The sequence below is a fragment of the Pristis pectinata genome, chromosome 9 (genome assembly GCF_009764475.1).
Source record: "Pristis pectinata isolate sPriPec2 chromosome 9, sPriPec2.1.pri, whole genome shotgun sequence".
NCBI classification, from domain to species: domain Eukaryota; kingdom Metazoa; phylum Chordata; class Chondrichthyes; order Rhinopristiformes; family Pristidae; genus Pristis; species Pristis pectinata.
Genome location: NC_067413.1, coordinates 93679416 through 93815831, shown reverse-complemented (window position 1 = coordinate 93815831; position 136416 = coordinate 93679416). Strand labels below are relative to the sequence as shown.

Here is a 136416-nt window from a genome sequence, read left to right as displayed (position 1 = left end):
TTACAATGTATTTTCACTGGAAGCACTGCAGTAATTCAAGAAAACAGCATGCCACTGTTTTCAAGGAAAATTGGGAATGGGCAGTAACTGCTGGCCTTCCCAGTGACAAACAGATGCCGAAAATGATTTTAAAGATATATAATTTTATCTGGCCCTGTGAATAATGTTACAAACAAGTATTCCCAGCTCTGGGTATCTAATACATCTTTGCAATTGTTTACAATATTGTGACACAAAATGAAGAAAATATTTTCCAGACTGCTGAAGAAGGCGAATCTTGGTGGAATAGGGAGAAAATTCCTTTGAGTTGCTAATCAAGGGATTTGTTAAATACATCAACGTCCTTTTGGGTTCGCCTGGTAAGATTCTTGCTTCTGCTTTCTTTGGTATAATTTGAATGGAATTAGTACTTTATTTTGGGTCATACAGCACAGAAATAGACCCTTAGGCCCAACACATCCATGCCAATTATTGAGCAACCATCTACAATAATCCATATTTCTTCTCACATCCCATCACTTCCACCTCTTCCCCAATTCTCCTGTGTTGGCACCATGTCCAGAAGCCAATTAACCTCCCATTTAGCACATCTTTGGCATGCGGGAGGATGCCACAGAGTCACAGGGAGAAGGTGTAAGCCTCACAGTAACCAGGATCAGGATTGAATCCAGATCTCCGGAGCTGTAAGGCAGCAGTGCAAACCACTAAGCCATTTGTCCAGTGAGCAAGAGCATGCATTTATGAATCATCTGGAGAACAGGAAGGGAAGTGGACAACAGGCAAGCTTGTCTGTCTCCTATCTCCACCGCTCCTCCTCCCTATCTGGCTTGATCTGCCCATCGTCCTTCAACCCCCCTTAGTCCAACAACCACCTCTCAGCCCCTGTGCCACCACTCCCCCTCTCGTTACTAACTACCTCCTCTCTCCACTCTTGGTCATGATGCAGGGTGTCAACCCAAACATCGACAATTCCTTTCCCCCCACAGATGCTGCTTGACCTGCTGAGTTCCTCCAGAAGGTTGTTTTTTGCTCCAGATTCCAGCATCTGCAGGTCCTTGTGTCTCCTATGCACAACAGTTATCTCGTTTGAAATGTTAAGAATAAAGTTTAATATAGTCTGTTTCATATTGTAAAAGTTGTAGTTTTTGCTGCAGTTGACAAATTCAAGAATTTCCAAACTGCTGTGCTGTAGTGGAGTTAGCGCATTTTATCTTAATTGTTGATTTTCTTTGTAGACCATCCAACTTGCATGTTTCTCTTTCAGCAAGTCCCATCAACCCCACTGTACTTTGTTTTTCAAAAACTATCATGTGCAAAACCTTTGGAAGCTAAGAAAAACTGTGGGTATTTTCAAATCTCCTAGATATTCCTGAAGGGTTAAAGATAACGTTGAATCTTCAAGTATGAAAATGCTTTTTACCTTAAATCACTTACCAAATGCACAGGAGGAACTATCCTATTTTTACCCTCTGCTTTTTTTTTCCCAAAGATATCAGCAGCTGTTAATTCCATAGTGTTTTTTTATGAACTTCTCAGGAACCAGTAATTCATGCACGGGAAGTAAGGCCGTTCTCATCTTGTGGAAATTCTGTATGCTGCAATTTTGGGTTTCTACTGCAAATATTTGGCCTGGGTTATCAGTGCTGAGTGCCAGCACTCCTAATCTCTCTGTTCCAGACACCCTGGCTTAAAAAGTAGTGGGAAGTGTGTGGAGGGATCAGTATGTGTGGGTTGGTGACAGTGAGGGAGCAGGAGTAGAGATGAGCACGATGGAGTGCTGTGGAGATTTCAGGGAATTGGCCCATGTCATCTGCAAGGGGCAGATGGCAGGTTGGTGCGACCCACTCCCACAGTTGTATCAGGCTGAATGTTGGGGCCGCACCTCCTCCAGCCCAACTGTTACAGAGTGTGGCAGCCCTGCATCCAGGGTGAAGTGCTGCCCAACCACTCCCTGGTCCTCACTGAAGTATGATAGCTGTCCTTAAGCTGGGTGGTATGTGCCCTCAGGCTCCTGTATCTTCTCCTCTCCCATCAGGCAGAAGATACAGGAGCCTGAGGGTACATACCACCAGGCTTAAGGACAGCTTCTTTCCAACTGTGATGAGACTATTGAACGGTTCCCTTATACAATGAGAGGGACTCTGACCTCACGGTCTACCTTGTGACCTTTCACCTTATTGTCTACCTGCACTGCACTTTCTCTATAGCTGTGACACTTTACTCTGTACTGTTATTGTTTTTACCTGTACTATCTCAATGCACTCTATACTAATTCAATGTAACTGCACTGTGTAATGATTTGACCTGTACGATCGGTATGCAAGACAAGTTTTTCACTGTGGCTTGGTACAAGTGACAGTAATAAACCAATACCAAAGAAGGACAGCAATTGTTTCTCAACAGGAGACAAAATTTCTAGCAAGTGTCAAATAGGATAAGGTATCTTTATTAGTCACATGTACATCAAAACACACAGTGAAATGTATCTTTTGCGTAGAGTGCTCTGGAGGCAGCCCACAAGTGTCACCGCGCTTCCGGCGCCAACATAGCACGCCCACAACTTCCTAACCCGTACGTGTTTGGAATGTGGGAGGAAACCAGACCACCCGGAGGAAACCCACACAGACACGGGGAGAACGTACAAACTCCTTACAGACAGCAGCTAGAATTGAACCCGGGTCGCTGGCGCCATGATAGCGTTACGCTAACCGCTATGCTACAAATGTTTTGAACATGTGAGAAGTGTCTGCATAGCAACAGAATTTCCTCTCTCCCAACCCCTGAAATGAATATACCTACTAAAGTTTGCAAATTACTGTTGATATATTAGGGAATATTACTTTTCTGTAATGATTGTCATGTCCACAACTCAGCTGCATTAAAAAAAATCATCCTGTATTTAAAGTAGGACTTAAATGAGCAGCTTATAGTGAATGAGGGGCTGTTAAGCATCTACAGATCTGTAATTCCAAAAAGCCTGTTAAATAACGTTATGGGAATGAGAACCTGGCAGATATTCCTTTCCCTAACCCAAGGACATTGCCGCAAATGGTAAATAACATACCTTATAAAGCATTCTTACCCTAGCAATACATCCCAAGGTGCTTTCCAGGAACATTATCAAGCAAAATTTGAGATACATAAGAACAGGTGACCAAAGGCTTCGTTAAAAAAGAAGTAAATTCGCAGCAGCATCCTAAAGGAGAAGAGAAATAAAGAAACAGTGGGATCAGGGAGGGAATGCCAGGGGTTAGAGACTTGCCAGGCGAAGATACAGCTCTTAGAGCAAAGAACAAGAGACCTATCTGGAGAAACGTGGTTATCTCAGAGCTTGATAGGGCTAGAGGAAATTAAAGAGGTGAGTGGTTTGAAAACAAGGCAGAGAACGTTAAAATGAGTTGCTGCTTATCCATAAGCCAGCACTGGGCAGTGAGGATGGGACTTTTTTTTACCATGCCAAATGTACCTTTTGAACATATTATTTACTATTTATGACAGTATCCTCGGGCTATAAAATAGCAGAGTTTTGGATGGCCTCAAGTTTAGTGGTCAGTTCCAAGTCCAACATAGATAATGGTTTTGGCAGTAGATGAGCTGAGACAAGGCATTCTTTTCCATCCTCACAACGTGGAGAATACCAAACCTCTGAGAATATGCCCTTTACAGAAGAACTGTGTGGGTATTTATGATTGTCATGTCCTGCTATTGTTCAAAAAAGTAAATAGACAAAGTCACCTTCCAACGAAAGTCAGTTGTTTCCATCAACTGAAGCTCCAGCCTTTATTGTCTCCCTTAGTTCACCCATCTATAAATCTTCCAGTAGCACACTAACACAGGTTGTTAAAGTTATTGAAGGACTTATTTCAAGACTATGCTTTTTTTTCCAGTCCCATACCATAACATGTACATATTCCTGGAGCAACTAGGTAAATCCTTATAGAACCGTCCTGTCTGACAGATGCATGGAAATTTGTTTAGTAGCCAAATTGATAGCTGATCACAAAGAAGGGGGGGAAGGGAAATCGAGAAAACTCAATGAATATATATTAAGTTCTGGCTTGCTGTAAACCATTGAACTCAACAATATGAATCTTCAAAATCATAGAAGGTTTGGAGGATTAATAGCTGTTTCTAATGATGGGTAAACTGATAAAAAAGGGACGACGGTTCTGATTTATCACGAAGAAAGGCTGTTAGATCCTGTAATGCTTTAACACAAACAGCTTTTAAAACAGTGTGGAAGTATTTAAAAAGAGAAATGGAATCAGATTTGACTGAAGGACCCTCATAAATACATCGGTGAAAGCACTCAGATGAGGACAACTTGCGTTTATATACCACCTTTAACATCACAAAATACCTCAAGCTGCTCAGAGGAATGTTATCAAAATAATTTGATATTGAGTCCCATTAGCAGGTATTGGGGTAGGTGTACAAAGGCTTAGCCAAACAGGACATTTAATGTTCATTTTAATGAAGAAAACAGAGGTAAAAGAGTAGAGATTTAGAGAGGGCATCTCGATAGCTGGAAGTGTGGCCACCTGTCTGGAACAATTAAAATCAGGGATTCACGAGAAGCAGGGAAGGGATGACCACAGTTACCTCAGGGTTGTAGGACTAGGGAGATTACAGTGAAGAAGTAAAGGAGAGGTTTGAAATCAAGGATAATTTTTTCTAACAAAAAACAGAAAGCTGGAAGAACTCAGCAGATCAAGAAACATCTGTAGAGGCTCAAGGTCAAAGTCAACATTTCAGGTCGAAACCCTGCAACAAGACAGAGAGGAAAGAGGAACAATTGACAGTACAAGCAACCGCCCCCCGCCTTACCCCGCACCGTTCGGGGAACAGAAATTCGCCCTTACAGAATTCACAAATCACTATCCAAAAATTTGAGGTATGGAATAAAATTCTCCCTCACAGAGCTTATGTGGGAAAAGTAGTAAATAAATCAACACAAAATTTATTTTTTCAACTTGCGTTCCTTGACGTCTGTGCAGATGGTTCAGCTGTGCATTACAGAAAATTGCAACATGGCCTGTTTTCTAAGAACATAACACACCCCCCTCACCCCACCACAAGCAGGTAATGCGGGGTTTGCCTGTATGCAGCGGGACCGAAGGGCTGGGATAGAGGCCGGTATATAATAGGTGGAACCAGGTGGGGGGAGGAAATGGAAGCGTTGAACAAAGGGAGAAGTAACTAGGTGGAGGGGTGAGTGTCTGTGAGAGGGAAGCAGCAGGGACATGTGTTACCTGAAACTGGAAAACTCAATGTTCATACCATTAGGTTGTAAGGTACTCCAGCAGTAGAGAAGACCAAGGACAAACAGGTCAGCTTGGGATGGGGATCTAAACTGATGAACAAACAGAAGCTCAAGATGGCCATTGCCAACAGAACACAGGTGGTCCTCAAAATAGTTGCCTAGTCTACAGTTGGCTTCACCGTTGTAGAGGAGACCACATTGTGACCACCGAATGCAATAGGCTAGGAATGCAGTACATTGACAGATCTGTGCTTGGCCTTCTCCATTGCTACTGAGAGGGCCCCCCTTCATACTGTTATATACCTGTGTTGGATTCGTCTGTTTTAAGTTTTTTTTTAACATGTATAGTGTTTAATACACCTCAAGTGGCTGTACAAGGTTTAATCACTTCTTAGCTTACTGGTTTGTCCATCAGGTGAATATGTGTTTTCTCTTTGGTTGGTTTTGCCACAGGTATCTGACTGGACTATTGTTAGCTAATGAGTACCTCTTATCTCAGGTATAAAAGGTGTCCTTTTTTTTAATCACTCTCTTGCTTCTCTTGCTCCCTTCCCCCTCCTCCTAGCTCATTGTAGCTCCTTTTGTCTCGGCTCATTCTCCCAGTAGTAAAGCTAGTGCCATGTGCTCTGTGACTGTTTCGTTGTTTTAAACTTTTCCAATAAAACGTTGGGAAGCACCAAGTTGCTTTCAACTCATTCCTGGACTCCTGAAAGAACCTGCGGATTCGAAAATCACCGGATCTGACACCTGCATTTGTTCCTCTTCCCTTTCAGTCCTGATACATGGTCTCAACCCGAAATGTCGACTTGCAGCTGTTGCCTCCAACAGTGGTCCCCTCTGCCCTGAAATCTAAGTATTCACTGGTCTTTACAATGTTCCATGGAAAAATGCAATGAAAGACTTCCGGAGTTCGTCAGTCAATGAACAGGGGAAAAGGACATTCAAAAGCTTAAACCAATACAGCAAGATGACAAGGTAGTTTTAAGCTTGATCTGCAATTTTTAAAGATCCTAATCTTGAAAAATATGCAATGTATTCAAAAGAACAGTAAGTTGAGGTCAGTGTTTGCAAAGAATTGATATCGGTGATCTGAGCAGGGGAAAAAAACCTCGGATAGTTCCAGGATTTGTGGCTTTCTTAGGCTGTAGCATGCACAGCTCTTAAAGGGGCATTTTGCCAGGAAATTTTTTGCCAAATGAGGATGAAAGATGAGGTTGTGGAAGGCAAAGAACTGAAGAAGGAAACTCAAAATTCCTTTCTATTGAAATGCAAAATTTATAGATCTATCAAACCTCCCTCAGTCAGAATCCCATTTTGCACAAGTGCATTAAACATGACATCTACAGTAGAGCACACCTGCTGCAAAAGTTGAGGATGTTAAGATTTACAATTTGGCGATAAAAATGGATTCAGAAGGTATGCACTTATTGGCCTGAAGAAAACTATTAAACATATAAATGGAGTTCAGAATGCATGAATGAACTTTTCTTTATTGAAGTAAAGGTGAAAGAAATATTGTTCAAATCTATTCCAAGAAGTATTATGTTCAGAACAGAAGTAATTCAGAATTTAGACCACTGGAGTCAGATTTTGGTCCTGTTTTTATTTGCTGCTTTCATAGGAGGGGAGCTGAGTGAGGTGAGGGAAGGGGAGGGAGCTGAGAGGGAGGCAGTGTCAGGAGAGGGGATTGAAGGAGGAGGCGGTTAGTATGAGAGGACAAAGGAAGATGTGAACATAAATGGGTTCGAAGGCATGAGCACAAACAGGACATCAGGCCAGGTAGGAATGAAACGTGCGATCTCTGATCAGTTGTCAGACCCGATAGCCACTGTGTCCATGGAAAAATCTGGTGGCTCCCAGTGCCACAGTGCCGAGGGAGCACCTGATACACCAGGGCTGGAGCATCAGAAGACAGTCGGCAAAGAGGCACCAACAGCTTCGGAGAAGGAGACTGAAGTGGAAAGTAAATTGATAAGATATCTTCATTAGTCACATGTACGTTGAAACACACAGTGAAATGCATCTTTTGCGCAGAGTGTTCTGGGGGCAGCCCGCAAGTGTCGCCACGCTTCCGGCGCGATGGTCGGTGTAACTGTTATCCAAAGTCCTTTGGATGAATGAACTGTCGAGGCACATTATTGGGTGATCTCCTGTACACTGAAGTTTTCATTCAAGGCTGTGACGCGCTGGTCCTCAGTGTGAACCACTCACCCCAAGGCCGCCCTTCTTGCGCTGGTTTGTGGCAGCTGCAGTTCTGAGCCTTTTGTGCACCTCCTCTGGGCTCAGCAAGGTTAGAACCTTCACCACCTTACGTGATGTAGAACGCTCGTATAGAATAACCTCACTTTTCCTTAACTGCAACACCTTGGCAAGGTCGCCAGTCAACTCCGTGTTGGCTTCTCCATCGGACAGTGGGGTTGCAATAGCCACACTAACTGCTTCCTCTGACACATTTACTTTGGCTCCAGGTTTAGCATGAATGGCTACCAGAACAGAACCACTCTTACCAACTCTCACTGGACCTTGAGGTTCTGACAGTCTGGAGTCCTTGGCCTCCTCTTCATCCATTCGCCTTTCTCTTGACCGCGGCATCGTCCCCTCGAACCCGCGGGGCACGGGCAGCACCCGCCGGAGCACCACCAATGAACGCCCCGCAGTGCCGCTGGGGCCTTGCACTAGATCCAGGGTCACTGGATCCAGGGTCACTGGATTGACTGCAGCACAAAAGAGCTTTTTGTCCGTCCTTCCGTTCCGTGGAAATTCCCATAATGCCTTGCTGCATGAAGGCAAAGAGGATGATCACAGAGGAGCTGTTAAACTGATGTCATGGACTGGATGGACAGACCTTCAGATGACAATGCCCAATGCTGGCTAAGCACAGCGCACAATAGAAGAGTGTTGCTGCATTATCTGAGGTGCACAAATGGTTGGAACAGCTTTGGGACTGACTTGCCTTGACTTGATACAGCAAGAGATTCAAGAGAGCTGTCTTTCCTTGCAGAGCCCAACCGGATACCACTGCGGCCGAGGGACACTCAGATGCATTAAGCCACATAAATGCATTAGCGATCCTACAAATGCTGGACAGACCCAACAGACTTGGCAGAACAGACCACCCAGAAGCCAAGTACAGTAACTGGCACCATCGGGGAGGTCTCCATTGTGCCAGAAGACATGGTCGCTGGGGAGCACTTCAGGTAAGACGTAGGGGCTTAAGACCCTCCCCTCCCTGGCATCTTTTTGGCCAAAGTCCAATCACTGGAGAACAAGATGGAAGACCTGAGAGCGAGATTGCTTTATCGGAGGAACATGAGGGACTGCTGTGTACTCTGTTTCACAGAGACATGGCTCACTCCCAACTCTCCTGACAGAGCACTACAGCCCGAGGGTTTTTCGATCCAATGCATGGACCAGACGGCAGCATCAGGTGAGAGAAAATGCGGCAGTGTCTGCTTTATGGTAAACTCATCATGGTGCACAGACGTGGCGGTCTTGTCCTGTTCCCGTTCCTATTCCCCCAACCTGGAACATCTGGCAATGAAGTGCCGACCGTTCTACAAACCGCGGGAGTTCTCCGCCGTCAGCCTGACTGCAGTATACACCTCACCTCAGGCAGCATCCCACTTGAGGAACTAAGCGCTGTGATCAATAAGAACAAAGGGGCGTACCCCGACGGGAGACTTGACTCAGGCCAGCTTGAAGAAGTCTCTGCCTAACTACTACCAACTCATCACCTGCAACACCAGAGGACCCAACACACTCGACCACTGCTGTACCACCATCAGGAACGCCGGCCGCTCCATCCCTCATCCGTACGTTGGTAAATCCGACCACCTGGCTGCGCTTCTTCTGCCTGCATACAGACAGAGACTGAAGAGCGTGGCACCGGTGAAGGGGACGACAAAGAGCTGGACGGCAGAGGTGGAGGAGCGAATTCGGGATTGCTTCGAGTCGGTGGACTGAACCATGTTCAAGGATTCGACAGCAGGCTTAAATGAATACGCCACAGTCATCACTGACTTCATAGGACATGTGGAAGAGTGTGTACCTACAAAAATATTCGGAGCCTTCCCCACCCAGAAGCCCTGGAGAACCAGGAGACACATGATCTGCTGAAGGCAGACCTGTGGTGTTCAGGGCTTGCGACCTGGAGTCATACAAGAAGTCCAGGTATGACCTCCAGTAGGACCTTCTGATGGACCTTCAGCTGACAATGCCCAAGGCTGGCTAAGTACAAGGCAGAATAGAAGAGTGTGACTGCATTAGTCCAAAGTGCACAATTAGTTGCTGCAACAGCTTTGGAACTGACTCACCTCACCAGCGTTGAGCACACTGGCCTTCAACAGTTGGGGCATTGAGTATAGGAGTTCGGAGATTATGTAAGTCATTGGTGAGGCCGCACTTGGAGTACTGTGTACAGTTTTGGTTGCCCTGTTATGGGAAAGACATGGTTAAACTGGAAAGAGTGCAGAAAAGATTTACAAGGATATTGCCAGGACTAGAGGGCCTGAGACATAGGGAGAGGTTGGCCAGGCTAGGTTCAAAAAGACGTACAGGTTAGGAGCTGTGGGCACGCTATGTTGGCGCTGGAAGTGTGGCAACACTTGCGGGCTGCCCCCAGCACATTCTCAGTAACAGAAAAAAATGCATTTCACTGTGTGTTTCGATGTACATATGACTAATAAATAAATGTCTTACCTTACCATTATTCCTTGGAATAAAGGAGAATGAGGGGCAACCTTATACAAGTGTTTAAAATTATGAGAGGCATACATAAGGTGGATGGTAACAGTCTTTTCCCCAGGGTAGGGGAGTCCAGAACTAGGGAGCATAGACTTAGGGATGGAGGGGAAAGATTTAAAAGGGAACTGAGGGCCAATTTTTCACGCGGAGGGTGGTGAGTATATGGAACGAGCTGCCAGAGGAAGTGGTTGAGGCAGGTACAATAGAAGCACGTGGATAGGTACATGGGGGGTTGGGGCTTAGAGGGATATGAGCCGAACGCAGGAAATTGGGACAAGCTGGGTGGGCACCGTGGTCGGCATAGACTGGTTGGGCCGAAGGGCCTGTATCCGTGCTGTATTGTTCTATGACTCTTACAACAGCATGCATGTGTTTGCTATCTCTATGCAAAAGAGCCTGGTCTCCAATTGTCTTTGATCCTCTTTTTCCAAGACCTTATTCTGTAAAGTCCTCAGAACTGCAGTGGAGGCAAGTCATCCTTGATCCTTACAGACCGCCCAACAGTAAGGTGAACAAATGATCACATCCTTAAAATGCAATCTCCCTTTAAAAACTGATATACCCTGAACTTAGCTTTGATAATGCAGTGCACCAGATATTACCACTGATAGAAATTAGCTAGAGGGAAACTTTCCTCTGGAGGAGATGGCAGCCATCTCACTCTGAACAAGCTAGCCAGCTCTTGCCCAACCTCTTCCCCTCACCCCTCTACATCAGCCATCTCCCCTCTACTATTCCAATCCAGAATAAGGGTCTCGACCCGAAATGTTGACTGTCCTCTTGCTTCTACAGACATTGTCTGACCTGCTGAGTTCCACCAGCAGTTTGTTTTTTGCTCCGGATTCCAACATCTGCTGTCTCTTGTGTGTCTACTTTGATGATATGTCTGGTTCATTCCCACAATGCACCAAAAAACATTCCATTACTACTAGTTGAAAATAATTTTAATATCAGGAATGTTAATTTTGTCAAATACTCATAATCAGAGAAGTAGTTGCATAAGAAAGGTTTTTTATAAATGTTAAATGACTTCGGTTGTCTCAGTAATACTGATTTTTGTCAGCTGATATCATTAACAATTCCTTCCCTTTAGCTACTGTATCCCAACCTCCTTCTCCCACTTCCCATCTCAAACTTGCTGTCAGCTCTCCTTTCCTCAACAAACTAAAACTTCACCCATCACTCCGCACCAACCCCACCCTCTGACCTTTCAAACTACCCCCTGACCTTCAACTCCCTCTTTCTCTCCAAAGACTCTGACCAGACTGTAGCTTCCCATTTACTAGAACTCATAACGTAAACCCTCTCATTGGAACTTTTTGAAGCTCCCCTTTCAATCAGATTTTTGCCCTTGTCACAGTACTGGACAGCACTCGTCAAAGTTATGAATGACAACTCTTGTTATCATGGCAAAAGTGCTTCACCTACACCCTTGGACATGGTGGACCACACCATTTTGCTCCAATGTCTCTTCACTTTACCCATTTGTATGGGATCATTCTAGCTTGGTTGCAGTTGTACCGATCCAATTTTAACCAGAGAATCACCTGCGGTGAAAAACACTATGATGCTGGAGGAACTCAGCAGGCCAGGCAGCATCTGTGGAGAAAAGCAGGTGGTCAATGTTTCAGGTCAGGACCCTTCTTCAGGACTCAGTGATGATCTCCCTTTGGTATTGGTATTGGTTATTATCGTCACTTGTACCGAGGAACAGTGAAAAACTTGCCTTGCATACCGATCGTACAGGTCAATTCATTACACAGTGGAGTTACATTGAATTAGTATAGAGTGCATTGAGATAGTACAGGTAAAAACAATAACAGTACAGAGTAAAGTGTCACAGCTACAGAGAAAGTGCAGTGCAATAAGGTGCAAGGTCACAAAACGCCAGTCCTCTGGTGCTCCCCAAGGAGCTATCATCGACACAACCTTTTTCCTGATTTATGTGTTGCCTCTTGGCAACATCATCTAAGGTTTATCAATTTCCATAAGTGCATTGCCATGCCTGCTCTATGTAGAATCACTTCTCTTGATCCCTCCAATTTTGTTTCTAAATTGTCTGACATCCAGTAATGAATAAAATTAAATTTTCTCCAAATAAATATTGGGGAAGCTGAAGTCATCATATTCTGTCCTTGTCACAAGCCCTATTGCCCAGCCCATGTCTGAAAGTGAACTCTGGATGTCGTATTTGACCCTGGGTTGAATGTCAAACCACAAATCAATATTCAGGTCGCCGTCCTTCAAGTATGCACAGAATCAGAACAGGATGCCAATGTCTGGTGTTCATCCTCATCCGTAAAGAATGACCAAGTGTGGATTTGTTGCAAGGTTTTTGACAGCCACAGAACTACATCATGTGAGTCATCACCTTCAGGAGAAAAAAATGAGCCAAACAAAACCCAGTACATTGCACAGATATAAATAAAGCTGAACATCTTTCTTGAGACCTCGCTTATTTTCTAAATGGTGACAGCAAGGCTCTTGTGTAAGAAACAATACTCATGTTTCCTGAAATATAATTCTTGGCACAGAAAAGTATCTGCAACAAATATGACCTTGTCTGTTTTTCATCAAAAGAACAAATTTTAAAATAATCTTGATATTCCCAAGTGTTTCAAACTGACCTTTGAGGGTTAAAACCAACTGATCTATTAAGTATTCCTCTTCTGATCATCCATGGCCTCTTGCAAAAAGCATTTATTAATTTAAAATTAAGTGCCAGGGTATGTAAACAAATACACATTTGCACAGGTTTTATTTAAGTATGTGCAATGTTACTGGTAGCAAGTCCACTGCACCTGTATTCCCAGGTGGAACCACTTCCAAGTATTGATCTGACCTGAGACTGTTTGACTGGGTATTCACAGAACACTGATCCATTGAACCCCATCCGACTAGTGGACTTTTACAATCAATTCATGTTTGGAATGCAGCCAACATTAGACACTCTTGCCTGCTGCATTTATGAGTTATGTGTCTCCATGTTCTTTGCTTAACTATTTTCCATAGCCTGTCACTTGCTCACATATATCCTCAAGGTATTTATGGATTTCTGAAGTATATGATTAGGTTCCAAATAACTGAGGCAAGAATTTGGCATCGATCTGATTCATTTGAACTGTGGTGTTTGGGAAAAGCTTTGGCAAATATTGGTGCAGAATAGAAAGAGGTATTTGAAACATTTGAGACTATTTGACCAGTGAGATGTTCTCATCAAATCAGTAGAACATCGGAACAAAGTTCATATCTGTGATCTCATTGGTTCCAGGGCCATTAGGTAGTCCATTAAATCTTTGTCACCATACTGGAAATCAAGTTCATAATGATTTTACAAAGTTTACAGATACACTGTTGAAAGTATCCTGACTGGTTTCGTCATGGCCAAGTACATAATTCCAACGCACAGGAATGCAAGAGGCTGCAGAAAGTAGTGGACACAGCCCGGTCCATCACGGCCACAGTGCTTCCCACCACCGACAGCACCTACAGGAGGCGCTGCCACAGGAAAGCAAATCTATCATCAAGGATCCCCACCATCCGGGCCATGCCCTCTTCTCGCTGCTACCGTCAGGAGGTACAGAAGCCCGAAGTCCCACCCCACCAGGTTCAGGAACAGCTACTTTCCTACAACCATCAGGTTCTTGAACCGACCTGCACATCACTAACCCTACCTCAGCAACGGAACACTACGGACCACCTCTTGCACTGCAATGGACTTGTCCCTGATTATGTTTTTTTCCACTAATGTCTTGTTTTGCACAGTTTTTTTCTTCGTTGTCTTGTATAATTCAAATAAAATTTATATTTTATGTGTTGTCTGGACCTACGCGCCTGTGATGCTGCTGTGCAAGTTTTTCATTGTACCTGTACACTGTACTTGTGCACTGTACATTGTACACTGTACTTGTGCACATGATAATAAGCTCAACTTGATAGTTTTTCATTGGGGTTAGATCACCAAAGCAGATAGTACAAAAATAGGCATGATCTAAGTGATCGACTCGAGGAGTTAAATAACTGATCCCTGTTTCTCTTGTGTCTTCTCTTCTGTCCTGCGAACAATCATCAAAAGGTTAGAGAAAGTGGAGACACTTCCAACCTAATCATACCTTTGAGTACTTTTGTTTATATTTTATACTGGCCAGTCGACAGAAGTCCAAGGTCAATATTCATGGGCAAGAAATTCAGTCAGGATTTCAGTTATTCTAACGTTTCAGAAGGAGAAAATCAGAAGTTATACTAATGCCGTTCCTTTAAAGTATTCAATCCTTTGCAAATTGCTCACTGATCTGCTCCCAACAAAAGCAACAGTCACCACCTTCACGTGTTTCTTATTATTGACACAGGAAGGATTCCAAACTTCTCCTCGCTGCTCCTCCCCCACTCCACCACCCCTCCCCCCCCGCCCTCAATCCCACCTACAGCCCAAAATCCCCCAAAAATGGAAGCAGCTGGTTTGATGTTGATCATAACTCTCCTCCTTGACACATGGTTATCTCCAAAGATAAAAATCAGTTCATCATTGTGATTGTTAATAGTGGATCAGAAGGAAATCTCTCAAGCACGGCAGGCAGACAGTCTGCTGATATTCGGGAGATTGTGACGTGTGGTCTGACTTCAGTAACAGCTGAGTAAGTCATTTCATGATGTCAGGCCATTTATATTTGTAACAGGGCTCAAGGTTGATGCAGGTGGTGGTGACTATGTTTACATATGTTTACATAACCTTTTGAAGTTTTGACTTACTGCTCCATAAAACATCAGGACTGGAACATTGTCTCATCTGTTAAATACTTTTAACCAGAAATTGTGAATGTAAAAGGAATTAGAAAACCATTTGATCTTGGACCAGTATTTTTTATATAACATAAAGCATTTACAAAATATTTTTAATTCAGTTGATAAGTTTTTGAAGACAGCTCATAGAACCAATGAGTAATATCTTGAAAACTCTCTGTCTTCACATTCTGGTACCCTTGTTCCATTTTTTCCACAAATAGTAATATGATACCAATCCATTTGCGAATGGGGGAAGGAGAGCAAACAAGACCACTTGTCTTCCTCAGTGAAGTGGCCAGAGTGAGCTTGCAATGTTCCAGTTTCAGTGGGGTTAATCGGAAAGAGGGGTGAACCAGAGAAAAACAAGGATTCAGAGCTCAGTTTGAATCACTAGTATACAGGTGCTCTTTTCCAACTTCCGTCACGGGATCATATTACCAAGTGGACAGAGGTATAGATTTAAATATGTGCTCAACCTCTCTGAAGAAATACCACATTTCCACTGACTCCTGGGAATCTGTGGCCCGTGACCATTCAGACATTCAGGATAGTACTGAGAATCTTGAGGCCGTGTATCAGAATCAGAGTGCAAATCAAGTTTATTATTACTGACATATGACGTGAAATGTGTTGTTTTGCGGCAGCAGTACAGTGCAATGACATAAAAATCTATAAATTATAAATAAGGAAATAGTGCAAGAAAAAACAGCAATAACAACGTCGTGTTCATGGCTTCATAAACACTACCTTCAGAAATCTGATGGCGGAGGGGAAGAAGCTGTTCCTGAATCGTTGAATGTGGGTCTTCAGGCTCCTGTACCTCCCCCCTCCTCAGTGGTAGTAACAAGAAGAGGGCATGTCCCGGACGGTGAGGGTCCTTAACGATGGATGCCGCATTTGGAGGCTCCATACCAGGCGGTGATGTAACCTGTCAGAACGCTCTCCACCGCACACCTATAGAAATTTATAAGCACACAGAGATCTTGTATAGCAGTGGAAGGATTATTCCATTTGATAAAATACCCAGTTGCCCTCCCCATCAGGCACCTCGTGCCCCCTAGTGGGAGAATCTGTCATTCCCATATCGACCTCAGAACCCACAAAACCAGAGTGAAAGAAAACATCCCCAATCCTGAAGGAATGCCTGAGGGGATAAAAAGCAGATAGTTCTGACAGTCAGCTTCGTAGGCTTGGAGTCAGGATCCGGTCCAATCCTCAGCTGCAGAATGGGGAAATGAAATAAAGAAAGGACGAACACATAAATGAGGAAGGAAAGCATTTTGCTATCTGTTGGTCCTAACAAGATGATAAGAGGCATAGATTAAATAGACAGTCAGAGACTTTTTCCCAGGGCAACAATGGTTAACATGAGGGGACATAATTTTAAGGTGATTGGAGGAAGGTACAAGGGGGATGTCAGGGGTAAGTTTTTTTTACACAGAGAGTGGTGGGTGCGTGGAACGCACTGCCGGCAGAGGTTGTGGGGGACATTTAAGAGACACGTGAATGAGAGAGAAATGGGGGGGGGGGGCGATGTGGGAGGGAAGGGTTAGGTAGATCTTAGAGCAGGATAAAACGTCGGCACAACATTGTTGGCTGAAGGGCCTGTACTGTGCTGTAGTGTTCTATGTTCTATAACCTTTTAGTTACATGATTCTGCATTTAGATTAATAATGCTGTTATTTGTATTCAACTTTTGGAAGAATTTGTAATAGTTACAGAGATCCTGATACCAGTTTTAAGCACTCCTTCCCCCTAACTATTCCCCTCTCCCCTTCAACCTGCCCATTCCAAATACCACAAAGTTCTTTGCTCCTCTACCAAGTGTTTCCAATTCTCTGATTTAGGCATCAAGGATAAGAATATTCTGACTTCCTCCATTGTAGTCAACAAGCACTACTTTGCAAGAGTGGGTGGCTCAGTAAATAATATGGATGGGAGCATAAGGTTATAAAGGGCAAAGTGACTGGGTAGAAACGCCACAGACTGTTCAATGTAAGTATGGATGTTAAGAGCAGTTCGGAGCGCTTCCCAAACAATGGGAACCTGAGAGAGATGGAGCAGCATAAAAATCCCAGCATCCAAAAATAGTAACAATTAAAACAGTAATTACTCCAAAAGGGTGGAACCTCTGCTACAATTCCATGAAGCTCTGGTTGACTGTTGCATTCAGTTATGGTCACCACTTCTCAGGACATTTACACTGGTCCAGGGAAGGGTGTAGCCAAGGTTGCCAACAGTCCCCTTTTGTTTGGGATCCTGAATCTAACAGGTAACTTGATTGTCCAGTGTGGTTTTGGTGGGAGATGCCAATTTTCTCTTGTAGTCAACAAAAGGGCTGGGGGTGGGTCTGCATCATGAAAGAAGCATTCAATGGCATCACCACACTGTTTACAATGACCTTAGAAGCCCTATTATTGATGATCAAGATGACCACATGGAGTGAGGCTGTGGTTGCAGACCTGAGGGAGCAGGACTTGGGTTACTCATTTTCTGAGGGTGCAGTGGGTTCAGTTACTGGATTAGTCATGCAGAAACCCAAACTAACACGCCAGAGACCGATTCCCACTCTAGACCATAAGACATAGGAACAGAATTTGGCCATACGGCCCATCAGGTCTGCTCAGCCATTCGATCATGGCTGATTTATTTTTCCCTCTCAACCCCATTCTCCCGCTTTCTCCCTGTAGCCTTTGATGCCCTTACTAATCAAGAACCTATCAACCTCCGCTTTGAATACACCCAGCAACTTGGCCTCCACAGCCGTCTGTGGCAATGAATTCCACAGATTCACCACCCTCCAGCTAAAGAAATTCCTCCTCATCTCTGTTCTAAAGAGACGTCCTTCTATTCTGAGGCTGTGCCCTCTGGTCCTGGACTCTCCATCTACTGGAAACATCCTCTCCACGTCCACTCTATCCAGGCCTTTCAATATTCAGTAGGTTTCAATGAGATCCCCCCCCCATCCTCCTAAACTCCAGTGAGTACAGGCCCAGAGCCATCAAACACTCCTCGTATGTTAACCCTTTCATTCCCGGGATCATTCTCGTAAACCTCCTCTGGACCCTCTCCAATGACAGCACATCCTTCCTTAGATATGGGGCCCAAAACTGCTCACAATACTCTAAATATGGTCTGACCAACGCCTTATAAAGCCTCAGTTTTACATTCTTGATTTTATATTCTAGTCCTCTCGAAAGGAAGGCTAACATTGCATTTGCCTTCCTTACTACTGACTCAACCTGCAAGTTAACCTTTAGGGAATCCTGCACTAGGACTCCCAAGTCCCCTTGCACCTCTGATTTCTGAATTCGCTCCCTGTTTAGAAAATAGTCCACGCCTTTATTCCTTCTACCAAAGTGCAGGACTTCCATACACTGTATTCCATCTGCCACTTCTTTGCCCATTCTCCTAACTGTGTTACATTCAAGAGGGAAAACAAGAAATCCAAGACTTGCTCAAGATTGGGCGACCGCTTCGTCGAGCACCTTCGCTCTGTCCGCCGCAACAGCCAGGACCTCCCGGTGGCCACCCACACCAATTCCACATCCCACTCCCGTACTGACATGTCTGTCCACGGCCTCCTCTGCTGCCACGTTGAGGCCAGACGCAGGTTGGAGGAACAACACCTCATATTCCGCCTTGGGAGTCTCCAACCTGATGGCCTCAACATCGATTTCTCCAACTTCCGGTAACCGCCCCCGCCCCCCCAGTCCTTTGTCTTCACTTATTCCTGTGGCTCCCTTCCCCCGCCTTGATGACCTGCCCATCTCCTCTCCTCCCCTCCCCCATCCTTTATTCCAGGGTCCACTGCCCTCTCCTACCGGATTCCTTCTTCTTCAGCCCTTGGCCTCTTCTACCGATCACCTCTCAGCTTCTTACATCTTCCCCCCTCCGCCACCCACCTACCATCCCCCTCTCACCTGGACTCACCTATCCCCTGCCTGCGTGTGCTCCTCCCCCCTCTCCCCACCACCTTATTCTGGCTTCTGCCCTCTTCCTTTCCAGTCCCGATGAAGGGTCTCAGCCCGAAGCACTGACTGTCCATTTCCCTCTGTGGATGCTGCCTGACTTGCTGAGTTCCTCCAGCACTTTTTGTGTGTTGCTCCAGATCCCAGCACCTGCAGAATCTCTTGTGCCTCACGACTTGCTTCATCCCCTTTGATTGCACTCTCTATTTTATTTCTTTGTTGAAATTGCCTGATTTAAACTGTATTATTGAAATGTAAACAGATAAATCCTTGAGATACAGCTGGGTTTCAATCGTCAGGGCTCTGTATTTGTTTGTAAATTAAATTACTTAGAGTACTTATGGTTTTAACTCAGCAATGTCTGACCATGTAGTGTTACCACTGAGTTTGGGCATGAAACCAAACTTTTTATAGTGCTGGTTATTACCACCTCATGAATTTCACAGTCTTTCGGGAAATCAAAATCTCCAGGACGATGAGAAAAAGGAGTGGTTAAACTCACTAACCCCAAGAGTTGGGGATCAGGGTGGGGGGGGGGGGGGGGGGGTGGGAGGTGGGAGTGTGGAGGGGATGAAGTAGAGAACTGGCCAGCTGAGGAGAATACAGCAGAACGCAAGAGAAAAACCGAGAGGACGGAGTGGCCTGGGCAGTGCTGGGGCAGTTCTGAGGGTCGGGAGGGCCGAGGGAATGTCTGGGGGTCAGGAGGTTGGAGGAGGCAGGAGCAGTGAAGCAGAGGGGATGTGGTGGACTCAAGGGCTGGGAAGCGGAGGGAGGTGCGAGAGCTGGAGGGATGCTGGAGGTTGGGAGATTGTGGGAGGGGCAGGGGATGGGGAGGTGGTGGGGGTGGTACGGTGATGGAGACCGGGGAGAGTCTGTGGATTCGGAGGACTGGGTGGACCAGAGGTAACAGGTGGGATGGGGTGGGGAGGGACTGGAGATCGGACGCTAGGGAGGGCTGGGGGAGGGGGCAGAGTGGAGGGTGGGATTGGACACCAGGAGGAGTGGTTCAGGGCTCCGGGAGGTAAGGGGAGGGGGAGCTGGTGGCTGCAAATGGTGGGCTGGGGACCACAGGGCACGACGTGGAGCGCCCACTTGCCGCTGCCCAGACCAGGGCCGGGGGGAGGAGTGGTACCAGGCACCAAGGAACCCTCCCCCTCCCCCACCCCTGCCCCTCCCTATAGGGATTAGCAGGTTAAGACCCTGGCCACAACAAGCCTCCCATTCACACACTGCCAGGAGTATTGACAACTCTAGAATGGCGCCGCTACACCCGCTGGCTGACTGAAGGTGACGTACGAGTGGATATTCTGTTCCTCTGAAGGTAGGAGATCACTAGGTTATCTGATTAAGTGTATAAGATGATTTCACGTGACACATGGCAAAAAACTTATTGTGGGAGAGCCCAGAATGAAAGTATAGAGGCAGATAGTCTAGGGTGTACATCAGGAAACCCTCCCCACGGAGATCAGTGGGGAAAGGTGAAACCTTCCCCAGGGAGATGCAGAGATGAGGTCACTTGAAAACTTCAAAACTTACAGTAACACACACACACAAAAAATGCTGGAGGAACTTCAGCCAGTCCTGATGGAGGGTCTCGGCCCGACTGTCCATTTCCCTCCATAGATGCTGCCTGACCTGCTGAGTTCCTCCAGCATGCTCAAAATTTACAGTAGAAGAGTTTTGTTAATGGTTCATGGGTCCATCTGGTAACTAAACAAAAAAGTATCAGGTCATACGGTCTTTTTGTATTTATTAGTTAATAAAAATGAGTAGACGGTGATAGGTTTACTGGAGGTGGAAGATGTGGTGAAGTCTCTGGAAGGGGTTCTAACCAGACTTGGCAACATTGTCGGTTACAGTGACCATCGTGGATGCGGCCTCCCGCCTATTGATGGGGGGGGCGGGGGGGGGCACCAGTGTTTCACATCATTTTAGGTGGTTGACATTTATTTTGTGGAGACTCGTCTGCTGGTACCATGTTGTCTTTTTCATTGAATGGACATTGTCACCACTGCAGTCCCAGTGCTGAGCCCACTGTGGAAGTGTCAGGAATCAGAGGAGAGTTTACATGGCACTCCTGAAGCTCAGACCCACTGGTCCTCCTCCACTTTGAATGGTCAAGGGTCAGGCATTTCCAAGAGATATTGGGGATGTTGCATTTTTCCATGGATTGTAAGAGCATCCTTGAATCCTTGGGTTTTCTCAGCACAGAGAGAAGAAAAGCTGCCCATTAAAATTTAAGAAGGAATTGTTACTTAATTGTTACCTAAACATTAATTGCTTTAATTTTCATTTAAGAGGGAATTGTTACTTAAATGAAAATGAAGGCAGTCATTGTTCAGGTATGAATTGAGTTGTCCCATTGCTACTTGTGGTAGTTTGCTGTGCATGAATTGAGTGCTGACCTTCTCCTTCTGCAGTCTCATGGGGTCGGGGATGATTACTTTCACTTCATTTCTGTGGGTTCTGAAATGACTGATGAGGCTCACAGACATGCCACAGATGGGACAGGAAGGGGTGGTGGATGGTTTGACATGTGGTGCACTCCTTTCACTCTCTGCACTGGGCTTCCGTGAGCTACTAGAGCGTGGACTCGGGGTTCTCGCTTCCTGAGTGCTTCTTCTCGACCTTCAGCTGTCATAGAGGTTCCCAGGGCATCATGAAGGCTTTGAGAACATTGTTGAATGGTCTCTTCCATCCACCTGGTGATCTCAGTACAGTACTTTGGAAGTCTGGTTCAGGCATGGCAATGGTGTGGCTGATGAGTTAAGACCTCAGTGCTGGGCATGTTGACCCTGGGGAGGACATTTTGATTTTACAATTGTGCTAACACCTCCGAAGTATGTAAATCCCTTTCCAACCTCATGAAGTCATCAAAAGTGAAACAGAAATGTGAGTCTTTTATGATAGCACCATTACATTTAAATGTTAATTCCAAATACAATGAAATTGAGTCAAAGATTCCAGAGCAATTTCCTTGTTATTAAATGAAAACACTTGCTCCCCCCTTTTGTTTTTATTTGGCATTGGTTTATTATTGTCACTTGTACCGAGGTACAGTGAAAAACTTGTCTTGCATACCGTTCGTACAGGTCGATTCATTACACAGTGCAGTTACATTGAGTTAGTACAGAGTGCATTGAGGTAGTACAGGTAAAAACAATAACAGTACAGAGTAAAGCATCACAGCTACAGAGAAAGTGCAGTATAGGTAGACAATAAGGATCAAGGTCATAACAAGGTAGATCATGAGGTCAGAGTCTGTCTCATAGTATAAGGGAACCATTCAATAGTCTTATCACAGTGGGACAGAAGCTGTCCTTAAGCCTGTGGTACGTGCCCTCAGGCTCCTAAAAAGCTACTTTGCAATTATTTTTTTATTTTGCAGTTTGATTTTTTTTTATTTTACGATTTGAACTCATTTTTATGGAAATGATATTAATTATTATCTTACAGACAGTAAAACAGGATGTTTATTCTCAGCAGAAGCAAGCGGTAATGTATAAAACAATTGTCCAGTAGACTGGGCAGAACCTTCCTTTAGATACGTGTTCAGCCTATGCCAAATTACGTGGCTTAGTAGCAGCTCCAATTGTCCTGTTGTCTTGAATGGACAATGACAGCTGTTGCTCCCAAGAGAGATGGCTGTCAGAAAGGAGGAGAATCAGACTACTTTTTATTAATATTGCACTGGGAGACAACATTTAATGGTCTGACATTGCATGATCACTTAATATACCACAAAAGTTAAGGCTTTTCCTTCCGATGCAGAAGTTTACCAGTTTGAAAATTCTTAATTATTACCTAACCATCTCACTGAAACTGAAAATTAATGTTTACACCGTTGGAGTGTTATTCCTTCAGATTTTTATTATTGTTGAAGATTTTTAATACGTTTTTGTTTCCTGTCTCTGCTCTCTCTCGTTTGCCCTGTGAGGAGAGATTGAGTCACCTGAGACTATACTTGCTGGAATCCAGAGGAATGAGAGGGGATCTTATAGAAACATATGAAACTATGAAAGGGATAGACAAGATAGAGGCAGGAAGGTTGTTTCCACTGGTAGGTGAGACTAGAACGAGGGGACATAGCCTCAAGATTCGGGGGAATAGATTTAGGACGGAGATGAGGAGAAACTGCTTTTTCCAGAGGGTAGTGAATCTGTGGAATTCTCTGCCCAGGGAAGCAGTGGAGGCTACCTCATTAAATATATTTAAGACACAGTTAGATAGATTTTTGCCTAGTAGGGGAATTAAGGGTTATGGGGAAAAGGCAGGTAGGTGGATCTGAGTCCACGGCCAGATCATCCAAGATCTTATTGAATGGCGGAGCAGGCTCAACGGGCCAGATGGCCTCCTCCTGCTCCTATTTCTTATGACCTTAATCCCATATTTCATTATTTTGCTTTCTGTACCCAATATGCCAATTATATGGCTTCAGGTTCTGCATGGAACAGGAGGAATTCTTCAGCCAGTGGGCCCCAGAACACCCTGAAAGAAATTTATACCCTTTTGTTCCCAAATTACTGTGAGTTCTAAGTCAAAAGCCTATAGAAAGTATATGGGCAAGTGTGAGTGTTACAGTGCCAATCATTTGCTGTCGACTGCATAATCAGAATCAGGTTTATTATCACTGACTTGTATGTCGTGAAATTTGTTGTTTTGCGGCAGCAGTACAGTGCAAAGATGTAAAAATGATTATAAATTACAAAATAAATAAATAGTGCAAAAAAAATTGAGGTAGTGTTCATGGGTTCATGGACTGTTCAGAAATCTGATGGCGGAGGGGAAGAAGCTGTTCTTAAATCATTGAGTGTGGGTCTTCAGGCTCCTGTACCTCCTCTCCATGGTAGTCCTTGATGGTGGGGAGGGTTGTGCCTGTGATGGAGCTGGCTGAGTCTGCAACCATCTGCAGCCTCTTGCGATCCTGTGCATTGGAGCTTCCATACCAGGCTGTGATGCAACCGGTCAAAATGGTCTCCACTGTACATCTGTAGAAATTTACAAGAGTCCTTGGTGACAAATTACCTCAAACTCCTAACAAAGTAGAGCTGCTGGTGTGCCTTCTTTGTGATTGCATCAATGTTTTGGGCCCAGGACAGATCCTCTGAGATATTGAGGCCCGGGAACTTGAAGTTGCTCACCCTTTCCATCACAGACCCCTCAATGGGGACTGGTGTGTGTTCTCCCGACTTCCCCTTCCTGAAGTCCACAATCAATTCCTTGGTCTTGCTGACGTTGAGTGCGAGGTTGTTGTTGCGACACCACTCAACCAGCCGATCTATCTCACTCCTGTACGCCTCCTCGTCGCCATCTGAGATTCTACCAACAACAGTGGTGTCATCTGCGAATTTAAACCTGATTCTGAAAACCTAATACAGCCCTTTCAAGTTATTAAAGTGACAAACTGTGGACATAAAGAGAAGAAGAGAGATGCAGACAGAACTGTTTATACAGGTAATAATGTAGTAACAATGACCAAAGAGAACTGTGTGGCCCAATAGCAGGATTCATTGAATAGTCTTGTTGCACGTCATTGAAATCATAACAGTGGAAGGAAATAACATCATTCTCATTTAAAAGTCAGGCATCATTAAGCTTAATCCATATTTGGATGCTGTTCCATTCATTTTTGACGTTAACCTTTCTATTAATGCTTGCCATGTAACCCTAAGATTAAAATATGCAGTCCTTCCCAGTGATTTTACACAATTTTGTACCTGTAATTATTCACATTAATTACCAAGAGTTAGATGTACAGTACATAAATGCACTTCATTATTATCGAAATTGTTATGTCTAGGATTTTATTGCTATTATCTAGAATACTTATCTTTCAACAGAAAATATCTGCTGTAACATTATTCATAACATTTAGAAAATAATATGTAATTGAATGGAGAATAATTTCTAGATTTGAAAGTTTCACATTGCAAACTAAAAATGCTGCAATTACACAGGGAGAATCATGGAGTAGAAACCATCCTTTCGACTTCAAGTCCATGCACCCATTGACACTAATCCCATTTTTTCCTGAAATTCTCATCAATTCTCCCAGATTCTACCACTCATCCACATACTAGAGGCAATTTACGGTGGCCAATCAACCTACCAATTCAGATATCGTTGGGGACTGGGAGGAAACCAGAGCACCCGGAGGAAGCCCACACAGTCACAGGGAAAATGGTCCAGCTCTACACAGACAGTACTAGAGGTCGGGATTGAACCCAGCTCACTGGAGCTGTGAAGGAGCTATGCCACTGTGCTGCCTATGTGCCATATCTGGATTACGTCCTCCTTCAGTCCACACACAATCCACGCACTTAAAATGCTTCTTCCATCAGTTCCACTTATTCTGGGCAACAAACCCAGTTCTATGCTCCAATCTCACATGACAAATTCTACCAGATTTATTTGTTTGCGTACTTAAAAGATTCTGTCCAGTGGACATGCAATGCAATATTTTTTTGCAGTTTCAACTCTCTCTTCCCACCCCCCTCCCCCCCAGTACTTCAATAAAGTGAATATTACCTTTTGATCAATTTATGTTCCAAATCATCCATACAAGGTAAAAAGCCAAAATCACTAGAATCATTCTGGCTGCAAATATAAACTTAGATGCCATACAGGTCAGTAGGTGAGCTTTCTCCAGAACTCTATATTCATCTTTGAATGTAATTTAGAAACTAAAATGTAAATGTACATTCACGCCTACAGCTTTACCAAGTAGCTACACAAATAGCCAAAGAAACAGAGTGTAGGATGTCAGAGGAAAGTACCAACAAAGAAAGCAGGATTAAAATGTGCAGACTTTACACAAGTCACCTTTAGGTTTCCAAAAGGAAATTGCAATGGATAGTGCTTGATTTCATAGCTGCGTGTGCTAAAGCAAAGGAACTACAAAATAAAAGTGATTTTTTCAATGACGTTTAATGCCAGTTGAGAATTTAGCTGACAGTCTCATGGAGCTTAAAGCAGTTTTATGATTGTTAAGCTGATTTAATATTGACAATCACAATGAAAATTTTGTACATTACATACCTTATCTTCAAACCATACTTTGGGTGATTCATTTGGTTTCCATATTGATCATTCCCACCATAGGGATCTTATCCAAACCAATAGGTGATAGCCAAGCTTTAAAGTATTCTTAAATCTTGAAAATAACTCAGTGAGGTTAACCTCTTTCTTTCAACCCACATAGACTTAACGAGTAAATGTATTGCATTGTTAATTCACCATCATTGTGATACATTTATGCATAACATTTCTGTGCAGTGCCTCCCACCAGAAAGGTATAGATGAATCCGAAGGGTTATCGAGTCACGAACAATGGTTCTGTACACTTTAACTGAACTTCTGAAGGAGTTGTACGTCTAACTTCAAAAAGCTGAATTTGCAGCATATCAATATTTCAGTAATTTCTTTATTTAATATTGAGTGGTGCTCTCTGTTGCTGCCCCTCACAATTAGTCATTGTGTAAACGTGAACTTCTAATAATCTCAGGCAGTGGACATGGAGGGAGTTGGTGATTGTGGGATGAGCTGATCCTTTACTGTCCCGTACTCACCTTGGTACAACACAGTCTATTCTAATACTATTAAATACCCATAGTAAGGCAAGGTAAACAGCATACAGTAATAACACGATTACAGGTAATAGTGCACAAGATTTACATGACTGAAAAACGTAATTATGAAATAATTCAGTCTTTGTATAGAGTCAAAAGGCAAAACTTAACTCATGAGCAAATAAAGCACTGGAGGAGCTCATCGGGTCAGGCAGCATCTATGGAGGGAGATGGACAGCTGACATTTCGGGTCAAGACCCTCATCTGGACTGTAAAGAGGGGAGATGGCCGGTATTAAAAGGTGAAGGGAAGGGGTGGAGAAAGAACGGGCAGGTGATAGGTGGATCCGGGTGAGGGGGTTGACAGACGAGGGGGGGGGGGGATGTTTGAGAATTGAATGTTCATGCCACCAGGTTGGAGGCTGCCCAGGCGGAACACAAGGTGCTGTTCCTCTACTTAACGTTTAGCCATGATCTGGCAGTGGAGGAGGCCATGGACAGACAGGTCAGTGAGGGAATGGGAAGTAGCATTGAAATGGCTGGTCACCAGGAGATCCCGGCTGGTACAGCCCATGGAGCGAAGGTGCTTGACGAAGTGATTCCCCAATCTGCGCCAGGTCTCACCAATGTACGGGAGGCTGCACCGGGAGCACTGGATGCAATAAATGACACCCTCGGATTCACGTGTGAAGGACTGCCTCACATGGAAGGGCTGTTTAGGGCCCTGGATGGTGGTGAGGGGCAGGTGTAACACTTAGCGGGATTACAGGGATGAGCGTCTGGGGAGGAAGGGGTGAATGAACGAGGGAGTCGGAGAGGGTGATCTCTGCAGAAAGTGGAGGGGAAGGGAAGATGTGCCTGGTGGTGAGATCCCAGCCAGCATAATCAAAGACCCCACCCACTCGGGACATTCTCTCTTCTCTCCTCTTCCATCGGGTAGAAGATACAGGGGCCTGAGGGCACGTACCACCAGAATTAAGGACAGCTTCTACCCCACTGTGATAATTCTATTGAACGGTTCCCTTATATGATGAGATGGACTCTGACCTCATGATCTACCTTGTGGTGACCTTGAACCTTATCGCACTGCACTTTCTCTGTAGCTGTGACACTTTACTCTGTACTGTTATTGTTTTTAACCTGTACTACCTCAATGCACTCTGTACTAACTCAATGTAACTGCACTGTGTAATGAATTGACCTGTGCGATTGGTATGCAAGACAAGTTTTTCACTGTACCTCGGTACAAGTGACAATAATAAACCAATTCCAATACCGTTGTGGGTGGTGAAAGTTGTGAAGAATGATATGTTGGATGCGTAGGCTGGTGGGGTGGTAGGTGAGGTCGAGGGGAACTCTATCCCTGTTCTGCCTAGGGAAGGGGGGCATGGGGTGAGGACAGAAGTGTGGGAAATAGAGGAGATGTGGCTGAGGGCTCCATCAATAGCAGTGGAGTGGGGGGGAGGGAAATCCCTGTTTTCCTAGGAGGACATCTCGGATGTCCCAGAGTAGAAGGTCTCATCCCGAGAACAGATATGGCGGAAACAGAGAAACTGAGAAAAGGGAATGGTGTCCTTGCAAGGGACAGGGTGGGAGGAGGTGTAGTCAAGGTAACTGTGGAAGTCGGGTTGGTTTGTAGTAGATGTCGGTCGCTCTGAATCTTTGTCAGGAGACAGATTATCCACCAATATCTACACCAACATTCTTCACCACCTACAATGGGACCCCACCACCAGGAATATCTTCCTCTCCCCTCCACTCTCCGCAGGGATCACCCTCTCCGTGACTCCCTTGTCTGCTCATCCCTCCCCACTGATCCCCCTCCCCCCTCAGGCACTCACTCCTGTAACCGCGCTAAGTGTTACACCTGCCCCTACGCCTCCTCCCGCACCACCATTCAGGGCCCTAGACAGTCCTTCCAGGCGAGGTAGTCCTTCACCGGTGAATCCAAGGGAGTCATTTATTGCATCCGGTGCTCCCAGCGCGACCTCCTCTACATCGGTGAGACCTGGCGCAGATTGGCGGACTGCTTCACGGAGTACCTTCGCTCCGTCCGCCGTACCAGCCGGGATCTGCCAGTGGCCAGACACTTTAATTCCACTTCCCATTCCCGCACCGGCATGTCTGTCCGCGGCCTCCTCCACTGCCAGGTCACGGCCAAACACAGGTCAGAGGAACAGCACCTCGCGTTCTGCCTGGGCATGAACATGGAATCCTCAAACTTCCAGTAACCGCTCCCCCTCTGTCCCCCTTCCCCTATTTTTCTTTGTTCTCTCTCCTCCTGACCCAACTATCCCCCATCAGCTTATCTTTTCCCCTCCCTCTGCCCATCATTCACTCCTCCCACCCGTTCTCCTCCCCACCTCCCTCCCTTTATTCCAGGCTCCACCATCCTCTCCTATCAGAGCCCATCTTCTTCAGCCCTGTGTCATTGCCACCTATCACCTGCCAGCTTCTGACACCATTCCCACTCTCCACCACCCTCACCTGGATCCACCCATCACCTGCCAGCTCTTGCTCCATCTTTTCACACCGGCTGGCTCCCCTCCTCCTTTCCAGTCCAAAGGATCTCGACTGAAACGTCGACTGTCCATTTCCCTCCACAGCTGCTGCCTGACCAGCTGAGTTCCTCCAGTGCTTTGTGTTGCTCCAGATTCGAGCATCTGTGGTCTCTCTTGTGTCTTCATGAACAAATAACTGGCCCTCCTCCCTTTCCTGATCGAAATTTCGGCCACGTAAGCTTAATTGAGAACTTTGCAATAAACCTCAGCCAGCAATTAACCAAGGAGATCTCTGTGGCAAGGATTTAACCTCTCCTAGTTGTTCATTTCATTCCGACGCCAGCTCTGGAGGAACACTGGCAGCCGGTGACAGCAAACAGGGAGCAGCCAACCGCATCATAAAGTTCCCACTGGCACCAAACCAGAAAGGTAAACTCTCAGACTTCCAACCAACTTCTTAAACATTTTACAGAAAACGTACAGAAAATGAGACTTACAACTGAGATTAAGGTAGAATTTGAAATAACACAGGCACTAAACATCAATATTTTTAATTATTTTAAACTCTGGAATTTTGAAGCAACAAACAATCTGCTGGAGGAACTCAGCAGGTCGAGCAGCATCTGTGGGAGGAAAGAAATTATCCATGTTTCAGGTTGAAGTCAGGACTGAGAGTGGAGAGGTGAGATGGCCAGCGTAGTGGGGAGAAGGGGACTGGTGAGAAAGGATTCCGAGGTGACTGGTGGGATTTTGAAATGAAGGGGAGTTAAACAAAATGCACAAAATAATTTTTAGGGAGAAAAGTTTCAACAATAATTTATTTAGCAGTTCTCATCAAATCAATGATCTCTAATTCCATCTGCAGAAGCCGCAAACTCTGGAACAGCAAGGTGGACTAATGGATTGTTCATTTCCGTCTTGACCTGCAGTGTGACGATGCCGGGGCTGACAGTCTCGCTGTGATGGCGGCAAACCTGACTTGTGGGCGCACAGAATCCAGGCCATTGTGCTTTGGAAATACCCATTAAACCAGCGAAGAAAGGATTCATACTGAACCAGAATGGGTCAATTTGGAAATTAGCAGCTTTATTCACATTTGTTGTCACAAGGCTCAGGTCAAGAGATACACCATTCTGAAGCATCTGTCCATTTCCCTCCATAGATGCTGCCTGACCTGCTGAGTTCCTCCAGCATTTTGTGTGGGTTGCTCCAGATTTCCAGCATCTGCAGAATCTCTTGTGTCACTGATCTGAATTTGGGATTGAAGTTCTTCAGCAGTAATATTTATAGAAAAGAAAGGGCAGCAAACTAGCAAGCATTCAGTGGAAAAAGTTGCGTTCTTGGAGAAGGCAGCAAATCATCGCCATTTCATCTACACCAAATTTTTTTTAAAATGTGCTTATTTGGATACCCACAAATTAAGAACTTTAGTTTTCAATAGGAATGATAAGAGATTTATAAGAGATGATAAAAGATAATTGAGGAGATTTGGTACAACACCAAAAACTCTTGCAAATTTCTACAGATGTGCAGTGGAGAGCATTCTGACTGTTTGCATCACCGCCTGGTATGGAGGCTTCAATGTGCAGGATTGAAAGAGGCTTCAGAGGGTTGTAGACTCAGCCAGCGTCATCACAGGCACAACCCTCCCCGCCATCGAGGACATCTTCAAGAGGCGGAATCCATCATAAAAGACCCTCACCATCTAGGACATACCCTCTTCTCTTTACTACCATGAGGGAAGAGGTACAGGAGCCTGAAGACCCACACTCAACATTTTAGGAACAGCTTCTTCCCCTCTGCCATCAGATTTCTGAACAGTCTGTGAACCCATGAACACCACCTCGTTATTCCTCTTTTGCACTATTTATTTATTTTTGTAATTTACGATAATTTTTATGTCTTTGCACTGTACTGCTGCCGCAAAGCAACAAATTTCATGACGTATGTCGGCAGGCACGCTGTCTGTAAGGAGTTTGTACGTTCTCCCCGTGTCTGCGTGGGTTTCCTCCGGCTGCTCCAGTTTCCTCCCACATTCCAAAGACGTACGGGTTAGGAAGTTGTGGGCATGCTGGGTTGGCGCCGGAAGCGTGGCGACATTTCTCTGTGTGTTTCAATGTACATGTGACTAATAAAGATATCTTACCTTATAAACCTGATTCTGATTCGGAAACAACTTTGATGAGTTCATGGGATGCTAAAAACTTTCCAAATTCATAATGTTTATGGGACGAAATTTGACAGACACTCCCACCAACATCAAGCACAGGGAAAGGATGCAGAATTAAGCTGCGCTGCTACTTCCAATTATGTAGTTGGGGCAGGGAGATTCTGCCGCCTGTTCATTTGCTACATGCAGCCAGTACTAACTGTGTTGTCAGTGGCTGCAGGACTTCACTAGCAGTCAATGGGAGCCAAATTGCACAAAATCTTAAGGGAGAAATCTATTGTGGGCACAAGACCTTACACAAGTTTTTTTAAATTAAACAACACGAGAGATTTTATAATGCTTTGCTTTGCATTATAGTTTTTTTATTATAGGTCTTGGTACAGTTGGAGGGGATGTGATCTATCAGCAGGGGCCAGTAGGTAAACTCTCTGAAGGCAGCAGGAGCAGATAACTGAGCACATCAATGCCATGAGTCATGCTGCAAGACCTTCAAATATTTCATGCAAGCCTGTCTGCAAACAGTCAGCCGTGCCAATAGTCTCAAACACGGCTCAGCCCCAGCAACATCACTCAACCAACAGTCTTCCAGAGCAATAAACAAACTACTGGAGGAACTCAGCAGGTCAGCAGTCTCTGTAGGGGCCGTGGAATTGTCTACGGTTCAGATCGAAACCCTGCAGCAGGATTCAGGATTGAGAGCACAGAAGGGAGATGGCCGGTATAAAGAGAAGGTGGAGGGTTGAGGTAGGGGCCAGTGGATTGGTGGAAGGAGAAGGGGTGAAAAATGACGGGTAGGTGGAGTTGGGAAGTTGGGGGGGGGGGTGGGGGAGGAAGGATTTGGAAGACAGAGGCAGGAGGACGGTACATGGAGGCAGAAGAGAAGGCCGGGGAGGGGAGGGTGATAAGCAGGAATAGAAAGACTACCGGTGGTGGAATCTGATAAGTAAGGAAAGTGATAATGGGAGCTGTTAGGGGAGAACCAGACTGGTATTGGTTTATTACTGTCATCTGTACCGAGGTACAGTGAAAAACTTGTCTTGCGTACCGATTGTACAGGTCAATTCATTACACAGTGCAGTTACACTGAGTTAGTACAGAGTGCATTGAGGTAGTAAGTAACATAGAATTTAAATTTAAAAGTGTGGAACGATTATAGTAAGGGTAATGAGTAGATCTGTAGAGAGCAGCTTGCAATGAGTTGCCACAATCTGGCGTCATCTTGCATTGGGGGGGGGGGGTGGGGGTGAATTTTGTGGGTAAAATGTGTCGGTGGTAGGTGGGTGGAACCAGGAGGGGAGGGGAATGGAAATGAGACCAGAGGTGGTGTGGTGGGGGGGGGGGGAATGTGGGGAACACAGGCAATTCAGTGTTCATACTGGAGACACAACAGAGCGGCTGCAGATGCTGGAAATCTGGAGCAACACAGTGTGTGTGTGTGTGTGTGTGTGTGTGTGTGTGTGTGTGTGTGTGTGTGTGTGTGTGTGTGTGTGTGTGTGTGTGTGTGTGTGTGTGTGTGTGTGTGTGTGTGTGTGTGTTTGTTTGTTTGTTTGTTCTAGACTATCCAGGAGGAATACGAGGTGGCGTTCCTCCAGTTTGCGTTGGGCCTCACCCTGGCAGTGGAGAAAGCCGAGTCAGTGTGGGAATGGGAACAGAAATTAAACTGGCTTGCAAACTGGGAGCTCGGCATGGTCATCGTGGACAGAGTCCAGGCATCTGCAAATCGGTCGCCTAGTCTGCCCTTGGTCTCGCCAATATACAGCAGACCACATCAGGAGCACCGAATGCAGTATCGTAAATTCCTACACCACCCTGCCCAACAGATGCTGCTCATCTCGATGAGTTCCTCCAGCAGATTGTTACTCCAGATTCCAGCAGGCTGCACTCTCGTCTCTAATAATCTTCCAGCAAGAAGATCTGACACTCAACTCACTATTCACACACTTAGCATTGCTGCAAGGCACACACCCAAATTTCAGAGCCTGCACACATTGCCAGCTATTTTAAAATGGTGGCTGCACCAACCAAAGTTACATGACAAATCATTAACACAGATAGCCACTGCGCAACCATGCAGCAATGCAGCCATCATTAAAGTAGCAATTATTGAAGCCACAGGCAGCAAACTGGACAGGTAGTCATAGAAGAGGAGAAGAATGGTGAAGATTCAGTGATAACTGATTTAATACCCCCAAACCAGAAGCTCAAAAAATAACATTGCACGTAATTAGAGAGCAGCAGAACAGAGAAGTCTGCACGTGGAGAATCACAGGGAACAGGCAGCCCAGAGCCGAGGTGGAGAGTCAGAACAGTGCAGGTTTCTGGACGGTTACATTACACACAAGTTCTGTTGCAGAATACTCATATGAGGTCTTCAATCGGCATTCTGCACAAGGTCGCTGAAAGCTTTACCCCATTAGCTGTGTGCAGTACTAGGGTGCTTGGAGGAGTCCTGTACCGACACAGGATTTCATGGAAACTTAGAACACATTTTTTTCAGCATTGAGATGACAAACAAGCACTTCTGTGGCCAATCCTCATGCAGCATCTGGCATTCAATGGTTTGGTTTAAATTGCAGCACCAGTTCAGGTCAATCACGTCGGACGCTCAGACTTTGACCATCGCAGCTGTGGGTATTGGTGTTCAGAGACTTGCAAGATGTTGCAGCGGTTCACTAATTTGTCCCGAGGCAGATTACTAGAATTGCCGATGCACCATCCTGGGAAACAACAGTGTCCTCTGTCAGGTTTGCAGCAAACAGGTTCCCACTCCTCTAGTGCTGATGCCATTGTCTGACAACCGAGACTAATGAAACTGCTGCCTAAAAGTCCTAGGTGGATCCTCTTGCCGAGATCCCTTATCCCCATCCTCCAGTGTGTAACCCTGCTCAATCTCCTGGCCACACTGTACTGTAAAGGGATGTCCCTCACCATGTCTGGGAGCAAACATTTTGACCAAAAGGCTAGAAAGTGTGAATAAGTTCTCTAGCGGCTGCAACAGCTCTCCCAGTTTTCTTTAGCAACTTTCAAACCTAAGCAGCATCAAGTGCTTGCTGAATTATTGAAACAATTATAAGATACCAACCAACATCGAAACCTTGGGGTAGTTTATAACCAGTTGATGTGCTCATATGTTCAAGGTTAAGAGATGCCACTTGGAGTGCTGAGCTCCAGATCTGTTATGCAAACATCAAGCCAGTCTTGCTCATTTTTCCAAGGTTCCTGGCTAAACTAGTTGCTCTGACTATGGGGTGAATTTTTGGGTATTCCTCTTATCGCACTGCATTAATGGGCACACGTGCAATGACATGCTGGTTAAAGAGAGAGGAGGTGGTGGTGGTGGTGGTAATGGGAATAAAGCAAATCTCCACACCTAGTTGGGATTTTCCGGGAGCAATCCTCTTCAGAATCAAACACCGTTTTTGAATGGATTCAGCGTCAGTAGCATTCAAACGCGACATGCCGCAGAGTCAAATTTTGCAGCCTCAATGTTCAAAACAACCAAGGACAACGTGACACAGAAGAAATACCAGACACTGAATTTTTCAATAGTAAAATGCATGTTTTATCTTGATAAACATGAGGAGCTGACCCCCTCCCCTCATCAACGGTCTCATCAGGTCATCTTCCTGCATGGAGTGTCAGCACTGGCAAGCATTAATCTGCCTTCCAAAAACTAAGACCCTGGATAAAATTACAACTATATAATAAAATATAACTGCTTTCAAGGCTGTATTTTCCACTTATAATTAGCCATTGTAAGCTACTTGAACTTGTTCTTGTAGACCACACTGTATGTGAACAATGTTGCCTTGTTAATGATGGTAATTACTTTTAGGATAGAATTATTTTCTATAAACTTGCAAAACAGCTGTTTAAAGTTGCTCACTTTTATCAAAAAAAACCTTATGATTATTTTATAAAACCGGTCTTAAATTATCTAAAATACTTTTACAGTACCCTGGAACCAATTAACTGTAAAATATCAAATTATCAAAATAAAGCTTTGCAGCTTAGTGGCAATAAGCAACTAATTTTCCAGAAATGCTCCCTAAACATTAGGGTTTCTAAAAAAAAACAAGCAGAATGACCTGTAACTACATGGATTGGGATCTCTACACAAAGCAAATGGATTAGAATAGTGTTTTACAGATCAAGATATAGATCTGGATTGATGCACTGGAAGTCTATTTTTGGTTTGGTATGATTATGTCAAAAATCATTTTGAGTTTGTGGAGCATGTCCAGATTCAGAGACAGCAGCAGTGGACATTGCAGATTCGAACATCAGGATATCAAGAAACAAAAGGCTCAACTGCAAATGTAACACAGATTCTCAAAAGAAAAATAAACACAGCCTGACTAAAGACAGAAAGGGTAAACACACTAATCCTCTAAGTCTTCAGCAATCAGAAAAGGCTGCCACATAGTTTAAATTCTTTTAAACCGTGGACCTGGTTCCCTTCAGGATTAGGTGTTTATACCCTCTACCATATCAACCTGGTAACTGCTGCACAAATACATTAAATATGTTTCTCAAATTAATACACTGTTCACAAAGTGACATTCAGCTCTGGATAAGTTTCTCTGTGCACCCCATACCAAGGCACACATCTTTTGCATTCATTTTTAAAATAGGACTTCAGTCAGCAACCTTGGTTAGCAGGTCCTGCACCGATTATCACCGTACACACGCATACATTCAATCAAAATACCAACAGACTTAATAGCCTGATTCAGTTTCTCATTGCCAGCATTGCATTAATGTCCCAAATCAGGTTCCGTAGTTGATCCATTATTTGCTTCAGCTGCTGGTTTTTCTGTTTAAGCTTCTGCAAAGAAGAAGATGGCAAAAATTTAGGGAAATACCACCTCAATAACTAACATCACCACTTTCACTTTATTTCTCACTGTTTCGCAGGAAAGCCTCGTTCCCCACGTGTTGGACACACCCCCAGGAAATAATCAGTGGGAAGTAGTTCCACACACAATACTCCCTTTGGGATTCTTTTTCCATTGCAGGATTACTATTCAGATATGTTAGGTACCAAGCCAAATACAGGATTCTTTCCTGAAGAGTGCAACCATTTCAGAAGTTTTAATGAAGTGCAAAAGCTGGGGGAGATTAGAAACAAAAGATCGGGAGGTTTGATAACATTATTACAAATTTTCTTCCCTTGCAACTTCATCATTCTGAATGTTTGTTCATTTTAAATAACCTTGAAATGTCCATGTCCAAGAGGCTGCTAAAACAATTTACCAAAGCACGAAACCATAAGCAATATCCACACTTGTTTCTCCTTTCACTTATCCCTGTGGTAATCCAAGAGTATCCAAGGATCCCAGCGATAGCAACTTTACGTGTACAATGGCAACATTGCAATATCGTTGGAAATAAGGTGCCCAAAGAGTCTCAGGTCACCTGAGGTTCACCTACATGTAACTGGGCAGGCATGGTAGTGTAGCGGTTAGCATAATGCTATTACAGTGCCAGTGATCCAGGTTCAATTCCGGCCACTGTCTGTAACGAGTTTGTACGTTCTCCCTGTGTCTGCATGGGTTTCCTCCGGGTGCTCTGGTTTCCTCCCACATTCCAAAAAAGATGTACGGGTTAGGAAGTTGTGGGCATGCTATGTTGGTGCTGGAAGCGTGGTGATACTTGTGGGCTGCCCCCAGAACACTATGCAAAAGATGTATTTCACTGTGTGTTTCGATGAACATATGACGAACAAAGATAGCTTAACTGAAGAAAATGTGGGGTATGTAATTTAAACGTGTTCACATTGTGCAAAAAATCCAGCATTGTGCTGGAATCTATATGATGGAATGGAAGTCAGGCTTGGATACATGTTTTTACACAACTTCAAGGGATGGAGCTTAAGGGACGGAATCCTTTTCCATTTATTTTGCAGAGATTTCAAGGACTTGTACCTCACAGCTGCAACTGTTTCTGGTGGCTGTTGGAACTCCAGTTACAGACCTGCTGTTCGTGGGAATTTCCTCAGTGACATAAAGAGAATCAGAAACTTGGCTTTACCTTTTCAAGGTAGGTGAGAGGCCGGAGGTGAAAATCCTCACCCCCCCGGACTTGGAAGGATGCCTGGCAATGTAGCAGCCTCCAAGGTATTGGTATTGGTTTATTATTGTCACTTGTACCGAGGTACAGTGAAAAACTTGTCTTGCATACCGATCGTACAGGTCAATTCATTACACAGTGCGTTGAGGTGGTACAGGGTAAAACTAATAACAGAATACAGAGTAAAGTGTCACACCTACAGGGAAATGCATTGCAGGTAGATGATAAGGTGCAAAGAAGATTGTGAGGTCAAGAGTCCATCTCATCGCAGAAGGGAACCGTTCAATAGTCTTATCCCAGTGAGGTAGAAGCTGTCCTTGAGCCTGGTGGTATGTGCCCTCAGGCTCCTGTATCTTCTGCCGGATGGGAGAGGGGAGAAGTGAGAATGACCCCGGTGGGTGGGGTCTTTGATTATGCTGGCTGCTTCACCAAGGCAGTGAGAGTCCATGGAGGGGAGGCTGGTTTCCGTGATGCGGTGGGCTGTGTCCACAACTCTCTGCAGTTTCTTGCAGTCCCGGACAGAGCAATTGCTGTACCAAGCCGTGATGCATCCAGATAGGACGCTTTCTATGGTGCATCGATAAAAGTTGGTGAGTGTCAAAGGGGACAAACCTAATTTCTTTAGCCTCCTGAGACCAGAAAGGTGGGAATTACCAGTTTCTACAATGAATGCAGCCATTGATGCAGTGCGGGCAAGCATCCCAAGGCCGTTTAAAAATAGACACTCAAAAAAATACACATTTGTGGATTGATCCTCTTCCCAATCACCACTCTAACTTCACCTGTACCCTTTGCCTGAGGCTGCTCTAGCATAACCACCAGTTTAGAAAACGAAGCTATCCGGGGGTTTGTAATTTCTTCCTCAAATACAAACTATTGTATGATATAATCACCCGTGTCTGCGTGGGTTTCCCCCAGTTACCTCCCACATTCCAAAGACGTACAGGGTAGGAAGTTGTGGGCGTGCTATGTTGGCGCCGGAAACGTGGCGACCCTTGCGGGCTGCCCCCAGAACACTCTACGCAAAAGATGCGTTTCACTGTGTGTTTCGATGTACATGTGACTAATAAAGAAATCGTATATATTTCATTACTCATTAGAATTGGCAGTGAAACAAAACGTATGTGCATTATGCCACTGCTCTTCCAAATGTGTGACCCTTGTGAAAATGGCAATTGTTCAACTGCAGACCTCGGCAGTGAATACAGGCTGGCTGATCGTATCCGCAATCATCACCGTTAAGCCTGATCCTGTTCTCAGCCAAAGTCTGCAGGCCTGGAGATGTTGGTCAAGTATTCTTATTTATCCCAAGGCTAACTGAATTTACTTGTTGAACTAGTGGTGGCTGAGTACTAATTGTGGAGTTTCATTTCTGAAACTTTTTACACTGTAAATAATTGCCTCCAAGTCTTTATAAACAGAACATCTCCTAGATGAGCTGGTCTTCCTTCCCCAGGCTGTTCCCACCTGAGTGGTACAACTGATGAGGAAAAGACATTGCATGTAATTAATACAGACATAAATATTAGTTAACTCAAAGCATTCCAAAGACATACGGGTTAGGAAGTTGTGGGCCTGCTATGCTGGCGCCGGAAGTGTGGCGACACCTGCGGGCTGCCCTCAGAACACTCTACGCAAAAAGATGCATTTCACTGTGTGTTTCGATGTACATGTGACTAATGAAGAAGTCTTATCTTATCAGGGATTGTTTCAGGGATCCTTCAAGCCTATACAATTTATCCACTTACTCAGAATACCTCAAGGCAAAATTGCGGAAGGTGCAGCAGGGAAAAAACCCTCTTCTCATTGACAGGAGAACAAAATACGTGAATAGTTCCAGTGCCTGCTCATTTTTGAAGGTGGAAAGGTACTGTTTGGGTAAATATATTTCTGGTATGGTTCATTATCACCCAATCAAAGGTTTAATCCCCCAAGCACAATAAGAGAATGGGACATGTAGTATTGATGTCCCTGGCCGGTCAAGATGGACCAGGCCAGGGTAGGGCAAAAAAAAGTCCTGCAGGGTTGCAAGTTCCTGATCTTTAACCATTAATTATACAAATATGCCACTGCCACTTCACTTCCCGCTTCTGCTCACTAATTACAGCAAAATATTGAAGGAATTTTACTGCTTTTGAAACTCTACCTCACTTTCAAGGAGCAAAAATCTCCTGAAACATTAAACTGAGGTCCAGGTTGGAAATTAAAATCCTGAATGATCACGACTTGAAATTTCATCTTCTTTGAGATGTCATATTAAATCACGGACTGATTAGCTGAAAGATTGTGTCATGTATACATCCTTACACATACTGTATATAATTAACTTAAGTCTCCTCGGTAAATGGATTTTCATTATGGACATTTGACTACACCTATAAAACATGCAATGACATTTTCTTTGTTGTTTGATACTTTGGGATTAATAGTAGGCAAGAACATAAGGAATAGGGCCAGGAGTCAGTGACATGGTCCCTTGCGCCAGCTCCATCATTCAGTAAGACAGAGCTGATCTTGGCCTCAGTTCCACATTCCCGGCTGTTCCCCATAACCCTCAACTCCTGTGTAGACCATGCTTCTTAGCCATGAATATATTCAATGATTTAGCCTCCATAGCCTTCTGGGATAGAGAATTTCTAAAATTCACTATCCTTAAAGAAATTCCTTCTCAGCTCCATTTTAGATGTGGACACAGCTCAGCGCGTCACAGAAACCAGCCTCCCCTCCATGGACTCTGTCTTTACCTCGCTGCCTTGGTGAAGCAGCCGGCATAATCAAAGACCCCACCCACCCGGGACATTCTCTCTTCTCTCCTCTCCCATCAGACAAAAGATACAGGAGCCTGAGGGTACATACCACCAGGCTCAGGGACAGCTTTTATCCCACTGTGATAAGACTATTGAACGGCTCCCTTCTACGATGAGATGGACTCTAACCTCACAATCTACCTTGTCGTGAGCTGCACTGCACTTCCTCTGTAGCTGTGACACTGTACTCTGTACTGTTATTGTTTTTACCTGTACTACCTCAATGCACTCTGTACTAACACAATGTAACTGCACTGTGTAATGAATTGACCTGTGCGATCAGTATGCAAGATAAGTTTTTCACTGTACCTTGGAACGTGACAACAATACCAAATGGGCAACCCTTATTCTAATACTCTGGCCCCCTACTTCTAGCTATCCACAATAGTGGAAACAGCCTCCCAGCATCTACTCTCGGCCCAAACACTTTGACTTTCTTCAAAAGAAAAACCTTTTCATCCCAGGAATCAACCCAATGAAGTCTTTTTGAATTGTTTCCATTGCAAATACATTTCTCCTTAAACAAGGAGACCAAAATTGTGGTTTCACCATGTTTTAGCAAGACTTCCCTAGTTTAATACTTTATTTTCTCTTAAAAAGGACCGACAATCCATTTGCCATCCTGAAGACTTGAAGTACCCGCATGCCAATATCTATTTTTATACATTTCATAATGTCATAGCAAGGGGCTATCCAGCCCATCAAATCTATGTTGGCTCACAGCACAATCCCATTCCCCTACTTATTTCCCTGTAACCTAAATTTCTCACACACGCCCATTGACACCCCTCTTGATCCTCCTATCACCCTGGCGGAGAGGATGCGCAAATTTCACACAGATAGTACCGGAGGTCAGAATCGAACCCAGGTCACAGAGCTGCTGCCACTATGCTACCTGTATGATTATTCAGAAGTTTGCAAATTAAGAAACTTTCCTTTCAACAAGAATGGTGGAGAAAAAAAGTAGACTTGCAGTTCTCCACTACTCCACAGGAAGGTTTTCTGTGACTGTGTAGATAGACACACATGTTTCACTTCTCTGCCATTTCCTCATTTCCCAGTATAATCTCTCCTGCCCCAGTCTGTAAGGGACACAGATTATTTTTCTTTTTTAAAAATATGTTATAGGAGGCTTTACTATTCATTTTATCCCATTAGGCTACTCTACCTTTCTCTATCTTTGCCAAATTCCATAAATTTCCCCAATCCTCAGCTTCACTACATTTTTTGGCAATATTTTACACCTTTTTGCTTTGATTGTACCTTTAACTATGCTTGACAGTCACAACTGGATCACTTCTCGTGTTTTTTCCTGCCTTAAAAGGGGATTGTATTATTTGTAAACTATTCACTAATTCTTTAATTTTTAGTCATTGTTTATTTACTAGGAAGTATTTTGATATAATTTCCCAATCTGTCATAACCAACTCACAATTCATGCCTTCAAAGTCTACTTTATACATAGTAAAGACTGGTTTCAGATTGAAATAAATCACTTTCAAATTATATGTAGAATTCTACTGCATGTTCAATATTCCCTGAGGCCACTTAACTACCCAGCTCATTAACTAACCCTTTCTCATTACACAATATTAAATCTGAAAAAGCCAGTTCCCTAATAAAAAAAATTGAAACACAATTCATGAGCCCTGTAACTTAGGTTCAAGTATAAAGCTTTCAATCCACAGAGCTGGGTACAACATAATGGATACTGTAAAGATGTTGCAAATGCAGGAACAAAAGAAGTTGTTTGTTGTATATGTGTGCCTGTGATTAGCCACACCAAGACCTGTGGTTAGGCACCCACAAGATTTACATTCTTTGAGTGACACATTTTTCAGTTTTACAGTGTTGAAGTGAGAATTTAGATCACAATTAGTACGCAAGTGGCTTTTTGAAAGAAATAGAAACCCCACAGAGTGGCTAAATAAAAGATGTGATACATCAAAAGATGCAAAAATAAATCATCTTCTAACCACGGTTTTGGCTGAGAAAGCTCTCATCAGCTTAAAACAACCACCACCGTCTTTGGTTCCTACTATTTTAGGAAGCTGGAAACCACGCAAAATAAGTCAGCGAGCTTTCATCTCTGTCTGCTATCCGGGCCAGAGTACAATGACGGTAGCAGGATTGTGTGTAGCGTGAACAACATTTTATGCGATGAGTTAGTTAATTGCTTAATTATTCTGAATTTGACAGTAAATTGTTAATAACCATTTATACCCTGTCACTCCAAGTAGGAACCAGCCACACTGCCTCTTCCTTACTACCCCCCTCCTCCAACAGTTTATTACCCTTCTGGTTCTGACACATCGTGTCTCTTACCGAATTGTCTTTGATTACAGGCAGGCTCTCTACTTACTACACAAAACATTGACATTCATTCTTCCTTTTGATTTATTCTTTGTCTCTTACTCCTCAATTAAGTTTGACTTTTACTACTGCTTTTCTTTAGCTAGCTATCAGAGTGTTGCAAAGGTACCTTAGAGTGACCTGCCCTCTAGTTTTATCTTGCTGCAGGATAGTATATGGCTTCAGGGTTGATGCTTCCCACAGCAGGAACTCACCAAAGCTACATTTGGAATAGGGCACGTGCTTTGTCACAACTAATAGACAGAAAAGGCACTCTCACATAAATCAGAAATCGAACTAGAGTGCCAGCTTGTGAGAACTTGTGACAGCTAATTAAGCCAAATTGCGTCCTTTATGTTCGGATTTTTAACATTTGAAAGAAAAGGCTATTTCCAGCTAAAGGTAAACAAGGCACTCTACAATAGCTCACACAAGCCAAACTTTCATAACAGTTATTTTCTGATGTTTCACCTCAAAATAAAAGCCAGAAGTATTGCTTCAGATAGATTTGAATCACGTCATTCACCTTACAAAGATGACGCTCTTGACTATTGTGTTGTTATCATAATGCTCCTCTTTGGAGCAGAAACTAAATACTGTTGGATTGTTACAGTCTCATACATTAATAAAGTCACTCATGTCAGCTTCAAAAACAGCAACAAACACTCCCCAAGTCAACACATGAACTTCTATTAAGATTTGGAATTCTCAGAAATCTTGCTTAAATTTCCATCTCTTGAGATTTAAGATCTTTATTAGTCACATGTACATCGAAACACAGAGTGAAATACATCTTTTGCGTAGAGTGTTCTGGGGGCAGCCCGCAAGTGTCGCCACGCTTCTGGCACCAACATAGCATGCCCACAACTTCCTAACCCGTACGTCTTTGGAATGTGGGAGGAAACCATTACAGATTGGAGAGGATGGATGAAGGCTACACCCCAGATGACCTGTATCCTAAAATAAAGCAAATTCAGATAAACCTGAGAAACAACCCTTCCTTGCCTTACTTAAAATTTATGCTTTAGTCTGATATTTGATTTTTGGTAGTCTGAGTAAGACAATTACTTCTTTCTTTACCTTTTTAAGAGCAACATGAAAGGAAAAAAGAGTTAAAATCACAGAACACCAATACGTCTGATGGAACTTGACAAACAAGTCGCAGAATGGGCTGTCCAGTATACTTCGAGAATTTTTAAAAAAACAATTGGTCTATAATATCCTTTAAGGACTCCAGCTCCACTTCCTTACCATGATGTACTATGGAGGAGGATCAATTACTCTGGTTTAACTATATATCATCTTGATAGGGTACAGCAGTGAAGATGTTTTGACTAGCCTTGGTCTGAATTTTAAGGAGAAAACACATGAAATAGGATCAGGAATAGGTCACTTGGCTCTCAAAGCCTCAAGGTGACTTCATTAATGCATGAGACTGTAACAATCCAACCATTCAAAAAGATCACAACTTTCCTGCCCTAACCTCTAATACCTGGATATCTACATTCAATTAAGATTCACAATCAATGACCGAGCCTCCTTAGCCCTCTAGGGTACAGAAAGATTATAGATGAAATTTCTACTCATTTCAGTACTAAATAGTGTATCCCTTATTTTGAGATTGTGACCTCTGGTTCTAGACTCCTCAGGCAGGGGACACGGCCTGTACCCACCAAGCCCTCTAAGAATTTTAGTATAGAGGCCTAACCCACTCAATCTCTCCTCTTCTAACAGATCTATCACCCCAGGCTGGTAGATCTTTGCTACACTCCCCCTAATGATAAGAATATCATTTTCATTTCAGAAAGGGGACCAAGATTGTACCCAATACTCCAGGCATGTTCCCAATAAAGACAAACGTAATACTTGCCTTTCCATTTGCCGGCTGCACTTGCAAGTTGGGTTTCAGTGACTTGGGTACAAGGACACCCAGGTTCCTCTGAAGATCAACATTTGCCAAACTCTCACCAGTTAATAAAAATTCAGCATTTGTTTCATCTAATTTTCCACACTGTATCCCATCTGCTGTGTCGTTGCCTCTCACTCAGCTTGTCTATATCCCCTTGAAGCCTCATCTGACTCATACCTACTGTTATCAGCAAACATCAAAATATTACATTTCGTTCCCCTCAGCCAAATCATTGGTATAGATCGAGAGTAGTTGGGGACCCAAGCACTAAACCCTGTTTTATCCTACAGAGCCTGCCAAATTGAGAAGGAACAATTTATTGCTACTGTTTTCTGTTAACCAACTCTTAATATACAGCCATGCTAGTATATTACCCCGAATTCCATGTGCTCTAACCTTCTTCACCAACCTTCTGCAATGGACTTTATCGAAAGCCATTTGAAAATCCAAATATACCACATCAATTGCTTTGTCCTCATTTACTCTACTTGATACATTCTCAAACACCACCAACAGATTAGTCAGTTATGATTTTCCTTCCACAGATCCATATTAACTCAGCTCAATCCCAACATCAATTTCCAAGTGTCTTTGTATCATATTATAAATTCCAACATCTTCCCCTCTGCTTATGTCAGGCTAACAGGTTATTATACTTATTCTCTCTTTCCCTCCTGTCTTGAATATTGGGGTCACATCTACTGCCCTCCAGTAACCATTCCAAAACTTACAAAATTTTGGAAGATGATACACAGAGCATTCACTATCTCAATGCCCGTACACTGTCATACCGTTTAGTTCCCAATCTATCAGAGCCAACCTGTGCCTTATCTCTTGCTAGATTTAAAATCCAGGGTTTAGATTCAACTATTATCACTTTTGAATTTAAGTAAAATGCTGTCATATTGTGATCACTCTTTTTCAGGGACTTCTTTACACCAAGATTAGGAATTAACCCTTTCTCGTTTTACAGCACTAGATCTAAAGTAGCTTGTTCCTTGGTCAGCATATCAGAAATCCATCTTGTAGGCATTCTAAGAATTCATCTTCTACATTGTTAGCACCAATTAAAGCCCGCCATGATTACTGTATTGCCCATTTCATGCACCTCTAACTTTATTTATTATTTGCCCTATATCGATACAATTATTCAGAGTCCTATGAGAAACTTCCACTAACGTTTTCTAGCCCCACTGCTTCTTAGCTCCATCCAAGCTGATTCCAGTTCAAAACCATGATCCACCAAGGCAAGATCTTTCTAACTGATGTAATCCCTTATTAACAGTGCTACCCACCACCTTTTCCTTTTGCCTGATATTCCTAAATATCGAGCACTCTTGAATATTTATTTCCCAGCTTTCTTCACACTTTGCTCACATAGAAAGCATCCTATCTGGATGCATCATGGCTAGGTATGGCAACTGCTCTGCCCAGGACCGCAAAAAACCGCAGAGAGTTGTGGACACAGCCCAGTGCATCACAGACACCAGCCTCCCCTCCTTGGACTCTGGCTTTACCTCTCGCTGTCTTGGTGAAGCAGCCAGCATAATCGAAGACCCCACCCACCCGGGTAATTCTCTCTTCTCTCCTCTCCCATCAGGCAGAAGATACAGGAGCCTGAGGGCACATACCACCAGACTTAAGGACAGCTTCTATCCCACTGTGATAAGGCTATTGAACAGTTCCCTTATACGATGAGATGGACTCTTGACCTCACAATCTACCTTGTTGTGACCTTGCACCTTATTGCACTGCACTTTCTCTGTAGCTGTGATGCTTTACTCTGTACTGTTATTGTTTTTACCTGTACTACATCAATGCACTCTGTACTAACTCAATGTAACTGCACTGTGTAATGAATTGACCTGTACGATCGGTATGCAAGACATGTTTTTCACTGTACCTCGGTACAAGTGACAATAATAAACCAATACCATCCATGTGTCTGTGATTACAATTAGATTATTCCCAATTCTGATTATACACACACAGTTAATTTACCTACTGTTTTGTGGATATAGCATGCACTCACATATACAGCCTTCAAATTTGGCCTTTTAACTCTGGGTCTATCTGACCCTATTTGCAGCTTGCATTTGTTTCTGCTGTTTATTTATTTTGTTTCTAACTTTCACTTCTGGTTTTGTTTCTCTCCCTCCTGACTCTCATCTCAGTTTCCCATCTCCCTGCTGAGCTAGTTTAAACCCTTCTTCAAAGTTCTTGCAAAGATATTGGTCCCGGTCCTGCTGAACTCTAACCCATCTGATTTGTACAGGTCACACCTGCCCTGGAAACACTCTCAACATCTCTGAAGTTGACCCTCCTGCACCATTTCTCCAGCCAGGCATTCAATTGTTCCAACTTGTCCCTTGCTCAGAAGTAGAACAGTGAGAAAGAGAAAAGTAAAATAATTAGCTAACACAACTGTCATAATTCCATTTGGAAACCAAAATCATCAGCACACACGGAAAAGAAAAAAATCAGGTTCAGCAACAATCGTTAACTAAGTTGATGGAAATGTTCCAGTTCACAAAAAAGGACTGACACAGGGAAATGGTATCTTAAACTCATAGAAGGAATTATCCTCACAAAAGGAACTGGTGAGCACCTTGTGAAGGGTCATAGGAAACATATCCAATTTCTGTGGATCATTCAGCAACTTTATATGTGTGCAGCAGCTACTAGGATCACCCATAACATTATGGAGTTCCAGGCAGAGTCTGAAAATCTCAGCATTTTGTTAGATATACATTTTAAAAGCTTTTGAACATTTCCTGGAAGAGGACGGACTAATCTTTGCCAACTCAGAAACTGCATCGTTTATAAGCACCTAACCATGAGATTTCAGGCCCAGCACTGTAATTCTCCATCAAGAAGGGACAGAACAGCAAGTTAAGTTGTGGAAAAAAAAGTGACATAGCATGCTACCCAATATTTCTTCGAATTAATAACTCAAGGGCCTGGTTTACAAGTGGTACCAGTAAAGTAATGGAAACAGATTCACCTACAGGAAAAGTATCAATAAACTTGAAAGAGTGCAGAGAAAGTTAACACGGATGTTGCCGAGACTTTCAGATCCTTAAGCAGTTGTAATCCATCATATTTTAGGGAAAGGTTGAATAGATTAGGACTTTATTTCCTGGAGCACAGGAGAGTGAGGGGAGATCTTAGAGGCATACAAAATTATGAGGGGTATAGATAGGGTGAATGTATGCAGGCTTTTTCTCCTCAGGTTGGGTGAGATTGGAACTAGAGGGCATAGGCTTAGGGTGAAAGGTGAAATATTTAAGGGAAATCTGAGGGGAAACTTTTTCACTCAGAGGGTGATGCGAGTGTGGAACGAGCTGCCAGCGGAAGTAGTAGATGTGGGTTCAGTTGTAACATTTAAGTTTAGGTAGGTATATGGATGGGAGGGGATTGGAGGGACATGGTCTGGGTGCAGGTAGATGGGACTAGGCAGAAGATTAGGTTGGCATGGACTAGATAGGCCGAAGGACCTGTTTCTGTGCTGTAGTACTCTATGATTCTATGGAAAATTGTAATGGTTGCTTCAGCACAATTCAAAACATTTTGAGTGCTTTGCAGTTCTTAGAATCCCGTTGAGTAAATATGATGGATTACAACTGCTTGGTGATACAAACAAATGCTTAACACTTTAAATGTATTTAAAACAATTTCAGACTGATGAATAGATTGCACAAGGCTTCACAAATTTCACTTTGACTAAGGAAGATCCAATTTATACTCAAATTAGATTTCCTTCTAAGTAAATTGATGACACACTCTGATTGAATGAAGCAGGCAAGAATCAGAATCAATATTTTCAATGAATACTAATATTTCTTTCCTATTACTGTGAAATTTTTGCAATCAATTTTTTACGTACCAACAGATGAAATGCGATATGTTGCATGTTAAGAATTCCACTCACCTTTAAGTTATGGCAGATCATGCATGCAAGACTAGTTTATCCACAAAATTTCAACAACCGACAAGATACCAGTTCCATTACCATGGATTTGAGAGATACTAAAATCTTGGGACAAAAATAAAAATCACCTCTGGCAGTTTCAGCCAGAAAATGTTGCTTTAGCAATACCCATAGATGAATAGTAAGCTGAACATTTTATTCAAAATTAGATGAGGAGGTTGGAACAAGAGCATTTAAAATCCACACCCCCACATTCACTTTCATCCGAATCAATTGTCACAGAGTAATAGAAAGAAGGACAGAGGTTTTAGGATTAATTTTTGAAAAGGGACTAGAATTTTCCCTCCAGAAGAGGTTGATGGAGAGCTTTTCCTTTCTCTAAAATGGTAATGGAGAAGTATTGTGGTTTCTGGAGGGAGTAAGCTTAATGTGCTGAATGGCCATATCACATTTTGAAGTTTCTTTCGCAAGTCTAAATCTGATGCAAGAATAACTGTAGAGCTTCTTCTCGACTGTTTAGTCTAATGGAAAGTCTTTATGGAGAGAAGTTCAAAAATTTGTTGGTGGTTTGGCTTAAGAAAAAAAAGCCAGTTTTATTATTGAAATGTGTCAAATGTATCATTTGAACCGTGTCTCTATCCAGCTGCAGGATGTAAAGACTGCTTCTCATTAGTGATGTACTGGAACAGCTGAAATGGTGGGAGATCCAATTTAAGGATTTCAGCACGCAGAATGCAAAACACATCAAAAGAAGTTTTTATTTTCCCCCCATAAAACTCTGAACAAAGGGTAATCTCCCACAACCTACCTTCCATTTTTAGGCACAGTACTAAACTTTAACAACACCAATTAAAAGGAAGCAGGTGGCAAAGTAGTTTACATACATTTTCCTCTATTTTTGGAATCCAGCCCAGATTAACAGGATGAAATTTCCCTCACTATTTATATTGCTGCTGGCTGCAAGATCGGACTGATGATCTCAAATTACAGCACAGCTCGTCTCAGAAAGGCCGCAGTAGGGTATGCTTCATAGAAGGTTGTTATGATGCATTGTCGAGTTCAAATAATCCCTGGCTTGGTTTTCATAAGGAAACTCTAGGGATTCACAGTGCCACAGCCCTGTTGTTCCCACCATGACCTTGTTGAGCATAAAACTTTACAGCAAATTATGTTCCAACCCATTTATCTACAACTTCTTTCATAAACATTAAACAATTGAAGTTATATTTTAATAAAGTTTTCAAAATGTTTCTGTACCTTATTTACCTCTACAATTTCCCGCCTCTCTTCACTTGCTAAGCGGAGTTGATTTGCCAAGCTATGATCTTCGTGCTTTGTACTTTCATCTTCCACATAAGGAATAAGTTGCTATGGAGACATAATAAAAATAATTAAGCCACTTTCATTTTTAAGTGTCATGCATTGCTTTCTGCTCAGTGAGTACTATTTAACTCAGTTCATATGCAGCTTTTTGGATCTTTACTCCGTACATACATAAGTGGAAATCAGATTTCAGATTTTTTAGTGTGCTAAAATATTATTGCATATAGTACTTAAGTCAAATTAAGTACCCCCAAAAAGACTGCAAAACAGCTGCAAACCAGTGTAACCTGTCTGGGTCAGCAGAAATTTATTACAGCTGCTATCATCTTGTTGCTTAGCAATCAGGAAGGGGCATCAGCTCTTGAAGGCACAGTCTGGACTGGTATTGGTATTCGTTTATTATTGTCACTTGTACCGAGGTACAATGAAAAACTTGCCTTGCATACCGATCGTACAGGTCAATTCATTACACAGTGCAGTCACATTGAGTTAGTACAGAGTGCATTGAGGTAGTACAGGTAAAAACAATAACAGTACAGAGTAAAGTGTCACAGCTACAGAGGAAGTGCAGTGCAGGTAGACGATAAGGTGCAAGGTCACAACAAGGTAGATTGTGAGGTCAGAGTCCATCTCATCGTATAAGGGAAACCTATCTAGCAGCATTATGGGAGTACCTACACTAGAGAGGCTGCAGCAATTCAAGAATAACTACTGCTACCTTCAAGGGCAATAGGGATGGACAATAAAAAATGCAAGGAATTTCAGACTGCCTTCTTTGAACAAAATTCCCAGCTTTTCATTTTAATTTCCATTTGGACAGGAATTGCAATAGTAATAATCCACATTCCATGAAATTCTTGGTTGCTGAGGCAAACCCATCACTAATAAGCAGAAAAAATATTTACAAATTAAAGCACTACCTTAGGAAACAAATGCAATCATTCAATAAATTTTGTTAAGTTGGTTTATTAGAAAGCAAATGTCTCACTCTAGTTGCGAAATTAGTTACCTTGCTTTTACAGAAACTGACTGGAGTTGAGGATTTAATGAAGAGCTGCGTTCCTATCAAAGAATGCTGATGTATGGAAAATCAAAAAAAGTTGCAGATGCTGCAAACCTGATGAGTGTTTCCAGCATTTTCTGCTGTTATAGTTAATAAGTGGATCCTTATATTTAAAGACTACTCCATCAGTCCAGTTTCTTAACATAGCTGGTGAATGTACTTGTACAAATCTCAGATGGATCATGGTTAGCACTGCATGTCAATACTCAAGTGCATGCATTGTCTTGAAAGTAATACTCAAGGGAATTGTCAGATCCGGTTATTTTCGAATCTGCAGGTTCTTTCAGGAGTCCAAGAATGAGCGGATGCTTGGTGCTTCACAAAGTTTTATTGGAAAAGTTTAAAACAAAGAAAGTCACAAAGCACCACCTTTACTACCGGGAGATGAGCCGAGACAAAGGAACTAAAAATGAGCTAGGACTAGGGGGAAGAGAGTAAGAGAGCAAGATAAGCAAGAGAGAGAGAGAGAAAGAGAGGCAAGAGAGAAAGAGCAAGATTCGCAAGAGAGAGATCAAGATGAGCAATAGAGCAAGATAAGAGAGACATAGAGGTAAGAGAGTGATTAACAAAAAACACCTTTTATACCTAAGAGGTATTCCTTAGCTAACAATAGTCCAATCAGAAAACCTGTGGCAAGATCAACCAATGAGAAAACACGTATTCACCTGATGGACGAATCAATAAGCTAAGAAGTGGTTATACCTTGTGCAGCCAATTGAGGTGTATTAAGCACTAAACATGTTAAAAAAAACTACTTAAAACAGTCGAATCCAACAGGATCAAACCCTTGGAGTGCTTGTTTATTTTAAATGGAGCCGAAGTATGGAGTTATTCTGGAGTTATGAAATTATGGATATCAGATATTAATTAACATGAGAACCAGTCTTCAGGAAAAAAAACCTGTTCACAATTTAACTTTAACTGATGCTTTGGGGTCATCAAAACCAATCTTGGGGTTGGAACTTTCTGATTCTGTACCATCGAAACTACGCAGGGGAAGACAATAGATGAATGTTCGTGTTAATTGGTGGTCATTGAAAACTTCAGGATGGGATCAGGGAAGGCATTATGTGGCCATGTCCTGTATTAACACATTGGTAAAGGTGTATCCCTGCCACTTAATGCGCAGTTCAGGACATGTCTCTTTTGTCACTTATTATTCTGGCTAGTTGTATGTTTGGGGGAGTCATCCCTCAACACTGCAACAAAATAAGTATATTTTGGGTGTCGGGAGTTTGTGCTTAGAAGTTCCTGGACCAGCTACTAGTATCTGAATATTCAAAGGGGTTCTGCTAGTTGGGATGTGCTCCCATTGTAAATACGTAATTCTGCAAAGTTAACACGTCTACATTCAAAATGTTAAAGTTAAGCAGGTAATTGTAGTTAATGATTTATTGTTATCTTTGTGTTTAAAAAGTATAAAACATTGTGTTGGGAGAAGAGAAAGAGATTCTTTCCAGAAGATCTGTTGTGTTGAATAAAGCCTTTTACATCCCCCGGTTACAGCTGCCCTGTGGCTCAGTTTATTAGGCACAACAGTGGGCACACATGCATTCTTATAAACAGAAAAACAATTTAAAAAAAGACAAATTAACAATATGAACTGAATTTCTAAATCTGCAATTTTTTTTTTGTTGCCCAATCAACTCCAATTGAGTACAAGATCAATCAACCCTTACTTGGTGCAGCGTTATCTGGAGGTTTGAAGTCTCACTATTAAAGGTTTCTGCTCACTTTAGACATATGTGCATGTAAATTGCAGTCCAACTTTCACCATCTTGGGTATTGGGGCAATAATTCATAAATGTGAGTAATTACAAAGATGGCTTTGCACGGGTTATTACCCAAAACGTAAAGGCTAACTTAGTGCATCACGGACACTCTTTGTATAAACTAAGCAATGGAATTTTACATACATGGCTCATGATTATAGACAGAGATTTAGGAAGGAACACCTGGATTTCAAGTTGATTTGCTACAACCATGGCTACAAGGGATGTGGACAAGGAAACAGGAGCAGCTGCTCCTCCTCATATTGTTGGCATAGCTTAGGTTCCCCCTTCCCCTGCCTTCTTACCTCCATTGGGATAGGATCTAAACCAGCACAGTTTTCATTGCATTTGTCGTAGACTAGTCGCAACTTCCTGAAGAGTACAGACAATTGGCGAAGGTGTTCTTGCAGCTTCCCCTGCCTGTCCTGGTGGGTGGCGGTGTGATATGACACACCATTTGGCAACTGAAATGCAAATTGAAACCCTTACCATTAAAAAAAACTATCACAATACCAGCTGTAGGCAACCATTAAATAAATCCTCAGAACCCCCCAAACAGAACTATTTGGAATCACAAGTCATTATGCACTATGAAAATTATTTATTGACTAAAAATTTTCTTAGGCCCACCACAGACTCTAGCTGAGCTTAAGCACACACCTCAGTGAGGCAGTTCAAAGGGTCAAACATACATACAAAAACTTCCTTGCCAAAAGAGCAGGATGTTTAACAGCCGAGTTGAAAGCAGCAGGGAAACTAATGACAATCCGGCTCTTTGTTACAACTCTACCTTTTCCTGACAGGTTAAACCGATCAGACTTCATCCACAGTTTCCGCACAGGCGCCAGTGCTTCTACCAAACTTAGCAATGGTTCTCAGTGGAACTCCCACAGCTCAGCCCTAGTGCTGACACTAGCTTAAGCCATCCTCTGTCGCAATGCCCCTGTACTGGACCAGTAACCCCCAGACCTCTAAGCTCTCAGGCTAGAAGTTTGGCAGCTGAGCCTGTGCCAGATCCCATTTGTAAACCATTCCTATTGAAATGAATTGGAATAAAGAGCTTTCACAAGAATGATAAGTAGACCTTTCAATTTGATTCAATTCAGTAAGTGTGCTTGAGTGTTTTTTTTAATGAATCTTATTTTCAAAAAATATTTCTATTTTTAAATACTTTCCAGGTGATATTGAGTGTTTGCAAATGTCAAAGATACTCATAAACTTTAAACTTCAATGATAGCTTTCATGGCTGGCATGGTAAGGGACAGAGATTCGGAAGCTGTCAAAGCCATTCTCTGAGTGCAGCTGGGTGCCTGTGCAAGGAAAGGTCGTGCATCATGCTGCACCGTACCACGCCACACCAGGCTCCAAGCTTGCACAAAGCAAGCTTGGAGAAGGCTCCACTACCAGTCAGTGCATCAAGCAACTGGACATAACATTTAATGATAGGTTTAATCGAGGCTGACATTTGTGTAAGGTAACTAACTTTCTTACACCACTGCCCCTGGGTCCTTGCACTTGACTCTTAGAAACCCATTTGTTTAGAACATAGAACACTACAGCACAGTACAGGCCCTTCAGCCCACAATGTTGTGCCAGCATTTTATCCTGCTCTAAGATCTATCTAACCCTTCCCTCCCTCATAGCCCCCTATCTTTCTATCATTCATGTGTCTATCTAAGAGTCTCTTAAATATCTCTAACGTATCTGCCCCCACAACCTCTGCCGGCAGTGCGTTCCACACACCCATCACTCTCTGTGTAAAAAAACTTACCCCTGACATCCCCCTTATATCTTCCTCTAATCACCTTAAAATCACGTCCCCTCGTGTTAGCCATTGTCACCCTGGGACAAAGTCTCTACTGTCTTTTGAGCCTGTCTGAAGGGACTTATACAAACAAAGGACATTTCTCCTACTTTCCATTTCCTTCTTCAAAGCCTCCAGATACAGCATGCTCGAGAGCTTTGGTCATGGTCTCTTGGCAAGGTTCCTAATCTGAAAGTTTCTTGATAAGCGGGAGTGGAAGCAAACAAAATTGGATTTATTAAGGATATATTTGCCATAGAAGGAGTGAGGGAAAGATTTACTAGACTCGTTCTGGGGATGGCAGGTCTGCCATACAAAGAGACATTCAGTAGGCTAGGCTGTGTTCTTTACCATTTAGATGAACAAGAAATCTCACTGAAAATTACAAAATACTTTACAAGGTTTGACGGGTTGGATTCAGGAAGAATGGTTCCCCTAGTTAAGGAGTCTAGAACCAGGGATCAAAGTCTCAAAATAAGAGGCAAGCTGCTTATGACTGAAATAAGGAGAATATTTTCCACTCAGTGGGTGGTGAAACTTTGGAGCACTGTAGTGTAGCGGTTAGCATAACGCTTTACAGCGCCAGCGACCTGGGTTCGATTCCGGCCGCTGCCTGTACGTTCTCCACGTGACTGCGTGGGTTTCCTCTGAGTGCTCCGGTTTCCTCCCACATTCCAAAGCCGTACGGGTTAGGAAGTTGTGGGCGTGCTATGTTGGCGCCGGAAAAGTGGCAACACTTGTGGGCTGCCCCCAGAACACTCTATGCAAAAGATGCATTTCACTGTGTGACTAATAAAGATATCTATCTATCTTATCTTAAGTTTCTACCCAAGAGGGTTGAGGAGGCTCAGTCAATGAGTTTGTTGAAAACAGAAATCAATAGATATCTGGATATCAAGTGATGTGGAGTAAGAGCCATAAAAATGGTGCTGCAGTTGAGGATCAGCCATGAACTTAATGAATGGAGAGGAGGGGCCAAGGGCCAGATGGTCCAATCCTGTTCCTGTTCGTTGTGCTGCCAATCAATATCTGCGTGAGCCTGCCACCGGGTGGCAAAGGTGGATCCACTCCCCCACCTGTCTCTGCTGATATTTTGGCATAAAACTCCCAGCTTTCATTGACGTCATAACATTTGTGGTGCAATCCTACGCCAATGTTCACTCGATGCTGATTCTACGTCTGGATAATTGCACAATTGGATTTCTTCATGACTTGCTCTGCTTACCAGTGATAATCTAAATAAGTCAGAGCAGAGTACAGCAACAAGATAAATGTGGTATGTCGTAATGTTACATTTTGCTGATGAATTTAACTGACGAAAAGCTTGAAAATAAACACAGCCCTGAAGTTGCACGCTTTGTGACAAGTGCAAAGGTCTTATTTTTCCAAACAGTTCTCTTTGGATACTCATGTTTGTTTGCTCTTGTCTGATCTACTTACTCTTTCATGGTTTCAAAAAATGTTATAGCAATGGTGCAAACAACAGGATTGATATCAGATAGGAGAGCTCCTTTCTCCGCAGATTAGGGGGAAGAACAAATCAGCCAGGATGACTATTTCTGACTTATTTATAGCCTCAGCTTAAAAATGGGATGTCAGCAAATGCACCAACCACAATCCTTTCTACGGCTGAATGCTGTCAAAATCTGCTGCCAACATTTACTCCCAAAGGAATCACCTGGTTGAGATACCGCAGAGCAGCTGCCAAGTATAAAATGGCATCCTCAATTGCCTGCCGTTGTAAACAGTGCTCACAAATGAGAAAAGCTCAAGTGAGCTGACGGTCTTAAAGAGCAAGAACCAATGGGATCAGTCATTCAATTCATTTCAATGGAGTTCTACCTGAAAAATGGGAAGATTCCCGCTCCCAGTTATCTTACTTTAAAACACTAACACATCCTTCAAGACTAATGTTTTTTAAACAAAATTTAACTATTTTTCTAATCATTTATATTAATTTTTATTATTCTGTAGGTCTGAATGCCAGAGACGTTAAAAACTAGCTGTAAATTGGCAAGTTATCATCACATATACCGAGGTACTGTGACAAAACTTGTCTTGCATACCATCCATACAGATCAATTCATGACAACAGTGCATTGAGGTAATACAAGGTAAAACAGTAACAGAATGCAGAATAAAGTGTTACGGTTACAGAGAAAGTGCAGTGCAGGTAGACAATAAGGTGCAAGGTCATAACGAAGTAGATTGTGAGGTCAAGAGTCCATCTTATCATACTAGGGCACCGTTCAATTGTCTTATATCAGCGGGATAGAAGCTGTCCTTGAGCCTGGTGGTACATGCTTTCAGGCTTTTATGTCCTCTGCCCAATGGGAGGGGGAGAAGAGAGTATGTCCAGGGTGGGTGAGGTCTTTGACTATGTTGGCTGCTTTACCAAGCCAGCGAGAAGCGAGGCTAGTTTCTGTGATGTGCTGGGCTGGATCCACTACTCACTGCGGTTTCTTGCGGTCCCAGGCAGAACAGTTGCCGTACCAAGCAGTGATGCATCCAGATAGGATGCTTTCTGTGGTGCATCAATAAAAATTTGGTGAGGGTCAAAGGGGGACAAGCCAGATTTCTTTAGCCTCCTGAGGAAGTAGAGGTGCTGGTGAGCTTTCTTGGCCATGGCATCTACATGGTTGGACCAGGACAGGTTGTTGGTGATGTTCACTCCTAGGAACTTGAAGCTCTCAAATGATAGAAGTTCTGCCTCCAGCTCTGTCTTCTATCAGAACTTTGAGGATGGGATCCAAGGTGGCCTTACTGCTAAAAGAGCTTTTTAGGCAGTCCCTCAGGATGGAGGATGACTTGCTTCCACATAGTTCTAAGAGTTTTGAGATGGCTGATGACGCCAATATGGGAACGGCAGACTCCATCAGGTCTTTAGTGTGGACTCAAAGTTCTCAATACCATCCCTAATGCTTCTCCATTTTGAGCAGCCATGGGCCAGAGAGTCCTAGGAGTCAGTGGGATTTGGATTTCTTCAAGGTAGCTTTGAGCACATCCTTGAATCTTTTTCTTCTTCTTCCATTGACAGAGCTCAGTTCTGTCTTGGTAGTCCGGTGTCAGGTCTGCGAATGATGTGGCCTGTCCAACACAGCCAACTGAGCGAAAACAGGGAATCAATGCTGGGGATGTTGGCACTGACATTGGTTCATTTACCCTTCCAGTGGATCCAAAGACGGCACTGGTGACATCTTTCCAGTGCCTGGAGGTGCCTGCTATATAGTACAAGTCCCAGAAGTAGGAAGGCCAGCAGGGACAACTGCTGACTGCCAGAGCACAAGTTTGTGTCAGGTCCAAGTCTCGATCATCAAAAACTCTTCTCCTCAATCAAACAAAGGCTGCACTGGTTGTAGGGTGCAGAAGGCCAGTGAGATCTGTTCATGGGACCTGGACCAACTCAATCCAGCCAAGTAACATTCTCATGATGGGATTAACAGATAAAATCAGATTTCTTTATTAGTCGCACGTACATTGAAACACACAGTGAAATACATCTTTTGCATAGAGTGTTCTGGGGGCAGCCCGCAAGTGTCACCACGCTTCTGGCGCCAACATAGCATGCCCACAACTTCCTAACCCGTACGTCTTTGGAACGTGGGAGGAAACCGGAGCACCCGGAGGAAACCCACGCAGACATGGAGAGAACGTATAAACTCCTTACAGACAGTGGCTGGAATTGAACCCGGGTCGCTGGCGCTGTAATAGCATTACGTACCCTGCAACCCTAGAGAGCCTGTTCCGAAGTGGTTAAAAATTTGAGTCTCACCCTAGCTGCTTCTCTGATTCAGCGTCATTATTCAACAAATGTGGACTCTTTAGCTTTGAAATTCCAGAGGACAAAAGATGTAGGATTGTGAAAAATCGACTTTTCAGACAACAGCTCCCCACATACAGATCAATTCATTATTGTTTTACCTTGTACTGCCTCAATGCACTGTGTAATGAATTGATCTGTACGAATGGTATGCAAGGCAAGTTTTTCACTGTACCTTGGTACATGTGACAACAATAAGCCAATTCCAATGTTAAGGGGAGAAGGGATAGAAGGAAGGTCCATCCCTTGGTTTTCCTAGCACAATCTCAGACCGTTCAAAATTGTGCAGAGTCCCAAGTGAACCAGAATCAGCCCCATTTACACTATTTTACATTAATGAGGAAAAAAATGACTTAGGACCATCGATCGGGGGCTCAGGTGGCAAAGAGGAAAGTACAGGTAGGAAGATGGGGAGGAGATTGATGCTGTCACTGGGGGCCAGGAGGGGTGTTGCAGACCAAGCCTTTCACTGGGGATCTTAGTCGATTGTGTGTCAGAAGCAATGTCAGGAAGGAACTGGCGTGCTGGTGGTGCAGTGTGGAAGACTTACCTGACAGGAGTGTCAGTCCAGCGCAGTCTAGTGTGACTAACAAAAGTCACGCTAGAATCAATGTGATCCAAACAGAGTGTAATACAGAGCAATGATAAAACTCCGTGTGCTCTTTGTGCAGAAGGTGCATCCGAGACACAAGGGCGATTCAGAAAATAAAAAAAAGATGCCGGATATGCAAAATATAAACAGAAAATGCTAGAAATATTCAGCAGGTCAGGGTGCATTGTAATAGTGTTATCAAAATAATTTTTTATCAATAATTTTATCAAAAATCTCCTCATTTGTGGTGTGTATACAGTATGTTCTAGGATTCTCTAGTTAAATAAATAGTCAAGTGGTGTGGCACTGCAATTAGAAGCCAGCTACTCCTTTTGGTTCCTAACTTTTTCATACATTTATTGTGGGTAAAAAAAGAACTTCAGAAACATCAAACCTTCTGATCTCAAAAATGACACTAGTGCCATGGCATTGAACTGCAGGCATTGGCTTTCCTATTACGAAGCTCATTTGTCCAGAGTACTTCTGTATTTGTGTTATCTCATGTTGGAGTGGTTGGTTCTAATAAACTGGTATATGATGAGGTGATGTGCACTGTGTTTGAGATTTAACACTGGAGGTTACTCAGTGATTAAATGTGTAATTTTCCGTTACCGATTTTTGATAGCTGATTTCTTGTCAATTCTTGTCGAATTGACAAGAAATTTTTAAAAATTTTACCCAATTTTAACTAAACTTTGTACTTCCTTTGATTGTACTTTGAATTCCTTAATGGCGCTCTGGGAAGTAACCAAAAAATCACTTCCTTTGCAGACACTGAACGTGTCCTGTCAATAACATAAAAATAAATCTTCATGTTGCCAGGATTTCAACTGAAAACAGCATTGCTGGGAATCCACAGAATATCCATTGTGCATCACTCAGCAATCTTTTATAGAGTCATAGGGCACTACAACACAGAAACAGGCCCTTCAGCCCATCTAGTCCATGCTGAACTGGTTTTCTGCCTAGGCCCATCTACCTGCACCCGGACCATAGCCCTCCATACCTCCCTCATCCACATACTTATCCAAACTTTTCTTAAAGGTTACATTTGAACCCGCATCCACCATTTCTGCTGGCAGCTCGTTTCACACTCGCACCACCCTCTGAGTGAAGAAGTTCCCCCTCAGATTCTCCTTAAAGATTTCACCTTTCACCCTAAACCTCTGACCTCTAGTTCTAGACTCACCCAACCTGAGGGGAAAAAGCCTGTATGCATTCACCCTATCTATACCCCTCATAATTTTGTATACCTCTATAAGATCTCCCCTCATTCTCCTGCGCTCCAGGGAATAAAGTCCCAACCTATTCAACCTTTCCCTATAACTCAAGTCCCGGCAACATCAATGTAAATTTTCTCTGCACTCTTTCAAGCTTATTGATATCTTTCTTGTAGGTAGGTGACCAGAATGGCACACAATACTCTAAATTTGTCCTCACCAATGTCTTGTACAACTTCAACATAACATCCCAATTCCAGTACTCAGTGCCCTGATTTATGAAGGTCAATGTGCCAAAAGCTCTCCTTATGACCCTATCTACCTGTGATGCCACTTTCAAGGATCTATGGATCTGTGTTCCCAGGTCCCTTTGTTCTACCACACACCTCAGAGCCCTACCATTCACTGTGTAAGTCTTACCCTGGTTTGTCCTCCCAAAGTGCATCACCTCACACTTCTCTGCATTAAATTCCACCTGCCATTTTCCAGCCCATTTTCCCAGCTGGTCCAAATTACTTTGCAAGCTTTGATAGCCTTCTTTGCAGCCCACTACGCCCCCAATCTTGGTGATCCACAAATTTGCCGATCCAGTTTACCACACTATCATCTAAATCATTAATATAGATGATAAACAACAATGGACCCAGCACCAATCCTGAGGCACACCACTAGTCACAGGCCTCCAATCAGAGAGACAACCATCTACTACCACTCTCTGGCTTCTCCTGCTAAGCCAACTTTAAATCCAATTGACTACTTCATCCTGAATGCCAAGTGACTTAACCTTCTGGAGCAGCCTCCCATGTGGGACCTTGTCAAAGGACTTGCTAAAGTCCATGTAGACAACATCCACGACCTTCCCTTCATCAACCTTGCGGGTAACCTCCTCGAAAAACTCTATTAGATTGGTTAGACATGACCTGCCACGCACAAAGCCATGTTGACTATCTCTAATCAGGCCCTGTCTATCTAAATACTTATATATCCTGTCCCTCAGAATACCTTCCAATAATTTACCCACGACTGACGTCAGGCTCACCAGCCTATAATTTCCTGGCTTATTCTTAGAGACTTTCTTAAACAACAGAATAACATTAGCTATCCTCCAGTCCTCTGGCACCTCACCTGTGGCTAAGGATGTTTTAAATATCTCTGCCAGGGCCCCTGTTCTTTTATTTGCTGCTTGGTAATTTACCATTTATCTTTTTGAACTTTCACCAAGTTTGGTGAGTGTCTTCCAGATGTCATTTGATTCCTTCAGCAGATAATAATGCCAGAAATCATATGTGATCTCTTCTGTCCAGTAAAATTAGACTACAGATTCCAGTGGATTTTATTTAAATAAGAAATAGGTTAACTGAATTTTCATGTATGATATTGGGTTGGATCTTCCACTGAAATCAGCTACTTTTCTCACTAGTTCTTTTGTACTTTCTTTTCTCTTTAGCCATTTCTTGTGTAAAGTTTTTTTTTCATTTTCAGTTTTGATGCTTTTTTTTTGGTCAGGATTGGTGGTTGTTGCACATGAAAAGCATTTAATGTCATAAAGGGGAGATTAAGCAGCCATGAGTTAAATTCACTGGGATTACTGGATTTTTTAATGGATCTGATGTTCTAATGGGATGATGTGGTACAGTTCCTAACTGCTGGTTAGGCCACATTTAGAGTATTGCATACAATTCTGGTCACCTCACTGTGGGAAGAATGTCGAGACTTTAGAGAGGGTGCAGAGGAGGTTTACCAGGATGCTGCCTGGATTAGAGGACATGTGCTATCAGGAGAGGGTGGACAAACTTGGGCTCTTTTCTCTGGAGCGGCGGAGGCTGAGGGGTGATCTGTTGGAAGTGTATAAAATTATGAGGGGCATAGATAGGGTGGACAAGCAATATCTTTTTCCCATTACTGAGCGATCCAATACCAGAGGGCATGCACTTAAGGTGAGGGGGGTAGGTTCAGAAAAGTCGTGAGGGGTACTTTTTTTGTACTCAAGAGTGGTGGATGCCTGGAATGCGTTGCCTGATAGGGTGGTGGAGGCAAATTCATTGGGGGCTTTTAAGAGGGGCCTGGATGGGCACATGAATGAGAGGAAAATGGAGGGATATGGGCGTTCTGTGGGTAGGAGGGAGTGTCGGTACAACATTGTGGGCCAAAGGGCCTGTTCTGTGCTGTAATGTTCTGTTTTCTACGGTGAGAAACTTTATTATCTAATATTTATTTTATTCCCTAGTGTTAATGCAATAGAAATCTGTTTTTATTCCCCCAGAGTAAAATGCAAATTGACCATTTTGGGTCAATTATAAAATTGACATTTTATAAACAGCAATTGCTAGGTTTATTTAAGTGGAACAATTAAATTTCCACTCACAATACTTAATAAAATTGCAATAACTTCAAGATTTGGAGAAACTGCCACAATGCAGTAACTACATCTCAAACAGTAAATAGAACCATTCTTGAAAAGCATCGCACTAAAAGTTGTGAATCAAGATTAAAGTACATATAGGTCTGGATTTTCCACGTTTTATATTTAAACCTAGCCAGCTGCTGCTATGGGAAATCACCCACGACACAGTGGACTGCAAGTTCCCTCCCAAGCATCTCTACAATTAGGGAAACTCTCAGTTCTTCCAAAGTTCCCCATTCTCCCAAACATACCTTCTCCAGATCCAGTAAGACTGACAATGCTGGCCCAGATGGTCTCCAAGCTGAGTGGCAAGGCCCTGAGCACAGTCAAAGCCTTGAACTATATCATAGGTGATGTTGGTGGGTTAGAACAAGACCCACCCACAAGACTTCTTCAAACCCTTTGTGAGTACTGTCCCTAAATTTACTATCTCTTAAAGCTTTCCAGGTTTTACAGAATGATTCTGATATTCAGATATATTTAAAACCTATTTTAAAAAAATAAAAATTACATTTGAAAGGCGAAACACTTAAGCACTTAAAATTTAAAGCAAACTAGAAATGCGAATTACCTTATTCTTCCTGGAGCCCACACAATCCTCGTTCAAATTACTGGGCTTGAGGATCCTGCCTCAAGTCTAATCTGGCGAAGAATCAGTGCGTAGATTCCCCTGCATACATGCTGGGTAATCTCAGCAAGATCCATAGGACCTTGACATATAGGTTGAGAAATGCCAGCAGTTCCCTGCAAAAATCTGAGCTGAATATTTTAAGCTGTTGTTTGACACACCCTAGTGTCTAGAGCTAAAACTACATATGAAAATCTTTTAATGCACTCATTACCTTGCTCAATCCTAGAAATCACCTGACAGCTCTAGGACTTGTAATATATAAAAGGTTCTTATAAAATGAATTTGGAGATAAAACACATGACAGCTTGGCACAATAGAGCAGATTTTATGAATTCACACAATAAAAAATGGTGCATGGGAATCTGTGTCTCACGAATATAATTGTTTTCCTTTGAAGAGTTGCCTAAGATTGACGAGGGTAGGGCAGTAGATGATGCCTACGTGGACCGTAGCAAGGCTTTTGACAAGGTCCCACATGGTAGATTGGTCCAGAAGGTGAGATCACATAGGATCCAGGATGAGCCAGCCAAATGGGTACAATATTGGCTTGGTGGAAGGAGTCAGAGAGTGGTAGTGGAGGGTTGCTTTATAGATTGGAGGCCTGTGACCAGTGGTGGATACCATGTCGTTTGTTATATATATATTAACGACTTGGATGAGAATGTAGATGGCAAGATCAGCAACTCTGTGGATGTCACAAAAATTGGTGGTGTGGTGGACGTTGCAGGAAGTTGTCCAAGATTACAACAGGATCTAGATCAACTGGGCAGAGGAATGGCAGATGGAATTTAACTCAGACAAGTGCGAAGTGATGCACTTCGGGAGAAGTTAAACCAGGGTAGAACATAAACAGAGAACGATAGGGTCCTGGGAGTGTGATGGAACAGCGAGACACAGGGGTACAAGTGCATTGTTCCCTGAAAGTGGCGACACAATTAGACGAGGTAGGTCACAAGGCACACTCACCTTCATTGGATGGGGCGTCGAGTACAAGAGTTGGGATGCCACATTACAGCTGCATAAGACATTGGTGAGACTGCACTTGGAGTATTGTGTGCAATTCTGGTTGCCATTCTATTGGAAGAATGTAATTAAGCTAGAGAGGGGCAAAAAAGATTCACAAGGATGTGGCCGGCACTAAAGGACTTGAATTACGAGGAGAAAATAGACAGGTTGGGACTGTTTTCCCTTGCGTGAAGGAGGCCGAGGCATGACCTTATAGAGCTTTATAAAATCATGAGGGGTATAGATAGGGGCAATGGTCACAATCTTTTTCCCGGGCTTGGGAAGTCTAAAACTAGAGGGCACAGGTTTATGGCAAGAGGAGAAGACTTAAAAGGGGATATGAGGGGCAAGTTTTTTCACACAGAAGGTGGTGGGCATATGGAACAAGTTGTCAGTGGAAGTGGTAGAGGCAGGTATAATTAAAATGTTTAAAAGAAATCTAGACAGGCACATGGATAGGAAAGGTTTAGAGGGTTATGGGCCGAATGCAGGCAAATGGGGCTAGCTCAAGAAGGCACCTTGGTCAGCATGGATGAGTTGGGCCAAAGGGCCTGTTTCATGCTGTACAACTCCAGCACACAACATTGTAATGAACACATTATCTATCTGGTCCTTTACCTTTATAAAATTTGCTCAAAAAGATGGATAAAGAGCGACTAAAGTTTGGTTTCTTTTCGATCATAGGACATAAGCAAATAAGAGAAATGCATGTTAGTTTTTAGACTGGAGGGAGTTTATGTAACTAGCGGTGGAAGTAAATGGTATTGATAGCTTCAAATCAGAATACCAATCATTCATTGGAATTCATTCCATTATATAATCCAAAATTCTGCTTCTCTTCTCTAGATTGGAGGTCCCATGGGGGTGTGTAGGAATATGTTTGGGGGAATGGGGAAGTCTGGAAGAGTCGTGACTTTTCCCGAAATGCAGAGATGCATGCGAAGGGACTTGTAGTCCACCGTTTAGTTGGTGAATTCCCACAGCTTCAGCTGGTAGTAAGATATATTGTTCAGATGTGGTACTTTTTAAATCAATCAAATAAGCCCAGCTTAGTTCGAGAAATTTATCAACACACTCAATTTCTAATGACACACATTATCGGAATTTTATAGTACAGGGATGCCACTTTTATGTCTTTTTACAAATATTAATCCAATTCCTCCTTCAGTGAGGTAATGACCTTGTAATCGAGTATGGTGAAGTATTTGATGGTCAAATGACCCTGTTTGTAAAGAATGTGATCTGACTTCTTTTCATTCTACTGGTACTAATCCCAAGACAAAGTCCTGTTACAGATTTTCCAACCAGGCTACACAATCTTACCAACGATCATCTCAAAATCTTTCATAACCTTGATAACTTCTTCAGATCCCCAAAACTACTAGTTACAATGAAAGTAAAAAGCACATGAAGACTTTGTAATTAGGATATATTAAAAACATATCTTCAAGAGTCCAATTTATAGTTGTAAATGAGAATGTGCATCACTATTCTGCTGCTACTCTGTAATCAACTCTTCTACTTAAATTGAATGTATCCAAGAACAGAAGCCCAGACAAACTGTGGAACTGCCTCTGCAATACACATGTAGTATTAATTAATAGATCCTACATTTATATTTCAGAGACAGTTGATCAGGCAAACAGCCCTATAATTCAACCATTCCATATTCAATCCATTTCTATCGACTGCTACTCAATTTTAAACTTACCTGCAATTTTGTGTGCAGATTATGAAGTTACTTCACAAGTTTGACTTATAGAAGCCCTAAGCTTCAACCTGTCATAGAATGTAAAATCCCATTTTTATTACAGAATGTGTTTCAGCAATAATAAAACCTCTGAAAAATGCAAGAGCCTTTTAAAGGATGGTATACACTCTTTCTATTCTTTTATCAAATTTGATATTAGCATAAAAAAAGAACTACAAAATGCAACTATTTATTGATTAATCATGCTTACATGTTCCATGCTGCTGACAGTCACAGGACCTAGGATAAACGATATAAGGGTAAGTTAGTCACTGACCTGCATGTTTCTTAGAAGCTGGAAGATTTCCATTGTTCTTGAGACAATGTCTTGTACCGTCTCTTGGCCGATTCGACAGAGAGAAGCTGTGTTAACTTCACGTCCTGCCTGAGCCTGGGGTCCAGAAAATGCTCCAGGCATCCCTGCACCAGGTACAGGGGGTGTTGCCATGGTACTTCCTTCTGACACGTCAGTATGCTAAAAGTGCTAGCAGAAAAGATTTTGCAAAAGTGAGAAGACATGAATGTTTTGAAAGATGATAACTCAGTAAAGAAATCAAAACTGTCATCTACATGCATAACTTTTTAAAGATATCTTTATTAGTCACATGTACATCAAAACACACAGTGAGATGCATCTTTTTGCGTAGAGTGTCCTGGAGGCAGCCCGCAAGTGTCACCACGTTTCCGGCGCCAACATAGCATGCCCACAACTTCCTAACCTGTACGACTTTGGAATGTGGGAGGAAACCGGAGCACCTGGAGGAAACCCACACAGACACACGGGGAGAACGTACAAACTCCTTACAGACAGTGGCTGGATTTGAACCCAGGTCGCTGGCGCTGTAAAGTGTCAAGCTAACCGCTACACTACCTATAGTGATACAGCATTAATATAACCATCACATTGCAGAAACAGATAAGCCTACACCAGCTTTCTGCAAGAGCAATCCACTCAATCCCACTCCCGAGATCCTTTCCTGAAGCCAAGTAATATTTTTCTCATTTAAGTATCCATTCAATTTACCTTTGAAAGCAACAATTGAATCTGTTTCTGCTTCTAAACATTGAATACCAATTTGTAGTTATGGTCACATGGAGACTTATTGATCTTGGTAATTGTGAAAGGTTCTGAGGATGTCATTAGCCAAATGAGCTGTACAAAAAGCTACCAGACAGATGCTCACACGTTCTCAGGGTTGCAGAGCAGCAGGAAAGTGAAGAGAGGGGTGTGTGTGGAAAAGGTAGATTATTTTTGGCACACAGTGTCTCCCAGAACAAGATGTTTTCACTTTGCCTTAACCCTAATTTCATGAAAACTCTAATGTAACCACACCAACCATCCTGTGGCTTCTTGGCACATAATCAACCTGTCAACAGACAGACAGACATGCATGTGACAGTGAGAGTGTGAATGCAATTCCCAGTGTATCAGCCATGATATCAGATATGTTTCTTATGTTCTCTCCTGCAGTACCGGACTTGGATTTGAAGATCACATCCCTTTGGCCAGGACTCTCCCATCACTGGAAAAAGTTTCTATTTCCTCTAATAGTTCCTTTCAAAATCCTGAAAACCTCAATCATATTATTCATTGGTTTTCCAAATTCCATAAAATGCAAGTATCGTTTATACACATCTTCCTGTCAAAGTTAGGAGCTTGACTTTCACTAGTAAACTGCTTTCAAATCCACTTAATTCTGTGAAATTTCAGAGCATGTATTATAACCCACATTCCCACAGAGATGTCTTGATTTACTGTGCATACTAATTAGGTTTGTTTTATGAAATGCAAATATCCCATGAAACAATTCAGATATTTCAGCTCCACTTCCAGAAGCAAACTTCATGACCAGGCTATCATTCAGCTTTCTACTTGATCCGCTTTTTCCATAAACTAAAGATCACGTTGAGGTGCATGCTGGAAGTTGCATGGACTCACCGAATGCTCTCACTCACATAAGCAATCCATAACCATCACATAGGCAAGGAACAGCTTTGAACTGCTTTGAAGAACGATACATGAACAACATCAACAGGACAACATAGCACAGGGTCAGCATTAATACACAATAATCGTACATCTTCCTTGCAGAGACCACAATATCTTAATGAGCATTTGCAACATCTTGATGCAGTGTAAATTAACATGATTACTTTTGGTTGGCATTGTTTCTTTAAATATTGCTGAGGGCCAGGACTTTCCCTGCAATTCCTCCTCCTGAATGCATCAATGATGATCACTTCTTGTTCAGTGGTTAAGAAAAAACTTCTTTAAGAATAAATACAACATATTTGCTCAATAAAATTCTGACTACCTCAACCTCTATAAATGTAGATAACAATGTGAAAAGCTTTTTCAGTTACACCTTTCCAAGTAACATGCTTTCTCTTACTAAAAGTATATACATTCCTGTCTATAACATCAGCACTGTTCAGAAAAATAGAACTATTTTCTGTAGGCAATGAGGTAACAGCACTATGATACCTTTCATCGACTGCAAATACCCTCATGTGGTTTAATCCGTTTGCTTTACAAACCAAGGCTCATGGTCACAAATAAAAAATCTAACTGGATTGAAGTTGTTGACATATTTAACAGCTAGACACATTATGACTTGCACTGGATTTTAAAACTAAATATGATTTTAATTATTGTCTTGATGGCTAAAATTCAATCCTCTATAGCTTAAGAGTTTAAGAGCTAGAACGGTTCGAAGTAAAACACAACTGGTAGATACAAGCTGGCTCACGATCTTGACGACAACGGTTGCCAAGACCACAGGAAGCCTTTGCAACATCACTTCACCATTCACTATCCAGTGACACACCTTCACATAGGTCTGTGCAAAATGTAAAGTTGCTTCAAGCATTCTTTACAGGCTTTTCAGCGTTAGTTTACATCAGATTTTTCAGAAAAGTGACTGGAATTGGTTACAGCTGAACTTGTTACGAATGTTGAAAACTACTGTAATGATGAATGTAAGGTTTATTTGACACTGAAAACTCAACGGGCTACAAAAAGGCACACATCAATGCTGACTGGAGGCTTCTGAAGGTACTATTGGCCTGGATTTTGCTATTTTTTTTCCCCAGCAGTTCCTGTTAGCACATTCCCTCATAAATGAACTGTTGGGGAATCTGGTCTTAGATCCTGCACCAGGTCACATCTGGCAAAGGATTTGCGAGCCCATTGTAGAACTCTGAGAAAGAAAGGAAAACATATCACAGTTATATTTCTTTAAATTATTTGACGCTGCTTTAGGTTTTTCATTATTTATAAGTGCTTTCAGTTGAAATTTTTATGCTTATAATTTTTAATCATTTTCACTTCTAAAATGGCAGACAAAAGTAATGGTGTGGAGGAAAACTTCTTCAAAGTGGTCACGCCTAGAGGAGGAAAACTTCTTATGAGCAGTCCCGATGAAGGGTCTCAACCCGAAATGTTGACGGTGCATTTCCCTCCATAGATGCTGCCTGACCTGCTGAGTTCCTCCAGCATCTTGTGTGTTGCTCCAGATTCCAGTATCTGCAGTCTCCTGTGTCTCCAAAAGTAGTGGTGTGGCCAGTTATATCACTCGAGGTTCACGCATTACAGAGGGCTCACCACTCAAGCACTGGAGCTGAGTGGTGAGCCCTCTGTCATGTGTGAACCTCAAGTGACATAAAGATCAAAAAGATCAGCCACACCGTCTAGAGCAGGTAAACTCAGATCAATGGGGAATTAGTGCTCAATGAGAGGGCTCCACTCAACAAAATCTGGGCAAATGTGGTCTCCTCTACAGTACAGACCAACGCCACTCATGTCATTCTGTATCTCTTGGTCTCTACCCATCACAGATATTTCCATTGTTGTTTCCACCCTCCCCTTCAACTTTAAAAATACCTTTAACTTTTCTCAAAACAAATTAAATAGCAGGAGTCGTCCATTCTGCTCATTCATTCAATTAGATCATGGCTGGCTTTTTTTTAAATCTCAGTGTCACTCCCCTGTACTAACTCCACATCCCTCAATCTCTAAAAGTCTAATCCATCTAGGCCGAGAATATCCTCAGTGACTAGGAGTCTACTGCCCTTCTGGGCAAAGAATTCCAAAATTTCCTGACCCTCCGTGTGAAGAAATTACTGCTCGATGTCCTGAAATGGTCAATTCCTTATTTTGAGACTGTGATCCCCTGAATTCAAACCCGAGCAGGCCAAGACTGCTTAATATCATCATTGCACTCCCCCTATTATAAGTATATCTTTGCAGTCTTAGCAGGGCCCTACGTAGTGTAGCGGTTAGCGCAATGCTATTACAGTGCCAGCGACCCAGGTTCAATTCCGGCTGCTGTCTGTAAGGAGCTTGTACGTTCTCCCCGTGTCTGCGTGGGTTTCCTCCAGATGCTCCGGTTTCCTCCCACATTCCAAAGACGTACAGGTTAGGAAGTTGTGGGCATGCTATGTCGGCGCCAGAAGTGTGGTGGTGACACTTGCAGGCTGCCCCCAGAACACTCTAGGCAAAAGATGCATTTCACTGTGTGTTTCGATGTACATGTGACTAATGAAGAAATCTTAGTTGCAGTAGGACTTCTGTAAAAAAAACACTTGGAATGAAGGCCACTGACATGAAAGGTTGACTGTTTCTCTGCTGATGCTGTCAGACCTCCAGGAGTATTTCCAGCAATTTTTGTTCTTATTTCAATCTTATGACCATCTGACAAAACTGGTTTCAAAAACCGGTCATGATGCAGAACAAGGAAAACATCCAAGGAAATCTTTCCTATTAGCCTGCAGGGAAGCTTAGATTGCATGGAGGTAGAGAAAAAAGAAAGGACATTGGATGATTAGTGAGAACCATCAAGGGTTTAAACTGAAAGCTGAGAAGGCATGTTCTGGTCTGGCATAGCACCAATAATACAAGAGATTTAGGAGAGTCATTTGGTTTAAGTCATGCGAAATAACTTGGAATGATTCACTGTAGCATCATTGTTACACAAAGACAAATTATACTAATCGAATTAAGTGAATTCAATCATAACTAATCCCTGTATGCTCATGTCCAATAATACAGAACAGCTGAATATTTCTATCTAGCCACACCACATCAACCATTTTCTTACTCTACCTCAAGAGACAGAAGCAGACCTGCAACAGAAATGAGTACAAGGCAGTATTATTGCTACACCTCTTGGTAATGCAACTTGCATAATGAGATGCAGTAAAATTCCAATTATCTGGCACACTGGAGGTGCTGGACTAGCAGGTTTTCCAGAATATTAAATATTATTCCTATTAATACCCAAAACATGGTTTTAATTCAGATTTTTTTAAAGATGTTGCACAGTATTATAATAAATTTCCCCAGTGAACCCGGTAAGTTTAAAGGGAACTTGTACCCTGGTCAGTTTAAAAAGAATGCAGGAACCGGGGCCCCAGTGAGTCGGGAGGGAGAGCAGAAACGGGGGCCCTGATGATCCAGGTGCTGAACGTCAGGATTTCCAAACAGTCGGACAGCAGATGGTTGTTATCCTATTGCGTTGGGAAATAAGTGCACTCCGTTAAAACAATTTTACACATTATTCAATACGCATCCAGCACAATCAATCCTTGGCAATGTTTAAGATATCTCCTGCTCCAACGAAGTGCAATGCTGGAGGGGTTGGAAGAGGCAGATGTTCTCAGAACATTTAAATATAAGCATTCAGGGATTAGTTATGACTGAATTCACTTAATTCAACCTTCTTTGTGCAACAAGAAGTGGCTCACTCCCTGAGTTATCACACACAATTTAAACTAAATGATTCTCCTTAATCTCCCAAAATATTACTGCATTATTGAGACAAGCACCTGAACTGCCACAACATAGGAGGCTATAGGCCAAATATTGGAAAATGGGATGAGTATAGGAAGGTACTTGACGACCCCCACAGACTTGACAGGCCAAAGAGCCTGTTTCTGTGGTGTTTTATTCTGACTCCATCTTTGTGAGGGGCAGGTCGTGCCTCACGAGCCTGACTGAATTCTTTGAGGATGTGACAAAACACAATTGATGAAGGTAGAGCAGTGGATGTGGTGTACATGGATTTTAGTAAGGCACTTTGATAAGGTTCCTCATGGAATGCCCATTCAGAAATGTAGGAGGGAAACTTGGCTGTGTGGATTCAGAATTGGCTCACCCATAGAAGACAGAGGGTGGTGGTAGATGGAGCATATTCTGCCTGGGTGTCGGTGACCAGTGGTGTTCCACAGGGATCTGTTCTGGGACCCCTGTTCTTTGTGATTTTTTTTAAATAAATGACTTGGATGAGGATGTGCAAGGGTGGGTTACTAAGTGTGTAAATTTCACGAAGGTTAGTGGTGTTGTGGATAGTGTAGAAGGTTGCTGTAGATTACAACAGGACATTGATAGGATGCAGAGCTGGGCTGAGAAGTGGCAGATGGAGTTCAACCTGGAAAAGTGTGAAGTAATACACTTTGGAAGATCGAATTTGAAGGCAGAATTCAAGGTTAATGGCAGGACCCTCAGCAGTGTGGAGGAACACAGGGATCTTGGGGTCCACGTCCATAGATCCCTCAAGGTTGCCGCGCAGGTTGATAGGATTGTTAAGAAAGCGTATGGCGTGTTGGCCTTCATTGGTCGGGGTACTGAGTTCAAGAGTCGCGAGGCGATGTTGCAGCTCTATAGAGCTCTGGTTAGACCACACTTGGAGTATTGTGTTCAGTTCTAGTCACCTCATTATAGGAGATTTGCAGAGGAGATTTACCAGGATGCTGTCTGGATTGGAGAGCATGTCTTATGAGGATAGGTTGAGTGAGCTTGGGCTTTTCTCTTTAGAGAGGAGGATGAGAGGTGACTTGATAGAGGTGTACAAGATGATAAGAAGCATAGATTGAGCGGACAGTCAGAAACTTTTTCCCAGGGCAGAAATGGCTAACATGAGGGGGCATCCTCTGAGTACTCCAGTTTCCTCCCACATTTCAAAGACGTATGGGTTAGAAAGTTGTGGGCATGCTACGTTGGCAGCAGAAGTGTGGCGACACTTGCAGGCTGCCCCCAGAACACTCTATGCAGAAGATGCATTTCACTGTGTATTTCGATGTACGTGTGGCTAATAAAGATATCTTATCTCATCTTATAATTTGAAGGTGATTGGAGGAAGGTATAAGGGGGATGTCAGGGGTAAGTTTTTTTTTTACACAGAGAGTGGTGGGTGCGTGGAACGCACTGCCGGCAGAGGTCGTGGGAGCAGATACTTTAGGGACATTTAAGAGACTCTTAGATAGCCACATGAATGATAGAAAAATGGAGGGCTATGTGGGAGGGAAGGGTTAGATAGACCTTAGAGCAGGATTAAATGTCGGCACAACATTGTGAGCCAAAGGGCCTGTACTGTGCTGTAGTGTTCTATGTTCTAATACTAGATTCTATGGGGAAACTCCAGAGATAATGCTGTGTAATTGAGAAGAGAAACCATCATAGGTCATTTCAAAGAGTATACTTCATATAGCTTCATGATCATATTTTGTGTGCATAGATTAAGCGCATTTGCTTTTGCTTGGTCTTTCTATTTTATTTGTCAAACTTGTAGGTAAATTAGTGCTGTAGTTTTCTCATGACATCCAGTGTATACATTGTGCAGTTTCAGAGATAGCATCTTAATTCTACTGATCAGCAGATATTTTGGGAGGTGACAAAATAGGAAGTGGTGTGAACATCCAAATCATTTGGGTTGTAGCTGTTTAAACTTGTGTGAAAATAACAATTAAACTCTGCATTTTCAGAAAAAAATACCCAGAATGTTATTGAGATGAAAGATTTTTAGAATTTAGATTGGAATTTAGAATTAGGTGGAGGCAAATTCATTGGGGGCATTTAAGAGGGGCTTGGATGGGCACATGAATGAGAGGAAAATAGAGGGATATGGGCATTCTGTAGGTAGGAGGGATTAGCTATGTCGGCACAACATTGTGGGCCGAAGGGCCTGTTCTGTGCTGTACTGTTTTATGTTCATGGAATAATGTCTTATTTCGAGGCTTCAGCCAGCTGCGCTTTTTGTGTACCTTAATTTCCAACACTTCACATCAACAAGACCGAATCCACGAAGTTCCATTTTAAACCAGGGATCTGGGTTCTTCAGGCGCATAGTCCTATCCACCTCCCCGGCTGCTCACTCAGGCCATGCCCGGTGTTGCATAACATCAAAGTTTTATTCAATGTTGACCCAAGTTAAAGTCCACATCAGAGTCCTTACTAAGATATTTCTTCCAACCTATTTACTGCTCCTCACAAAGCGACACTCTCACACACAGACATTATCACAGGGTTCAACTCTTTCAATGCTTCCTTTGCCACCTTTCCCAGCTAAGATCTTCACAGGTCATCATGCGCAACTCTGCAGTTGAGCACCTCCACTGTTCTTGCTCAGTGATGTTTCCTTCTTGTGCCCCAGAAAATCGACTTTAAGATCTGTTTTCCAAATTCCATTTTCACCCTCATTGTTGCGATCTTTTCCAGCCACACATCTCAAACATTTCCAGCCATACTCTGACCCCTCAATTCCAGGTTATTCTTTTTTATTTGAACCCTGCCCAGTTGTTGACATTGACATGGTGGCAACAAGGAGGCGTACAGGAGTGAGATAGATCGGCTGGTTGAGTGGTGTCGCAACAACAACCTCACACTCAACGTCAGCAAGACCAAGGAACTGATTGTGGACTTCAGGAAAGGGAAGTCGGGAGAACACACACCAGTCCTCATTGAGGGGTCAGTGGTGGAAAGGGTGAGCAGCTTCAAGTTCCTAGGTGTCAACATCTCAAAAGATCTATCCTGGGTCCAACACATCGATGCAATCACGAAGAAGGCACGCCAGTGGCTCTACTTCGTTAAGAGTTTGAGGAGATTCTGTATGTCATCAAAGACTCTTGCAAATTTCTGTACGGTGGAGAGCATTCTGACTGGTTGCATCACCGCCTGGTATGGAGGCCTCAATACACAGGATCGCAAGAGGCTGCAGAGGGTTGCAGAGCCAGCCAGCTACATCACAGGTACAACCCTCCCCACCACCGAGGACATCTTCAAGAGGCGGTGCCTCAAGAAGGTGGCATCCATCACTAAGGACCCTCACCATCCGGGACATGCCCTCTTCTCGTTACTACCATCGGGAAGGAGGTGCAGGAGCCTGAAGACCCACAGTCAATGATTCAGGAACAGCTTCTTCCGCTCCGCCATCAGAGATCTGAATGGTCCATGAACCCATGAACATATCATTATTCCTTTTTTCTTTGCACTATATTGTAATTTATAGTTTTTTTTGTCTTTGCACTGTACAGCAGCCGCAAAACAACTAATTTCACATCATAAGACAGTGATAATAAACGTGATTTTGATCCCCCACATTAACCCCATGCTGAGTCAATGTTTTAGCCACTTTCCTTTCCATTGCAATTCTTTTCCAAACCTACTTTCTCTTTCCCTTCCATCCCCCCAACCACCTGCCTCTCGCTTTCAAACGTCTTCTAAAACTTAATCCCTTTTACTTCTTGCTTGATGTGCATTCCCCCTCTGTAGAGTACTTGATGAAATGTATTCCTATGAGAACACATACTGAAGTCTAAAATAACAATCTGTTCGTACTTTTGTTGGCCTGCTTTCCACAGGTTAAAAAAAAGTTTAAAAAAATTAACACAATTGTTCTTATACACCTGTTTCTAAGCACATTAAAAGTGCTGTTGTCTGTCCCAAGAATTTCATTTAATGTAGAGCCTAGTAAACTAAACAAACAGGATTTCGTATCCTCCAAAGAAAAGGCAGGAGATAGCAGATGCCAAGCACATACTTGTTTTGTTGTGCTGCATATTGAAGATACACAATAGGCATTCCTCAAAGGGTTTACTGTTGCCTGAGAAACGAGACTAGAAACGGAGCTGAAATTCCTCAGGCCACCTACACTTAAAATGGGGGAAGAAGAATACAGTATGGCTTAAATGTTAATGTTTAGCACTATACATGTGCCATCCTTCTAACGAGGATTGGTTTCTTAAACTTGGGCAGCTGCTATCTAAAGAGGCAATAATTTAGACCCCTGCCCTCCTCACCCCAATCCTCCGCAGGTGACTTTTTAATCCTTTGCTAAATGACAGGGAAGATAAATTCATCTTTCTGTTCTACTTTTGAAAACGTGAAAAATTGCAGCTGGGACAAATTGACCAGAAGGGACTAACAATGAAACTTCAATTCATTCATGAAGAAGTACATGATATCAGAACCATGCCTTCAATGATTCGTATTCGTACAAAGTGTCCTTAGATATTTCACAGGAGTGTTATCAATTGGCTTAGGAGCACATAACGCATTATGGAAAATGGCCAAAAAGTAGATTTTAAGGAGCATTTTAAACAAGAAATAGTAGAAAGATTCAGGGAGGGAATTCTCCAGCTTCAGACCAGGGCAATCAAAGGAACAGTCATCTGTGGTGGAACGATTACACTCTTCGAGGACCAAGGGGCCAGAATTGAAGGTACACAGACAGACAGCTGTTAAGTGAGATATTGGAAGGGCAAGACCAAGATAGACACAATAGAGAGTCAAAAATCTCCCCCGTGAACTGAACTCTTGTCATTCGGTCTCCTTAAGTGCAAGTAAAACAAAATACATTTTAAAAGTAAATCACCCACTTTAAAAAAAATCCAGACCTTTGGCTTTTGGATCACAACAGGACGCAACCATCCTTCCCAATGACACAATTCATTTCATAAAACAACTTGATTTCACACAACACAATGCAACTTTTCCGTAGAAGTGGCATTGGTCTAAATGTCAGCTCTGAGCAACAAGGTTGGAATTTGCAGCTCCAGTTGGAGGAAAAAGAGGTCCTTCGTTCAGGCAGAGTCTCGATGCTAACACATCACAGGTTTGCATACTCACCGCTGCAGGTCATGCCAGCTCGCCGGACCGTGCGGAGGAGCCCGGACTGCGGAGCATTGAAGCAAAGCAGCAGCCTGCCACCGGCAGCAGCAGCAGCCAGCACCGACCGCAGGCTCCACGGCCTCGCGAGAGCTGCTTGACTGACAGGCGGTCCCGGGACTCGCAGGAGGAGGGCTGCGCGCAGGCTCTGCCCCTCGCTGCAACACCGCTGCTGGACCTGGGCTTGCAGACCATTGCACGGCTTCCAAGATTATTTCCCGGGAGGGGGGGAGATAAAAATATTCGGGGTTGCAAGGCGGAGCTGGAATACTGAGGTTAAAGGAAAATACAAAGCATTTAGCAACCCGGGCAAGAGCAGTATGGGCGGGGGACTGCAATCTTTCCAAGTCTGTGGACAAAAATTGTGGCAAGCTGCTTGTCACCGAACACATGCAGAATCCCGAAGCGACCATTTCCTGCGGGGACACTCGAGTTCGTCACCGGTAAACCTTCCCCTTCCACAACAGTCTTCCTGTGCTGTAGCAGGAAATGCAACGCTTGTACGACTTTTGCCCTCTCTCTTCACAGCCCTCGTTCAGGTCCCAAGCATTCCAGATGGAGAAGTGGTTTAACGCACGCAAAATGCTGGAGGAACTCAGCAGGTCAGGCAGCAGCTATGGAGGGGAAATACACAGTCGACGTTTCGGGTCCAGGACCGAGTATAAGGAGTCATGAGGACTTATTTATTTCCCTCCATAGATGCTGCTTGACCTGCTGAGTTCCTCCAGCACTTTGTGTGTGTTGTTCCAGATTCCAACATCTGCAGAATTGGTATTGGTGTGGTAATGTCACTTGTACCGAGGTACAGTGAAAAACTTGTCTTGCGTACAGTTCATACAGATCAATTCATTACACATTGCATTGAGGTAAAAACAATAACAGAGTAAAGTGTCACAGGTACGGGGAAGTGCAGTGCAGGTGGACAATAAGGTGCAAGGTCAACAAGGTAGATCGTGAGGTCAAGAGTCCATCTCATTTTTTCTCCTTGAATCTCTTGTTTCTCCGAAGAAGTGGTTTAGTTCTACGTCATCTAGTACGCTGCATTCAATGCTTGTGACGCTGTCTCTACATCAGGGAGACCAAACGCAGACTGGGTGATCATTTTGTAGGATACAGTGTTCAGTGCCGCTCCCAATGCACTCACTGTCTTCAGCCTCCCACACTCATCCAATGAAATTCAACATGAGTTTGAGGAACAGCAACTCATCAACCAGTCTGGCACACACCAACCTTCCAGAATCAACGATGCTTCTCTGCAACTTAATATTAAATTGTGTCTCTTAATTGCAGCAAGACATCTTCTGACAAAGACTCCCAGGCCTGAAATATTAATCCTCTTTCCCCAGATACAGCCCTGACCTGCTGAGTGCTTCCAGCATTTCCTGTTTTTATTTAAGATTTCCATAGTTTGCAGTTTATGGCTTTCAATTAAGTTGCCAGTTTAATGTCATTTTGTTACTCTGTTTTACACTTTCTCTGGACTGACTTTTTATTTAAAAAAAACACAATGACGCTGGAGGAACTCAGCAGGCCGGGCAGCATCCGTGGAGAAAAGCAGGTGGTCAACACTTCAGGTCACGATCCTTTGTGTCTCATTTCTTGTCCAACTAATAACCGGCACCTTCATTCCTTTTGTTATTTAACCTCTTAGTTTGTTCTTTCTTACCCTTTCCATTTCTTTGCATCTTAAGACTTATTTATCCTAACGATTTTTGCAGTTCTAATGAAGGAATGGCTGCAGGGCCTGTTTCCGTGCTGTATGACTCCATGAATGTTGCCCTATCACTTTGTCTTTGTTTCCCTTGCCACCAAAGCAACCTGGCCTCTTTCCAGCATTTTCTGTTTTTATTTTAGATGAAGAACGTAAGAAACAGGAGCAGCAGTAGGTTGTTCGGCTGTTTGAGCCTGCCCCACATTCATCTGCTGCTAGCACTTACATCCACCATAATGAAGTTCTTCAAGAGGTTTATTATTGTCACATGTACGGGGGTACAGTGAAAAACGTGTCTTGCATACTGATCGTACAGGTCAATTCATTACATAGTGCAGTTACATTGAGTTAGTACAGAGTGCATTGAGGTAGTACAGGTAAAAGCAATTACAGTACAGAGTAAAGTGTCACAGCTACAGAGAAAGTGCAGTGCAGGTTATGGCTCAAATCAACTCCTGTCTCAGAAATGAACCGGATCCCCTTTGATTTGCCCATCGGCACAACAGGTCAACATCTTATGTTATTTCCCTGGCTCTCTACTCAGTTCTGAATCATCTGGACAACAGTAATGCATACGTCAGGCTGCTGTTCATCAACTACAGCTCAGCGTTCAACATTATCATCCGCCCCAAACGTCACCAAACTCCAAGACCCGGGCCTCTGTACCTCCCTTTGCAACTGGATCCTCGTCTTTCTCATCGGCAGACCTGAATCAGTATGGATCAGTAACAACCTCTCCTCCTTATTGATGATCAACACAGGTGTGCCTCAAGGCTGCGTGCTTAGCCCCCTGCTCTACCCTCTTTACATCCACAACTGCGTGACTTAAGCACAGCTCCAATACCATCTATTAATTCGCTGACGACACCACTGCTGTTGGCTGAATTGTAGATGGTGATGAGTCAGCATACAGGAGTGAGAGAAAATCCAGTTGAGTGGTATCGCAATAACAAATTCATGCTTACTGTCAATAAACCCAAGGAGTTGACCGTTGATTTCGGAAAGGGGAAGTCGGCAGACCATGCACCAGTTCTCATTGGCAGGTCAGAGGTGGAGAGAGCAAGCAGCTTCAAATTTCTGGGTGTTAACATCTCAGGTGACCTGTCCCGGATGCAGCACATAGCTGCAATCACAAAGGAGGCATGCCAGCACCCCTTCTTTCTGAGAAGCTTAAGAAGACTTGACATGTCACCAGATACTCTAACAAACTTCTACAAGATGCACTGTTGAAAGTATCCAGACTGGTTGCATCATGGCCTCATACGGCAATTCCAATGCACAGGAATGCTAGAGGCTGCAGAGCGTCATGGACACAGCCTGGTCCATCACGGGCATAGCCCTCCTCACCATTGACAGCATCTGCAGGAGACACTTTTTCAAGAAGACGATGTCTATCATCAAGGGTCCCCACTATCCGAGTCATGCCCTCTTCTCGCTGCAACCGTCAGGCAGGAGGTACAGAAGCCTGAAGTCCCACCTCACCAGGTTCAGGAACAGCTACTTCCCTTCAACCATCAGGTTCTTGAACCGACCTGCACAACCCTAACCCTACCTCAGCAATGGAACACTATGGACCACCTCTTGCACTGCCATGGACTTGACTCTGTGTCTTTTTCTTGCACTAAGGTCTTGATTTTGCGGTCTTTTTTTCTCTCACTCTCTTTTCTCTGTCTTGAATAACTTAATGTACAATGTATGTATAATTTATATTCTATGTGTTGTCTGTACCTACGTGCCTGTGATGCTGCTGCAAGCGAGTTTTTCATTGTACCTGTACCTCACCGTACTTATGCGCAATAAACTCAAGTTGATTCGACATACCTGGAATCTGTGAACCGTTACTGCACCCCCTCTATGGCAAGTATATCCATTTTAAGATAAAGAAACCAAAACTGTATAGAATGCTCCAGGTCCTAAATAATTACAGTAACACATCTGTACTCCTGAAATCAAATCCTCTCATCATAAAGGCTAACCTTCCAATCACCTGTTGCACCTGCATGTTGGCTTTCAGTGGCTTGTGTGCAAGGACACCTAGTTGCCTTTAAGCATCAACAGTACTCAGTCTCTCACCATTTAAAAAGTACTCCACTTTACTCTTTGCTGCACAGGGTGAATAATTTCACATTTCTCCACTAATATTGCAGTTGCCGTGTTCCTCCCCACTTACTCAGCTTGTCTCTGTCCCTTATAGTCCCTTTATTGCATGGGCAGGCACGGTTGTGTAGTGGTTAACGTAATGCTATCACAGCACCAGTGACCCGGGTTCAATTCCGGCCACTGTCTGTAAGGAGTTTGTACGTTCTCCCCGTGTCTGCATGGGTTTCCTCCGGGTGCTCCAGTTTCCTCCACATTCCAAAGACATACGTGTTAGTAAGTTGTGGGCATGCTATGTTGGCACTGGAAGCGTGGCGACACTTGTGGGCTGCCCCCAGAACACTCTACGCAAAGATGCATTTCACTGTGTGTTTCGATGTACATGTGACTAATAAAGATATCTTATATCTTCCTTCCTACTGAAAATCCCACCTAATTTGGTATCATCGGCAAACTTGGAAATATGTCATTCAGTCCCCCATATAGATTTATATAAATGTATCTTAGATATATCTTTACATAGATTGTGAAAATCTGAGGACCAAGTGCCAATCTCTGTGGTACTTCACAAGTCACAGCTGGCCGACCTGAAACAACTTGCTTTCTATCTGATAATCATTTCTCAATTTGTCAATACATTACCCCAGCTCCGTGTGTCCTAACCTTGTTAACCAACCTCCTGTGTGGAACCTTATCAAAAGAATTCTGAATATCCAAATAATCACATCCACTGGTTTTCCCCTTATCTATTCTATTAGTCATATTTTCAAAGAATTTCAGTAGATTAAAGCTTGTTCCTTCTTGCAGAAATAGAAATAGTTAAAAATTAATTACTGAAATTAATAATTCTACTCAAAAGGCAGGTCTGAAAAGTGATGTAATACTTTCCACTTGTCTGGAAGAGTACAACTTCACCAGCTCTGAAGAACTTTGACATCCAAGACAAACTAGCATACTTGATTGGTAGCCTAAATATCACTCCCCTGACCACTAATGCACCATGACTGCAGTCTATAGCTTTTATGAAATGCACTGCAGTTACTCAAAATCAACGGCCACTACTATTTTGTCAAATAAGATGACCAGGCATATGGTAATGCCACCTTATCTATGATTCATGCATCACCTTGACTTGGAACTGTATCATGGCCTCTTCTCGTAACTACCATAGGGGAGGAGGTACAGGAGCCAGAAAACCCACATTCAGCAGTTTAGGAACAGCTCCTCCCCCTCCACCATCAGATTTTTGAACGCTCCATGAACCCATGACCACTGCCTCATTATTCCTTTTTGTTTTGCACAGTAGTGTAGCGGTTAGCGAAATGCTATTACAGCACCAGCAACCTGGGTTCAATTCCCGCCACTGTCTGTAAGGAATGTGTACATTCTTCCCTTGTGTCTGCGTGGATTTCCTCCGGTTTCCTCCCACATTCCAAAGATGTACAGGTTAGGAAGTTGTGGGCATGCTATGTTGACGCCGGAAGTGTGGCGACACTTGCGGGCTGCCCCCAAGACATTCTCGGTAAAACAAAAAGACGCATTTCGCTGTGTGTTTCGATGTACAAGTGACTAATAAATAAATATCTTTTGTATTTATAGTAATTTTAACATCTTGCACTGTAACTGCTGCCGCAAAAACAACAAATTTCACGACATATGTCAGTGATAATAAACCTGATTCTGATTGCTGTTCCTGATCATTCCAGGATCTAAATACAACAGTTCCTTCATAACACTACAATGGTTTAAGAAGGATGTTACAGAGTCATACAGCATCGAGATGAGCCACTTGTCCTACCATGTCCATGCTGACCAGAGGGCACGCATCTGTTATTAATCCCATCTTCCAGCACTTGGCCCACAGCCTTCTATGCCTAGGTGATTCAAGTGTTCATCTAGACACTTAAATGGTGAGTGTGACTGTGTTTCCACCACTCTCTCAGGCCGTGTATTCCAGGTACTCACCACGCTCTGGGTCAAAGAGGTCCTCCTTAAACCCCCTTTAAATCTCTTACCCCTTACTCTAAATCTTTGTCCTTTATTTTTTATCCTGCTCTAATAGGGGAAATAATTTCCTGCTGTCTACCCTGTCCATACTCCTCGTAATTTTATATACTTCAAACATGTCCTCCCTTAACCTCCTCCACTCCAGGGAAAACACCACCTTTTGATTCAAATGACAGAAGGCAGTTAATGTCAGCCTCACCAGCAATGCCTTCAATCGTTGCATGGATTAAAAATAATTACCTGTAAGATTTTGAAAGGCATGTGATATGTATATAAAACAGAACAGCAAGAAGCATATTTTAGGGATTAATGTTTTTACCTTTATCACCACAGAAAGCTTTACAATAAAGTGGCAGCGTAGGTTGACTCTGTGGTTAAGAAGGCATATGGTGTATTGTCCTTCATCAATCGGGGAATTGAATTTAGGAGCTGTGAGGTATTGTTGCAGCTGTATAGGTCCCTGGTCAGACCCCACTTGGAGTACTGTGCTCAGTTCTGGTCGCCTCACCACAGGAAAGATGTGGAAGCCATAGAGAGGGTGCAGAGGAGATTTACAAGGATGCTGCCTGGAATGCGGAGCATGCCTTATGAAAGCAGGTTGAGAGAACTCAGCCTTTTCTCCTTGGAGAGACGGAGGATGAGGGGGGGACCTGACAGAGGTGTATAAGATGATGAGAGGTATTGATAGGGTAGATAGTCAGTGGCTTTTTCCCCCAGGGATTAATTGGTGGCCACAAGAGGACATAGGTTTAAGGTGCTGGGGAGTAGATATAGAGGAGATGTCAGGGGTAAGTTTTTTACTCAGAGAGTGGTGAGTGCGTGGAATGGGCTGCCAGCAACGGTGGTGGAGGCTGATACGATAGGGTCTTTCAAGAGACTGTTAGATCGGTATATGGAGCTGAGTAAAATAGAGGGCTATGGGTAAGCCTAGTAATTTCTAGGGTAGGGACATGTTTGGCACAGCTTTGTGAGCCGAAAGGCCTGAATTGTGCTGTAATTGTTCTATGTTCTATGTTCTATGTTCTATAAATGTAAGGTGCAGGTTAGAACTTTCCAACAAAACATCTGAATTAGAAACTTAAGCTCCCGGGATGTGCCAAAGTTGTGGCTGATTTCTCAACTTGGAGCAAAATCTGGATCTGTCAGTTGCCGTCCCCTTCAGTTCTGGTTGGCGTGACATCAGTCTCGAGCATTGAGGGAATGAGACTGGAGACATTGCTGGAAAACACTAGGTTCAACCCATTTCTTTTCAGGGGCTCTCAATGCTGAGGAGTGTGTGTGCATTGTCTACGTTGTGGGTCCATAAAATGTCCACGGATGTGATTCAAAAAACATCGTCTATTATAGATAATATGCTGTCTGTCAGTTCCTGCAAGTGTGAGAACATTTCTTAGTGTTGTTTTACAACCTGATAAGACCATCTAGATCAGCCAATTGTTGTAAGTTTGCAGTAGCTTAGCAAGATAACTGCCACTGTTTCTACTTCACCAGGCACAATGTACAATTCGTGCAAATGATTTAGGCTGGGGTCATAAGACAGCTGGAAGAAGCAAGTGAAATCCTATTTCACAACTTTTCTACCAGCTTGCACATTCAATATTACGTGTATGTCATTCAGTTGGTATTAACTTTTCAGTTATCAGGAAGTATTTCATGACATTTACATTGGGAAATAAATTACAAAAAGGGGAACAAAGTGTTCTTTGGAATAGTATATAAGGGAGCAGGACTACACCACACCATAATAAAATGAAATAAGACAAGAAAGCACAGAAACAATGGTGAAAGAAATACTGCTGGAAACAGCAAAACCAAATGAAAGCAGCAGTCGTGTTATATATTTCCTTCTTAGTTACTGGGGAAAAGTAGAGAAAAAACAAAGACGTCCATGAGTCAACTTGTCACAACCTCTTGCTGAAAAGAATTCTGGATAAAAAATGACAAACTCTTTTCCTAAGATCAACTGACTATCTGGCAAGCAGTGAAAAGCTGGTGCTAAATTAAGAGTCTGCAAATCAAACTAACTAGGAAACCTGTAGAATATATATTTGTCCCTACTGCCTTCAAACTCTCTTCCAAAGGCATATCTTACTTCTCCAGATCCTGATGTTTAGGAACTCCTCAATGTGCATAGGTCCTGCTAGAGATTACCAGCTAAAACTGCAGAGTCCATCAGTACAGAACTGGCAAACTTCCTGCTGATTATCATCAAGTAACTGTGAATGTGTGTTCTCGCCTTAACTTTGTGAGCAGCAGTTATCAAGAGTTTCACAGAAGCTGCATAACTTACCCTAGGCTCCGTAATGCATTGTCACTGTACTCTTGATCACAGAATGGGTATTTGCTACAGTCTACTAAACAGTGGCTCCATCAGCTTGATGTGCAGAGTTCCAGCAGCAGCTCTCTACTTGGATACATCCTCGACCTTCATTCTTCAATATTTGAACATTTGTTCTTAAACCCTCATGTCACTATTCAAAGAAGAGCCAATGTCATTATTTGTCCTGTTGTGCACATTTTTAATATAGATTATCCGGTCATTTATCTCATTGCCATCTATAGGGCTTGTTGTGGCTTTCATGTTTCCCTCCATTAGAACCTTCAGAAACACTGTGAAATGATTTGGAAGCCCTCGGTTGTGAAAGCTCTAGTCCAAGCTCGCTCTTTACTCCAACTCCAGCAGGTATCCCTAGTTTTGATACTTCCCCATTGCAGCAAGGACCAATCTAAGACAAAGTTCAATGACAACACCTGTGTGTTTGTCACCAGTTTCTCAACCTAGTCATCTTGTGAAGAGCTGTGGTGAAATGAAGTGGCTGTTTTTATTTTTTGTTATTCACTTTTTCAGGATGTGGGCAAAATCGGCAAAGTCAGCAATTATTGCCCATCCCTAACCGTCCTTCGGAGGGTAGCAGTGAGCTGCCTTTCTTGAACTGCTGCAATCTTTCTGGTGAACATAGAACATAAAATGAAGGAACAGGCCCTTCAGCCCATAATGGTGTGCCAAACTAATTAGGCTAATGACACCTAATCCTTTCTGCCTGCACATGGTCCATATCCCTCCAATCTCTGCATGTACATGTGCCTATCTAAGACCCTCTTAAATGTATCTGCCTCCAAAACCACCACCTGGGAGTGCATTCCAGGCACCCACCACTCTCTGTGTAAAGGACCTGCCCTGATCTCCTTGGAATTTTTCCCCTTCTCACCTTAAACCCATGCCCTCCAGTATTAGACATTATGACTCTGGGAAAAAGATGCCAGCTGTCTACTCCACCTATGCCCCTCATAATTTTATAAACTTGTAAGTGAAGGTATTCCTACTGCTGTTGGGGAGGGAGAACCAGGATCTAGACTTGGCAGTGATGAAGAAACTGCAATATATTCCCACACGAGGCTGTTGTGTGAAATGGAGGGTGGTGGTGATGTTCCTGTGAACTTGAATCCCTTTTCTTTGTTGGTGGGAGGTTGCGGATATGTGAGGTGTTATTGGAGTAGCTTAGGTGAGTAACCGAGTGAAATTTTGTAGATGCTACATACTGCCACTGAGTATCATGGTGCAGTAAATCAACGTTTAAGATTCTGGATGGGGTACCAATCAAGTGGGTTGTTGATCCTGGAAGTTGTTGAGTTTTTTGAATGTTGTCAGGATCCAGACAAACAAAGAGTATTTTGCTCATGCTTTGTGAATGGTGGAAAGGTTTTGGAGGTGAGTCACTCACTGCCACAGTATTTATTATGGCTGTCCAGTTGACGTTCCAGGGTGCTGATGGTGGGGGTTTCAAAGATAGGAATATCATTGAATGTCAAGTGTAGGCGGTTAGACTCTTTCATTGGAGTTGGTCATTACCTGACACTTTTGTGGCACAAATGTTACTTGGTTCTTATCAGACCTTATCTGAATGATGTCCAGGTCATGTTGCATGTAAGTGTGAACTGCTTCGCTTGCTGAGGAATTGAGAATGGAATTGTACATTGTGGAATCCTCAGTGAACAACCCCATTTCTGACCTTACGATGGAAGGAAAGTCACTGACGAAGGAGTTGAAGACGGTTGGGTATAAGGCACTGCAGTGATACTCAGTGTCAATATACAAAAGTGAACAATATTAGTTGGATAAATGTTAGCAAGCTTGTATGTTGGCCCAAATGTAGCCTGAATGTATCTGAGATCCAAAGACTGATATTGTTATGTCAGCACAATAGTGTAGCATGATATTTGAACCCTAGATGGCATAAGAGGGTAGAAGACAAACTAATGGAATATAATGCAGTCTTCTATCCTCTGCATTAGTGTAACCAGATGAGACACAACTTAAATGATTTTAAATACTATTTGAATGTAAGTGAATTTACAGGCACGGTAGTGTAGCGGTTAGCGTAACGCTTTACAGCGCCAACGGCCCCGGTTCAATTCCCGCCGCTGTCTGTAAGGAGTTTGTACGTTCTCCCCATGTCTGCGTGGGTTTCCTCCGGGTGCTCCGGTTTCCTCCCACATCCCAAAGACGTACAGGTTAGGAAGTTGTGGGCATGCTATGTTGGTGCCGGAAGCATGGCGACACTTTCAGGCTGCCCCCAGAACATTACGCGAAAAATGCATTTCACTGTGTGTCTCGATGTACATGTGACTAATAAAGATCTTATCTTATCTTATCTTATACTAATTGTAATGTTTGAACAAAACTGATTTTACTTGTAATACTTGAGTGTAATAATGCTGTCACAGACATGTCTTTATTCCTAATAAGTGAGCAGTGCAAGAATATTGCTGATATACAGAGATAATTGAACTTAACAATTCTAACTGAATAATTATGTTGTCAATGTGTATACCTTGACCTGAATAATAAATACTCTTACTCTTCTTGGTTGCTAATTGACCTCAGAAGATCTCACTGAGCATTTGATTCTGCAACGTGGACATTATTACAAATCTGTTGACCACTTGAAGTTAAGTGATTAAATCTATGGTATTCTGACTTGGATGAGCACAACTCCCCATGTGGTCAGAAAATTCCCAGGATTCAGATTTTAGGGGGATCACATTTGTATTTTCTGGTGCAGGCAAACTCTAAGACACCTATTTCTCTGTGTTTTTGTATCCGAATTCTAATGGTGGCTTCTATTTTTATGCAACAATGTATTTTCAATCAATTGGAATTGGTTTATTATTGTCACTTGTACCAAGGTACAGTGAAAAACTTGTCTTGCATACCGTTTGTACAGATCAATTCATTACACAGTGTATTAAGGTAGTACAAGGTAAAACAATACAGAATTCAGAGTAATGTGTCACAGCTACAGAGAAAGTGCAGTGCAGGTAGACAATAAGGTGCAAGGTCATAACATGGTAGATTGTGAGGTCAAGAGTCCATCTTATCGTACTAGGGAACCATTCAATAGTCTTATAACAGCAGGATAGAAGTTGTCCTTGAACCTGGTGGTACGTGCTTTCAGGATTTTGTATCTTCTTCCCGATGGGAGAGGAGAGAAGAGAGAATGTCAGGAGTGGATATGTCTTTGATTATGTTGGCTGCTTTACTGAGGCAGCGAGAAGTATAGACAAAGTCCATGGAGGGGAGGTTGGTTTCTGTGATGTGCTGAGATATGTCCACAACAGTCTGCAGTTTCTTGTGGTCATGGCAGAGCAGTTGCCATACCAAGCCGTGATGCATCCAGATAGGATGCTTTCTATGATGCATCGATTAAAAATTGGCGAGTCTTAAAGGGGACATGCCAAATTTCTTTACCCTCCTGAGGAAATAGCGTGCTGGTGAACTTTCTTGTCCATGGTGTCTATGTGGTTGGACCAGGACAAGCTATTGGTGATGTTCACTCCTAGGAACTTGAAGCTCTCAACCCTCTCGACCTCAGCACCATTGATGTACACAGGAGCACGTGCACTGCCCCCCTTTCTGAAGTCAATGACCAGCTGTTTTGTTTTGCTGACATTGAGGGAAGGGTTGTTGTCATGACACCATGTCACTAAGCTCTCTATCTCCTTCCTGTACTCTGACTCATCGTTATTTGAGATCTGGCCGACTACGGTGGTGTCATCTGCAGACTTGTAGATGGAGTTAGAGTAGAATCTGGCCACGCAGTCACGAGTGTATAGGGAGTAGAGTAGAGGGTTGAGGGCGCAACAATGTATTTTCAATCAGATCCTAAGGTTCAGAGAATCTGAAAGCACACTGGCTAGGTTTGCCCAGTCTGTGCATGCAAATAGCTGCACAGTATTCCCTTTTTACAGCAGATCGATGTAAGTAACTGCTTGTTAACACTAATTATTTGTCCTTGAGGTACTGATGATTGTGGATGGTAAAACACATGCTTTAACTGGGTTGTTGGTCCTGGATGGTGTTGTGGTTTTTGGTTGTTGTTGGGCTGTGCTGATACAGGCAAATAGAGAGTATTTAACTTGGGATGTCAGGAGGTGAGTCATCACTGCCCTTGCAGCCATGGTATTCGTTATGGCTGTCCAGTTGAGTTTCAAGAATGGCTGGGGATTCAGTGATGGTAATGTCAAAAAATGTCAAGGGTAGGTGATTAGCCTGGAGATAGTCATTGCCTGGCACTATTGTGGCACAAGTATTACTTGGTTATTATCAGCCTGTTATCTTTGGGAGCTGGTCATGTACATTCTGCTAGAACTGAAGGGGTTTTATGGTGATGGTGGCCACATATTGGTGTTAAGTTGAGACTTCCAGATTTCAGCAACCTTGAAAGAACAGCAATATAAATGTTCAAATAAAGATAAGAACGTAAGGTGCAGAAATAGGCTATACAACCCTTCATGCCTGCTCTGCCGTTAATCAAGATTGCAATATTTTATCTCAGTGCCATTTTCTAGCACTACCCTCATATTTCTTTGCTCCCTAAATGTCCAGAAATCTATTAACACAATGACTGAGTCCCCACAGCTCCCTGGGATAAAGGATTCCAAAGATTCACCACCATCTGAATGAAGAAATTTTTCCTCATGTCTGGAATGGATTATCCCTCATTCTGAAACTATGCCCTCAATACCAGACTCCTGGCCAGGAAAACATCTTCCCCATATCTAGCCTCTCACTACGGTGGTGTCATCTGCAAACTTGTAGATGTAGTTAGAGCAGAATCTGGCCACACAGTTGTGAGTATATAGGGAGTAGAGTAGGGGCTGAGGACGCAGCCTTGTGGGGCACCAGTGCTGAGGATAATCGTGGCAGAGGTGTTGCTGCCTATCCTCACTGATTGCAGTCTGTTAGTCCGGAAGTCAAGGAAGGTGTTGAGTCCCAGGTTTGGAGATGAGTTTGCTTGGAATTATAGTATTCAAGGCGGAGCTGTAGTGAATAAATGATGGTCTAATATATGTGTGTTTACTGTCCAGATGCTCAAGAGATGAGTGTAGGGCCAGGGCGATGGTGTCCACCTTAGACCTGTTTCAGCGATAGGTGAACTGCAATGAGTCAAAGTTGTCTGGGAGGCTGGAGGTAATGCATGCCATGACCAGTTTCTTGAAGCACTTCATGATGGTGGATGTCAGAGCCGCTGGGCGGCAGTCATTAAAACACATTACCTTGTTTTTCTTAGGGACCGGGATGATAGTGGTCTCCCTAAAGTGACCATCTGGGCCGGGTGCTTTCTGTGGGTTCACTCTCTTGAAGACTGATCTTGTGTCTGGAATGGTGACTGTGGTATCGGAAGCTGTCGGGGCAGCTGGTGACATTCCAATTCCCTGTGTGTGGCTGCTATCTGGCTGTCATGTAGACTGTGCCTCAAGGCTGGGGCCGTTCATTCAGTGCTGTGCAGCAGTGTTGAGTGATATATGAAACTCCGTGAGTCCACGCTGGAGTTATGCAGACCCAATTTTATCACTTGTTTCTGGGCATAAACCACCTCATCTCTGTTTCAAGCTGGATTTTAGTAATCTTCATGCTTTTGCAGGAGACACGATTTTGGTGTTAGCAATATTTTCACCTACCTAAGATTAGATAAGAATCTTTATTAGTCACAATGTACATTGAACACAACAGTGAAATGCATCTTTTGCGTAGAGTGTTCTGGAGGCAGCCCGCAAGTATCACCACGCTTCCGGCGCTAACAAAGCATGCCCACAACTTCCTAACCCGTACAGCTTTGGAATGTGGGAGGAAACCAGAGCACCCGGAGGAAACCCACGCAGACACAGGGAGAACATACAAACTCCTTATAGACAGTGGCGGGAATTGAACCCGGGTCTCAAAGATGAGTGCAATTCAATTTCTGGACACAGGGCCTACACAGAGAAACATGGTTAAGCCTCAGCATTAGTGCTTTGATCAGGTTGTCAGAATCAACACAAAATCTGCTGGTCCAAAAGTAGGAACATTTAAATTCCTGAGCATTGTCGGATTCTGTCCATTTTGATAATTGTCAACTGCGATCTCCCATACCACAGTGAGTCAGCAGAAACACTCCCAGGTAGAAGACAGTAATTTTGTAACATTTTATTAGCAAAGTATTTTCAGAAAATTAACTTCCATTTAGAAAATGATAATAGCAATAATTGAAGTTATTCTGAACTTCTGATAGCCATACAAGAGCTGCCACATGATTTCTTGCCATTCACATGTACAGAACTAGCCATAAACACTTGCTGAAACAAAACAATGGAATCATTCAAAAGTTTGTCTGTTTCTGTTCTTTTGTTCTTTTAAGATTCTCCTTTAAATTTGTAACCATTGGAATTGAAGAAACGAACCAAGATGAGAAAAATTTACATTGCTTCACTTCATTTGGGTCAAACTAAAATAAGCAAGCTTCCTTATCTTTTCACAGACAAAGATTCTTAATTACATAGCAGATTTAATTACCAATGACATGCTTCATTTTTCATCAACTGTAATCAATGGTCAACAGCAGTAAACTATGTTCAATAGAAGCTATAATTATTCTGCTGAGTAAAGAGATATGCTTTCTGTAAAACTGTGTACAAGTCAGATGGACAATGGTTGTCTTGTTTTATGCTTTCATCACAGTATTGGAAGATTTAATGATTCAGGATTTGGAGCGATAGTCTCTAAAAAAAATACCTTCCATTAGAAAGTAACTGTGAAGCTTTAGGTTAGTCAGATACAGTCAGGCTTCTGTCTGAGTTCCATTTTACAGCTCATATTTAAAGGTTAGTGTCTTTGTAACTGGCCCTCACAGTGACTTAAAATGCTGTCTTTTCATCCTGGAACCTGAGCTTAAAAGCAGTCAGGCAGAATGAAAAACTTTGTTCACCGAGAGTTATGGGCATGAGTGGACACCATAAATTCCCGTCCTTGGTGCTTCAAACACTCGGTCACATTTTGCGAGCTCAGGTGTGTACCTGCTGTAGTTTTCTGACCATTAAACTTAATGGGCAATATCATGATGATACTTTTGTACTCTTAACATATGAGCTGTGAAATTCAGCCCTGTTGTTTGCCTGCTTTTGGTGCGACAGGTCTGTTTCTAGTTTTCTGTTTCTGTAGTCTACAAGGAGGCATGGCAGAATTGTGTTCTGTCGTCTGGGATTCAGGCAAACATTATTGCTCAGGATAAATTGGTGTCCATTTAAAACAGGTGAGGAGTCAAAAAATTAAAAGTCAAGTTTATTGTCATATACACAAGTACACCTATGCACAGGTGCAATGTAAAACTTACTTGCAGCAGCATCACGGACACATAGCATCATATAAGCAACATTCACAAACAAAAATGTAAATCATACACAATTTTACAAGAAAGAGCAGAATTAGAACAAAAAAGTCCATGGTAGTGCAAAGTGATCAAAGTGTTACTATACTGAGGTAGAGATTAGGGTTTTGCTGGTTGGTTCAAGAACCTAATGGTTGAAGGGAAGTAGCTGTTCTTGAACCTGGTGGTGTGGGACTTCAGGCTTCTGTACCTCCTGCTCAATGGTAACTGCGAGAAGATGACATGGCCCAGATGGTGGGGATTTTTGATGACAGATGTTGCCTTCTTGAGGGAGCACCTCATATAGATACTACCGACGGTGGGGAGGGATGTGCCTGTGACGTATTGGGCTGAGTCCACTATTCTGCAGCTTCTTATGTTCCTGCACATTTGAATTGCCGTACCAGACCATGATGTAACCAGTCAGGATACTTTCGACAGTACATCTGTGGAAGTTTGTTAGAGTATTTGGTGACATGCTGAACCTCCTTAACATTCTAAGAAAGTAAAGACGCTGGCACGCCTTCCTTGTGACTGCATCTATGTGCTGGGCCCAGGACAGATCATCCCAGGGCCTTCTCTTCTGCAAGAGATATGAAGCTTTGGAATTCTCTACCACAGACAGCTGAGCTATATTCAAGGCTGAGGTAGATGGATTTTAGGAAATATGGGACCAAGGATTATGAGGAACAGGCATAAAGTGGAATTGAGAGACACAATCAGATCAGCCGTGATCTTACAGAATGGTGGATTGGGTACTGGGGCATCATACCTATCTGCATACTGTTATGTTCTTAAGCTGTTGGAGGAAGGGGAGAGGGAGATGAGCCTAGATGGAAGACTCTTTCTATCGAAGAATTTAGAGACCAGTTCTAGATGTATTTAAATGGTGAGCAATATTTGAAACAACTCTTCTCCAAGGAGATACTGATGGAGATATGGCAAATGCTGCAGAGTGTTGCCAGAATAGCTTTGTAAGTAATCGTATAGGTCTCGATGACCATAAGTTTCCATTCCAGTTGTTCTTTCCACCTGCTCCAGGGAATATCTGTTTCACCATTTGCAGTATTATGCCTCATTAGCAAGGTCATAGATGTTCACGAGCCTTGCAGAGAAAAGTTCACCCCTTGCTCCACGGAGAATAGGAAGCAGCATGAGCACCTGGATTTGGCAGGTCTCTGGGGTTCCCAAATGTGAAGGTGACATTAATACAACTCACATAGCATTAGGGGTTTTGCTTTTAAATCCCAAGTTGTTTTGCAACTGCAAAGGATTTCACTCGCTGAACATGCAGCATGAACTCCCTGAACACTCCCTGAAACTGCAGTTATACCTTGAGGATCACAATGGTCCTTTACCTGGGTAGCAGCCATGATGTGTTCACTTTGCAACAGCCTGCCAGGCCTTCTAATTTTGTGTCTTCATGCCAGATCATCGAGGACATCTTCAAGAGGTGGTGCCTCAAGAAGGCGGCATCTATCATTAAGGACCCTCACCATCCGGGACACGCCGTCTTCTCGTTACTACCATCAGGGATGAGGTATAGGAGCCTGAAGACCCAAACTCAACGATTCAGGAACAGCTTCTTCCCCTCCGCCATCAGATTTCTGAACAATCTATGAACCCATGAACACTACCTCATTAATACATTTTTTTGCACTACTTACTTATGGTTGTAATTTATAGATTTTATGTTTTGCACTGTACTGCTGCCACAAAATAACAAATTTCACATATGTCAGTGATAATAAATCTGATTCTGATCAAAGGGTGGTTACTGTCACTACCTGTGTCTGGATTCCTTTGTAAAAACCATTGTAAGAACAGAACATGCTTGCAATAGGAGAGATGTTGTCACTTGCAGCTTCACCTAGCAACCCTGTTAGCATGTCAAACAATACTTCCACTGTCTGGAATGCTCTGGGGATGGCCTTGCATTCTAAAACACAGTTGGTCTCCAAATCTGTAGTCATCGGCAATGACGCAGGTTCGGAAGACTGCTGACTTTCAGTGCAGGATGCAGCGAGTGGCCTTGGGAAACGACCTAACGCTGTTCTTTAGCCTCAAAGTCCCAGCTTTGTACTGCACCATCAGCCAGGGTTGTCAGCAGTCTGCTGACAGACCACAGCAAAGGCAGTAGTGAAGTGGCAGTGGTGAGATCCTTAATTGCACGATATTTGGAGAGGATGTCAGGTTCTTTCTTTGCAGAGCTACTGCTGCTCCCTGTCTCAAAACGGGGACCCAGAGCTATGGCTTTAGCTGTCTGAGTAGGAATGGCTTCAAGCTGATCAAGCTGTACTGCTGCCGCAAAACAACAAATTTCATTTCATGTATCAGTGATGATAAATCTGATTCTGATTCAATAAGATCATGGCTTATCTGATCTTGTCCTCAGCTCCACTTTCCTGCAATTTCTGAATAGATCTTGACCTCCCTGTTGAACAAGAGTCTGTCTTTTACACCCTTGAATATCTTCTGATTCAGCTTCCACAGCTCTTTGGGGTATAGAATTCCAAAGATCTATGATTCTTTGAGAGAAATCATTCCTTCTTGTTTCTGTCTTCAATAGGTGGCTCCTTATTCAGAAATGATGCCCCCTGCTTTTGGGCTTTTCCAAAAGAGGAGACACCCACTAGATCATTAAACCTCCTCTGAATCTTATATCTTTCAATTTGCTCACTTTGCAGATTAAGCCCAATTAATGTGGGCTTAATCGGCTCAATTGTCCTTTATGACAATCCATTCATACCAGGAATCAATTTACTGAACTTTTCTGAACTGCCTCGAATGCAAGTATTTCCCTCTTTAAATAAAAAATCAAAACTGTCAGCAATACTCCAGGTGTGGTCTCACCAATGCCCTTTATACTTGTGATAGGATTTCCCTGCTTGTAATAAGGGCCAGAATACCAATTGCCTTCCTAAATTTTTGCAATTCCTATGTGCTAACTTACTATCTTCCATATGTGAGAACATCCAGATCCGTCTGTACCACATACTTCTACAGATTCTCTCCATTGAAACAATATCCCACTTTTCTAGTCCTCCTACCAAAGCGGATAAGCTCACATTTCCCTGCACTGTACTTCACCTGACAGATTTTTACTCATTCTGTCTATATCCCTTTGCAGTTTTCTCATGCCTCCTCACAACTTGGTTTTCCATCTCTCTTTGTATCATTGGAAGATTTGGCTACAACCTCACTCAATCCCTTCATGAAAGTCATCACACAGATGGTAAAGTATTGAGGCCGCAGCACTGATGCCTTTGGCCTTTGGCACTGCACGACTTACAATTTACCAACCAGAACCTGAACCAGAAACAACCAGTCCTGATGAAGGGTCTTGGTTGACTGTTCATTTCCCTCCATAGATGCTGCCTGACCCGTTGAGTTCCTCCAGCATTTTGTGTGTGTTGTACAATTATCCCAGCTCCTGGTTTTCGGTTAGCCAACTATATTTCCATGAAAACATATCATCCCAATGCCATGTCCTCTCATCTTGTGTAATGGTTTTCTGTATGGCACCATACTGGAAATCCAAACACACCAGTCCAATTGGTTCTCTATTATCCACTCTGCTTTTTACATCCTCAAAGCATCTTATAAATATTTTGTGTAGATGTAAGCCAAAGTTCCCTATAATTGTAGTTTTAATCACAAAAGGTCAATGGCAATCAATTTTAAATGCAACACTTTTAACTCTTCATATCATCCAGGAACCCAAACACTCCTTCCAGGTGAAGCAGAGATTCACACGCACTTCCTCCAATTTATTGTGCTACATTTGGTGCTCACAAAATGATCTACTGAAGAAACCCAAAGCAGAATGAATAAACACCTCACAGAACATCTCTGTTCAGTTCGCAATGGTTGTCCTGAGCTTCAAGTTGCCCTTCTTTGACTTCTTACACTGTTCCAACGAAAGCTGACATAACTCCAAAGGGCAACATGTCAGCTGCTTCCTAGGCATGCTACAGAACTGGAGGCATTACACTGAATTAAATAATTTCAGATAACCAGCCTTTCCAGTTTGGCAGAACTGGTCAGTTCTACAACAAGAGTAAAGAATGCTGGGTCTACTCAACTAATCAGTCAGTGCCTCTGGGAAGAAGGGAAGGGTTGGGATTTTGGAATAAGTAACCTTTCATGATGGGTTGTCAACCTGTGGTCTGCTTCTCTCTCTGTACACACTATCTGGCCTCCCAAAATACCTCCACTCTAGCCTTTATTGAAAACTTAGGAAGAGAGGTATCCCCACTGGGCAATCCACCTTTCCAGTTCCCAACAGTAATTTCTGCCCCAACAGTAACTTCTGCCAAGAATTTCAGGCTGCGCAGTAAGAATCTGAACAACCTGCAAGGCAGCAAACAATAGACATTTAACCACAGTAATTCAAAGCTGCGCTTCAGCAACTAAAATCCTTTGTAATGTTGCACCAGCATTTACATTGAAACAACAAACACAAACACAAAATGCTGGAGGAACTCAGCGGGTCAGGCAGCATCTACGGAGGGAAATAAAGTCAACGTTTTGGGCCGAGACCCTTCATCAGGACTGGAAAGGAAGAGGGCAGATGGACGTTAGTTTGAATGGAAACGTGGGGACGTGGAGGGTAGTGATAGGAAGAGGTGGAAGGGGGAAGGGTGATTAGAGTCAGAGTACTACAGCACAGAAACAGACCCTTCGGCCCATCTAGTCCATGCCGGCCTGATCTTTTGCTTAGTCCCATCTACCTGCACCCAGACCATATCCCTCCAAGCCCCTCCCATCCACGTACCTATCCAAACTTCTCTCAAGTATTACAATTTAACCCACAGCCACCACTTCTGCTGGCAGTTTGTTCCACACTCGCACCACCCTCTGAGTGAGGAAGTTTCCCCTCAGATTCCCCTTATATATTTCACCTTTCAGCCTACACCTATGTTCTCTAGTTCTAGTCTCAACCAACCTGAGGGGAAAAGGCCTGCATGCATTCACCCTATTAGGATGGCGGCTCATCAACACTGGTTCTAGTGAAACCAATATTCACTCAGCCACATAATCTCACTATAGCTTCAATTCAGAAATGAAAACTCCCAACTTCATCTGGTTCTTTTGCCAGTTATCCTCTCTCTGATTACTAACTCACCTAACAGTAGTCAAGAAACAGTACCAGAGAAGTTGATGAGCTTGAAAGTTGATAAATTCCAAGGACCCACTGATTTACAGTGTGGTGAAGAGATGCCTTTAGAGATAGTGAATGCTCTGGTTAAAATTTTCCAAAGTTCTGCTGATCTGGAATTGTTCCTCTGGGTCGGAGGGGGGCAGATGTGCCCCAACTACTGAGGAAAGCAGGGAACTACCAACCTGTTCTCCTGACAGAAAGTGCTGCAATCTATAAGGAACGATGAGGAAAGAAAGTGCATTGGAGGCTGTTCAGGTGCATTGGAGGCTGTCAGGGTGGGTGGTGACAAACCAATCCCCTTCTGTTCAAAACGTGCATAGAATGCGTTAAGCTTATTTGGAAGGGATGAGCTGTTGTTGGCGATGCTGCCTGACTTTGTTTTGTAGCCCATTATAGAACGCAAGTCCTGCCACAACTGACAGCTGTTCTGGGACTTGATTTTGGATTGGTATTGTCTCTTGGCATGTCTGATAGCTTTATGGAGGTCGTATCTTGATTTCTTGTATAGATCAGGGATACCTGATTTGAATGCTGCAATCCTAGACTTCATTAGGGAGTGAATTTCCCAGTTCATCCACGGTTTCCAGTTCAGGAACACCCAGATTGTCATCTTTGGTAAACAGTCCACAACACCCTTCCGGCTAATGTCCAGGCCATTGAGAACAAATTTGATGAACTAAGGGCAAGACTGACCTACCAAAGAGAACTGAGCGACTGCTGTGTGCTATGTCTCACCGAAACGTGGCTTACCCCTGCTTCACCTGACTGCGCCATACAACCCGAGGGCTTCTCAATCCACCAGATGGACCATACAGCGTCCTCGGGCAAAGTTAGAGGTAGAGGGGACTGCTTCTTAATCAGCGTGTGGTGCTCGGACATGATGGTCCCAGCAAGTTCCTGCTCACCCAGCCTGGAATATCTAATGGTGAAGTGTCACCCATACTACCTGCCATGGGAGTTCACTTCAGCTATCCTGACTTTGCATTGTATCCAAGCTGCTACATAAATGTAAGTTGTTGCTAAGTACAAGTTTTTGCCGTGGGATCAAAAAAGGCCATCAAATAAAATTCAGTCGCAATTCATAATTCTCCAAGGGAAGATTTGTGTCTGATCTGTGCCAAGGCATGGAGACTGTCATTCTGTGCTTCAGCGTATTTAGGTTTCCTTGGCAACCACCCGATCAGCACGGGGCCAGTCTAAGAGAGCAACGAGAGTCCCATGCCTGTTTCAGATCTTTCTGCAATTAAAGTAAAACTTGATGAAGCACACATGATGTTAATTTATCCATTTCTACAGTTTTTAAAGGGATCACTCACAGCTGACAAAGAAATGATAAGAAAACTGTTCTCTTAAGACATTGTAAGCTGTGGTGCGAGGGGAACAAGTTGTACTCTGGTCTTGCTGCCCTACCCCCTCCCCATCCTCCATTTCCCTCCACACCCTCCTCCCAGAACTATTCTGTGGGCCCCTGCCAACAAGGCAAGTGTCCATGTTCAGTTCTTATCTTTGGCCACACCACATCCAGAGTCACGACAGATGCTGTAGTTCACCTGTTATTAAAATGAATGTCCAGGGGCTCCAGATTCCTGTGCAAACTTGCAGCTTGTGGCTGTCTTTGAGCCAGGAGATTTTAATCATTGTCATTAAGGCAACTAAATTCAATAACCAGCTGCCTTCGCTTTATAATTTGGGTCAAGCACATGCACCCTCTCCATGGATTAATAAACTTGAAGAATGCGGGAATTTCCCTGAATTGCAAATTGGGAATTTTATCTGAGCCCTGTTACTGCTTGCTGCAAAAAGAATGGTTTACCGAAAGCAATGAAAAGGGAAGGATTCCGTTATTCCAACAGTGATCAGTGTTTACACAACCTTACTTATTCTGCTTTGAAGACATTATTATGTCTGGAAATTAAGGATAAGTGGTATTTTGGAAGCTGAATAAAAGCGTATATTAACATTAGTATTTAACAACATCAGCAAAGAGTGCATTTAGTTAAATAAAATTTACTGATAGTTGTAAAGTATTTTTTTTCTGATGCATTATTATTGACCTAATAAGGCAAGTTGCCAATTTGGCAATTGGATTGAAAATTTACTTGGCAATAGGAGCCATAGAGTAATGGTGTAGGGTTGTTTTTGTGATTGAAAGCCAATGACCAGTTGTATACCACAGGGATCTGTGCTGGAACTCTTGCTGTTTGTTAAATATATTAACAATTTGGACATAAATGTAGGAGGGCTGATGAGGAATGATGTAAGTTTGCAGATGACATAAAATATTGTGGTGTTGATAGTGGGGAGGATAGTCGAAGGATTTAGAATATTATTGATCAGTTGGTAAGATGACTGGAGCAATGGAAGATTGAATTTAATGGTGATAAGTAAGGACCCGTGGGAACGGAGAGGCCTTGGTGTACAAGCACAAGGATCCATGACGACGGCAGCACAGGTAGATAAAATGGTGAAGAAGGCATACAGGATACTTGCTTCACTAGCCGGGGCATGGAAGATAAGAGCAGGGTGGTTATGGTACAACTTTATAAAATATTGAATTTCCACCACCTTCAACAAGATGCCACCAGATCTTCCCCTCTTCTTCACTTCCAGCATTCTGAAGGGATCATCCTTTTCTTGACTCCCTGGTTCACTTTGACGCGAACAACCATTCCCCTTCTCGCAGCAAATTAGCTTGCAACCAAGGCTGCCTTTATGCCCCTTCCCTTCCAACCATCCCGGGACCCAAGCAGACCTTCCAGATAAGTGCTGGAAGAAGTGATTCTCCCAAACTTCTTCCATTCAACGTACTGCACTCAGTGTTTGTGATGCGGTCTCCTCTACGTCGAAGAAAACAATGTAGAAGAGACCACTTTGTAAAACACCACTGTTCAGACCGCAAGGGTGATCCTGAGCTTTCGGCTGTCTATCATCTTAATTCTCCGTCCCACTCCCACTCTGCACTCTCTGTTTTTGGCCCCTTACACCATCCCAACGAAGCCCAACATGAGCTTAAGGAACAACAACTCATCCTCTGTTAGGGTAAGCAGTAACCCTTGTGACTCTATATTGAATTCAGATAATCAGCCTTTCCTATTTGTATTAGAACTAGCCAGTTCTATTGTAAGGTCATTCACATAACATTATCCCGGTTCTTCTCTCTCCACAGATGCTGTCCGATCTGCTGGGTATTTCCAGCATTCTCTTTTGTTTCACATTTCCAGCAACTGCTTTTTTCTGCGCCTCGCAGTCCCAGAATTGATTTTTTCCTCTCTTCACTGTTCTTGCTCATCTCTCAGACAGATCAGCTACAGTGAACAAATATTAACCACCCTCTCCAAGCGCAACCTCATTTGTATCATCTGCATTCTCTTGGTCTCCACTACATCACTGACTTCACCTCTGTCCTCTTCACCCACCCCCTTTTCTGCAACCTCAAGCATGCCTTATTCTTACTTTTCCCAGATCTGAAGTAAGTTCATTGATCTGAAACATTAATTCTGATCCTCTTTCCACAGATGCTGCCCGACTTGTTGAGTGTTTCCAGCATTTTCTGGTCTTATTTCAGATTTCCAGCATCACAGTTCTTATTGCGTTTGATGACACCTTCAAAGTAATCACCTTTCTTGATGACTTCAGAAAGATACTGGTGCCTCCATTTAAAATCTCACCTGAAAGATGACACCTCTGGCAACAGACCACTGAACAAATATTATGTGCTTTTTCTATTATCTCCTGACTCAGACAAAAAAGCTGCCACAAAGCTGTGGCTGACTCTAGTAGCCTTCATTAACTGGAGAGCATAGGTGGTGAAGATCAGGCTGAATTTCACAGGGGAAGGATGAAATGATAATAGTTTGTCTGAAGTAATCCTAGACCAGATTTAAAAAAGAGAGACGTGGGTAAATGGAAAGTAAAGTGAAAGACTGCATAATCATGGTGACTAAAGGTAGATGGCTCAAATTCACAATGCAGTTCATTGTAAGAGAGACAAATAAATATCCAAGCACAGAAGCAAAACTGCAGGTATGAAAATTACTCCTCAATCTTTCTGGACGTTTAAGGGCATGCCATGAGGAAATTAACAGTATCATCAGAAGGCACACAAAAGGGAAATTGTTTGCATGAATTGTGTGGCCTGCAAATTCTATGGGGTCACCTGCTATAACTTTGATAATTGCACCTACACAACCGACTTAGAATTTCTCTCAGTTTCCTTTTTGAGTTATGGCAGGCGACCGACGCAGCTGTGTTTTAGAAGAAATTGACATTTTTTGATAGCTTTTATTTTATAAATGATAATTATTTGAGTCATAGAATCATACAGCATAGAAACAGGCCCTTCTTCCCACTCTGGTCATGCTGACCATCAAGTACCCATCTAAACTAATCCCATTTACCAGCCCTTGCCCCATAACCTTCCATGATTCAATAACTCCTCTAGGTACATTTTAGATGTTGTGAGGGTCTCTGGCTCCTCCACTGGGTGAAAAACCTCTTCCCTTTATGCCCTCTAAGCATCTCACATCTTACCTTAAACCCATGCACTCTGGTTATAGACACCTGTGGTACGGGGAGAAGTTTACTACCATCTGCCCTTTCTATGGCCAGTAAAATTTTGTACGCCTCTATCAGGTCCTCCCTCAGCCTTCTCCGCTCCAAGGAAAACAAACCCAGCCTGTTCAGTCTCTCCTCATTACTGAGACACTCCATCCCGGGCAACATCCTGGTAAATCTCCTCTGCACCCTCTCCAGAGCAATCACATTCTTTCTATACTGTGGTGACCAAAACTGCACACAATACTCCACATGTGGCCTCACCAATGTTTTATAAAACTGCACCATAACTTCCCTGTCCTTACGTTCTGTGCCCTGGCTAATGAAGGCCAGCATCCCTTATGCCCTCTTTACCAACCTTTCTACCTGTGCTGCACCTACAGGGACTTTTTGACCTGCACACCAAAGTCCCTCTCTTCCTCCACACACCCTAGTATCACACCATTCATTGTGTACGTCCTACCCTTATCTGACTTCCAAAAATGCATCACTTTTCATTTATCTACATTAAATTCCATCTGTTCTAATTGTGTTTTCTTCTTGTAAAAATTGTATGCAATTTATGTTTTTTCTTGTGAACACTGCTTATCTGATGCTCTGTGCCTGTGATGCTGCTGCAAGTAAGCTTTTCTTTGCACCTGTGCACACGTGTACTTGTGCACGTGACAATAAACTCCACTTTGATTTTGACTTTGCCTAACTTACCAGCTGATCACTTTTTTCTGTAACCTGAGACTATGTTCCTCACTTTTGTGTCATCTGCAAACTTTCTAATCACACCACCTGTATTAACCTCTAAGTCATTAGCGAATGTGAAAAAAGCAGCAAGGGTCCAATTAGTGATCCCTGTGGTACACCACTGGTCACAGGCTTCTATTCTAATCAAAGAAGCAACCTGGTACTAACTTTCTGCCTCCTGGTACCAATCCAATTTGCCAATTTACCTTGGATCGCATGGGTTCTAACCTTTTCCATCAGCCTTCTTCATGTGTAACTTTGTCAAATGCCTTAATAACATCCTTGCAAACTACATCAACCACACTGCCCTCATCTATGTACTTAGAAATATCTTTGAAAAACTCAATCAAGTTTCGTTACACATTCATTTGGGTCAGAAATCAAAATGTAGAGGAAAGCACTTCTTAAGCAAACACTCAGTGTAATTGGTTGAAACTACAGCCTTTCATGTAACATTGTTGTTGTTCAATCGTGTGTCATCTTTACTGATACAAATTTCAGCCAATATAGAAGAAGTTGCTGAGGGAAATTTATACAAGCAATTTTTCTGCAAATGGATGGATTTAATATGCAACATGTTATTTGCTAGACTCTTAATTATATAGACAAGATAACCAGTACATATATTTTCTTGGATTTTGCTGAGGTTTGTTAACTGACAGTGGAGACACTAAAAGTCAGTACAACTAGCTTTACTAAACATAGGATAAACTAATGAAGAAGGTACAGTTACTTAATACGATTTTAATCTTTGGGTTCCTGGCAGTATGCACAATCTGGTTCTTGATCCAAATGCTGCTCCACTTGAATTGTGGCAGAGTGAACGTTAAAAGTGCTGTGAACCATCAGTGTAATTTCCTTCAGAACTTGTTGAGGATCCACTGTATCAACTGTGGATAACAGGAAAAGTAATTATTTTTAAGTACGTACCATCAAAGCATTCAGTATTTGCAAATATATAGTTCAAAGCATGTTGGCTGACAAAAATGCCTTAATCACTCTATAAACTGACCGATCCAGTAAACTGACCGATCCAGTGTCAGAACAGTTCTGTGGAGTGGTCACTGACCCAAAACATTAACTGTTTTTTTGACAGACATGGCTTGACTGGCTGTGTTCTTCCTGCATTTTCTATTTGTTTTGGGTTCCAGCATTTGCAGTTTTATTTTTTCCCAATACTAACGACTTGCTGTGAATTTCTGATCCCTTCAGAACAGGGCAGGGGAAATCAAAGTACAATATAATCTGCTCTACATTCTGAAGCATAAGGCCTCAGAAATGCCGGAAGCTGAGGTGACCAAGAAGCAATGTACAAGTTGACTGGGACCATTGTGAAGATTCAGTAACTAACACAACCGAATTAGAAAAGGAGAAATTGAACTTAACGAGAGGAGAAGGGAGAATGAGAGGCTGGGGAATCAGACAGCATGGCTGAGAATGTCAACTGAAAGGTATACCAACCCCAAATTCTGGTTTCACTGTCTGAAGAGAAAATTCCTGCGGAGCTCTATTCCAGACCTATACCTCTCCAATGATGTCCCTAGCATTTCTGCCAACTTAGGAGCAGGCACGGTAGTGTAGCAGTTAGCATAACGCTATTACATCGCCAGCGACCCAGGTTCAATTCCGGCCACTGTCTGTAAGGAGTTTGTATGTTCTCCCTGTGTCTGCATGGGTTTCCTTCGGGTGCTCCGGTTTCCTCCCACATTCCAAAAGACATACAGATTAGGAAGTTGTGGGCATGTTATGTTGGCGCCAAAAGCATGGCGACACTTGCGAGCTGCCCCCAGAACACTCTACGCAAAAGGTGTATTTCACTGTGTGTTTCGATGTACATGTGACTAATAAAGATCTCTTATCTTATCAATTTGCCTCATCGGCATCACAGGAAAATGACGACGGTCAACAAGGGGTAGATATTTTCTAAAATTAATCAGTTGAATTCAGTCATTTTGCTATCATCCCTAGGCAGCACAGATGCAGCATCAGGACTTTTACAGAATAGTTGGATAAGCAAAGGCTTCAGGCAATCACAATTGCTTGTACATGTCCTTACAAGTGCCAAGAAAGCATCTACTTATGTTTGTGAATGGGACCATGTTCCTTTCACCAGAAGACTTATCTGAAACACAAAACAAAGTCAATTCCATTCACAGAGTGTCATCACCACCCAGTTAATGCCAGCACCTCACCACACTTCCTTCCATGCACCATCCTTGCTCACGCCAAAGCAGATCTCTCTGTTTTTCAGCATCTTGTCAGAAATCCTCACCTGACCAAAGAGGTCTGAACTTACTGAATAATGTATTTACAGACAGAGTAAGCTTCATGAACAACTTGTAAGATTAGTTTCCAGTGTCTTTCAAACAACACTAGTTTTTCACAAGCTGAAGGAACGGGAGGCATGAGGGGACAAGTTAAAATTTATGCAAAAATTCTGACATAAGAAATGAAGTGAAAAATGTGGGGTTAGGTGCATGATGTTTGATGTTTGCTAGAAAAATAAAATATTCGTTTATTCAAAGAGTGTTGTGAAGGGTTACCAGTGCAGATATTGCCTTAAGAGAATGAACAGTGTGGTGAAGTTCAGGGTGGGCTGGAAGGAATTAGATTAAGATGACTTGTTATCCTTACGTTCTCTGTACACTTCGTAAGTCTTGAGCATGTGGAAGGAGTCAGTGCCAGCTACCTGTAGGCCAGATAAACTTAAAAGCCTTGAGCCTCCTGTTAGTGACCTCTTGAAGTAGAAGTAAGAGTTTTGCGTTTATTTTTCTGCTGCTAGTGTGACATGGTTTTGTTAAGAATATATTACTAATGATCCCAAGACATGCTTAAATCCCATCACAGCAAATGGGGAATTTAAATTCAGTTCAGCAGAGAAACCTGGGGAGAAAATGCTAGTCCCAGTAATGGTAAATATAAAACCATTGGTTTTAAGTAATTTGCTAACATTCCTCAGGAGAGGAAATCTGAGGCTATTACCTGGTCTGGATTAAATGTGACTCCTGATTGTGGTTGAATCTTTGATTCTATTGTGGTCGTTCATGCATCTTGTTGAACTACAGTCCAGTGTCCATATAATGCAGTTGAAGAGTTACAAACTCTTCCAGTAGAACTTCATTTCAATTTTGGGTGGTGTCATTGTCAGGAATTCTACACTCAGGTACGTCAGAGATTCAGTGAAAACCTTTAACCTAATTTATGTGTAACATCTTTTGCTGGTGAACAGTATAAGTCTGCAATGCAAAACAAGCCAAACCCAGCAATGAGAAAGCTTCAAGGCCATATTTGCTATTAACTAGTATGCAAGTGAGTATAATTGAAATTACACAGGTCCTGCTGAGTGAATGAAGCCAAATCATTGAATTTAAATGTATCATACTGACCAATGGCAACATGAACTGAAAGAACAACTTGGTTCATGCTCAGAGCCCAGAGATGAAGGCTGTGCATTGTTTTCACCCCATTAACTGCAAGGATTTTTTCTTTCACGGCATTATAATTCAGTCCAATAGGTGTACCTTGATAAAGGCAACAGAAATATAATTAAAATGTTATTATTGACCTGCTCATATACTACATTACATAAATATATATAGTACACATACATACATATAGATATTTTGAAGAAAGATACATGATTGTCATATAAATATATACTAGATATATTTGATAGAGTATTTTTCATTGGGTTTTGTAAAGAAGGGCATCTGCTTTCTCTAAAGAATAAAAAAAATTGAACCTCATACATGTCCTCACAATCACTTGCTGTTGATATCAAATTCCTTTACACAAAAGAATTCTTGACCTGTTCAAGTGGTTTGAGCCCTCTGATTTGATTATGAGGAAATAAACACTAAAATGTATCAAGGACTAACAAAAAGGTAATTGTTTTTCTGTTTCATTCTCTCTCAAATTCAGTGTCCTCCTCTCCCTGACACATCCCACCCCCGCTGTTACCCATTCTCTCGACTGCAAGGGATGGGCACTGTCCAACAGCAAACACACTTAGATAAAGCATAACCATTTCAAATATGTACCAACTTCACAAGTAACCATGTCCTTTTACTAAGTAAAAAACAGCTGATGTAAAAAATGAATGAGTGTGAGATACTTATGATATGGTCATATCAGGAACTATAGTTGCAACAGAACCAGCTATTAAGGCAGGAGGGAAACATTAAATTTCAATGCAAAGTTTTAGAATTGTTCATAAGATGGCAAATATGCTGGAAGACACAGTAGTAGCTGGAAATACTCAGCAGGTCAGGCAGTGTCTGTGGAAAGAGAAAGAAAGTTCACATTTCAGATTGAAGACCCTGCTTCAGAACATCTGACAAAGCATCTACAACCTGAAAGATTAACTTTGTTTCTCTTTCCGTGGATGCTGCTTGACCTGTTGAATGATTGCAACATTTTCTGACTTCATTTCTGATTTCCAATTTATGCAGTTTCTTTTTCATTTTCATTTTCATTTACATTAGGGTTCTATGTCAGGCTGAGCTGAATGGCTTCTCTCTCTGTGACCTTCCTGTTGTATTCTTGGGATGAGCCAGAGCTTCATATTGCCACATGCTGTTGCAAATGAACTGCATTTGGAAGTAATTAACCTGTCTTTTTGAATGCTTTCTGTTTTAAAACATATTATTGATTCAGAATTGGTCGAAATAAACTTAAAACAGGCTGAAATAAAGCATTAAAGTTCAAGGTGCCTGTCATAATCCCCATCCAATTTTGAATAAGAGGTCTGCAATTATACATCCCATCCCATTTCCCACTGTATTGTAATCAATGAAAAGGAAGAGGTGGCCAATCAATAACATCAGTTTCCTCCCCTTGTTGAAGTCCAAAGTTATCTCCCACCATGTTACTACATATGGCATTTGATCTTCCCTAACTTCCAATAACTGATAGGATAAATACCCAATCACTTTATCAAGGAGTTAATTAACAAAACATAAAATGATTTATCTGGAACTTTGTGTCATATATCCTCAAGCCTACAAGGAACATCCTTGCATGAAAAGTCTCAACTGTTTGTGAACCAAAGACACAAGAAACACAATTCAGAAAATTTAGGAAATAAGCAGTAGGCTCAAAAGGTCATTATATTTTGATTAATCCTGTCTATCTTTCGTCAAGTCCTTTCTCTCTCCAAATACACATTTATTTGTATCTTGAGTGCATTAATAAATTTGTTTGAATGACTTCCCCTGACAAAGTACTAAAAAAAGTCTAGTTACCATCTTATAAAAATTGCTAATAGTTAAATATTTGATAACCCCTTAAAACATCTCAGATTTGAACTAAAATATCAATTGGACCAAAACGAAAATGGTAGAACTAAGAATTACCTTCCATCAGCACCAACAAAATATCCCGCAGAATGTTGATAGTTGTTCCTAACACTAACACAGAGAAAATAAACGTGCATATAGGGTCCATTATCTTGTATTCAGGCTAGAAAAGACAAGGAAAGTGTTAATGCAAGATGATTATTAGATGTCTCCATGAAGTATATCATTTCTCACTACTCACTCTACTTTGGTATCGGTATTGGTATTGGTTTATTATTGTCACTTGTACCGAGGTACAGTGAAAAACTTGTCTTGCATACCAATCGTACAGATCAATTCATTACACAGTGCATGTAGGTAGTACAGGGTAAAAACAATAACAGAATGTAGAATAAAGTGTCACAACTATAGGGAAGTGCACTGCAGGTAGACAATAAGGAGCAAGGTCAAACAAGATAGATTGTGAGGTCAAGAGTCCATCTCATCGTATAAGGGAACTGTTCAATAGTCTTATCACAGTGGGATGGAGGCTGTCCTTGAGCCTGGTGGTATTTGCCCTCAGGCTCCTGTATCTTCTGCCTGATGGGAGAGGAGAGAAGAAAGAATGACCCGGGTGGGTGGGACCTTTGATTATGCCGGCTGCTTCACCAAGGCAGTGAGAGTTATTTTAAACTGTATGCTTCATATTTCCCTCTCCTTAAGTCCATAGCCTCTGAACCCATATTAGGACTCCTCTTAATGATGTTCAGTGAGGCACCAAAGGGTTCAATATGCATCAAAAGGGAGAAGGTTGGTTCAATATGCATGTACTTTTCCCTTCTTGATTTCTTTCACTTCTTGTGGCGACATCCTGGATCTACGTTTACAATTTGTCTGCAACTCGAGGATTTAGATTAAAAGGTGAGAGCAGATTTTATATCACTACAGCACAGTGTGATGGGCATTTGACTATTCCATTGCCAATGACTGCATTCAGATAAATGATCTAGTCACCACCCCCCCTAAAACAACATTTGAGATTATCTCAAATATGTATGTATATCTGCATATACAAGACAGAACATCCCTAATACTAGCATTCCTAATACTGGAAAGAATTATCAAGGAGTTTTAACAACTGTTTCAAATTCTCATAAATACTCATGAAAGCACTAGAGAATTTGACAGATAGTCAAATAATTATTAAGCTATCGGAAACTTAGTCAGGCACATAAGATTATAGAGTGCAATTTTCTGAGTAAGTGTCGGCAGTGGTGGTGAACCTTGGCTGCCAGTTTATATCAAGTTTATGAGCAATCAGCATTGGTGCATTCTCAGTATGTAATCCCCATGGTAAACTTTTTAATACTACTGAGAACTAGAAGGAATTAAATTCTCGTTAATTGTAAAGCAATTATTGTTAAGGTGCCTAATGTATATTTACTATTTAAGTCATAGAAAGCCAGTTTTGATTTTACAGGTGATACTCCCATGGTCTCGGATGCACAGAACTTACCATAGCTCATTTAGTGAATGCCACCTGTATTTATTGTAACAAGATTCCTAACCACACTGCTTATCTACACTAATTTAAAAAGAATCATATTGCATTAACTGCTTTTGTTGTTCCACAGTTATGTTACAACAACAAAAAAAAGCATTGCCCTCGAGTTCGAGGTTCTTTTGTTACTAGCGGATCTGACATAGACTTACAATGTCCAACAATCCTGCAAGCGAACAGTTCTTCACAACAGTAAGGATGTAGATAGCAGGACCTTGACACAGCAAGATACTAATTGCTGCGATCAGAAATCAGATAGCATCCTTATTTAAAATGTAGGATATATGAGGTCTGAATCCAAGGAATTTGCATTTGAAGGCAATCTGGCTGTCCAACCAAAGACTATTTGTCACATGCTTTGTATATCGCCTACCTTCAGCTGAATATCTAACTTCTCTGTATCGATACTTGCTAGGGTTGGAGTGCATGAAGCTTAGCTGTGGGTGCCTCTTGGACCAATGTCTTGTTCTCTGGGTGTGCCCACAAATTTTGCAGAAGATTTGTTTGAACGGTGGATGAGAACCATCAGCTCAAACAGAACTCATACAGTGAATAATATGAATTGTGTTTAGTTGCAATGTATATGAAAACAAATCAGTGATGAGTGATTTATTGGGTGAGTGAATCAATGACTGAGTGAAGGGGAATAATGAGAAAAGAATGATGCTCGCACTAAGCCTCGAAGAAATTCCTGCTTCTGTTGCTGTCGACATCAGGTGCCAAGAAGTTTAATGTGGCTAGTTCCAATAGAGCATTGAATCTAAAACTAGGAAGCCTTCCAAGTCTGGTCTGCTGCTTTCATTTGCCTCACGTTTTGGAGCAAGAAGTGGGGTACAGTTGAGATGCTGAGGACAAGAAAAGCACATAGAATGACAACAAAATGTCTACTCAATTATAAAACTTGCATCGGAGTCAATAAAAATGGATCTCATTGGCAGGTTGTGTTCGAAACTTGTTTTGCAATTTTGTTTTTCCACATGGTCATGCAAAGTTTTGAAGTGGCAGAAATAAATCATTCCTTCCTTCAGTGCAGTTGTGAACATACAGTTTGGAAAAACATATTTTCTGTAAATCTCGCAGCAGCCATCTTCAAGTTGAACCAGGGCAACGTGGATAATTTGTGCATCTTATTCTTATGGTAAAATATAACAAGGTGAAATAGAAATCAAGAAGTTTTGCTAACTCAGAACTATAAACAAATTATAATTTGGTAACTAACCTTGAAGAGAATTACAATAGCACTGATTAACACGCTAACACTTTGCAAGAAATCTCCCACAACATGGATGAAAGCTGCTCGAAGGCTGGCATTTGGCTGATGGCCGTGATTAACTTCCTTTGAACCTTGAAGATAAGTTGCATCATGGCTGTGACCATGGCCATGCTGATGAAGTGCAAAACCCATTCTGCAAAAGATAAATTAACAACACAAAACATCAACTCGGGAAAGGCCGAGTGGTTGCTTGAACTCGTTCTGCCATTCAGTAAGTTCGTGCTTTCCCACTCTATTCCCATATCCCCTGATTCCTTTCGTACCCAGAACTCTAGCAGTCTCAGTCTAGAACCTACTCAGAGACTGAATATACACAGCCCTGGGAGTTAGAACATACTAAAAATTCTTAACAAAGCATGTGAAGAAATTTCCGCTCCAAACCAAGTCCTGATTGGATGATCCCATTTCCTGCAACTGTAACCACTTGTTCTAAAATCTCTGTCTGAGGGAAAAAGCACCTCAGCAGCTAAACCCCCCTCAGAGTCCTCTCACAATGGGACACGCTCTAAAGAAATCACCACTCAGTCTTCTAAATTCCAGAGAATACAGGCTCATTCTACTGAATATCTCTTCAGGGGACAGGCTTCTTATTCCGGGAAACTATCTGGAAAACCTTACTTGCACCTGTGGTAAAGAAAGTAAGTCCTTACAAGTAAGAAAACCCAGCCTAGAAATTCCTTCACACAACTCAAACTGTACTGTGCAATTGAAAACTCATCTTTAAACCTGAGTATAGTAATGTTGCATTCATGTCTGTAGGTCTTCGTGCCCAGTGGGAAATTTGAATTCTGACTTTTTGTTGGGATTTTAGCTCCAGCACATTTCCTCAGGCAAAAATCTTCCCCAAGTGGTATCAACGGTTGTGCAATTCTGTCTCCAGTGTGATTTCAACCTCACTAGACTGAAAAATACCAGCTATTACTTAGTCACAGAAGAGCCAGCTCATTTCTCCTGAAAGCGTGCTGTTCAAAAGATCAACACTCAATCTGAATTATTTATCCTCATGAAGATCTGAGGCCTCCTGCAACCTCAAATACAGGCTCCTATCTGTGGCTGGATAGCATTCCTCGTGGAGATCAAGATCATGTTCCTCTCAGCTTACTTGCCCCAGATCATTCCAGACTGCTGCTGCTATTTTCAGCCACGTCTCATGGGTTACTGCTCACGGCTGCACTGGTTAGATCACCCAAACCCCATACTGAGGGAGAAAAAAAGTTTCATCTTCTTTTCCTTCAGCCTAACGAGCAGATGGAGTGAGCACAGGGTCTTGCCTCAATGCAGGCATTGGTAAACTGAGGATATGTAGTGCTATTCCTTACATAGACATTACTGGGGACCTTCTGCCAGGACTAACTGTGCTGTCTCCACTGCTGATCTGTCTGAGAGTTACCACCACAGTGGGGAAGGGAAGTGAGTGGGATTGGGGTGGGGTGGGGTGGGGTGAGGGTGAGGCAATGGACAGATGCTAACTTTGACTAACATCAATTGAAAACACAAACTATAAAGATTGGTTTAGTTAAAAGACAGCATGTGGAAAGAAATACCAAAAGAGTTTCAAAAATTCACTTACATTAGGTTTGCTGCCACTGCACAGGAAGATGTTATAACCATGACCAATCCATTAATTTCAAAATCAGCATGGATTAATCGTTCAGAGGCAAGATAGACCAGGATTCCTGTTACAAGCCAAACTATAATCACCGAAAAGAGTGCTCCAAGAATTTCTAGTAAAAATAAAATAGGTGAGGATTTATTTTTGAATTAGTGAAGTTTCTGTACATTGAAACAACAGAAAATCTCTTTGTTGGGAAGCAAGAGTCTTGTTCACAGTGAAAAAAGAAGTCCAACTGCACAGTCCTCCCCATCATTAAATAACAAACAGCAGAAGCCTAAAAGACAGAAGAAATAACTAAAAATTAAAGAATGAAAATTGACTGAATGCCTCATTTCATGGCAATCCAAAGACAAATGCCACAGACCAGCTTTGCACAATCTTGGATAAACATACAGCACATGATTTTATGAAATAAAAATAAAGAAAATCAGACAGGCTATATAACAAGTGGGTAAGCTAACACTATTTGTTACACTAAAAGATAGATCAGCTGGATGTATTTTTGCTACATAGTTTTAGGTCATGTCTAGACCAAAAGGTCATTCCACTTCATTTATTTTTAGTAGATCTCAAAAAAGAAATTGTTGTCTTTTTTTTTCAACGTTGCCAATACTTCACTTGAAGAAAAGGGAAAATGTCACTTATTTCTGAAACTTCTACTGTACCTGCTCTGTACCATCCAAAGTTTAATTTCTTGGTGGCTGGTCTTGAAGATAACCACAGTGAGCACAAGCTAATCAGAAAACTTGTGACATCTGCTAGAAGATGTGCTGCATCACTCATTACAGCCAAGCTCCCTGCTAGATATCCACCTTAGAGAAAGAAAGGAAAGCTAAGGTTTGACAGACAATGTAATGTTCTGCATGGACCCAACAAAAATCAACACAGTCAGATAATTACCAAACTTAACTCACTTGTACATTGTCATATATTACATTATTTTATTCATAATTTACAACATTTACATTTTTAACACCTTTAATGAAGAGAAACATTGAAAATAGTTTCACAGAAACAGTTGCAAATGAAATTTAAACTACATCACATATGGAGATTACCAAAAGGTTGGTCAAAGCAACACATTTTATAGAGTAGCCTATGGAAGGAGAGGCAAATGGTGAGGCAAAACACAGCTACCAGTGCTAAGTAGCTAATTTGCACAAGGTCAGAATCAGAAGAGTGCAGTGGAGGAGAGAATAGATTACAACAACAGGAAGAGACATGGCCATATCACATCACGAGCATCATCTGAAAACACAGCGTTGGTTCCCATCTAGACACTGATGATACTTGGCTCCAACTCACCATGACCAATCGGCACCTTTCCACGATCTGGAATTCTGATGCTACTTACCTGACATCTAATGCTGAGTGAGCAGAGTTTTCTCCAATTAAATATTGGAAAGATTGAAGTCATTGTCCTCAAATCCTGCCGGAGATTCTCCAGTCTCTCCACCAGATCTAAAGTCCTTTATCACTGGAGTCATTTTTGGTAAATTTCTTCTGCACAGTCACATCTTTGCTAAAGCCCGTCACCCAAAATTGCCTACAATATTCCCATTGTGATTAAACTGGTGCTAATGGAGGTTCATAATGACTTACCTGTTCTTGTACTGTGTCTGTTTCTATAAAGTCCATGATTCCATGTGCTGTTTAACCACTTTCTCAACCTGCCCTGGCTCTTTCAACATATACCCCACATCTCCCTGTATCCCATTTTGAACAGTGCCCTCTGGTTTACATTGCCTTTTCTCAACCTTCCTACCAAAATGTAATACATCACGTTTCTCAGTATTAAATTTCATCTGCCACCTATCTGCTCATTCCACCAGTCTATCTATATTTCCTCGAAGTTTATTACTGTGCTCCTCACAGTTTACTACACCTCTAAGTTCTGTGTCACCTGAAGATTTGGAAATTGCGCCCTGTGTACCCAAAATGTCCAAATCAATTCTGTATATTAAGAGAAGCCCTATTACTAACCCCTTAGAAATCCCCCCATACCTTACCCTTCCGTCCAACAAACAATTCTCACTACTGAGCACCTTCCTGTTACCTAGATAACTCTCTACCCTTGTTACTACAGCCCCTTTATTCCACTGCCTTCAAACTTGATGTCAAGCCTATCAAGTGCCATCTCAAATGCCTTCAGGAAATCCCATCACTCCATTTCCCTCATCAACCTTCTCCGCACCTTCTTCAAAAAACTTGATCAAGTTAGTTAGACAAAATATAGCTCTAAAAAATCCATGCCAGCTTCCTTAAATTAATCCATATTTGTCCAAGTGACTTTTAATTCTGTCCATGATTATCATTTCTGGAAAAGTCCCCACCATCAAGATCAAACTGAAATGTCCCAGTTTAATCCCAGATTCCAGTTCCCTTGTTGCAGCATGATCAGCTCATACTTTCAACACCTTGGGATCAAAAATAATTCAAGCTAAGATTTTAGAGCAGGTCCAACGACTAACTCTGTAGGACACATTTCTGCAACAAACATGACCTGACTGTTCCAATATTTTCTTGGGCAGTTTTGCGTCCTTCACCCTTCATAAACTGGTGCACAGCTAAGTTCAACCGCTCTCATTCTAACTTGTAATGCACCTCATCTGCACTCACTGACCTAGACTGGGTCCTTGCACAACTGCAACTCATATGAAATTCTCATCCTGATTTTCAAGTTCCTCCATGACTTCATGCTTCCCTACCTCAGAAACTGCCTGCAGCTTTACAATTGGCAAGTTGCAGCCGAACGTCAGCTGACAATCCGAATTCGATCCAGGCATCATCGTCGTCACATGTAGGAGAGTGGACAGGCTAGGTACATGCAAACCTGTAGCCTCATTTGGTGTCAGAACTTGAATCTACCCCCCCCTTCTGATGTTAGTAGGTGCCCACCTTGATATAAAGAAGGAAAAAGTTGGATAAACAAAGCACTCTTCCATTCTCAGGTGCCAGAGCTTCCAACAGCCAGTACAAAATCGTGGTCAGTGTGGTACTCACCAACCATCTCTCCGAACATGAAGAGGGTGCAGATGACCAGCCTCCTCTCAGCTTGCTTCTGCTCAATCTGCCTCTGCTCACGAGCTTTGCTGTTGTCATAGCAATGGAAGGTGGTGGGGGGATTAATGCCAGCACCGGGTGGTGTAGCCTGGTACCATGGTTGAATGGAAGAGTGCTTGGGTAGGGGTTCTTAAAGGTTTCAAAAGGGGCTACATCTTTGTGCAAGGGAGAATCTCACTTTGGGCTGGAGTCACAAGGGGGGTTGGTAGAGAGAGAGAGAGAGAGAGAGAGAGAGAGAGAGAGAGAGAGAGAGAGAGAGAGCATTAGAAGTGGCTGTCGGACAGCTGGGGTTCCCTCCTGTATTGTGTGGATCAGTTCACTGAGTGGTTGATAAGTATTCTTTGTACCTTACTGTAGTTTAATGAAGTGGTTAATGAGAGTTTTCATATCATCCTAATAAAGTAGTGTCTTTATAACCTTTGACACGTGTACAGTGCTTCCTCTGTTTGCGAATACCTCTTGCTGCTGAATCAGGAAAGAACAAGGAATGAATTTTAAGATATTTTTGTTACACTGTGGTACTCACCAACCACCTCTCCAATCATGAAGAGGGTGCAGATGACCAGGGCTATGGTCAGCCTCCTCTGAGCTTGCTTCTGCTCAATCTGCCTCTCCTCATGAGCTTTGCTGTTGTAGTGGCAATGGGAGGTGGTGGGGGGATCGATGCCAGCGCTGGGCAGTTGAGGCGACCAGCTGTGGGAAGACACAGGTTGGCAATGAGTCAGATAATCTCCCTGTCAATTCACAACAAGTGGGCTGTGGGGGCCATCAACTACTGACCCCCACTCCCTCCAGGTCCCTGGGCTGATAGTAAGGCATGGCATTGGAAAGATAAGTTATTGAAATCAAAAGTGTGTTGGTAAAATAACATATCAATGAGTATGTATTCTGGTTTCTTTTCTGGAGGAGAATTTGCATTTCTTTTATTTTCACAGCACTTGTCACTTCTAAAGGGCACAAATAATACTGTCAAGCCCCAGATCTCCTCCAGCGATCCTGAACTGGGCAAACATCACCCTTCCTTCATTAACCCTTACTTTGCACTTATGTCGCATGTGTGGTACATGGCTGGTGTGATGTGGGTTGCTTTATTGTATGAAGAGTTTTCATGAAAATGAACATTGTCGTAAGCAAAGAAACCCCATTGCTTATCACGGGGGGAAGATCTTGGATGAAGCAGCTAAAAGTCACTGGGTCCAGGACACTGCCTTGCGGAATCCCTGCAGGGCTATCATGGGGCAGAGATGATTGGTCTCCGGTTAGCATAACGTTATTACAACACCAGCGACTGGGGTCCAATTCCCACTGCTGTCTGTAAGGAGCTTGTACGTTCTCCCTGTGTCTGCGTGGGTTTCCTCCGGGTGCTCCAGTTTCCTCCCACAGTCCAAAGATGTATGGGTTAGGAAGTTGTGGGCATGCTATATTGGCGCTGGAAGCGTGGCGACACTTGCGGGCTGCCCCCAGAACACTCTACGCAAAAGATGCATTTCACTGTGTGTTTCGATGTATATGTGACTAATAAAGAAATCTTATCTTATCTTATCCTTATAAGTAAAGTCCTACATTGCAAGCAACATCCTAGTGAATCCCCTCTGCACTCTTTCTAATGTGTGTTTCGATGTATACGTGACTAATAAAGATATCTTATCTTACCCTTTATTTCACGATATGCAACATCCAGATATAAACTGTGAGGAAACATTGTGGAAAAAGCAGAAACCTTTGTAGAGAAGGAAGATTCTTGCTTTCACTATGCAGTGGCAGAAAAAATATTTCACCTAACGTCAGAGTAAATACTGAATTAGTAGATGGTGCTGGAAGTTTGGCATTGGGCAAAGGATGATTATCTACAGTTATTTGATACTCCCACTGATTTTCCTTCCCATTGACTTCATCTTCACCCCATTGTCTTTTTACTAATCAATTTTATTTTCAATTTTTATCTTCTAGTTTATAGCAACATCACTCAGCACCTGAAAGACAGAGCTTTCCTTATGCCATGGATGTCTCTTCAACAATATTCCCTACGTAAGTAACCAAATTATAGAGTCATGGTAATTCCAACTCCTAATGGCGGCAAACAGACTTCGATGTCAAGAATGTCAAACTAAATATTAGCTAAACTTATCCTCCCAGGTCTATCTACAAAACTAAAGGCATTCTCAGACTTGGGATTATAGCTGCTGTGCTAAGTAACATGCAGAAAGCCTATATCGTCATATATCCAGGGTCCAACATCACATTGCAATACAATGGAAATATTCCCTCATCCATTGAAATACTATTTTAGTTGATATCATTTTGACCAGGTGTATAACAATTAGCTTCAGATAACTGTGTATATTTTAAAATAGATTTTTTGTCTTTATAACTGGAGACAAAAATTATCCTCAGTTGCCAGGCAAAGTCCACAATTTCATGAGGACCATTTAATTTAAAGATCCTTCAATAACATCAGTGGCAGAATTTATGTTACTATCTTGAGAATAAACAACACAGGTATAATAGGAGACAATGAGAGCAAAATCAAAATCAATGGAAAGGGAAACTGCTGCGTGTTTAATGCAAGGACAATAAAACGACAGTTCATTTGACATTTTTGCCTAGAGTAGAATTTCACCCCAAACAGTAGCAAGTGAGGATTAGGTCAGACAATTTGCATTCATTATTGTTGCACAACCTACTATACAAATAAGGGTAAAGTATGCAAATCACATACCACAGAAATAGCCAAGAAGATCTGTTCACATTTGAATGAGAAGTGAATGTTTTAACATTATTGAGCATAGAACCCCTTTGAACTATGTCTTGTCTTACTTAGAGTGAAGAATTGTATTAGTAGGGGTTTTATCATATCCCCACTTTCCTTTTTGATTGCCAGTTTCCACTTGGGTGATTAGAAAGAGGCTGGGTGGGAAGCCTTTGCTACACAGGGAGTCAACTGAAAGATCTGGAAAGAACCATTAGGTTTCTCTTGTCAATTATTTAGATACTGTGGGAGTCAGTTGCAGAATGGGAACCAATTGCTGGTACCACACTTTGCTTTCAACTAGTAGAATTGGTGTCTGGCAGCTTGTGGATTGCCATCAGACAGGTGGAAAACATTCAGATATTTTATGGTGAGTTATTCACACTTAGAAAGAGTTAGAATCACAGAAGCATGGAAGGGTGCAGCACAGAAAGATCTCATTCAGTCCACTGAATCTGCATTAGATCTTTCAGGAGTTATCTAACTGCTCCCATTCCATTGCTCTTTCCTCAAGACCCTAGACTTCTTTTCTAATGCTTTATCATTTCCCCTTTAAAGGCTACTATTGACAACATCTCCACTGTACTAGATATATATTCCAAAGACAAACCATGCATTGCGTAAAAAATATTTTTCCCATATTGCCTCTGGTTCTTTTGCCAATCGCCTTAAATCCATACCCTTGTATATTTGGCACTTGCAACACTGACAATAGTTCATCTAAAATGGTTTCAACTCCCACATACATTCAGTTATCTAATGACCAGGGTGACTGAATTCTTATGGACTTATAGAGTTGTAGAGCACAGAAACAGACCCTTTTGGCCCAACTCATCTCTGGCAACCATGATACCTATCTGCATTTGCCCACATTAGGTCCGTATTCTTTCCTCTCCAAGTACCTGTTCAAATGCCTTTTGCCTCTACTACTTCCTCTGGAGGCTTGTTCCACATAACCACCATCCTCCAGAGCATTTGTCTCTTGTGTCACCACCACCTTCTGTCTGAAAAACCTGCCCCTCTGACCTCCTTTAAATTTCACGCCTCTCACCTAAAACCTGTGCCCTCTAGTATTAGACTGATCCACCCGAGGAAAAGGACCTTGACTACCTACCCTAGCTATACCTAATTTTATAAACATCCGTAAGGTCACCCCTCAACCTCCTACATTGCAGTGAGAACAAACCAAGCCTATCCAACCAGCAGTTAGCGTAACGCTATTACAGTGCCAGTGACCCGGGTTCAATTCCAGCTGCAGTCTGTAAGGAGTTTGTACGTTCTCCCCGTGTCTGCGTGGGTTTCCTCCGGGTCCTCCGGTTTCCTCCCACATTCCAAAGATGTACGGATTAGGAAGTTGTGGGCATGCTATGTTGGCGCCAGAAGTGTGGCGACACTTGCGGGCTGTCCCCCAGAACACTCTATGCAGAGACACATTTCACTGTGTTTCGATGTACATGTGACTAATGAAGATATCTTATCTTACCCTTATAAATCCTACATTGCAAGCAATATCCTGGTGAATCCCTTCTGCACTCTTTCTAATGCTACCCCATCCTTTCTGTGGTGTGCTGACCAGAACTGTACACAACACTCCATTGCAGCATGACTAATGTTGTGCACAGCTGTAACAAGACACCTCAACTCTTATACTCAGTGCCTTGGTCTATGAAGGCACACATGTTGAATGCCTTCTTCACTATTCTATCCACCTGTTTCATCACTTTCAGGGAGCTATGGACTTGCAACCCAAGGTCTCTGCACATCAACACTCCTGAAGTCCCTGCCATTTACTGGATGTGTCCTTGTTAGTGTTTGATGTCCCAAAATGCATTACCTCACACTTGTCTCGATTAATTTCCATCTGCCACCACTCTGCAGAACTTTCCAACTGATCGATCGCGCTCTGTATCAATTCACAACCTTCTTAGCTATCTACATTCCACCAATTAATGTGTCATCAGCAAACTTACTAATCAGTCCACCTACATTCTCATCCAAGTCATTTACATATATTACAATCGCAAAGGTCTCAGCACCAATCCCTGCAGTTACACCACTGATTACAGACTTCCAGCCAGAAAGACGCCCCTGGACCACTACACTCCACCTCCCATTACCAAGCCAACTTTGGACCCAGTAGTCAACATCCCATGTGCCCTAACCTTCTGGATCAAGTACCATATTTCTTGCAGTTTAATTTATTCAAATTCTATTTCCAATATGTGGGATTCAGGGATTAACCCTCTCACCCCCAACCCAGCTTCAAGTATTTTCAAGTTCTCCAATTGTATTAATTTTCCCATTAAAAGTAAATACTAATTAGTAATCTTGCCGTTCACTAACTGCTGACTGCTGTGGGCAGGGTGAGAAAGATAACAAATTTATCTGGAATCCCTTTTGGTCCAATGTGACCGGATTACCAAGGGTCTCACTGGAAATTCAGTGATACCTGGCTGACTCCATAATCTAATATCTGGACCAGATAAGTGATGCTGTACCACAAAGTTAAGGATTTACCATCTATAGGTATTGTTATTGGTTTATTATTATCACATGCATTGAGATACAATGAACAACTTAGTTTTACAAGCCATCTATACAGATCATTTCAAAACATAGTACTTTTTATAAGACAAGATTCTTTATTAGTCACAAGTATATCGAAACACACAGTGAAATGCGTCTTTTGTGTAGAGTGTTCTGGGGGCAGCCTGCAAGTGTCGCCATGCTTCTGGCACCAACATAGCATGCCCACAACATCCTAACCTGTACTTTTTTTTGGAATGTGGGAGGAAACCAGAGCACCTGAAGGAAACCCACGTAGACACAGGGAGAATGTACAAACTCCTTACAGACAGCAGCTGGAATTGAACCTGGGTCGCTGGCGCTGTAATAGCGTTACGCTAACTGCAACGCTGTCGTGTATTTACTTTGAGGTAGTACACCTGAAGTCCCTGCCATTTACTGGATATGTTCTGTTAGGGTTTGGTCCCAAAATGCATTACCTCACACAATAACAGAATGCAGAATATAGTGATACAGTTACAGTTACAGAGAAAGTGCAGTGCAGGTAGACAATAAGGTGCAAGGGCCGTGACGAGGTAGATTGTGAGGTCAAGAGTTCATCTTTAACGTACAAGAGGTCCGTTCAACAGTCTTATAACAGCAGGATAGAAGCTGTCCTTGAGTCTAGTGGTATGTGTTTTCAAACTTTTGTAGCTTCTGCCCGATGGGAGGGGGGAGGAGAGAGAATGTCCAGGGTGGGAGGGGTCTTTGATTATGTTGGCTGCTTTTCCGAGGCAGTGAGAAGTGTAGACAGTTCATGGAGGGGAGGCTGGTTTCTGTGATGTGCTGAACTGTGTCCACAGCTCTCTGCAGTTTCTTGCGGTCCCGGGCAGAGCAGTTGCCATACCAAGATGTGATGCATCTGGAGAGGATGCTTTCAATGGTGCACCCATAAAAATTGGTGAGGGTCAACAGGGACATGCCGAATGTCCTTAGACTTCTGAAGAAGTAGAGGCACTGCTGTGCTTTTTTGGCCATAGCACCTACATAGTTGGACCAGGACAAGCTATTGATTCATGAAATTATCCTCAGAGGATATCCTCTTCCCGTGCAGGGACTTGATACCCTACACAAGATGCCAAAACTTAGGTGTCGCTAGAATGCATCAAGCAACAAAGATCTCCAAAGTTTTTAGATATTTGACTAAAAGCATAGATTCCCATTGCAGGTCTATGACTTGTTGCTTGATTGGATAACAGAATTACAACCAAAAGAGAATTTCCAGCTGGCTCAAAACTATCCTGAAAATTAGTTAGGATGATCCCAGATGGACAAGCAGAAGTAACTTTACCAACAACCCGCAAAGGCAAGCTGTGCTTTCAGTCAAATAACCTAAAAATATTGGAGATATCTATTGCTTGATGCCTTCAAGAGGCACCTAAGTTTTGGCATTTTGTGCAGAGTATAAAGTCCCTGCACCAGAAGAGGATATCCTCCGAGGACAATTTTATGAATTAGCCTTTGTGCAAGGGACCTTCGTTCACTAGGAATACTTATCAGATTTCAGGCACGCAGTGGCTCCTGAACAAGTTAGTTGTTCCCCCCAAGTTTTCTGATTCATACACTTGTGTAAAATGTGTATCTATGTGAGTGAGGCACACAGCTAGAAGGGCAATTCAAGAATTGTTTGACATTGGACTCTTTATTAGTGGATTGCTCGGTAATCTGGTTCCAGGCATATGGAGGTGACGGCTTCATGCCAGCCAAACATAAAACATCTGCAGATTCACCCCTGCAAATCAAAGAAAACCTACAGATGCTGGAAACCATAGAACCATAGAACAATACAGCACAATACAGGGCCTTCGGCCCACCATGTTGTGCCGACCTTCAAACCACTCCTAAGACTATCTAACCCCTTCCTCCCATATATCCTACTATCTTAAATTCCTCCATATGCCTATCTAACAATCTCTTGAACTTGCCCAATGTATCAGCCTCCACCACCACCCCAGGCACCAACCACTCTCTGGGTGAAAAACCTCCCTCTGACGTCTCCCTTGAACTTCCTACCCATTACCTTAAAGCCATGCCCTCTTGTATTGAGCATTGGTGCCCTGGGAAAGAGGCGCTGGCTGTCCGCTCTATCTATTCCTCTTAATATTTTGTATACCTCTATCATGTCTCCCCTCATCCTCCTTCTCTCCAATGAGAACAGCCCTAGCTCCTTTAGTCTCTCCTCATAATCCATACTCTCCAATCCAGGCAGCATCCTGGTAAATCTCCTCTGCACCCTTTCCAACGCCTCCACATCCTTCCTATAATGAGGCGACCAGAACTGGACACAGTACTCTAAGTGTGGTCTAACCAGAGTTTTGTAAAGCTGCATCATTACTTCACGGCTCTTAAACTCTGAAATAAATACTAATAAGTAAGGATTTTATTAATTACTAATAAATAAGGAAACCTGAAATAAAAAGAGAAACTGCTAGAAATACTCAGCAGGTCAGGCAGCATCTGTGGAGAGAGAAACAGTTAATATTTCAGATCCTAAATCCATCCTCAACTGGGAAAGAGAGAAGCAGGTTAGTTTAGGTAGCAGAGGGAACAAAGGGAATTTCTCTGAAAAGGTGAAAGGCTTAACAGTTAAGGACAGTTAAAATGAGATGGAGCTTTATTATGTCTGTAATGATCTGTTCATGGTAAAAATGTGGGATGAGCCCATCAGGCCAGACTGAACAAAAAAAAGGAAAAAAGTCAAAACAATGGCCATTTCTCATACAAACAGAAAGAAAGTATGAGTTATCTAAAGTTAGAGGATTCGATACAGAGTCCTGTCAGCTGCAACATGCTCAGACAGAAGATGAGGTGCTGTTCCTCATGTGGGCCTTATTGTAACAGAGTAAGAGGCCACAGACAGAAAAGTCAGGGAAACTCTGACTCTCAGTACTCACATTGCAGCCTGCAGGACTCAATATTGGATTCTTTGACTTTAGATAACCTCCTCATGCTTTCTGTCGGCATGTGAAATGGCCGTTTTTGCCTTGCATCACTTTGGCTCAGCTTTTCCTTTTTATTTTAATGTTCCACGGATTTACCATTAGTGACACATTGCAGAGACGAAGAAGCTTAATCTGATTTTAACTGCCACATCAGGTCATCCAGTCTCACCGTCTTTACCTCTCGCTGCCTTGGTGAAGCAGCTGGCATAATCAAAGACCCCACCCACCCGAGTCATTCTCTCTTCTCTCCTCTCCTCTTCCATTGGGTAAAAGATACAGGAGCCTGAGGGCACGTACCACCAGACTTAAGGACAGCTTCTACCCCACTGTGATAAGACTATTGAACAGTTCCCTTATACAATGAGATGAACTATGATCTCACGATCTACCTTGTTGTGACCTTGCACCTTGTTGTGACCTTGCACCTTATTGCACTGCACTTCCTCTGTAGCTTGGACACTTTACTCGGTACTGTTATTGTTTTTACCTGTACTACATCTATGCACTCTGTACTAACTCAATGTAATTGCACTGTGTAATAAATTGACCTGTACGATCGGTATGCAAGACAAGCTTTTCACTGTACCTCGGTACAAGTGACAATAATAAACCAATACCAATACCAACGACAGAGAAATTTTCTTCCTTCCACCTGTTCCCCTCCTCCACCCCTCTCTGCTTTCTAATCTAATTTACTTCTCTCATTCTCAGTTTTAATGAAGAGCTTCAGACTTGACATTTTAGTTTTTTTCTCATTCCAGAAGTGCTACTTGTCCTATTTTGCAGCATTTTCTATTTTTATTGCAGACGTGCCCTACTGTGCAATAGTTAACCTCGATCTTACAGAACAGCCACCCACAACTGCTTTAAGTATTGCTTTCAAGCTTAATTAGTTAACAACAATTTTGACAACACTGCTGTCATGCGGACAGACTGAACAGATGGCCTCTTCTCACACAGGAAAGCAGGCAGTTTCTGCTCCTTTGCTACCTGTTTCACAGAGGCACCATAGGAAGCAAGATACTTGCAATACGGCAAAGGTAATTGAGGGAGGGTGGGCAGTTTGGGATATACTGCATTCCTTTTACGGTTTGCCAATGAATTCCACAAGTTCCAGTGGTTGAGATGAACCATGTTCTCTGTCCTCCCAGCGCTCCCTTCTCCTCTTAGAGGTTGGAGTGGAATTATTTCCCAAGTTCAGTGCCAGGCATTTCAACTGTGTAGTCCAGCCATCAGAGTAGTTGCCCCAGAACGAAGCCTTGATGTTGGCTCGGGAGAGTGCACCGATGTTGCCTTGCGCAGCCTGCCAATGGATTTAGAGGATTTGAAGGACACTGTTCTGGAGGTGTTCCTTCAGTGCCTGGGGCTGCCGACGTTAACTTGACTGGAAGGGCAGTGACCATTGCTGCGGTAGACCATTTGCTAGTGCTTGGCCATGAAGCACTCTTTGTCTGACCAGGTCAAGCAACAATCTGCCAGCATCCAGGTCTGTGCTCAATTGGAGATATCTTATTCATAGGAAAATTTCAATTTGACTGAAACCCACCCCCGACCACCACCTCTTCTGCAGACGCCTCCTCCCACCCCCCTGCGTTATGAGATTCTTGCAATCTGTTTGCACTGTGACTGCAGAGTTTAGTTTTATGCATACAATTCTCCTTGGGTTTAACTGTCAGTTTCTTATCGAATGGTCAATCAATTTGTCGACTCTGTGGCTTTGTCTTTCTCCCCCCCCCCCCCCCCATCAACAAAAAATGCTGAAACTGAGGCATTGAAAAATAGCCTTGTACATCTGGAAGCGAGACTACCTTAATGCACCTTACGCTATCCAAGATATCTTGTCCCACTGCCCAAGGAGCGGTCAATTAGAGGGAGCACACGGTATCCACGGGCACTCTGGTTGAATCCCGCGATCGGTGGTCCCCTCAGGGGATGGCCTGTGTCATGGACGGTGAAAATGCGATTCTTATCTGAGGTGTTGTGTGTGCTTCGCGGTTGTTAGCATTATTGCTGTACTTCTGTACTTAGCACAGTTTTTCTTCTACTTTCTGTATTAGTTGTAGTAGTTTGACACTGGATGTCCTTTTGTAGTGCTTTTAGCGAATAAGTGTTTGTATAAAACAAAAGGAGTGGACAATTAGAGGGAGCAGGCAGTATCTGCAGCCACTCTGGTTGAATTCTGCGGTTGGTGGGACCCTCAGGAGATCGGGTGTGGTGGACAGTGTGAACTAGATTCTCATCTGAAGTACTGCGGGTGCGTTTGGCTGTCCCTAGTTAGCATTATTGCTCTAGTTAGAATCTGTCTGCCTAGTTTTTTTTTTCTTTCTGCATGAGTTGTAGTAGTTTTGACACTGGATGTCCTTCTGTAGTGCTTTTAGCGAATAAACGTTTGTACCAAAAAAACAAAGAGGCAGTCAATTGAAGTGGAGCGCAGACCCGGCAGAGGCCACTTGCGTCCATTCGCACGGACTTTGGAAGTCTATATAAGGTCCTGCTGGATCCCGTCAAACTTACCCACCTTGGGAGAGCCCTCAGCAGTGACTCCGAGAAACGTCCCGCGACAGAGACAGCAAGAGGACGGTACGGGGGAAAGGTGGAAACCTTACCTTTCTTGCGTTAAGGAATACTTATTGCTCGCGTTATTCGGCACCAGTTGAGTTTTTTCCCCGTACTTTTTCGTGAAAACGAGTCTTAAACTGTTGGAAACCATCGGAGAGAAACAATCCATCGCCACCAGCTCAGCATCCGAACTAACTTCACCGGACACAGACCGTCCTCCCTCGCACGTCTCCCTGTTTACCGCCGCTCTCCTTTGAAAGAGCACTTTGAGTCTTGCTTTTAACTTAAGCTCTGGATGGACATGGGGTAGGGAAGCTGGTCTGCTTCCTTACTGACCGTAGGGTCTATTTTCAGCTGGGGGGGGGGGGTGGTTTCTTGGTCCTGGTTAATGACCCTCGTTATTGACCTGGTTGTGTGGGTGACGATCTGTGTTGGTGTCGATAGCAGCGGCAAGCGAGGAATGTCAGGCTCTGGGCAACAGCGTGCGCAGAAAGAAACTAATGCGGAAATTTTCAAGGCTATTTTTTAGATGGACAGATCGAATTACACGGTGTTTAAAGCTAGCATTCGCTTCCTCTTCGTTTTCTCTCCCCTTGCAAATCACATTCCCTCTAGTGATTTTCTGTTACCCTCCAGACGATCTTCCCATGCAGATTTGGGTATTACCAACTCCTCATCTTCGGAACAACTCAAGAAAGGGACAGTCTGCTGGAGGAACTCGGCGGGTCGAGCAGTATCTGTGGGGGTGGAGGGGAAGAATTGTCCTCGTTTCCGATCGAGACCCTCCCACGGTCCCGATGCAGGGGTTTCCACCCGAAGCGTGGACAATTCTTTTCCCCCTCCACCGATGCTGCTCGACCGGCGGATCTTCTCCATCAGACTCCAGCATTGTGTCTGCAGGGTGGATTGTGAGGATCAGCAGCCAGAAGTCATTGTGCACGCTGGAACAAATGACATAGGTTGAGAAAGGGATGAAGTCCTGCGGAGTGACTAGCCGGAGTTAGGAAAGGGGTTAAAAAGCAGGACCTCCAGGGTAGTAATCTAGAGGTTACTCCCTGTGCCAGGAGCTAGGAGGGTATGGCAGGAATGGGTAGCTGAAGAGTTGGTGCAGGGGGCAGGGATTCAGATTTTTGGACCATCGGGATGTCTACTGGGGCAGAGGTGACCTGTACAAGAGGGAAGGGTTGCACCTGAACTGGAGGGGGACCAATACCCTAGCGGGCAAATTTGCTCGTGCTACTCGGGAGGGTTTAAACTAGATTGGCAGGGGAGTGGGAACCAAAGTAGGAGTGAGGCTGAAATTTGTGACAGAATTCAATGCTGGTGAGGTCAGTAACAATACAGACAGCAGCATGGCAGGGAACAAGGAAAGACTGTTGGGTTGAAATGAATTTATTTCAATGCAAGGTGCCTAACAGGTAAGGTGGATGAACTCAGGGCATGGATAGCTACATGGGACTGGGGCATTATCGCCATTACAGAAAGGTGGCTGAGGGAGATACATGACTGGCAGCTAAATGTTCCAGGGAACAGGTGCTATCGGTGGGATGGAGGTGGAGGAAAGAGAGGAAGGGGAGCTGCATTTCTGATTAGGGAGAACTTCCCAGTGGTGGTCTGAGGTGAAGTTAATGAGGGGTCATCCAGTGAAGCTTTATGGGTGGAGCTGAGAAATAAGAACTGGATTGAATTGAAGGCACCCTGATAGTCGATGGGAATTAGAGGAACAAATATGCAGGGAGATTGCAGAAAGTTGCAAGAATAAGAGGGTTGCCATAGTAGGGGACATTAACTTTCCTAATCTTGACTGGAACTGTGTTAGTGCTAAGGGCTTAGATGGGGTGGAATTTGTTAAGTGTGTTCAGGAAAGTTTCCTCACTTATATTGAAGGCCCTATCAGGGAGAAAGCAAAGTTTGAGCTACTCTTGGGAAATGGGGCAAAACAAGTGACTGAAGTGTCAGCGGGGGAGCAATTTGGGACCAGTGTCCATAGCTCTATTAGTTTTAAATTAGTTATGGAAGGGGACAGATCTGGTCTGCGAGTTAAAGTTCTAAACTGGGCAAGGCAAATTTTGATGGTGTTACACAGGAACTTGCAAAAGTTGATCAGAGTAGGTTGTCTGCAGGCAAAGGAAGGTCTGGCAAGTGGGAGGCTTTTAAAAGTGAGATATTGAGAGTTCAAGATCTGCATGTTCCTGTTAGAGTGAAGGGCAAGGCTGGCAGGAACCCTGGATGATGAGGGATATTGAGGTTCTGGTCAGGAAAAAGAAGGCATGGGTCAGGTACAGGCAGCTGGGATCACACGAATCCAGGAAGGAGTATAGTGGATGCAGGAGTATACTCAAGTAGGAAATCAGAAGGGCAAAAGGGTGGCATGAGTTGGCTTTGGCAAAGGAGATTAAGGAAAATCCAAAGAGATTTTATATATTAAGGGAAAAAGAGTAACCAGGGAGAGAATAGGACCCCTCATAGACCAAAGTGGACATCTTTGTGTGGAGCCACAGGAGATGGGTGAAGTCCTTGATGAGTATTTCTCCTCAGTTTTTACCACGGAGAAAGACAAGACTTCGGACCTTGATAATGGGGAGGTGTCGGGGATGGTCTGCATTACAGCAGAGGAGGTATTAGATGCCTTAAAATGTATGAAAATAGATAAAGCATCAGGGCCTGATCGGCTATATCCAAGAACACTGGGGGAAGCTAGAGGAGAAATTACTGAGATATATGCAGCATCGTTAGTGACGGGTGAAGTGCCAGAAGACTGGAGGGTGGCTAAAGTTGTGCCTTTGTTTAAGATGGGCTGCAAAGAAAAACCAAGGAACTGTAGACCACTAAGCCTAACATCTGTGGTAGGTAAGTTACCAGACGGGATCCTGAGGGATAAGATATACAAGCATTTGGTAAGACAGGGGTTGATTAGGAATGATCAGTACTGCTTTGTGTGTGGAAAATCATGTCTCGTGAATTTGATTGAGTTTTTGAAGAAGTAACCAAGAAGGGTGATGAGGGCAGGGTGGTAGATGTAGTCTATATGGACTTCAGTAAGGCCTTTGATAAGGTTCTGCATGCTAGGCTGCTGTGGAAAGTTAGATCGTATGAGATCTAGGGAGAGCTGGCTTTGGATACAGAATTGGCTTGCTTGGTAGGAAGCAGAGGGTGATGGTGGAAGGTTGTTTCTTGGACTGGAGGCCTGTGACTAGTGGCGTTCCCCGGGGCTCATTGCTGGGCCCATTGCTATTTGTCATCTATATCAATGATTTGGGTGTGAATGTACAAGGCACGGTTAGTAAGATTGCAGATGACACTAAAATAGGTGGTGTTGTTGACAGTAAATATGGTTATCAGGATTTACAGAGGGAGCTTGATCAGCTGGGTAAGTGGGCCGAGGAATGGCAAATGGAGTTTAATCAGATAGGTATGAAGTGTTGCAGTTTGGGAAGACAAATGAGGATGGGACTTTCACAGTGAGCAGTAGGGGCCTGGGGACTGTTGTAGAACAGAGGGACGTAGGAGAACAAGTACATGGTTCCTGAAAGTGGCGTCACAGGTAGACAGTGGCACAGGCAATAAACCAAGAAATATTTGATGCCTGTAAGAATGGAACAGCAGTTGTCATGGGGAACTTTAACTTCCACATAGATTGGGTGAATCAAGTTGGTCGAGGCAGTCTTGATGAGGACTTCATAGAATGCATCCATGATAGCTTTCTTGAACAGCATGTTAGTGAACCTACAAGGGAAAATGCAATCTTAGATCTGGTCCTGTGCAATGAGACAGGTAAAATTAACGATCTTGTAGTTAGGAATCCTCTTGGAAAGACTGATCGTAGTGTGATTGACTTTCTCATTCAAATGGAGGGTGCAATAGTTTGATCTAAAACCAGTGTATTATGCCTAAACAAGGGAGACTACAACGGGAAGAGGGAGGAGTTGGCTAGCGTAGACTGGAAACACAGGCTACATGGTGGGACAGTTGAGGAACAGTGGAAGACCTGCAATGAGGTTTTTCACGGTGCTCAACAAAAGTATATTCCAGTTAAAAGCAAGGACAGTCAGAGTGGGGAGAGCCAGCCTTGGGTAACTACAGAAATAAAAGAAGGCATCAAGCTAAAAGTTCATGCATACAAAGTTGCTGAGTAGTGGGAAACTGGAAGATTGGGAAAACTTTAAAAAGCAACAAAGAACCACTAAGCAAGCAATAAGGAAAGGGAAGATAGATTATGAAAGTAAACTAGCACAAAATATAAAAACAGATAATAAACATTTTTATAATTATATAAAGTGGAAACGGGTGGCTAAAGTGAACGTAGGTCCCTTGGAAGATGAGAAGGAGGAATAATATTGGGTAATGTGGAAATGGCCGAGGCCTTGAACAACTATTTTATGTCGGTCTTCATGGTGGAGGACACGTCTAACATGCCAAAGAGAGATGTTATGGATGCAATGGGAGGTGAGGACCTTGATACAATCACTATCACTAAATAGGTAGTGATGAGCAAACTAGTGGGACTGAAGGTAGACAAGTCCCCTGCTCCTGATGGGGTACATCCCAGGGTACTGAAAGAAATGGCGGAAGTTATAGTAGAGTAGTTCGTGATAATTTACCAAAATTCTCTGGACTCTGGGCAGGTGCCGGCGAATTGGAAAACAGCAACCATCACACCACTGTTTAAAAAAGGATGTAGGCAAAAGGCAGGTAACGATAGGCCAGTTAGCTTAATGACTGTAGTTGGGAAAATGCTTGAAGCTGTCGTTAAGGAAGAAATAGTGAGACATCTGGATAGAAGTGGTTCCATCAGGCAGACACAGCATGGATTCAGGAAGGGCAGGTCCTGTTTCACAAACTTATTGGAGTTCTTTGAGGATATAATGAGTGCAGTGGATAGAGAGGAACAGGTGGATGTTGTGTACTTGGATTTCCAGAAGGCATTCGTTAAGGTGCCACATAAAAGACTTATCCATAAGTAAGGGTGCATAGAGATGGGGCTCGTGGATTAGCATGGATAGAGGATTGGTTAACCAATAGAAGGCAGAGAGATGGAATAAATGGGTGTTTCTCTGGTTGGCAATCAGTGGTGAGCGGTGTGCCGCAGGGGTCAGGGCTGGGCCTGCAACTGTTCACGATATACGTTAATGATTTGGAAGAGGGGATCGAGTGTAGCTTATCTAAGTTTGCTGATGACATTAAATTGAATGGAAAAGCAAATTGTGCAGAGGATGCGGAGAGTCTGCAGAGAGATATAGATAGGTCAAGTGAATTGGCAAGGGTCTGGCAGATGGAGTACAATGTTGGTAAATGCGAGGTCATCCACTTTGGAAGGAAAAATAGAAGATCAGATTATTATTTAAATGGTGAAAGATTGCAGCATGCTGTTGTGCAGAGGGACTTGGGAGCGCTGGCGCATGAATCGCAAAAGGTCGGCTTGCGGGTGCAACAGCTTATCAAGAAGGCAAATGGAACGTTGGCCTTCATTGCTAGAGGGATTGAATTTAAGAGCAGGGAGGTTGTGCTGCAACTGCACAAGGTACTGGTGAGGCCGCACCTAGAGTACGGTGTGCAGTTCTGCTCTCCTTACTTGAGGAAGGATATACTGGCTTTGGAGGCGGTGTAGAGGAGATTCACCAGGTTGATTCCAGAGATGAGGGGGTTAGCCTGTGAGGAGAGATTGAGTCGCCTGGGATTATACTCACTGGAATTCAGAAGACTGAGAGGGGATCTTATGGAAACAAATAAAATTATGAAAGGGATAGATAAGATACAGGCAGGAAAGTTGTTTCCACTGGTAGGTGAGATTAGAACTAGGGGACATAGCCTCAAGATTTGGGGGAATAGATTTAGGATGGAGATGAAGAGAAACTGCTTTCCCAGAGAGTAGTGAATCTGTGGAATTCTCTGCTCAGGGAAGCAGTAGAGGCTACCTCATTAAATATACTTAAGACACAGTTAGATAGATTTTTGCATAGTAGGGGAATTTAAATAGATATTTATTTATTAGTCACATGTACATCGAAACACAGTGAAAAGTGTCTTTTTGTGTTACTGAGAATGTGCTGGAGTGCACATTAAGGGTTATGGGGGAAAGGCAGGTAGGTGGATCTGAGTCCATGGCCAGATCAGCCATGACCTTATTGAATGGTGGAGCAGGCTCGATGGACCAAATGGCCTACACCTGCACCTATTTCTTATGTTCTTATGAAGAAGGCTTTTGGCATTCTGGCCTTCATCAGTCAGGGCATTGAATATAGAAGTTGGAATGTTCTGTTCCAGTTGTACAAGACGTTGGTCAAAGGTGTTTTTCTGAAGGAACTTTTCTACTAAGGACAGGTAATGTGGCAAAGTCCAACTGAATGGAACATTACATGGAACAAAGCCAGGCTCATCTTTCATAACACCAGTTCAGATAGAACCTCAGTGCGTCGTGGCACTTGGTGTTTACTTCAGTTCTATGTACAGCTTGATGCTGCCACACTCAAGGTGACCATTAGGATGAGGGCAATGTACTCTTCCAACCCATTCTCTGGAATGTGCATCGCGACCCAATGGATGGTTCCCCAGACGAAACGGGTCATGAAGTGGTGTCTCTTTAAGAAGCTGTCTGAACATTCTGAGTTTTGTGGGCCATACCCTTTCATCTTTCCTTTCCCTTTACTCTTTGGAATGTGTGTTGAAGTTTCTCACTGTGGAAATTAATTGTATTTTCTACATTTTTCAGTTACTTGCTCTGAACGAAAGAAAGTGCAAGCATGTTCTGTCTTACCTGTGTTTTAAGTTTGTGTTCTTTTATTTCTTTCTAAGATAATTGGTAAGAATGGGTTAGCAGGTTAACTTGTGCATGTGTACAACAGCAATGGTGCATGCTTGTTGTTGTAGACAGTCGAGGGAGAGTTAAGTAGAATTGGAAACAAAGAGGCCAGGTCAGCATGAAATGGGACTGTGAACAGCCTGAAGAACATCCCACTATCTTTGAGATACGGTGTCCCAGGGACAGTCTGGTAAATTATAAAAGCATAAACAGTCAATCTGATAATTACTGACCAGGTGGCTATGGTGATTATAGAAGCCAGCAACAGTATGAAGGAATTAAAAGAAACAGGTATATGTAATGAAAGTAATGGATTTATAGACATACAATGGGCCCATACAACCAAAACTATGTCCAGGGGGTATGCAAAGAAATGGATAAAACCGTTCCTCACAGGATGAGTGGCAGCAATAACTCTGGAGAATAACCATCACAGAGGAGGACCCTGAGTTGAGTACTTGGAGAAGAATGTGTCAAGTTGAACCCAGGTTCATCTAGAGTGGATAATAAGAAATGAGTTTTGGATGATGTGGAACTAAAAGTCATGTAACTAAAGAGTTAATGAGTTTTGTTGGGACTATGTAATGAATCTGTGAGTGGTTTGTACTAATCGTGGTTAACAAAGATGTATATTTATTAGGCAAAATCATTGCTTGATGTGGTTTTATCACATGTGGAATCTAACTTACAGCACTGTCTGTAGCTAATAAAGTTTAACCTTGAAGATATGCAGTGAGAGGAAACAACAGGATGATAGATTAGACATAGGGAGAATAGTGCAATATTCTGTTAAACTTTGAGAGAGGGATGGATGCAGAGACAGCCTGACCTCCAGAATGCAGCTGAGCTAAGAGTATGGTTAGAATTAGCCCCATTAACAGTGAGTGATGCAAGGGAGTGTACCTGGGACCACCAAGGCCCTGCAGGAGGATACGGGACACAAGGCAATCTGTTTGCGGTATGTGACACAGTTAAGGCTGAACAAGACACTTCATCCCCCGTCCCCACCCCCCCCCCTCAGTACAGGACCCCCAGCCCTAGTGGAGGTAGGGGCTGCAGGTCTAATGTCAGAAATGACTGGTCATGAGCTATCTTTACCTGACTGGCTCTGTGCTGATAAGAGGATGTTTGTTTATTGGATGATAAGATGAGATTTCTTTATTAGTCACATGTACGTCGAAACACACAGTGAAATACATCTTTTGCGTCGAGTGTTCTGGGGGCAGCCCACAAGTGTTGCCACTCTTCCGGTGCCAACATAGCATGCCCACAACTTCCTAACCCGTACGTCTTTGGAATGTGGGAGGAAACCGGAGCACCCGGAGGAAACCCATGCAGACACGGGGAGAATGTACAAACTCCTCACAGAGAGCAGCCAGAATTGAACCCGGGTCGCTGACGCTGTAATAGCGTTATGCTAACCGCTACGCAATGTGAGATGCTGGACTATGTCTCCGATTATGTATAAAAAGGTTATGCTTTGTGCATTTGGGGAGAGTGTGTGAGTCCATGCCTCAGGTAAACAAGAGTCTCTCTCCCTTCTACAGGATCAATCAAGTTTGATCTGAGATTGATCTCCTGTTTGATCTGAGATTGGACAGTGATCGCATCTGCTGTAAGCGTCTGCAGCCCAAGGAGATTCAGCTGTCAGTTAATGAACTGGAGTCGGATATTCGGACACTGCAGTGCAATAAGGGAGGGGGTAGGTTAGCTGGACTCGTTGTTCCAGGAGGCAGTCACTTCCCTTACATTAAGTACTGCAGAATTGGTCAGTCAAGAAGGACAGGAGGGTGTGACAAGTTAGACAGGTACGTGATCCACAAGGGAGCTTTGGAAGAGCTTCAATCCTTAGACTTGTCCAACAGGTGTGCAATTCTTGCAACCTGTGAGTGAGAACAGACACTGCAGGGTGGAAAAACCGTGATCACAGCATATGGTACAGGAGACTATTCAAACTGGGGAGTCGACAGAAATGTTATAGTGATAGGGGATAGCATAGTTAGGAGGATAGGTACTGGTCTCCACACTTTCAGTATGAGTCCTGTAGGTTGTGTTGTTTGCCTGGTGCCAAGGTTTAGAACATGGGGTTTGCGAGGAACACGGAATGAGAGAGGAAAAATCAATAAGGTACCAACATCATAAGTAGAATTAAACAGCAGCTTGAGCTGAAGGGGTGCAATAGCTGGGTACTGATTTAGAAAGGAAAAGCACAAACAAAATAAACTCTGTGCTTTTTCTGAGTAAAATGCAAATTGGCATGGAGTCAGCAAGATTAAAGAGTTGAATGTGTGGCACAAAGATTGTGTTTGAATTCATAGAGCACTGATAGCAGTACCAGGGAAAAAGGAAACTATTCCATTGGGACAGGCTTCACTTGTATTGGGCTGCAGCAAGTGTACAGGCAAATTGGATGACTGGGGGTACAAATATAGCTTGAAACTAAATAGTGTGGCAGAAGGTTCTGGTTAGTTAAAGTGAACAGAATAGGTGATAGTGCAGGGTAATAATATGAGAAACAATAACCAGAGAGTGGCAGAAAGAGATAGAGAATATGAATTATATGGGATTGCACCTGCAGATAGAGTCAGAGTGAGGAAAAATGGTAACAAGATAAAATTATGGGCTCTTTATTTGATTGCATGCAGGATACATCGCAGGATAGATGAACTCATGGCAGAAATGCAGTTTAATGAGTATGAATGTAGTTCATCAAGTGTCGGGAAGACAGAATATGAACTTTGGAGGACCCTTCATCTCCACCCGAAACTTCACCTTCTCCCTCCACAGATGCTGCCTGACCCATTGAGTTCTTCCAGTCTTTTGTATGTTGCCCCACATTCCAGCATCTGCAGTCTCTTGTGTCTCCAGAACATGCTTTGGTAAAAAAGCAGGTGATCTCATTCTAAATATTTATTTAATTAATTTAGTCTAACAGTCAGATTTTCTTACCCTTGTTGGTATTGTTTGCCGGGGTAAGGCAACTAGCCTGTTGTGTAAGTTGGTACCCATTTGGAACTAATTAACTGAACTCAGCTGACTCAGTATGTGTGAGAGCAGGGGGAATAACATTTTAGGCATAGCACTGTCTATAGAGTGTAGATGTTGGTGGCTAAGGGCCTGTGATGAGATTAGGACAATGATGGAGCTATATTTATGAAAATAAATAATCACGTAATTTAATTAAATTGACAAACATGACTGGGCAGGTCATGTATTGCTGCTGTCTTGGGAAAGCAGCTAACATAGTCAAAGGCCTCCCCCACCCTGGGCTTTCTCTCTTCTCCCCCCTTCCATTGGGAAGAAAATACAAAAGCTTGACAACACATACCACCAGGCTCAAGGATATTTTCTATCCCGTTGTTATAAGACTCTTGAGAGGACCTCTTACACAATAAAGATGATCTCTCAATCTACCTCGTCATGGCCCTTGCACCTTATTGTTTATCAGCTCTGCACTGTAACTGCAACACTAAATTCTGCATTCTGTTATTCTTTCCCTTTTGTACTACCTCTATGTATTTATGTATGGAATGATCTGTCCGAATGGCATGCAGCCATGAGGATATTTCCAAATCAGAGTCAAAGAAAAAAGATCATGGAATGACAAAATTGAAGATTCTTTGTGTGAAAACACAGAGCATTCATATCAAGGTAGAAGCATTAATG

At 42.8% G+C, this 136416-nt stretch overlaps 2 protein-coding genes across 5 annotated transcripts; both read right to left on the bottom strand.

The window, feature by feature from the left end:
* Positions 1 to 15610: 15610 nt before the first annotated feature.
* LOC127574289 (mediator of RNA polymerase II transcription subunit 30-like) lies at positions 15611 to 76879 on the bottom strand. Of its 4 annotated transcripts, none has more exons than XM_052023172.1 (5): positions 76356 to 76879; positions 65730 to 65936; positions 52532 to 52690; positions 49326 to 49436; positions 15611 to 15742 (listed from the first exon to the last, which is right to left on the bottom strand). In XM_052023172.1, exons 2-5 carry the CDS (start codon positions 65898 to 65900, stop codon positions 15620 to 15622), a joined length of 564 nt encoding a protein of 187 aa, XP_051879132.1. In that variant the 5' UTR covers positions 65901 to 65936; positions 76356 to 76879; the 3' UTR covers positions 15611 to 15619. The 4 variants fall into 4 exon arrangements, with proteins under 4 accessions (XP_051879132.1, XP_051879135.1, XP_051879133.1 ...); XM_052023175.1 differs by lacking the exon at positions 15611 to 15742 and adding an exon at positions 34536 to 35825 and having other exon boundaries at positions 49335 to 49436; positions 76356 to 76875; XM_052023173.1 differs by lacking the exon at positions 15611 to 15742 and adding an exon at positions 34536 to 35825 and having other exon boundaries at positions 76356 to 76871.
* A 24521-nt stretch (positions 76880 to 101400) lies between these two features.
* On the bottom strand, positions 101401 to 126555 carry LOC127574324 (zinc transporter 2-like). Its single transcript, XM_052023242.1, has 8 exons — positions 125999 to 126555; positions 115663 to 115829; positions 112739 to 112885; positions 112029 to 112182; positions 110405 to 110591; positions 107703 to 107808; positions 105735 to 105869; positions 101401 to 103238 (listed from the first exon to the last, which is right to left on the bottom strand). The coding sequence occupies exons 1-8, from the start codon at positions 126118 to 126120 to the stop codon at positions 103093 to 103095; spliced, it is 1164 nt and encodes a 387-aa protein (XP_051879202.1). The 5' UTR covers positions 126121 to 126555; the 3' UTR covers positions 101401 to 103092.
* Between the last annotated feature and the right edge of the window lie 9861 nt (positions 126556 to 136416).

What these genes read in the sequence shown, in the direction of transcription:
- LOC127574289 (XM_052023172.1), bottom strand. Translation starts at nt 65,900, where the DNA reads ATGGCAACACCCCCTGTACCTGGTGCAGGGATGCCTGGAGCATTTTCT. An exon ending in AGCTTCTAAGAAACATGCAG is followed by an intron (nt 52,691 to 65,729) that starts GTCAGTGACTAA and finishes TTTGCATTTCAG; the next exon opens with TTGCCAAATGGTGTGTCATA. An exon ending in TAGATCCTATCCCAATGGAG is followed by an intron (nt 49,437 to 52,531) that starts GTAAGAAGGCAG and finishes ATGTCTCCATAG; the next exon opens with CAACTTATTCCTTATGTGGA.
- LOC127574324 (XM_052023242.1), bottom strand. Translation starts at nt 126,120, where the DNA reads ATGGATTGTTTCTCTCCGATGGTTTCCAACAGTTTAAGACTCGTTTTC. An exon ending in GCAGTGGCAGCAAACCTAAT is followed by an intron (nt 110,592 to 112,028) that starts GTAAGTGAATTT and finishes TATCTTTTGCAG; the next exon opens with AATGGGTTTTGCACTTCATC. An exon ending in TTTGTTGGTGCTGATGGAAG is followed by an intron (nt 105,870 to 107,702) that starts GTAATTCTTAGT and finishes GCCTTTATCAAG; the next exon opens with GTACACCTATTGGACTGAAT.